The sequence below is a fragment of the Globicephala melas genome, chromosome 4 (assembly GCF_963455315.2).
Source record: "Globicephala melas chromosome 4, mGloMel1.2, whole genome shotgun sequence".
In the NCBI taxonomy this organism is placed as follows: Eukaryota; Metazoa; Chordata; class Mammalia; order Artiodactyla; family Delphinidae; genus Globicephala; species Globicephala melas.
In genome coordinates, this window is record NC_083317.1 from 66,272,725 (window position 1) to 66,416,903 (window position 144,179).

Sequence of the window (144,179 nt, forward strand, 5' to 3'; positions counted from 1 at the left end):
TTTTTTTGTAATTGTGAGGAGTGGAACAGACAAAATCCTTAAATAAAACTAATATTCAGAATTGTCCCTTTGTTGGCATCCAGAAGACATTTACACCCCTGGGCAATATGCCGTATTTCTATTGCACTAGTAGTGACATGCTCTTTTTCTGTAGTGGGAAAAGGGCAATTGGGAAAGTAGAGGTGGTAAATAAGAGCCAGCACGAGCTGCTTCACAAGCAGATCAATCTTAACAAAGATACATTCATATGAGAATTCGTGATCTGAAAAATGATTCCCTTAAAACTATCCGTGCCCATGTACCTCTTGGAAGAGATTCTTCCACACATCCCAGTTGGAAGACCACTGATCCACACCAAGAAAATGGAAAATATTACATCTAGGAAACTGGGGATTATTACAGAGTAATGTGAAGGGCAAGTGGCAGGCCTAGAGAGCAATCACTCCAGAGTGCAGTTAGAGGACGGAGGACTTCAGGACCGATGTCTCCAAGAAAAAAATGAAACTGATAGATTACCTGATATATTTGATGGTACTGAACAAGATTTTACATCTTTGTTGAAGTTTAGGGGTTTCATTCTTCACCTTTACTTATTGATGATCTTGGTAAAGCTTAGTGGTTGGCCAGCTGAGAAAACAAATGTGGTATAAGAGAGGGGCTATGTATAAGATGGCAAGGCATTTCATTAGAAATAGATATACCCAGAGGGTAGAAAGTGCTAGTATTAAAAATGGGTAGCAGTACATCGAAGACAAATATTTCCTGTTTTGCCAATAGAGGATGTGACAATCACGCTACGATTGCTGTGGCATGTGTAGCCTTGGGAGGGAGGAGTGGCTTACTTAGTTCATTAAGGGGCGATCATGAACTCTGATGAACTCTTCTATAACGGTGCCATAAGGTAGAGTCTACAATCCATGTGTTCCCTACGTTTTTGATATGGGTTTATTTTTTTCAAAGGGTGGATCCTGAGCTACCTGCATCAAAATCACCTGGTTTGCCTGTTAAAAATACAAAATCCTGGCTCTATCCCATATACATAGAATTGGGCGAGGGGGGGCAGAAGAAATCCTGGAATCTGCATTTTAAACAAGCACTTCAGAGGACTTCCATACACTTTTGAGTTTGAAAGCCATTGCTTTGAGTCCTTAAATGTAGGTGCTTATTAATTGTTACTCAAAGTTGGATCCTTTTCCTACTCTATGGAGCAGCGCTGGCAGGCTCCAACTCCAATTCTGCATTAGGCAAACATACTGGGGAATATGTGAGGCTCAGGGTTCTCCCAGTGCTAGATCTCCCGAAACCCTTCCTCTTCTACCACAGTAATTTAACTCAGTTTTGGGACTATGGAGAAATGAATTTTTTAACTTCCTACTCCTCCTTCCCCCAGAGTATCCTCCTTTGAATTTTAACAGATGTTAAATCAATGCAGACATCCTGTTAGACTTCAAACTTCTTAAAATAGATGCTACCTGTGCTTTAAAAATTTCAATTAAACCAACATTTAGATACCCATATAAGGCCCTACCTAGGTTGGGTGCTAAAGCATACCCTGTTGAAATGAAGACTCAGAAGCTCTGATTATGGCAGTGGTTAGGAGCTCTTCACCTCAGTCCGATGGCCCAGCACATCAGTTCTATGCAGTCCACTTCCAGAATGGAGAAAAACAGCAGTGTCACGGCACCTGGATTATATCATAGATGTCCCAAGTTCAGGGACTTTTGAGAACCTGAGTAAAGCTGATATGGATCAACCCCTTTGGGAGTGGCTCTCTCTCTAGAGCACTAAGGTAGAGAGACCAACCCAAATCCTTAGTTGGATTCCAACTAAGCCGCCTGGGGGACAGATGAGTGGCTACAGATCTTCATATCTGGTTGCCTCCACAGTGAGTAAGAACGTTGGTTAGACATCTGAATCACAACAGGGGAAAAAAAAAAGTTCTCTTATAGGTAGCAATTTGTTCCATCAAGAAAGTAAGAAAATTAAAGCTTTAATTAACACTTTTTAGGAAGTATTTGGTATTTAAACTTATTATTACCTAAAAGCAATTTTTATGAGCAGGTTTCAGGAAGTCTTAGCAAAACTTATGCTTCAAAAGATTCTTTTTGAAGAACTCTGGCTAATAACATTCACTTTGGCCAACAACCTTATTTTGCTGCTACTAATGCTGCAACAAACTTACCTTAGATGATTAAAATCATTTTTTCTTAGAAAACTGTAATTCAGGAGTCAAGCCTGACAGCAAGAACAAATGAAGTTGAGTATTGTTAATTTTTCAAGATTGACCCTGAAGCCATCAGTGATAGGTTATTTTCATCTTATTTTTTAATAAGGGAGAAAATAGAGAAATTGGAATAGATCTCCTTTCTAATTAAGGGTTATTGATTTATTTTTTAAAAGAGGAATACAAAGAGCTTCAGTTGGTTTAGGTCTTCTGCATATGCATTTGGTTTCTACTTCTTAACTGCACAGCCACTGTCACAAAATACTTGTGCCAAATTCCACATACAGATCCTGATTTGCATAGCTCTCCTTTATGTCAAAAAAGAAATCAGGGCTAACTCTTGTGGGGGAGGATGTGAAAAAAGACTGGAGAAAATTCTAGCTGATGAAAAGTGCTTTAAAATCCCTTGCCAAATTCCTAAGACAGACTTTCTAAAAGCACTCTCTAACATCATCATTTTAATATCCTCTTTCAGCACACCTTGATTTCCAAAGTATGGAATAGAAAGAGATTTTAGTGGTTTTTTCCCCTAGTTTTAAAATAAGAAGCTGAAACTGTGTACTTATTATTATTATACTTTAATATGGAGCAAAATCAGGAGTGCAGAGACCTCCTAGAGAGAAGAATACATGTGAAAAGGAGTTGTTGAATAAGGCAGCAAATTACAGTTTTCGTAAAACAGGTTTATATATTAACAAAGACTGGGGCAAAGGCAATTACACGAGCAAAAAAGATGGGTAAAAAAAGTAGTGATGAACAATTATGCATATACACACCCCCCCAATTTTGGATTATGAAATCCAAGAATCCTAGTCCATAATTCATGTAAATGTGTTGCTGTGGAAGTTATTTTTACTTCTCTCCATAAATACATTGTTGACACAAAGAATAATATTCTTAGTTTACGGATTATAGTTAAGGGACATTTTAGGAGTTGATCTTTCCTTCAAAAATAAAAATAAAAACTGAAGAGGCTGTAAATCTCTCTTACTGCGCTTGTGCAGGTCTTAGATTTTACCTTACCTATTTCCAAACAGAAAACAGTAAGAGGGTGCAGACAGCTGTAACCTAAAGAGTGAAGGATTTAGTGAGCTGTCAATTTCTCGCATAATTCTTCTTTTCTGGTACTGCTGTTCTCTATGTATTATTAATCTATTTATATTTAACTCCAGCTATTAGTCCGCCTCTTCCAGCCACTGAGCCATTTGCAAAGGAGAGGAGAGAGAGACAACGGTTGCTATTATTAGGCATCCTTTTGTGTGATGAAGGTGGAGGCAGTTAAATAACACCATTTTGCTTCTTTGAAAATGACAGAGAGTGTTTGGGGTGGACAACTCAGGGCGGGTTAACATAACCTTTCCCCTCAGAAGGTAAAACAATAGAGATACATTTTTGAAGGAGATACATTTTTGAAGTACTTAATTAAGCCTTCAGCAAGGAGTGTGGGAAAATTACAGACCCATAAAAACCCTCCAGTTCTGGGCAAGAGTAAATTTTCTCTGCAGCATTCTGTCGCTGCTCATTTACTGCATCATTTTGACATCTCGTATTTCCACAAGGCTTTTATATAATCTATAAACAGGGACAGAAAGGTGAGGAACAGAGAGAATGGGGACAAAGTTTGGACTTCCCACGCTGTTACTTCCTTTCAGTTTTCCATTAAAGGGTGAGGCTGAAGGGTGGCATTTTAAGATGATTTCGTTAAAAGCCTGAGACATTAATAACTGACACAGCAAGAAGAAAGCTGTGAAAAACTGCCACTGCTTGCTTACTCTTCAAAGGATGAGTGTAATTCAGTCATAATGTAAGCTCTTTAATGTTCCTCCCCCAAACCTTTTTCGATCAGGAAAGCCTGGAATCTGTAGGCAAGAAAGATAATTATATTAGGACTCAAGCAGGCAGAGTTCAAATGCTAATAGCCTTTAAAATGTTCTCCTTATTTTCTGTTTCTGTATGTTGGGCTGTTGTTCTTTAAAGAACTATCTTTCTGCGGTTTTACTCCGAAAACCACAGCAGATTAAATAATAAAAATAAATTCTACCAAAATGAAAAACATTTGCCAAGCAATTGGTGATAGTGCCATCTAAAGCAGACAGGATGGCGGTGAATCTCATAATATTCACCTATTGGACTTTTATATGAATTATTTGCATTGTGATAGACTCTGGATATATGCCTTTGGAGTCTCAAGCAATTCTATTATTTTATAATGTAACCTTATCTCTGGATTCTTTTTGTTTCTTAGACTCTTATTTTCCCTTGATCTGATTTTTTCTTTTGTATTTAACAGGACAGAAGAAAGTCAGTTGCTTGGGCCTACAAAGGACTCCCCCGACCCCAAGTTTTAAAAAAAATTTCAAAAGCAAATTTGGAAATAAATTTCAAATAAGTCAAACCTCTCTCCAATTTCAAGAAATCATTTTATCAAGAAAAGATAGATACAGACCTGATTACCATCTCTTAAAAAGTATCTCTTCTCTATGACCTGTGAAAAACAAATAAAGATTTTAAGGGCTTAGCACATATACCTTGAAAAGGTAGTAACTGCAATGGCCACTAATGGCACTAAAAGGTATATACCCAAATTAAGAGTCTTTTCAACAGCACAGACATCTAATACAATGAGTTAAATCTGGTGCTAATGAGATCAGGATTGTGGAAGTATTTTTATAAAAGCCTGCCTCTTGTTCCAAAAAGCATTAATGATAGGTCAAAAAATACATGAACAACAAAAAAGACTAAATAACCAGAGAGTGACATGACATCCCATGCAATTCCTAGTGTATGGCTGCAAATTTGACTCAAAGTTCCCTAGCAGTCGGCCCCAAAAGGTACCAAACAGAATCCATAAGATAAAAGCAAAGCACTTTTGCTACTACAATAGCATACCTATTCCTTAAAGAGGAGTCTGTCTATATAATGTAGTAAACTACCACATTCCTCTAGTAAACACAGTTGTAAATTCTGTCAGTCCTTAATGGAGACAGATGACAACATCAAAAGCAGTCAATTAACTTCTTTTCCGACTTAATCTGCACCCTTAATTCAGCAGTTTCGGAATTGTCTGTATTTGGTCAGTAGGAGAAATAAGGTAAAGCAGTGGATGTATCTGTACAAATCCATCACCACTACTGAAAAGAAGCCTTCAAAATATGTGCCCTAACATAATGAGTTTAAGAGCACCATATTTTCACAGGATGAGAAACATTTTTTTGAATTTTATTTTATTTATTTTTTATACAGCAGGTTTTTATTAGCTATCTATTTTATACATATTAGTGTATACATGTTAATCAAAATCTCCCAATTCATCCCCCCCAACCCTCCCCCCACCCCCCGCCACTTTCCCCCCTTGGTGTCCATACATTTGTTCTCTACATTCACATGATGAAAAACATTTAAAAAAAAAAAGAACTCTGTTTAACACTTGAGAAACTGCAATGGTGACAGAGGCAGTATTATTTTCTTTACACAGAGCTTTACATGTGATTAAGAAAAGTTCAGCAGATTAGAATACAGATTATCTGGAGATTAACTCTAAGACATTAGAATCTAGAATTATGAGGCTAGGAACTTCCTCAGAATAAAGCAGAGCATCTTCTTCCAGGCCTGCAGCAGCTTGCTCTCATTGGCCTGACAGCCATATCATCTGGATTCATTTTATCTTCGAGACTATGGATGGGTTACTTTTAGTCACAAGAGACTCAGGGTAAGGTTGCACTCACTGGCCTCAAAGGTAGAAAAGCTGGTTCATGATTAGTACCCATCTAAAATACCTGACACCACAAAAACTGTGACAGGACTGATTTTCCTTCCTCTCTCCAGGGTAGGACAGGAAAATTCTATTACTCTGGAGTGGTTAGGAATTACTATTAGCGAAGGGAGTGTGGAAGAGGATTAGATTCCCTCTTGGAAAAGAAATCTTTAATTAATTAATTAATTTAATTTTTGAGTCTTTGTTGCTGCACGCGGGCTTTCTCTAGTTGCAGCGAGTGGGGTCTAGTCTTCGTTGCACTGCATGGACTTCTCATTGCAGTGGCTTCTCTTGTTGCAGAGCATGGGCTCTAGGCACATGAGCTTCAGTAGTTGCAGCACGTGGGCTCAACTACGTGGCAGTTGTGGCTCATGGGCTTAGTTGTTCTGCAGCCTGTGGGATCTTCCCAGACCAGGGCTCAAACTCGTGTCCCCTACATTGGCAGGTGGATTCTTAACCACTGCGCCACCAGCGAAGTCCCTTGGAAAAGAAATCTTTACACTAAATTCTGGAAGATATGATGTAAAGTCATATCTTAGCTGCCAAGTCCCTTGCTTTCAGGCAACCACCTCAGTCTGGAGGTCTGGCCCACCTCTTTTTTTTTTTTTTTTAAATTAATTAATTATTTTTTGGCCGCATTGGGCCTTCGTTGCTGCACGCAGGCTTTCTCTAGTTGCGGCAAGCGGGGGTTACTCTTTGTTGCAGTGCGTGGTCTTCTCATTGCGGTGGCTTCTCTTGTTGTGGAGCACAGGCTCTAGGCGTGCTGGCTACAATAGCTGTGGCGCGTGGGCTCAGGAGTTGTGGCTCGTGGGCAGTAGAGTGCAGGCTCAGTAGTTGTGGTGCACGGGCTTAGTTGCTCCGTGGCATGTGGGATCCTCCAGGAACAGGGAACCCATGTCCCCTGCCTTGGCAGGTGGATTCTTAACCACTGCGCCACCAGGGAAGTCCTGGCCAACCTCTTAATTCACCTGACTTTGTTTGTGATTTAGGAAACCAAGAGAGAAGTTGCTTTTCAATTTTGCTCATAATTCCCTGCCCTCAACTTGCGATGTCCTTCTCTTATCAAACCATTTTTTAAAAAAATTATTTATTTATTTATTTGGCTGCATCGGCTCTTAGTTGCCAGCACGCGGGATCTTCGCTGTGGCATGTGGGATCTAGTTCCCTGACCAGGGATCGAACCTGGGCTCCCTGCATTGGGAGTGCAGAGTCTTAACCACTGGACCACCAGGGAAGTCTCCTCTTATCAAAACTTGCTCTCTTCTTAAAACCAACCAAGTTCCCTCTAATTTTTTTTTTTAAGTAGTCTTGCCTGACAACTTGGGTCACACTGATCTATAACCCATTGTTTCTCTAGGATATAACTTATTACATTTTATTTTATTTATTTATTTATTGCGGTACGCGGGCCTCTCACTGTTGTGGCCTCTCCCGTTGCGGAGTACAGGCTCCGGATGCGCAGGCTCAGCGGCCATGGCTCACGGGCCTAGCCACTTCGCGGCATGTGGGATCTTCCCAGACTGGAGCACAAACCCGTGTCCCCTGCATCGGCAGGCGGACTCTCAACCACTGCACCACCAGGGGAGCCCACATTTTACTTTTTTAATTTTAAAATTAATAAATTATTTAAAATTTAAACAATATATTGTGGGATCTTTCCATGTCAGACACAGATCTATATGATGCTGCTCCTAGGGGACATAGATAGTGGCCACGGATCTAAACAAATGGAAGTTCTTACGTTTTAAGTTTGAAAACAATGTGGAGAGAAAATTTGGTGCCTTGCAGTGCTTCCAACCATTTTTTCATGTCATGACACATTTAGAAAATGCTAATATTTATACATTAGCAAACGTACAAATGGAGTAAATGGAAGAGCCAGGCCAGGGGCTCTGGCTGCTCTGAGAACTGAGGGGATCACTATCTCAGTGCACCTGTACCCTTTTGGCCACACACCAGTTGGGAAGTTCTGCAATAAAGCACAAATTTCCCAGTGGCCTAATATTAAACAGGGACGGAGTGTGGGCCTCATCTTATGCTGACCTATTGGACAAAAAAGCCAAATATTAGATTTCTAAATAGTTAAAAGAAAAATGATTCATAAAGAAGAGCTATGAGGAGGGAAATTTTTTTCTTGGGAGACTACTTGTAAAAGGAAATATAAGACAGAAATTAATCTTTTTTCAATAATAATACAGAAATACATCCTATTTTACTTTACTACACAATGTCAACATTGGGTAAACAATTTAACTTGGTCAATATTGTATGCAATGCAGCTGTATGGCCTTGTGAAGGAAAGACAAACAGTGCTCTAATTTACCAGTATGTTGAAAATGCTGCATTTTCATTCCAGTTCTGGACAATAAGATGATGCTGGTAAGAGTGAATAACTGGAATGCAAAGGTTTCTGATAGGGAAAATTAGGGAATCAAGAAGATGACCTAGCCATAAAAGTAACAGTAACATTTATATGGAGAATATTAGTAGCTGGGAGAGCAAAAATAACTCAGGGCTTTAAGCAGAATGTCCTCAGTTTAGTGCCTTTTGTGGGGACTTGGGGGTGGTGAATAAGCACAAAAATGCTAGAAAATATGGAAACATAAATTGTTTTAAGGAGGGAATTAGGTATCTTAAAAAACCCCATTTGAATCCAGTAGCTTTCATCCTTTGCTTAGAGAACACTGGTGATAGAATAAACACGTCAGCAGGCATTGAGCAATTACACCAACAGATAAGAGATCAAAACAAATAGTATTCAGGCTGTGAAGTTTAGCATGAAGGAATAAAAGGACAAAGCATTCTACAAAGAATTTAAACTCTCATAATATATAAATTAAGTTTAAAAATAACTTAATTGAAGCCATTACCTTATCAAAAAACCTACTGAGCTTGACAGCATTGGAAGAACCTGCAGCTAAGTACCGTGGATTTGTGCAATCCTAGAAGATAAAACATAAGATCCACAATTAAACGTTAGGAAACATAAGCTCTTTGTGAGTCATTACTGTTCCTCTTGCACATTTCTATAGTAAAATATTAGGCATAATACTCTCATAAAATATTCAAATAATTTTCAAATTATGATGCACACAGCAAAGAGGAAAGTGCTAAAGGAAGGTGAGGCCACTTACTCTTTGTTATTTAGGCAATTTTAGAGGACACTGAACCACTGTATTCATCACCAAATAATTCATAAAGGAAGACAGGATTGTTAATGTCTTACTAACAACAAAACCAACATACTAATTAGGTGACCTGCCTACATTTACCTTCAAAAGCAGAAACAGAGCTATTAAAAATAAACTTTTTTTTTAAACATCTTTATTGGAGTATAATTGCTTTACAATGGTGTGTTAGTTTCTGCTATATAACAAAGTGAATCAGCTGTATGTATACACATATCCCCATATCCCCTCCCTCATGCACCTCCCTCCCACCCTCCCTGTCCCACCCCTCTAGGTGGTCACAAAGCACCTAGCTGATCTCCCTGTGCTATGCAGCTGCTTCCCACTAGCCATCTATTTTACATTTGGTAGTGTATACATGTCAATGCTACTACTCTCTCACTTCGTCCCAGCTTACCCTTCCCCCTCCCCATGTCCTCAAGTCCATTCTCTACATCTGCTTCTTTATTCCTGTCCTGCCCCTAGGTTCATCAGAACTATTTTTAATTTTTTTTTTAGATTCCATATATATGTGTTAGCATACGGTATTTATTTTTCTCTTTCTGACTTACTTCACTCTGTATGACAGACTCTAGGTCCATCCACCTCACTACAAATAACTCAATTTCGTTTCTTTTTATGGCTAAGTAATATTCCATTGTATATATGTGCCACGTCTTCTTTATCCATTCGTCTGTCGATGGACACCTAGGTTGCTTCCATGTCCTGGCTATTTTAAATAGTCCTGCAATGAAAATTGTAGTACATGGCTGTTTCTGAATTATGGTTTTCTCAGGGTATATGCCCAGTAGTGGGATTGCTGGGTCACATGGTAGTTCTGTTTTTAGTTTTTTAAGGAACCTCCATGCTGTTCTCCATAGTGGTTGTATCAATTTACATTCCCACCAACAGTGCAAGAGGGTTCCCTTTTCTCCACACCCTCTCCAGCATTTATTGTTTCTAGATTTTCTGATGATGGCCAGTCTCACCGTTGTGAGGTGATACCTCATTGTGGTCTTGATTTGCATTTCTCTAATGATTAGTGATGTTGAGCATCCTTTCACGTATTTGTTGGCAATCTGTATATCTTCTTTGGAGAAATGTCTATTTAGGTCTTCTGCCCATTTTTGGATTGGGTTGTTTGTTTTTCTGATATTGAGCTGCATGAGCTGCTTGTATATTTTGGAGATTAATCCTTTGTCAGTTGCTTCGTTTGCAAATATTTTCTCCCATTCTGAGGACAACACTTCATTTTTTAGTACTAGTTACTCACCAGTGCTCAACTAACTTAAGTACTATGAAGTTCTTAGGAATAGTAGGAAGCATGAAAATAAAGAGCAGGAGGAGCAAAAAACAAACAGAACGGTGGCCAGGGATTTCTCACTCACTGAATGCAAGGCACTACATCTCTTGGTAGGCCATAAAGATAATAATAAACAATAGATATATTTTTTGGTTAAAATAAACAATAGAAAAGTTTATTTTAAAATATCATTAAATATTATTTTTAATAATAAATAATAAACAACAGATATTTACTATTAGGATACAAATAGGAAAAAATGGGGCTCTGAAGAGACAAAAGAATCTGAAACATTATAATGAAGTGACTAGTACATTGCAATGATTAGTAAAGACCTTAAAACGTTTACTATCCCTTTCCTGGAATTCCAATGTTGAATTGCCTTAGCTTGTCATCATTGACTTGCCAACTCAAGAGACCGAGTACTTTGATTTGTACCTCAAATGCCACCTAAGACCCAACCATGGGGATATCATATAGGCTCCTTTGCAAGGATAGTATCTATTTTTTCAGTTATAGATCATCTGTGTCCCTTGGGAAATCACTGAAGTTATTATTGTTGCATTTATTCTGATTGTAATCTCTAAGCCCACACGATTCCATTCCAGTGCATTTTGTAACAATCCCTATTTTACCAATATACAACATTCAAGGCTCACATTTTAAATTCTGACCAGAAGCTATACATTTTCCAAAACCACAAAAGAGAGACTACAACTTTTCAAAGATCATAGAGTAAAAGAAAAATCAGAGGTCTTTGAAGCCAGCAGGCTCTGAATCTGAGTATCTATCCCAACATCTCTAGATTGTGTGACATTGGTTAGGCTACTAAACCTTTAAAGTTGAGCTTATTCATTTGTGAAATGGAGATAGCGATACTTAACCCATAGGATTTTTGTGAAAATTAAATGAGATAATGCATGTCTGACACATAGTTGGTACTGAAATATTAGTTTCCTTCTTTCTTCATCCCAAGAAAATGCCATCAGATTGAATTTTCAGACACAAAAGCACCTAACATAATAAAAGATAATTCTATGTATGGATTAAGCAGACTGAAATGTCATTGTGTAAACTGCTGTATTTGAAATCATGTTTGAACACATTTATACAGCAATTGAGGCATATAAAAGACAAACCTTAACTAGATCTGTATTAGATACGATTTACAAAACAGATATTGATCACATAATCATCAGATTGTCAAAAGACTTCAGAGATGACTCCAAATAGAGCTAAAGTACTAAATATAAAAATTAAATCAAACATCAAACAAACGGACAAAACCTCCCAAAAACTTATTTCTAAGCCTCCAGAATTTCAGGTTGACCAGGCTAGAGAAACCCTATGATTTTAGGAAGAGAGTTTTAGATCTGAAAGAACTATAACTATCTGCTATTGATCATGGTAGAGGGCAAAGCCTGAAAATTGATAGCTCTAAATGCTTGAGAAAGAAACATTAACTAGGGAAGATGCTTCAGAATGATCACTTTGAAGTAAACACATAACAGAGGAAAATTTGTGCTAGACACAAAAAAACCTAATAGGATTTAAAAAAATAAGTAATCTCCTCCCTGTTTATAATTTAAACAACTTGTCTTTTTTTTTCCAGGCACAAGAAAGCTTTGATTCTATCTTTGATGTATACAGTTATGTTAATCCTTACTTTTTAATAATTTTAAGTAAATTCATACAGTAACCAAAGATGCTAGCACTAACAGTGTTAAATTCGTTTTTACTCGAGACTTTATATTTACTTGCTGAGTCTTTTTGACTGTTACCTCTTTTTGAAACTCTTATCCAATTTTCCTCCTCATCTTTTCTTCCCTGCATCCTCAAGACCCTCTTGTTTCTGCTGTGTTCTTGAAGGTGTACACTGATAAAAGGCCATAAGTATGTTGTATGTGAATTCTGTGAAGACCATGTTTGCCACTTGAGTACCTTTACATTTTGTTAACAATTAAAGATCGCCCTGACTTTGCAAGTAAAATAGGAAAAGCACATATCTAGATGATTGTCACAGAAACCCACAGGCACTGGAAACAGATACATTCTAAAATACATTAAAAGTAAAATAGTATGTGTCTAGAATGTGTAAGCACTTAATAAATGCCAGCTACTTTTATTATTAAAAAAAAGTAATTGCTGGAACAAATTAAGCTATTCAGTGGTAAATTTCCCTTTGGAAACAATGTTCAAACAAAGTAACCTCAGTACTTCTTTGACAAGGATATTATATATTCTATGTAACAGGAATTCTCTGGAATATGATGGTCCAGTGTTGACTACCTGGGCATTTATGCTGAATATTCCATGGTGGCAGCTGAGAAAAATAAGGCATCTCCACTGCAAAGCAGAATGTAAAAAACAATGGAATGGCAGGCAGAAGCTGACTCAATTATGGGGGGTACAGGTGGAGTTGAACCAAGCCGCGTTCACCAATGCTGATTCACAGAGAAAGGGCATCAGAATCAGCTGAGTTATTAGTTAAAATTACTGAGTCCGGGGCTTCCCTAGTGGCACAGTGGTTGAGAGTCCGCCTACCAATGCAGGGGACACGGGTTCGTGCCCCAGTCCGGGAAGATCCCACATGCTGCGGAGTGGCTGGGCCCGTGAGCCATGGCCGCTGAGCCTGTGCGTCCGGAGCCTGTGCTCCGCAACGAGAGAGGCCACAACAGCGAGAGGCCCGCGTACCGCAAAAAAAAAAAAAAAAAAATACTGAGTCCTTCTGTCAAACCTTATGAATAAAAAGCACCAGCTGTGGGGCACTTATTCAAAAATTTTCACAAATACTATAATATTGAATACACAGTCAGGTTTGAGTAATTGGTGATCTAGATGATTTCTAACAATTCTTTCAGCTCTGAGATTCTAAATGTTAGGTGAAGGATAATTAAATGGAAAACAGGCTTAGTTGTAGAGCATGGGCTCTGGAGTCAGAGTGCCTGGTTTGACCGTGTAACCTTGGCCTAACTGCCCCTCTTTGCTTCTAGTCTTCGTTTTTAAAATGGAGGTATTTATAGTACCTACCTTATAGGATTGATGTGAAGACGATGCATGTGAGATAATGTACATAAAGTACTAGAACAGTGCTTGGCACTAATAAGTCCTTAATGAATGTTAGCCATTAGTGGTATTAAACTACCACCACCACGTCTGGAATGCCAGTGCGCAGATATGTTGCAGAAATCCTACTTGCGAACAATGACATATAAACCATGACTGAAGCTGCTGGCCAGGATCATTCTCTAGGCAACACTAACTACCTTATACGAGAACTTTTCTAGCCTTCTTAATGTTCAGTTCTAATTGAGCTAAATATCTCAGGAAGGGACTCAATCTATTGTATAAACTAATGCTTATACATTACTAACTATACATTAGTTTATATAAACTAATGCTTATGAAGCACTCCTAGTTTACAGTTTGTAATTTTCTCATTTATATACTTGTTTACCCTTTAAGGTAAATTCTGTAGTTTAAGAAGCTAAGAGGCTTTTCTAAAGCAAGAATAAAACAAAGTTTGAACATTCCAACAGGTCAGCATATAAGGAGGCTTTGCCCATCTCATAATCTATGTTGGTTCCAATCTTCATTACTTTTTGGACTAGAACCCAAATGCCTGATTTCAAATATAAAGCTTCCTCTGTGAGCATATAGAACTTTCAAAGTCTTTGGTTTTGCCTTTACCTGATAATAATACAAACATGCATTAGTAAAAAAATACACACCAAATTAATCTCTTCTGCATTGAAATCCTCAGCCAGGAAAGCAGTCCTAGTTAAAACTTCATGGCGCTTGGTTTCATGAATCTGATCCAGTTTAGTCCCTATTACCAACAGTGGGATTTGGTTATCAGCAAACTGCTCCCGGTCATAATCCCTGTGATAAATAATAATGAAGAGGTGAATAGAATTTACCTTTCTGATGTAGATGTGTAATATTTAAATGCAACTACTCACACTATTTTACAGATACTTCACTGACTCTTGCTCGCCCATTACCTATAAACTTACTTTTCTCCCACCTACTTGTTCATTTTTTCAATCAATCCTCGCCATCTTTCAAGTTCCAACTATTAATTTAACTACTCAAAATTTGTCCCATGGGTCTTTATAGACTACTTGAATAAACTGAGTGCCCACCAGGTATATGAAAGTAGGTTGACTTGACTTCTCCCAAAGCTCTGTCTTCTAAGGCTAACAGCTCAGGAATTTTTCTGGGTAGATGCAGAGAGTGGATTCAAACCTCTGTGGAGAGAAAATCCAGTACCCTAGCATGGCAGTCACGCCTTTTGCCAGAGGGGAAAATGTCAAGCTTCTGGGTACCTCCTGGGGTATGCATAAGCTTTACACCTACCATACTCATTTCTGTCTATGAATAGTAAAGAAAAATAGATCATTTTAGGAAAATCAGAAATAGGAATGCTGAAGGCCAGCATAAATCAACCATAGGTGATGCTACAGCCTGGGGAAAGATGGAGTCAACAAATGGAAAGGGAAAGAAACAATTGAAATGCAAAATGAATAGTAAAAGGAAAGAATTAAGTACCAAATAGTTGTTTGTCCTGACACGAGAGCTGTGGGAGACACAGAACAGGTAGTAAGAATCACTTAGGGTTAGTGGCCTTGGGTCACTGTCTTTCTATTACTGAAAGGAACATAGAGCCCAATGTTGTTCAATTAATATAAATTCTACTTACATATGAGAAATGAAAGAGATTTGGAGTTCTGACATATTATAAGCTCAGTTTATAACAGTCAGCAAAATCTGGTTGCGACACCTTATGACAGTAAATCAATATTGCATAACCCAATCAATACAAACCAGGTGAGCATAATTTTTTTCCTTCCTTTGACATCACTCTTCTTTCTCTTTGAATAATCTAAATTGTGTTTGTGTGTGCGCCTGCACACAAGAACTTACCAAATCTTTTTGCCCTTCACAATAACCTTACAGAGCCTCAGTTACTGTTCAGACTTGGAACAAAATTGTTTTGAATTATGTTACCTCCCATTTCATAAAAATACTATAATCCTAATTACTGCATCAAAGCCAACAATAGTTTGAGTTCAAGGCCTTTGATTCTTCTTACTAACATCAATGTTGACTTAGGAGACATGGTCCAAAACTGAAATTTGCTTTATTAGAGAATAAAGTTTTGAAAGTACCCTCCTTTAGGACTTTTTTCCCCTTATACTCTAACTCTGGCTTACATACAACTTTTTGTATATATTTTATCAAACATCATCTTTGATACACATATTTGTCACTTGCAGTCTTTCATAATCTCTTGCACATTAACATATATATTTATTGTATATATGTAACATAACATATATGTTGCACATAATATATGTATATTTACAATCTGTTCTCTTATTTCTCTTTTTAACTTTCCTTTTTCTCACTTTCTTTCATTAAATCTTATATCCAATTTGAAATTTGATCTCAAAATCCTTTTTTTCTTTTTAAATCATTAGGTAAAAAGCAAATGGGGAATTTTATCATGAATGGATAAGTCTGATAACACCTTAACATCACAAAGAGACAGATAACCAGGTATTGTATTATATGCTCTGTACCACTTAGGCAAAAACAAAAAACCTTGCATCTTTCAGGACACTATATTTAACTACCATTATGAAGAAGATTAGGATTCAGAGAAACAAATAATGTTGGAACAATTGGACATTCATATACAAAAATCGACCTCAACCAAACCCTCACACATTATAACTAACTCAAAACAGATCATAGATCTAAAAGTAAACCAAAACCTGTAAAACTTCTAGAAGAAACACAGGAGAAAATCTGCATGATCTGGGATTAGGCAAAGAGTTGTTATACATGATTCTAAAAACATAATACATAAAAGAGAAATTAGACTTCATCAAAATGAAAAACTATTGCTTTGTGAAAGATACTGTTAAGAGAATGAAAAGACAATCTACAGAGTGGGAGAAAATATTTGCAAATCAAACATTTTACAGAATGTTATTTTGGAGGGTACATTCCTGGGATTGCTATAGCATTTCAAACCAACTGTGAAGTAATCTGGGCTTACCCATTTGTTACCAAGACTCCAGTTGGCACCAAATCCCTGTTGAGAGCTTCCAATGACCAACGATACAAGTTTTGGGATGACTTCTTATTTGTTAAGTCATGGACTAAAATAATACCTAAAATAACCAAAGAAAATAATGTCAATATTGTAACAACTCCTCTTTATTTCACAATTGGCAAAACATTAGGTTGCTTACCGAATGCATTTTGGTACGACTAACAAACTCAGACACAATTATTTTTAAATTTCCTCTGTAAATTCTTGCAAATAATTATTTAAAAATAATTATCTAAAAGCTTTTCTTTGTCAGTTATATAACTTTTAAAAACTTCTACAAGGGCTGACAGATGTCATTAAACTTTTAGAATGTCTTCTTTTTTTCTTCATTCAACACTTAATGAGTGCCTATTCTGCCTGGTCCTAATTACAGAACTACTTCATCAATAAAAAGAATCAAAACTACTTCAAGTATATAGGAAATTATATTCATTCAAAAAGGTTATTTTTTTCCACACTATGCATCTGTCATAGACATCATACATACACATATTACTTACACTCATTAAAATATTTAATAATAAAAATTTATTAAAATGGTATTGATTTAATTTGATACAATTCCTATTCTTTAGCTGACAAGATGTTTTCTTGTAGATCACCTGAACCTAATCAACTCAAAAGTCTAATCATTTAGTTCTTCGGATTAATGGCTAGCTATGTAAGCTTGCTCTACCTGTAAGAGATCTAGTTAACAAAGCAAAAGAAATATGCCACTAGAAGGAGGTAGGAAAAGATAGTCAAGAAGTATGAATAGTAGAAAACAGATGGACTTTTAAGAGATTGAAAAATAGCAAAATGTAATAAGGTTTAGAAATACAATTAAACAGAATCAGTTAAGATCCTGGACAGAAAGGTAAAGCAGGTTATTACAATATGATATTGACAAAAAAGGAAAAGCTTTAATGCCTAGTGAAATTTAGGGTACCATCTTGTGATCAAGAGACAATAGGTTTTTAAACCCCCAACCCTTGCCTATATTACCCAGATTCTACTGTGAAGAGAGAATGTGAAACTGATGATTCTTCCATCTTCAAGATGTAAGATATGTAAATTTGAAAAAGAAGGGCATAAGAGTTAGAATTATTTGGCTCCTCTAGTTTTTACAGACATTGTGTAACTAAGGTGCTTGTGCAAATTATAGTTGACTAGTTCCAGTTAGCTCAGATAAATCTGTATCTCTCCTGGGATCTGGAAAAAATAGAGATCTGACACTTGCCCCCGTGTCCAACTGCATTCACTCTACTTTCCTCAATGAGGGGCTCTATTAGGCATTAAGGAAACATGAACAAGGATAGATTTTAAAAAAGGAATAAAGAGCTACCGTTAAAGAATATAGCTAACATTTATTCAGTATTTATGTGGTAAATATTGTGCTTTACGTCTGGCATCTAATTTGATTTTCAGAACAGTCCTATGAGGTAAGAATTATTATCTTCATTTTACACATGTGGAAACTGAGGCTCAGAGAGGTTGAGTAACTTACCCTAGATCACATGGTAAGTGGGGTAGCGGAATTTGAAATCAAGTATTCTGACAGTAAAAGATTAGAGGAAGACAGAATAAAGTCACTTCAGGGCAAAGGGAGTGGAAGATACTTTCTCCTCTCCTTATTTCCTAGGTATAAATACCACAAAACTATGGGTGGGTTTGGTTGGGAGAGTGAAAAGATTACAAAGGCCTAAATGAGCTATTAGATGCACAGGGAGGAGTTTATTTTTTGAGGATCTCTATTTAAGGCTTTTGAGCTTTTAAGGGCATTGAGCACCTTTTTCCTTATTTTCCTTCTTTCATTTGGGCTGAGAGTTCCTGCTTTGTAGATTACGAGCTAGAAGGGATGGGACACAGTGAGGCCCAAAGGAAAGAAGTCAGGGTGATAGCTGCTCAGAATATGTTCTAAATCTTTAAAAATAGAGAGGTAGAGACACTTTACAGGTTTCCTTTGGGGATTACCAGCCTCATTCATCACAGTGGGAAGAGGTAGGGTATTGAGGGAAGGAAGTTATTGCTAAGAATAGACTGTATTTGAATGGAGTGATCCTTATGCTCTGTTTCTTAGAAAACTAAGGATGGTAGATGGAGTAAAGAACCTTGAACGCTTCTACCAAGAGAAATGTTCCAGAGGTAGGCTCGAAGAACACAGAAACTGATTTTCTTTCTTTTTCATTGAAGTATAGTTGATTTACAATATTGTGTTAGTTTCAGGTGTACAGCAAAGTGCTTCAGATATATATATATATATATATATATATATTCAGATTCTTTTCCATTATAGGTTATTACAATATATTGAATATAGTTCCCTGTGCTATACAGTAGGACCTTATTGTTTATCTATCTTATATATAGTAGTTTGTATCTGCTAATCCCAAACTCCTAATTTATCCCTCCCTCCCTTTCCCCTTTGGTAACCATAATTTTGTTTTCTCTGTCTGTGAGTCCCTATTAAGATTGCTCTTAATAGGGAGTTGTTTTTTTTTTTTTTTTTTTAAGAAACAGGAATATCTCTCAGTCTTACTTGTAAAACTAACATAGGATATATGAAATTACTTCAATAATATTTAAGGAAGACACAAATCACTAATGGAGAGTAGGTATAGAAAAGATAACCAGATAAATATGGATTTAGATGGATTTCTTCAGTACTTACTAAGCTTACAACTCAGAATTCCATAAAGTTTCTAGGATCTGAATGGTCTTTATTATTTATTTATAATTTTTATCCTAACTCTTTGTCAAAAAGATCTAAACAGGAAAAGTGTTATTTATCCAAACTTTTCTTTGCCAAATCGGATTGATATCAACTTTGACAAGTCATTTGACTGATATAATCCAAGTTTATCACTTGATCCTAGATCTAAACCAGGCTTCATTTCTTTCTCTCCTGCTCTTTAGCAAGTCACCTAATACTATACCAGTCTTATCTTACTGTTTTTTCATTTATATACATTCTATTAATATATGCCATTATCATGTACTTTATCATGTATCATTATGATGTCATATATTAATGTCACCATCTTAAACTGTGTTTTGTTTCATTTATGAATATTTTGTTTCTTCAATTAGATTGTGACACTTTCAGATAGAATTCCGAGCTAAATGCGACATAGGTCTGAACTAACATGACTCATCCTGTATTCTACAGTACGCATCCAATGACAAGAGCCTTCTCTACTTTTTTGAAGTATCTACAACACCTTATGATATGGGATAAGATATTGAAAGAGGAATATAAGTAATGAAGATGGTACTGAATAATTACAATGCTTACTTAATATAGAATGAGATCTAAGCATAGTATAAATGAAGGCCAATTAATAGCTAAGCATCTACCAGAAAGGAAGGGGTAAGATACTAAATCTTTTGGTACATCAATCAAAGAGAAGTTGAAATTATATTTCACAGTAAAAAAAAAAAAGGTAAAAAATGAATTAAAGAGAAGATAAAAAAATTCTATAGGTAAATCACAGGTGTCAGTAGTTTAGTTCCTGGACACAGAGTAGGCACTCTATGAACTGCAATTATGTCCTATTACACACCTCTACCTGGAAGTCTGCTCCAGGTGTTTGTATATCTATAACTGGATGAAATTTCTGCACCCCTAAAAACATCCTTAGGCAGCTTTTATAATTACACAGGACTCTAAGGAGCAGATGAAAAAAAATCTCAGTATCTCTGGGACATCTGGCTTAGATCATGGGACTCCTAATGGTATATACTCAGTTGACTGAAGAAACAGCACTCCCAGGGGACAGTGTTTTGGAAGGTTCCATGTTTTATGTCGAGTACCCAAACTATCTCTCAATATTTAGTTTATGACAATAATATAAATAGAAACACTTAGACAAAGCAAATATCTAATGTTCTGAAATACATAGTTAGAATCTAAAAAACATGAACTGGAATGTGATATGCAGATTTAAATTAAGAGTTGGGGGTATCTTAGATCTTTCTTAAATTAAGATGAGTCCAGCATTCCTCATCAGATGATCTGAGACCATTAATATATGGTAAAAATAAAAAATGTTTTACCATTTACAGAGTTGTAGAATACTGCTCTTGTGCTTTTCACACTGCTGGCACTGCCCACAGAGCCTCCAACATCCCAAAATTCTATATAGTAGGTCTTCTCTTCTGGGGTTCCTTCTTTGTAGTCATGAACCTAACAAATCAATCCATCAAAATAATTATTATAGCCACTAAGAAAACTCATAAACACCCTCATTCCAGTTTAAAGCACTGAACATTCCATATCAGCAGCTTACCCTCTGACTCTCTAATCACCACCTCCTATCTTTACAGCTTCCTCTCTCTAACACTCCAACTCTAATAATAATCTTTGACCCCAAAGGTCCCTATAGTTCATGGATCCTAACACCTTCCAAAGTCCCCCCTTCCACTTCCAAACCTTCACTTCCTTCCTAACTAAGCATAAATTCTGCTATTCGTCATTTTAATCTCTCCTTTACTCTTCCCTCACATAGTATTCATTAGACAAAACTCCAGCCCTGATTATATCCACCTTTTCCTGTATTCCATGTCTGCAACCCAGCTAGCGAGTGTAATGTTCAGAAAAATATACATTCAAGCTAACTGGATTCATTTTAAATTCAAGTCTACCTTTGGAGCTCTCTGTCAATCAGTTCCATAGTCTATTTCCTCTTTTCCTCCCCTAGGTAACTATTTCACACTTACCCCTATTTTTCAAACTTCCAATCTCTCTTCCTTGTCCTCAGGCACAGCTAATAATCTTGCTTCCAGAGACAGAAGCAATCAGAAGAGAACTCTACAACCTGCTCTTCACTTATCTATCCACTCCCTGTATCTGTACCCATATAATCTGCTTTCCTTGCAGCTATTATAGATAAACTGTCTGTGTCTCTAAGGTCAAATCCCCTTCTTATGCATAAAATCCCATCCCTTCTTTCTTATCAAAGAGGTAGCTCTATCAATTCTCCCTTTCATCATCAAATTATCCCTCTCTGTTGGATTAATTCCCACCAGCGAACAACCATGCCATAATTTTTCCCATCTTAAAATAACCTTCTCTTAGGCTTCCCTAGTGGCACAGTGGTTGAGAGTCCGCCTGCCGATGCAGGGGACACGGGTTCGTGCCCTGGTCCGGGAAGATCCCACATGCCGCGGAGCGGCTGGGCCCGTGAGCCATGGCCGCTGAGCCTGTGCGTCCGGAGCCTGTGCTCCGCAACGGGAGAGGCCACAACAGTGAGAGGCCACAACAGTGAGAGGCCAGCGTACCGCAAAAAAAAAATAAAAAAATAACCTTCTCTTGACCTCATGTCTTCCTCTAGCTGCCAAACCACTTCTCTATGCCTTTTTACGGCAAAAGCCCTCCAAAGAGTTGTCTCTTCTCAACTGTCTCTGATTCTTTTCCTTATATTCTCTTTTGAACTCATTCCTGTCACACCTTTTGTCCCAGTCACCCCACTGAAATATTCCTTATCAAGGTCATTAATGGCTTCCACACTGCTAAATCCAACAATCAATGAATAGTTTCCATCTTACTCTATCATCTGATAAAACTAATCACTCCTCTTTTAATACTTTCTTCACTTAACTTACAGGAATATCATACTATTCCGCTTTTCTTCCCACCTCACTGGCTAAGCCTTTTCAGTCTCCATTTGGGTTGTCCTCATCTCTCTACCCTCTTAATTGTTAGAGTGTTCCAAGGTTTAGTTCTTGGATATCTCGCAACACTTGCTCTTTTGACAATTTCATCTACTCTTATGATTTAAAATGTCATAAATACGTTGATGAATTCCAAATTTATATACATCCTGGAGCAGTCCCTTGAACCTCAGACTACCATATCACCTAACTACAATTTGGATGTCTAACAGGCACCTCAAATTTAACATATTTAAAAATAATAACCCAATCTTCCTCCCAAACCCATTCTTCTCCCAGTTTTCTCTGATCCAGTAAAAGGCAATTCTAGCCTTCTAGTTAGTTGAAGGGCCAAAAACTTAAGCATTAACTTAACTCTTAACTTAAAACTTAACTCCTCTCATACTGCATATCTGATTTGTCAGCAAATTCTGTTGCTTTTGCCTTAAAAAAAAATCCAAAACCTGTTCATTTCAAACCATCTCAACTATTACCACCCTCAAAGCCTCTATCTATCTCTTTGCCTGAATTAATGTAATCATCCCCTAACTGATTTCCCCACTAGAGCCTCACCGACTCACTTTCCCACCACCCTCCATTTGTTCTCCAAATAGTAGCTAGAGTGATCATTTTAAAATGAAAGTTAGATCATATCCTCCTTCAATTCAAAACTCTCCAATGACTTTCTTACTCAGAGTAAACTCCAAAATCTCTCTCTTTCTCATGGTCTAGACTCTATAAGAATTTACTGCTTATATTTCAGAAACGAAATCTGATATATGGCAACCTTATCTATTAGAATATAGACAAGAGCCAGATTATAATACGGTGGTTCAGGGGTGTACATCAGAATCTTTCAAGGTTTTTTTTTTAGAAATATACATGCCAACAAAAGCAAAAAATAAACAAGTGGGACTACATCAAATAAAACAGCTTCTACACAGCAAAGGAAACGAGCAACAAAGTGAAAAGGCATCCTATGGAATGGGATAAAATATTTGCAAATCATACATCTGATAAAGGGTTAATATCCAAAATATATAAAGAAATAATACAATTCAATAGCAAAAAACCCAATTTAAAAATTGGGCAGAGGAACTGAATAGACATTTTTTCAAAGAAGACAAATGGTCAACAAATACCTGAAATGGTGCTCAATATCACTAATCAGAAGGGAAATGAATATCAAAAGTGTGAGATAGCACCTCACACCTCTTAATATGGCTGTTATCAAAAAGACAAGAGATAACAAGTGTTGGTAAGCATGTGGAGAAAAGGGAACCCTTGTACACTACTGGTGGGAATGTAAATTGGTTCAGCCACCATGGAAACAGAATGAAGGTTCCTCAAAAAGTTAAAAATAGAACTACCATATGATCCAGCAAGCCCACTTCTGGGTATATATCCAAAGGAAATGAAAACAGGATACTGAAGAGATATCTGCACTCCCATGTTCTGTGCACAACAGTCAAGATATGAAGACAATTCAAGTGTCTGTCAATGGATGAAGGAATAGAGAAGATGTGATATACAGCCATGAGATGGAATATTATCCCATTATTCAGCCATGGGGCTGGGGTGGGGGGGCGGTGGGGAAATCCTGCCATTTGAGACAACATGATTGGATCTTGAGGGAATTATGCTAAGTGAAACAAGCCACTCAGAGAAAAAAAAAAACAACTGCATGCTATCACCTATATGTAGAATCTAAATAAAAAGTTAAACTCATAGAAACAGAAAATAGAAAAGTGGTTGACAGGGGTTGCAGGGGTGGGGGAAATAGGGAGAAATTGGTATAAAGGTACAAATTTTCATCTCTAAAATGAATAAGGTCTGAGGACCTAATGTATGATATGGTGACTGTAGTTGATAACACTCTGTAGTATAACCGAAACATGCTAATAGAACTTAAATGTTCTCACCAAATAAATAATAAATAAACATGTGAGGTGATGGATGTGCTAATTAACTGGATGGGAGGAATCCTTTCACAATGTGTAAGAATATAGTAAATCATCACAATATACACTTTAAATATCTTACAACTTTTTTTGTCAATTATATCTCAATAAAGCTGGAAAAAAAGTCCTTAAAAAAAAAGAAATATACATGTCAGACTTACTGAATCCGTAACTTTGGGGTCCAGTCCTTGGCATGCATAATTTGAACAATTCTCCAAATGATTTTGCTGTAACCTCTAGTTAAGAATTACTCATTTTATACAATGGAACTCTTTTGGTATCAGGAAGCCTAGACTATATTCATTGATTGCTACTAATTATCCCTGATATCTTTGAGTCTCAGTTTCTTTGCTTACAAAACGAAGAAGTTATATTCTGTATATCAAATGGCTCTGAAATAACAGAAAGCAAGATAGCTGAATAGTTAAAATAGATGTCATAAAATGCATATATCAATATGTTTAACAGAATGCTTCATACTTTTTACTTATTCACATTTTTTTTGGGTCCAAATCATTTTGTCCAAGGAAAACTTTAAGTAAATAAGATATTCTACAGATAGCCACATTGACGTTAAGATAAGACAATTAGCAGACTGGCAACAAAGAGGATAGGACACAAAAATGACAACAGCAAAATCACAGCAGTTGGGGACCATTGTGGATAATAGAAAGTAATCTTGTATACTGTGATAAAAGGTATCACTATTTTGCTATAAGGCATAAATAACTGATAATATGTGAAAATGTTAAGTCATCAATAAAAAGGTTAAACTACATGAATTCTGTTTATGAAAGCAAGGAAATTTATAATATCAAGATTTCTAAGCAAAACCACTGAAACGAACAATACAAGGTATTATAAGGAGTCAGTTACCTGGTATCAAAAAGCTCAACTACTTTAGTGAAGCTTTGTTGATCCTGCCACCCTCCCTGGCTCCAAAACCAATCAGGGCCAGTTAGGTACTCTTCTTATTTGCTCCCATAACATCCTGCACAGTTCTATCATTTCACTAACCACACTGTCTTATTTATCTGCTGATATCTCTTCTATTAGACTCTGAGCTTAAGAGCATGTACCATATTATTCATCTTGGTAGGCCTACAACATAGCATAATACCTGGCACATATTAGATGCTTTGATATGTTTAGTTAAATCAAGGAATAAATTCAGGATATATCATCCCCTAAGGTTTTATTATACTCAGTTTATTATTTTATTGAATTCCAGTGCTTCTCAGGTACAGTTATAAGAACAAATTAAATCAGAACCAATAGGAAGGCTTATTTTAAAAAATACAGATTCTTGGACAACTCTTGAAGCTTCTGGGGTGAGGCTCAAGGATCTGTATTTTAAAGAAAGCTCTCTAGGAGATTCTCATACATAATTAAGCTGGGCAACAATTTAAGTACATCATTTTTTTTCTCTAAAGTTATTTCAAATGTCTAATGTTTACAGACTGTAAACAGACTGTAACTCCTTCCAGAATAGCCACTATGTAATACAACTTCCAGGTAGCATGCCCTCTTAGCCTTGCAATGTATCAAGTCTATTAGCCAGCTCCCTTTTGGCTACACACGCTCCCAAGCCAGATTCACCCACTCATCTGTACTCTTCACCACAAAATACCTTCCTTAATTAAATCTTTTCATGTTTCCTTCCAGAATTAGAAGAGAAGGTACCCTTCTTTCTTTCCAAACTGGTGAATTAAACTAAGTTTTACTTAATTCAAATGTAATGAGTCCTAAGAATTTTAACCGTGGCTTGTAGCTCGTAGCTATGACATAATATCTTTTATATGGGTGAGTGATCTCCAAGGGAAAGCCTGACATTTTAACAAGTATTGCTCTTGACACAATAAGTGGTCCGTCGGTGCTATACTAAGAGCCCAACATGATGGGGGGTAATGCCAAACTATAAGAAATGTGTTTTATATTTAAATCAGGTCATCAAGGAACGAATATTTAAAGTCATTACAGACTTTACAGCTATATAAAGAAGGATTTTTCTCAACAGGTAGCAAGAGTATGTGCTGATCATCAAATGGGAAAAGGAACTATACTGTAACTTTGGTACTTCTCATTTACTCACCTCTTAACTTTTTATTGGAAATCAAATCAAGACTAAGTATAAAAGGTTTTGTCTCATTTGAAGAGTTTATTCATTGTGTGTAATTTTTAAAAAGGAGAAACAAATTTAGTAAAGAAAATGATACACATCAGGAAAGAGCAGTGGATGTAGATATTCTCTAGTAAGTTTGGTTTAGTATGTGTGCCTGTAGAACTATTATTAAAGAGAGTTAGGAAGGTAGGAGGTCTTAGGAGAGAGTTGGGAGAAAAGACAGAAGGATAGAAAAAAGTCAACAATGAGAGTGTACCAGGGGAGTAGGAATTGAATTTGTCTCATTCATTGCTGTACTTCTAATTCTTTGCAGTGTCTGATACCCAGGAGGTATGCAATATATATAATGAATGAATAAATGAATGAATGAATAATATCATAAAGGTGTCTGCTAACTGCCTCTTCCTTACCAGTAATCTTGTTTTGCCTTCAGCCAAGTTCATTTCCTCTATTTAAAAAAAAAAACCCTTGGACTTCCCTGGTGGTGCAGTGGTTAAGAATCCGCCTGCCAGTGCAGGGACCTCGGGTTCGATCCCTGGTCTGGGAAGATCCCACCTGCCCCACATGCCACAGAGCAACTAAGTCCGTGTGCCACAACTACTGAGTCTGTACTCTACAGCCCACGAGCCACAACTACTGAGCCTGTGCGCCACAACTACTGAAGCCTGCGCACCTAGAGCCTGTGCTCCACAACAACAGAAGCCACCACAACGAGAAGCACACACACTGCAATGAAGAGTAGCCCCCACTCACCACAACTAGATAAAACCCTCGCACGGCAATCCAACACAGACAAAAATAAATTAAATAAAATAATTTATAAAAATAAAAAAATAAATTAAAAAACCCTTCACTTTCCCCTTCTATTCTGTACCCATCTGCTCCTTTATTTAACCTCTAAACGACTGATTTAAACCCCTGTTTCTATTTCCTCTCTGCCTACTCACATCATTTGGTTTCTGCCACTAACATTCCATTGCGTTTTCAAAGGTCAGCACTACCTTCACCGTCACCAAATCCAATTTTTTTTCTCTTAGTCCTTATATCTCTGTATTATTTCATACTAAAAATCAATCCCTCCTTCATGAAATTCTCATCTCTTTTTTGCTCTTGCGGTATTTCATCATCTTGGCTATCCCTCCTATCTCTTTGATCAATATTTCTCTGACCCCCTTTTCAACATCAACTCTCTAAATATACCCCAAGGTTCTCCCTCAGCTCTTCTCCTTCTAAATTTTCCTTTCTGAAAACCTCATCAGCTCTCATGGTTCAGGATTATCCCTATACAGATAATTCCAATTCAGAATTCTCTCTTGAGCTTCAACACGTCTAATGCCTTCCAGACATTGGATAGCTCACAGATCCCTCCCTTCATCATGTCCAGAGCTAAATTTATCATTTCTTTCTCTTCCACCTGTAATATATATCCCTCTTCTTAAGGAATAGTACATTTGTCCGTTGCCCAGGCTGCCCATTCAATCATTAACACTCAGTATAATTTTCTGTTCTTCACAAGCGACTCACTTTCTTGCTTGAACACTTATATTCTATATCAGAGCTATCCCACAGAACTTTCTGTGATGATGGAAATGTCAAATATGGTAACCACCAGCAACATGTGACTACTGGGCACTCGAAATGTGGTTAGTTCAACCAAGCAACTAAATTTTTAATTTTAGTTCATTTAAATTAAATTTAAATCTCCATGAGTCTAGTCGTTACTGTATTTAACAGCATTAGAATACCTTTTTCTTAATACCATTCTGGAACAAAAGGCAGTACAGAGTAGTGATCAAAAGCACAGGTTTCTGAACCAGACTGTCTGGGTTTGAATTCCACCTCCATCACTTATTAGCATTGTGACCGTGAACAAGTCAGTTAATACTTCTGTGCCTCAACTACTTCATGTGTCAGATAGGGAAGCTAATAGTACCTACCTCAAAGGGTTGTGGGCATTAAGGCTTGTGGATTAGTATGCAAAATAGGTGCCTAGCCAAAGTAAGCACTAAAAAATGTTAGCCATCATTTATTATTACCATTATTTTAAAGATCATTTATATAAAGACCTTGTCCCACCTACCAGTTCCCACCTCATATTTTTAGTGGTAGGAAGACTGCCCTTAAAAAATTTTTTTTTCTCCCCAGTGCTTGTATATTGTTATGCTGCCCAAGAGGAATTCAATAGATACTGATTGTGTGCAATGTGTAAATTAGAGTTAAAAATCCCATTAAAGTGAACTAGAAATGACAAATCAATTTCCTTATTTATAATTTGTGAAAAGATTAAATTCTGTAAGTTTTGTTTTCATAATTAAACACAGCCATGCATTTATATTGGTCCCATTAGACTTGGGGCAACAAAATTAGAACACAGCAATGAATGAAGAATACCACAAAATAAAACTTTTCTCTCTCTTCCCTTCAGTTCAGTTACACCTCTGCACTGCATACTAAATCCAAAATGTTAATAATTACCGAGTACATACTTTAAGCTTATTAGCTTCACCCAGTACTTGAAATTAAACCATTACATTATCATCTTTACCATCTCTATTTTTAGTTGGCTATTAACAGATGTGAAATGAGCTAAATGGGGCAACTGTTTTTAAGAGTTCTGAAGAGTGTGTATTTATGGATCTATACTGATTCTGGAGATCCCCTTTCAGGTTTCAGTAACACAGAAGCTGTAATTGCAATATAAAAGCTGCTACAGCAGAAAGTGTTCTTTCAAGTTATTTAGGTAAAGCCTTTATCAGATTTAACCATCCTTGCTAGAGGGAAGAACTGTTCACTTTATTACAACAAGAGTCAATATAATTTACATGTCTATCAGAACTTACCTTAAGATTATCGTTTAAAAATGCCTTTTACTTATGTTGTCACTCAAGAAATGCATTTTTCTCTAAGAAGACAGATCAACCAGCCCAATTCAATGAAGAGTAATAAAAGCAAGATCACTTTCAGCCCCACATGCCCAACTCTTCCACGGTAATGCAATTCAGGCCAGTCTGGCTTTAAAGAAGTCAGTAACACACTCATTCCAGTAAAATTCATCACATTATTACATGACACTTGTCTTCGACTACTGTAGCCTTTATTCCAGTCTCCCTTTGGGCAGTTTTACATCCTCCCCACTGTTCCCTGGAACTATGGAGGGAGTTCAAAAGTCGACAGTCTTTCATAAGATAACTCAAGGGAACTTCAATTTCACTTTCTCCAAAAGCAGGGGTTTCCAAAGGAAATCGCTACTGTTACTTCTAAAACTTGGTCAGGGTTCTTGGGAACTAACTAAACTCATATTGATCTGCAATCTGGGACATACGTAGAAGAACTCCTTACAGATACACCCCGAGTCTCCACCTTCATATACAGGAGGCTGCTAAGACAAAGTTTCTTTTGGAAATTTTGCTACCAGCTACACTCAAGACCTGTTATCCTAAGTTCCCATATACTTTGGGTCCTTAATTGGTTTCTTATATTCTGATTCCCAAACTGCTTTCTGCTTCCTCTACCCATTATTCAATCCCAATTGTTTCCTTCTTCCAAATCTTTCCACTTCTCTCCTAGAAACTTACTCCATGATTATATAAAATTCCATTATATTCTTATCCTCAACCTCATTGTATTAACTGATGCCAGCCTCTACCCTGAAGATAAAACTTCTCCTGCTGCCCTCTCAGATGGATGCTGTTCACTCTTCCACATTCGAATTACCCTGGAGTTAAAAAATAGGAAATACCTTGCATGAGGCTTTGGACCATCTAGCTATACTCCCCTTCCCTTCCTCTTCCCTTACTGTTAATACCTTTTAACTCCCTGTCAGCATCTGATTCATAGTCTTGCCTCTCTAAGTCCTGTCATTAACCACTTCCATATCCACTTTGAAAACTGATTGCACATCCTACCCAGTGTTCCTCAAAACACTGTTCACCTGCACCAGAATTGTCTCAGGTGCTTCTTAAAATGTAGATTCCTGGGCATGTATAACTCTGAATCAGAATATCTGGGGGCCTTTGTTATAAAGCAGAAACTAACACACCATTGTAAAGCAATTATACACCAATAAAGATGTTAAAAAAAAAAGAATATCTGGGGGCAAGGTCCAAGAATCAAATTAAAAAACTAAGACATCAGGGCTTCCCTGGTGGCGCAGTGGTTGAGAGTCCGCCTGCCGATGCAGGGGACACAGGTTCGTGCCCCGGTCTGGGAGGATCCCACATGCCGCGGAGCGGCTGGGCCCGTGAGCCATGGCCGCTGAGCCTGTGTGTCCAGAGCCTGTGCATCCAGAGCCTGTGCTCCGCAATGGGAGAGGCCACAACAGTGAGAGGCCCGCGTACCGCAAAACAAACAAACAAACAAACAAAAAAACAAAAAAAAACTAAGACATCAGACTGCTTATCAAAGCAAAATTTAACTATATCTTATTTACAAGAAATACACTGTAAATACAAGGGTACAGGAAACACAAAAGTTAAGAGATGGAAGTAAGATACACCACAAAACATTAACTAAAAATAAGTTGGTTTATACAATATAATACTATTAACTATAGTCACCATGTTGTACATTATATCCCCAGAACTTATTTACCTTATAACTGGAAGTTTGTACCTTTGAGCATCTTCACCCATATTACCCCTCTCCCCCTTTCACCCCCACTTCTGGCAACCACGAATTTCTTCTCTGTTCCCATGAGTTTGGTTATTTCAGATTCCACATCTAAGTGTGCTAATACAGTAATTGTCTTTCTCTCTCTGACTTATTTCACTTAGCATAATGCCCTCAAGGTCCATCCATGTTGTTTCAAATGGCAGAATTTCCTTCTTTTTTATGGCTGAATAATATTCCACTGTATATATAACACAATTTCTTTATCCATTCATTCATTAGTGAACACAATCTTAAAAATTCTCATGACAAGAAAAGAATTGTAACTATGTGAGGTTATGCATGTTACCTAAACTTATCGTGGTAATCATTTCTCAGTATATACATATATCAAATCATTTTGTTGTACACCTTAAACTAATACAAAGTTATATGTCAATTATATCTCAATAAAACTGGGGAAAAAAGTGGGATTTAGCTGTTTTATTACCAGACAAAATAGACTTAAAAGTACAATGTATTACTGGATATACAGAGGATATATCATGATGATAAAATGTTAAACCCTTCTGGAAGTTTAAACAATCTTAAATTAGAACACACCTAATAAAACAACCTCAAAATATATAAACAAAAATGGGCAGAATTAAAATGAGAAATAGAAAAATCCACACTTATAGTTGGAGATTATAATACTCATTCCTTAGCAACTGATGAAACAAGCAACAAAGAAAATCAGTCGAGATAGAGAAGATTTGAACAAAAAGACTAACAAACTTGACCTAATTGATATATTTAGAACAATGCACTCAACAGTTACAAAATATGCATTCTTTTCAAGTGCACAGAAATATTTACCAAAATTGGCATTAAGCAAATCTCATCAAATTTCAAAGAATGAAATCATACAGCACATGTTCTATGCACAATGAAAGTAAGCTAGAAATCAATAATTAAAAGATAATAAACATTCTCAAAGTTTGGAAATTAAGTGGCACATTTCTAAACCACCCATGAGTCAAAGAAGAAATCATAATGGAAATTAGACAGTATTTTGAACTGAATGATAATAAACAAAATTTCAGAGAGGCAGCTAAAGCTGTGCCTAGATAGAAATTTAGAGCCTTAGAGCTTTCTAAAGGGAAGCCTGAAAAAAACCAGTGAAACAACTACCCAGTGCAAGAAGTTAGAAAAAAAAACAGCTAATTAAACCCAAAGAAAGTATAGACATAATAGAGAAAAAACCAGAAATTAATAAAATAGAAAACAGACATATAATAGATAAAATCAACAAAGCCCCAAACTGGTCCTAGATAGACCTCTAGCAAGACTGACCAAGAAAATAAGAGAAAGGCCACAAATTACCCATATCAGAAATGAAAGAAGGAATACTACTGCAGATCCTACAGATATTGAAAGACAATAGAGGATATAAAAACAAATTTTTTGACAATTTACATGAAGCAAATTATTTCAAAAACGTAAGTTATCAAAATTGATATAGAAGAAATAGTCATTTTCATATTTTCTTTAATGTTATTTAAAAACTCCCACAAAGAAAACTTTAGGTCCAGAGGTTTTTAACTGTGAATTCTTCCAAATACCTAAGGAAGAAATAAAACCAATCTTACATAAACTCTTCCGGAGAATAGATACAGAGGTAAAACTTCCCAACTCATTTTACGAGGCTAGCATAATCCTGATACTAAAATCCCACAAGGAGATTATAAGAAAGGAAAATGATAGGCCAATATTCCTCATGAATTTAGATGCAAATATTTGAAAAAAAAAGTATTAGTAAATTGAATCTAGTGCTATATGAAAAGAATACATCAAGACCAAGTTGGATTTACTCCAAGAATGCAAAGTTGGTTTAACATTTAAAAATCAATCAAAATAATTTACCATAGTTACAAAATAAAGCAGGGAAATTATGATTATCATGCAAAAGCACCTGATAAAATCCAATACCAGTTCGTGGTTCAAACGCTCATCGAAATAGAAAGAGAAGGTAACTTTAATCTGATAAAGTATATCTACAAAAAGTCCTATAGCAAAACCCATATTTAATGGTATTACATTAAAAATTTCCTGAGATTGGGAATGAGACATGGATGCCTGTTAGCACCACTTCTACTTAACACTGTACTGGGGATTTAGCCAATTCAATAAGAAAAGGGGAAAAAACCCCAAATAAGATAAAAGGTGAATTACACGCGCAGACTGGGCTCTGAGTAGGTAAGAGGGGCAGGTGGGCGGGGCAGGAAAATGAATTTAAGTTCAATTTCAACTTCAAATTGTAAAGCACTAGACCTTAACTTCACACCTTTTAAGCTTCTCTCTCATCCTCCCTACAAACCTGTAGGCTAGATAAAGCAGGTATTATTTACCTCTAATTTGCAGATGACATACTAAGGCTCAGAGAAGTAAACTGATTAGTCTAAGTTTCTCTTTAAGAAGCAAAAGCAATATTCGACTGACCCAGGAAGTGGAAGTTCAACTCTAAGTTTCTTTTCAATATGTTAAGCTTTCTCACAGAAAGGGAGCTAGAAAAGTCCAAAGGGAAATTTTGTCCAGAGCTTATTATTGGGTCTCCCAAACTTAAATAAAGTTGCCACTGAATTCATTATCTAGTTTCTTTTTCTTCCATAGCTAAGAATTTGGGAACATAGTAGGCTGAAATGATATAGACAGGTCCCCTCCGACTTCAAACTCATAGAAATGCCATAAAAATATTTTTTAAAAATAAAAAGGACACACTTAAGAAAAAAAAAAAAAAAGGAAATTCCCCAGATGCTAGAAATGAAGGAAAAACTTAAAGATTATGAAATGGGAGCTGACCCAGATTCAGATATAACTTTAGGGGTTGGTCCCCAAAGTTTTACTGCCCAGCCAAGAATAGGGGTCTGTTTTCCAGCTTTTAAGGCAAGAGTATATGTGGGTGAGTGACAAAGAACAGATTCCCTTCTTGAAATGTGGACCCTTGATGAGCAGCCCAGTCAGTGAAAGAGAGTAGGAAAAACTCTGTCCACTGGCTAAGGAAAGCAGGAAAAACTTTCTGTCAGGGACCTTGTAGAAAGTAGATGAAAGATCCACAAAAAATGGAAACCACAATCAGATGCTGGGGGGAATTTACATTATCAAGATTGCATGGAAATTCCAAGCTGAGTAATTACAAGGATCACTGAAATCGCTAGGGCTCTGGCAGCAACAGAAATGAAAGGCACTGTACTCTCACAACACAGCATACAAGACTTCAAAAGGGAAGAGGAGAAAAAAAATCCTGTTGAAGATGTGGTCATCTTCAAGAATTACAAACCATACAAGAGGTACATTTCCATGAGGTAGAGTCTGCATATATAGCAAGTAGGACATCTGTCACCCACCCAGAAAAAAAAATAGAACAAGCCAAAAGAAACCATAAAATATTATGTTGAATATGATTAAAATAAAAAGTAAAATATAATGAAAGATCAGAATATTTTGAAAAATTTTGACATTTGAAAAAGAACCGAAAGGAACATCTGGAAATTAGAAGTTACAGTTACTGAAATAAAAAACTGAGTGGATTTATTAAAAAACAGATTAGACATAGTTGAAGAGATTCTTAGTTAACTGGAAGGCAGATATGAGTACATCATCCAGAATGCACCACGGAGAAACAAACAATAGAAAACATGAAAGTGCAATTAAAAGATGTGGAGGACAAAAATCCAATAGAAGTTCAAAAGAAGAAGATAGAAGGAAAGAGGTAAGGCAAACAGATAATGGCTAAAAATTTTGAAAAATGAAGATATATACGAGGCGTACAACTTCTGAGTAGGATGACTAAAAACTAATCCACCCCTAGATGTAGGTTAGCAAAACTACAGAACATCAAAGATTATAAAAAATTTTTTTTTTTCTAAAGCAACTAGAGAGAAGAAATTACCTTAAAAAGGAATAACACTTAGGCTGACAGAGGATTTCTAATCAGTGGCAATATACATCGCAGACTGTGGAACAACAGGTGCAAGGAACTGAAGGAAAATAACTGTCAATCTAGCTAACTGCTATTCCCTCCTTATTTATTTCTTAACTCAATGGAGAGAGGTATGCTAGTACAAGAGAGGCCTGGACAGGAATAGCTGGAATTAGCAAGACCAAAATATCTGGGAAGATAGCTAATTCAGTGGAAACTGCACTTGGGTTTCCTAAATGTGATGTGGAACAGATGACCTAGATATAAGGCTCCAGAAGCTTTTGCCTTTACACTATATTTCTAGCCAAAAGTTGGCTGTCTTAGTGGGAAAGCCTCGAGCAGAATGATTTATGGAGCATGTTAAGTGAACTCTAGATATACAGTATAGTAATTAAAAGTGAAGTCTCTGGAATCAGACTAATTAGGATCAAACCTTGACTCTGCTTCTTATGAACTGAATGAATTTGATCAAATTACTTTACTTCTCTATGCCTTAATTTTTGTAGCTATATCTTACAGTTTAAAAAAGACTAAGTGGGACTTCCCTGGTGGCGCAGTGGTTGAGAATCTGCCTGCCAATGCAGGGGACACGGGTTCGAGCCCTGGTCTGGGAAGATCCCACATACCGTGGAGCAACTAGCCCTGTGAGCCATAATTACTGAGCCTGCGCGTCTGGAGCCTGTGCTCCGCAACAAGAGAGGCCGCGATAGTGAGAGGCCTGCGCACCGCGATGAGGAGTGGCCCCCACTTGCCGCAACTGGAGAAAGCCTCGCACAGAAATGAAGACCCAACACAGCCATAAATAAATAAATAAATATTAAAAAAAAAAAAAGACTAAGTAAGCAAAGACATGTAAAACATTGGGCATAGTATCTAGCACAAAGTAGGTGTTTAATAAAACCCAGCTATTATTATTACTTAGTCTTGACTACAGGGCTGTAATTGGATCATGAATTTGAAGGAGTTATCTTTAATATGGCACTGAAAAACTAAAATATAAGAAACACATACCCTGACATCTACTGAGCAGCCCACAGTCCATGACGGATTTCCCAGCACTTGATTTTGGCACAGGAGATGAACTAGGGAAGATTTCCCAACACCTGTAAAAGATACAAGAACTCTAGTCATTTAAAAGACATGCTGAAATATATTATGGCAAAAGTAAGACTGAGAATAAGCAGTAATAATGATATATAAAGCATGGTTGTTTAAAGGGTGTTCATACCATACCAATGATTTAATAAGCTTCATTGATAAAGAGAAGATGGTTAAGGACACTGGTTCTCTCAAATTTAGCATCAGAATCCTCTGGAGGGTTTGTTAAAACACAGAATGCTGGGTCCTGTCCCCAGAGTTTCCAATTTGACAGGTCTGTCATGGAACCCAAAGATTTTGCACTTCTAACATATTCCCAGGTGATGTTGATGCTACGGATCCAGGGAACTCACTTTGAGAACTACTGGTCCAGGGCAATTTCAAATAAACTAATCCCTTTCCTTTGGAAGGATTTCATCTATTCAGTCTATTTTAGAATTGTAGAATCTTAACATATCTTAGAGGTAATCTCCTCTATCCTGACCACCAATGCAGAGGCCCCTTCCACAGACCCTGTTAGATCGTCTTTCAGATTATGCTTGAACACTATCAGTGACAGGGATTCACCATTTCACAATTCCATATTTAGATATTCCAGTTCTCCCATACAGTGATTTTTAGAAAGCAGTCAACCACTTGGCCCAGACTTATCTTTTGGAAAAGGAGAACAACTCTTCTTCTTCTTCTACATCATGGCCCTTTAACTTCATAGACAGCACTTGTCTTTTCTTTTTATTGAAGTATAGTTGACATACAATATTATGTTAGTTTCAGGTGTTCAATCCTTAAATACATTACAAAATGATCGTCACAATAAGTCTGGTAACCATCTGTCCCCATGCAAAGCTATTACAGTACCACTGGTGATATTCCCTATGCTGTACAATACATCCCTGTGACTTATGTATAATTGGAAGTTTGTACCTCAATTCCCTGCACCTATTTCACCCCTCTCCCCACCTCTCCTTTCTAGCAACCACCAGTTTGTTCTCTGTATGAGTCTGTTTCATTTTGTTTGTTCATTTTTTTTTAGATTCTACATATAAATGAGATCATACAGTATTTGTCTTTCTGACTTATTTCATTTAGCATAACACCTTCTAAATCCATTCATGTTGTCGCAAATGGCAAGATTTCATTCTTTCTATGGCTAATAGTCGACCTGTATGTGTATATATACACATATTTTCTTTATCCATTCATCTATTGTGGACACTGAGGTTGCTTTCATATCTTGGCTACTATAAATAATGCCGCAATGAACATAGGGGTGCATACATCTTTTCGAATTAGTCTTTTTGTTTTCTTCAGGTAAATACCCAGAAGTGGAACTGCTGGATCATACAGTAATTCTATTTTTAATTTTTTGAATAGCTTCCATATTGTTATCCACAGTGGCTGCACCAATTTACAATTCCACTGACAGTACATGAGGGTTCCCTTTTCTCCACATCTTCGATGACACTTGTTATTTGTTGTCTTTTTGATGAGTTATTCTGACAGGTGTGAGATGATATCTCATTGTGGTTTTGATGTGCATTTCCCTGATGATTAGAGATGCTGACCATCTTTTCATGTGTATGTCTTCTTTGGAAAAATGTCTATTAAGGTACTCTGCCTATTTTTTAATTGGATTGTTTTTTGATTTGAGTTGTATGAGTTCTTTATATATTCTGGAGAGCCCCTTATCAGATATGTTGCTTGCAAATATCTTCTCCCATTCAGTAGGACAGCACTTTCTTTTCTTATAGATCTCCTGGGTTTAGGATAATCTAATTACTAATGCTAGGGCTAGTATTCTGAGATCTGTAGGAAGAGGAAAGGGAATGAGCTATCCCTGTACATTTATGTGTAGAGTTACTCATTCAATTAACATAACTGGGATGCCATTATAACAAGCATTGTTGGTGAATCTTTATGCGTCACTAGTTATTAAAAATTTAGCCAACCTCTTTGTGCGCATTACTGTGCATGGATCTATCACTTTTTATTATAAAGTTTTATTTACAGTCTATCTAGAAAGTACAGAAAAAAAAGAAGAAAATAAATCACCCAAAGAGCACTACTGTCAATAATGTAGATTTAAATTCATAAGCAGAGTTTTTCTATAAGCAGGTTGTTATTGTGAATATATTACACAGTGTACTTAAAAACAATGAAACATAGCCTTTGCTTACACAGCTGGTTTTGTCTGAAATATCCTACACATCCTCTCCTTCCATTTTCCCTCTCATTGGCCTGGTGAATTAATCTTTCAAGACTCAGCATCATTCTATATATAAAGTCTTCTCTTACTCCATACAGGTAGAACTAAGCACATCACCCACCATCCTCTGCATCTCCGCTGTACACTGCACATTTTTCTATAGAGCACTTAAAATACACTATTACACTTGCTTGTTTATAGAGTTTACTCACTCTGCTTGATTTTAAATTCTTTGAGGCCTGGGACTGGGTTTTACTCATTTTTTATTTCCAGTACTCAGAGAGGGCCTTAATTAGTACTTATTTAGTGGCTAAAAATTTCCATGTTATTACAGAATCTTCATAAATATTTTTAATGTCTCCATAGTAGTTCAGAGAGGAGACATAATGATTTATGTAACCATTTTCTCATTATTAGGTATTAGGGTGCTTTGAACTTTTCATTATGCTAAGAAAAGATTTCTGTTTACACTTTCGTTTAAAATTAAAATTATTTTATTAGTATACCTTCCCAGAAGTGAAATTAATATGTAAACCGAAATCAACATTGAAAGTTCTTGATATACATTGACAATGTTTATCTGGTTACTATGCCACCCGCCATACACATAAGCCTGCAGGTCTTGTTGCACCTCAACAGTATGTAGTTGCTTTTTCATCTTTGTTAGCTTATAAGAGAAAAAAAAGTGACATCTTGCTTTAGTCTGCATTTCTTTACCTTCTGGTAAAGATACACATTATGTTCATCTTTGCTAACCAGTTGTTTTTCCTCTCTTATGAATTATCTATTGATGTGCTCCGCCCATTTATCTACTAGGTTTTACTGTTGTCAATTTACATGACCTCTTCATATACTAGCTGCTCATGTAATTGAACCAAACATTTCCCCAGATTTCCCTTTCATTCCTTTTATTTTTTTACATACAGGCACGTAAGATTTTTGACTACTCAAAGTGAGCTTTGTATTTTATTTACTGCATTGCATCTGATATCTATGGCCTTTAGGGCATATTGTTGATTTTTGTGTTTGCATGTAGGTTTGTTTATGTTGGAGGAATATAACTAGGCATTTAGTTATCAGCTTGATACAAGTCTTGAAATTCTAGTTAAGCTTAACTGTGTCAGAGTAAACAGCTCTATGTAATAATATTGTATAGCTCTCCATGAATTAACTGCATTGGGTGATAAGAGTTAGCTAACATGGGATGAACTTTAAACAGTAAGAACAACAGAAGTGCCAGGAATAGTGGTTAACTTTAAGAATTTTGGAAAATTCTGATTCAATGTTTTCATCATTAGAACTAACTTAGATCAAAAGAATGCACTTGATTTGCTGGGGAAAAAAAGTTCAATATAATCAAATAAATGCCAGCTCCAAACAGAGCTGGTAATGTATTAAACTCATCCCTTACATATGAAGGAACAAAGAGAAAAGAGTGTGTGCATGTTAGAGAGACTTTCAGGATTCCTTACTAAATTATCAAATATCTCTATGGGATACAAACAAATTTCTAAATCCCTAGTCATTCCTTTATATATTTGCGAAATCCTCAAAATTTCACAGGGGAAATGAGCCTTTATTCAAGGTAAACTTTGAAGTTTAAATACAAAGGCAGATGAAATGTAAAAAGTATATTCTAACTTGTAAGACAGCAAATCATTGTTAAAAGGGAACTAATAAAAAGACAATAACTGACTTTGCACATATAGCCTAACAACAGTGAATGTGTGACAAGATCAATCACTTTCCTGGTGGGCATAGCTCTGTCTTCTGTTTTACAACTAAACTATAATAATAATTTTAAAAGGCTTACTAACTGCCTGATCACTTTTTCACATTTAATACAGCAGCCAATTCAATGCTGTTGTGTAATGCATTGATTCCACAATTATATCCCCAGCACCTAATTCAGCATTTGCCATGTATTATAATAGGGAAATAATTTTTTTGGGAAAAAAATAAATCGATTAGTTTGAGCAAGATGTAACATGAAGCGATTGTTAGATGCAATAGAAAGGTAATTATAAATGAGAGAAAGCACCCACTTCACATATCATGAAGAACTGTGTTAGCTCTGGATTCTTCTAAATCCTACTTGGTGATACTCCTACGAAGCCCATTTAGACCACTGTTGCTTTCTTTATCTGTAAAACTGAGTGCTTTTATTAAATTAACTTCAGCACCACTTCATGCTAAAGTTGACATAAATTGGATTATGTTCATAGAATTTCATAATGCAACTTTCTGAAGGGAATATTAAATAATGCTCTCTGTAAAATACTTTGCAATGCAAATAATCTTCAGGCAATGTGAAAATGTTCTCAACCTCCTCCCCCCACCAATTTTATTCAGTTTGGTAAGGCTAGTTTTCAAGCTCTTTGGGGTATGTCCTCTCCACCTCCAAGCATCTGACACAACGTCTTTGCTCAAGCAGACATCCAAAGGTCAACTCCAGAAAAGCACATCTATGAAATGCTAGGTTAACATTTATTCCAAGTTCTTAAGACGCTTAGGAGTGGAGGGTATGAGAAACAGGATAGTGAAGGGGAGATAGAAACACAGACTTCAACTCCTGTTCTCAAGCGTCCAAGGTAAGAATTTTAACACTAGGATTAAACTGGGCTCAGCATTAAGTCCTAGCTGCTTCCTAAAATGGCCCTTATCTTATTTTTTCTATTTCTTCCAGCCTAGCACATAACAGTTTTTCAATTAAGATTAAACAGAACAAAGAAAAAAGAAGCGCAGTTGAGACTAAAACAGGTCTACCACCTGATACTTCACGAAATAATATGGGTTAGTGTTCTAAGTACGTGGACTCCCGGCTCAAACTAGTTCTGTCATTTACATCTCTTTAAAAGAGATTTGTCATTTGTGAAATGGGATAATAGGACTGATCTCAGGATTAAATGAGTTAATATATGCAAAGCACTTGGAACAGTGTCATTCTTCTTAGTGCACATTTGATTTCTTTAATTAACAAAATCTATTAAAGGCAAGGTCCTAACTTCTGTCTCAGCACGGCGCCCAGTACAACACTCAACCTCCGCAGATCTTTTAAAACAAAGGATCACTAGGCTTCGGTCGCCCTGGAAACCGACGTAGAAACCAGCGAAAACAGAGAAAGGCCCCGGCTCCGCGCCCCCCACCCCTGCGATGCCGCCGCTCCGTTAAATTGAGCAAAGTCCTCTGGGAAGTGTAGTCTTTAGGCCTTAAGAGGGAATTCAGCCACGGGCCGGAGTCAGTTAGTCGGTGTGTGTGTAAAGGGAGAGTGAAAGGGGAGGATTTTCGGATAACTCAAAAGTGTCGGGAGCCCCAGAGGTGGGTTAAGCGGCTCACCTGAGTCTCCCAACACCAGTACCTTCACCCGATCCAGGGACGCCATCTTGCCACTGCCTTCCTGAGGTTAACGCCTATTCCGGGATTATAGGCCAATCAGAGCTGGGATTGGAAGGCGGAGTCTTCAATGTCATTGGCCAATAGGAGCGTGACTGTCTTGATTGAAGGCCTCACTGTGCTGATTGGCCCGCCTAGTTAAAAGTAGCGGGTGGTTTCTAAAGCTGGTCGCAGGAATAGGGCGTTCTCCTTGTCGCGCAAGTGGCGTGGCTCGTTTAAACCAGTAGTTGAGGCGCTGAGAGAAGCTGTAGTGGGAGTGTTCGAGGATTCGCCTTGGTAAACCTTGTTCCCTGTTCCTTGTTCTCGGTTCCCTGGCCCGGCGCCGCCTTTCAGGGTGTCTTCTCCTTTTCGCTCCTTTCTCCATAGCTAGCCTCCTCCCCCTTAGCTGCTCTCTTGACTCGGTTCTCTTCTTGGTTTCCAAAGAACTATTGACCCGGAGCGGCCCATGTGCGACCTCGGGTAGGACGGGCTTGGCTGCGCCGAGTGTGGCCTCTGGACTCAGCTGGTAGAGTCCGAGCGGATCTAGGGTGTCGGGGTGTCACAGTGGGGAGGAGGTAAACATTACCGGGCTCGTGGAGGCCAGCTTGTCCGGAGGTTTCGCGGTGATATGCCACTGTATGTATGAAGGCGTGGAGAGTACCGTGAAATATGGTAGCCGAGAAAGCCAGTTGGTTGTGTAGAATCCAAGTTCTTCTGGAACTGGAATAGAAGTATACTGAAATAATATGACAGGACTCCCCACATCCACTCCTTCCTTCTTTTACACGCTGCAGTCAGCATAATCCTTTACAATCACGAATTTGATGCTTTCACCTCCTTAAAACCATTTGAAGTTTAAGAAGAGGGTTTCCAATACCCTATCTTTTTCTACTCTGGAAGCTGCAGTGGAGGAAGTGAATTGGGGGGAAGCTGGCAGGGTGGGCATGTTTGAAGAAAAGGTGCTTTACGAGACCTATTGAAAGTTTTATGGAAGTACTAGACCAGCTGTGCTGCACGTTGGAAAGTCAGTGGTGAACAAGATTAATCTCCTGGTCTCCGAGGTAGACGTGGAGAAAGTATAAGTCTATTCACTGCAGCGAAGAAGGGGAAAGAACTATGGGAACATGTGAAGGGGGGGGGATCATTCTGAGCCACTAAGGGAAGTCTGAGAAGGTGTCTCTGAGGAAATGTCATTTGAGATGTGAAGGATGATTAGGAGAAGGGACTTTGGGCTTAGCTGTGGGAGCAGAGAAAACAGCATGTGCAAAGGCCTGGAAGTAGGGAACGCGTGTGTGGCTCACAGAATTGAGAGGATGCCAGTGTGGCCGGAGATAAAGCTGAGGAGGGTAGACCAAGCACAGAGAATGCATTCATTTCAACTTTGTTTCTCCAACTCTGTTGCCCGGTGTTTGTATGATTAGAATACATAGGGTTCAAAAGCAAAACCAACTTGCCTTTGGGGGTCTGGGCTGTAGGGTGGTAGGTGAGGCTGGGAGGTGACTGATAGATTCTGAGGCTAAGAAGAAGAAACAAGGCCTGGCCCCCAGAGGTCACACACTGCAAAGTCTCCAGAGGCCAGCCAAGCTCCTTCCCTGTTTAAAAATGTCAGCTGCTCTTTAGCTAATTGTTTCCATGTGGGAACATGGTCTCATTTTTTTCTGCAGATATTTGCAGTTCTCAAGAGGGCCTGAAAAAATTGAAATTGATGTGAAATCTCATGATTTTTAATGTTAACCACAAATTCAGAAAATTTTCAAAACATTCTTTGAGTCAAACGATGTGGCACAGGCTACCAGTTTGAGACCTCTCATCTCACTATTATGAAATCCAGAGATTGAGGAGATTTGGCATAATTGAGGGAGTAGAGGCAGTGAAGGAGAGAACACAATGTTCAGGAAGGAGGATTTTAGAGTGTAGAGATTTTGAACAAGGTGGCACAGCATGACTTCTTTGCTGAGTTCCAGTTTCATTTGTTCAGCCACCTGCAGGACATCTTCACAGTAATATTCTGTGTTATTTCCTCAAAGACAAGCAACTAAAACTGAATGAATGCCTCGTTTCTTCCAAACCTGTTCCTCTTCAGGTGTTAACCTCTTTCTCATAGTAGTACTTTTCTAGTTACACTGGTTTAAAACAAATAGCTATATGTTATTGTTTAATAGGTATAATGTTTCAGTTTTACAAGGTGAAAAGAGTTGTGGAAGTGGTTGGTGGTGATAGTTGGTTAGCATTATGAATGTATTTAACATTACTGAACTGTCTGCTTAAAAATACTTAATCGGTAAATTTTATGTTATGTATATTTTATCCCAATAAAATTTTGGGAGAAAAACCCCAAATAGCTATTTAAAATTTCCCTACTCTGTAACTCCATTTCCAATGTATTATTGGGTCCTTTTGATTTTGTTCCTCTAATAAGTTTCATTCATCCTGTCCTCTTGTAATTTTTTCTTGTCTTTCGTAGTTTAGGTTTGATTACTATCACTCTTAATGTTTCCACAGTGCCTCCATTTTCACTTACTTCAGCCCATTTCTCAAATTGTTGTAAGAGTCACTTTTCTAAGTAGGGAGTCTTGTTATGTATGCCAGTACTTAAAGGAACTCTTACGATGCCAGCCTTGAAAGTCAAACACTTTACATGAATTATCTCATTTAATCTCATACATCAACTCTATGAGGAAGGCACTGTTAATCTGATGAAACTGAAGCTGAGAACTTTCCAGGTTCACAGGCTAAGAAATGGTGGAACTGGGATTCAAAACCTAAAACTATTGGACTGCAGAGTCCTCATGTCACTCCCTTTCTCAAATCTTTAGGGCCCCCTAGGGTGTTTCAGGCAAAGGTAACAGGCTGAATGATGTGGCACAGGGCCCTCCCCATGCAGGATGTGCTTTGGCCAGGTATGTAATAGTCAGGTACCCAGTTTGTTGGTAACAGTGGTCAGGGACTTATTCTGTATATTAGAGTCACCTAAGGAGCTTTAAAAATTAGTGTGATGCCTAATCTGACCTGCTCAGACCAGCTGAAACAGAATCTCTGGGAATGGGGCCCAGGGTGGGTATTTTTAAATGCTCCCCAGATGATTCTGCTTTATAGCCAGGGTTGAGAACCATTGGCCCGGAAAATGGAGTATATGGGGTGGAAGGTCAGGGAGGGGAGTACAATAGTAGGAAATAATACTGGAAAAGTAGGTTACTTTGACATTGGTCTACCATCCTTTGGTCTGTTTCCGAAGCCACATATTGTGTTCTGCCAACTGTTGACCATGTAAAACAAAACAAAACAAAAACCCAAAAACTAGGTTCAAGTTCAATGTATAGGCCAAATTGGAAAGAATAAAATGCACATGGCAGTGTGTTATACTACTACTTTGGTGTTGAACCCAGGCACTTGCTTGGCATCCTTAAGCCTTGGGATGACAGGAAGGCTCTAGGACCACAGGTTTGGACCTAGGTGCTACTTCGTTATCTCTTATATATAGTCATGCCTGAGTATTCACAATCCAAAATATAACTGACTTTCCTTTCATTTTTCCTTTATTAAAGGTAGGGTATTATAACCACCCTCCCCCCACCATATGTGTATTCATTGGTTATTTAGGAATATCTTTTTAGAATAGTACTGTGGATATAAAACTGTTTCTTATAAAATAGGGTGATAGGGTTGATAACTACTGATTTTAAATAAAAGATTCAGTAGAAACTAGTATTAATAACACTATGATTCCCTATGGAAATAATTCAGAAGGCTGTTAAAAATTTCCTTATAGTGTAGGGAAATTTCATTTGATATAGTCTGTATGATATAGTCTGTGTGCCTGGCCGTTTTTAGTTTGAGATGTATTAAATTGATATAGATGGTGTCTTTATTAACAGGTGCTTCCTAAGCACATTACATTCTCATTTATTCATCACAACCACCTCATTGAAGTAGTTGATATTATCCTTATTTCTCAGAGCGTGAAGTGTGGCTTGAAGTTGTTAAGGGATTTGCTCAGGATCACACAGCCACTTAAACAAGGCTATCTGACTCTAATTCCAAATCCCAGGCTTTTTAACAACCACATGAAAGTCTAGCCCATGCCAGTTTGGGCTTCTAGAAGACAGCTTTCTGGGTACAGTTAGCTTCTACTTGTCCTGCAGGGGATCCAGTATTTAAGGATATCTTGGTGTTTGTTGTTACTGTTTTTTAGAACCGTATAGCATTTGCTTACTTGGTCATTTAACTTTTCAAGGTTGGTAAAGCTGTCTGGATATAATTGTTAATTTCTTTCAGATTTATAACAGTAATTTTGCCAAACATCCCAGCTGGTGATTACTTAGGCATTTATTGGTTTGTTGTGATTTTATTGTGAGAGCATGACTATGTAAAACATCCTAGAATCTATCTTGGTAGAAAATTTTTACTCAAGAAAAGAAATAAAGGCACTTAAAAAACTAGGCTAACTGCTAAGTTTCTCAGGGTTTTTTTTTTTTTTTCCCCAGCATTCCCAAAGATCTGTAGCATTAAGAATAATGAGACTTCGTTTAGATTTTTGAGTTTCTCTTTCTGAAATAAAGTGAGCTTGATATAGTATATCATTGCTATAAGTAATGTTAATTTTTGGAATTAAACACACAGTAGGTCATGAAAGTAACCATTTAAGAAATATGTCAAGCTTCTAAGGTGTAATCTTTTGTGTACTCTAGAGGAAAGTCTTGTTCTCTGTTAAATGCTTAGCATTATAAGTCTTTTAAAAACAATGTTGTAAGTACCTTTGTGGCACTCCAAGAATAGCGATTACCAACTACCTAATGGGTTGATTATTCTAGATTTAAAATGATTACTTTGTCCTTATGCCTAGCTAATTTTCTCTTTTTTTTCCTGAATTCAGTACATTTAAAGTTGAAGTTTGCTGCTAAAGATGGCAGATCCAGATGTCCTCACCGAGGTTCCTGCAGCTTTGAAGCGGTTAGCCAAGTATGTGATCCGGGGGTTTTATGGCATTGAGCATGCTTTGGCCTTGGACATCTTGATCCGAAACCCCTGTGTGAAAGAGGAGGACATGCTGGAGCTGCTCAAGTTTGATCGGAAGCAACTTCGATCAGTCTTGAATAATTTAAAGGGAGACAAATTCATCAAGTGCAGAATGAGGGTAGAGACTGCTGCAGATGGGAAAACCACTCGCCACAACTACTACTTTATCAATTATCGTACTCTTGTTAATGTGGTAAAATATAAATTGGACCACATGAGAAGGAGGATTGAAACTGATGAGAGAGATTCCACCAACCGGGCTTCCTTCAAATGTCCCGTCTGTAGTAGTACTTTTACAGATTTAGAAGCTAATCAGCTCTTTGATCCCATGACAGGTGAGATTGTTCCAGTTTATGAATCTTTCAAGTAACTTTTTACAGTATGTAACCTTTTTCTTAAGTTGATTCATCTAGTTTTTAAACTGATCATATATATCATTATAAAATGGATATATTGGTGTAAGTAAGCATATAGTTATTCTTAGTCTTAATGTCCTGTTTGACTGTCATACTACTTTTAGAAGCTGTTGCAAAGCCTTTCTCCTTTACAAGGGAGTACTCGTCCATGGACTGTTCTTTTACCCATAGCCCTCTACCTCTGTTTCTACCCCCGTCCCTTATTTACAACTGCAGCCTAATCTAAAGGGTTGACTTTCTCTACCACTTTGAGGCTATTCTGACTTCACTAAGTTTACTTTTGAGCTCTTCATTCAACAAATATTTGAGTACCTACTTGTGCCAGTCACTGCCAGACAGTTATAATAAATACGTATTATTAGAACTTAAATGCTTTGTTAGTGGAAGTGCAAAGTGCTATCAGGAGGACATAACTAGGGCATCTAATGTGGATTTGGGGAGGCCTCTCAAAGAAGTTTAAACAGCGGGGACCTAAAAAATAAGTAAAAGTTAGCCAGATGAAATAAGAGGGGCACTTTTTCCAAGTTAACAACAGATATTTAGTTTCTTAGCCATTCATTAATGGAAGCGAATCATCAACAGGAGTTATAAATTGCTTCATTTAATTAAATACTTTAGTTTTAAGGATTTTTCTAATCAACACAGAATCTACAAAGCATGTTTTTTCTAAAAATACATGTCTAACATTAACATGGGACACTTTAAAGTGCTAGGTTGTATAGTTATGTTGTTATTTGTAAACTGGAAAAGAGACTATAGTTTTACTAATTACTCAAGTGGATCAATTTTGTGTTAAAAATTTGTAAAAATCTATAGAAAGAATCACAGCTGTTAGGTTAGATTGTCCCTTTGTTACGGCTGAATTCAGGAGTATAGGTTACTTTTTAGTTCATAGATTTGACTTTAAAATAACTATCTGAAAAATATAATTTAAGCTTTTACACATGAAATGTTTTATTATAAAAAAATTACAGGTTTGTGTACATGTTTAATTTTGTATATGTTATATATTGTACACTTTAAAGAATTTTTAAAAATTTTAATGGGAAATAATGCTGATATCAATTAAGATTATTCACAAAAAGAGCAGTGATGGCCTATGACTTTTTTTTCCCCTTATTTACTGTGAAGCAGTCATCTTGGATGAAAATTCATTTAAAGAATTCACATTTGTCTTAAATGTTTAATTTGTCTGAACCTAACTATTTACCTTGAAAGGGCTTAACTAGGAGAGGTCTTGGTTATGAGAAAATCTTAGCCATCCTAAGAATTGCTTGAGTGTACTATAGAGGAGGGTTGTAGACTATATCTGGAGCTCTTTCAAAACAGACTAGAAAAGTCTCATGATTTTTGCTATTCACTCTAACAGATTTCTTTAAGGAGCTCTGGGTTTTGGTTTTTGATTTTCTGCAGATGTTGGTGTTACAGTGGTCGTCCTCGTCACTCTTGACTGCAGTGAAGGTGTTATCCAGTCCCTCAGAGAGGGTAATCTAAAGGAATATGCTTCTACTACATTTACGTATCACTTGATTCTTATTTAATTTCATGAAAGTTTCTAAAAGGAAGTTATCCCATTACTTATATATCAGTATTTAGGAGTTTGATTCATGATGCTCTTCGAATTTTACCTAGGGTTTGTATCTGAATGAAATTAGTTGTAATTAACAGGTGGCTTGTGGAAGAGATGGCCTGACCAAATATAGTCAAGATTATTTGTGTGAGGGAATTGAGATAGGGTAGGGAGCGTGAAAACATATTATGAAAGAGAGCTAAAACTGAAACAGTTGTTTTGTGGCCAGTCTGAACAGAGACTGTTTTCTTAATATGAAGGTTACGGTCAACATGATGGTGGAAAGAAGGGGTTCAGGAGAGCAAGAGTAAGTCACTTTACATTGGTATCGCTCATGGGAGGATGCCCTGAACAGCCAGCACCAATAGTCAACTTAATTGGCAGTTATGTCTCAGTGAAGCCTGAGATACCATGATTGAAAATTCTTAATTATTGGGAACCCTCTTTATGAGAATATACTTGCCTTTTGATTATAATTTGGTTTTTCATTTGGACTTTCCTTTACAGAGAGAATATGATAATTGGGTGATATTAGACCCCCCAACCTCCTTGTCAGTCTGGTTTTGTTTTGTTTTTCCACTATTAGTACCTTGACAACCCTCCTTTGTTCTTCTATACATTCCCTTTAGAAATCTTGGTCTTTTTCCCTCTGTTCCCTTCCTGTTTTGCTCAGTATTCATTGCTCTCCCCGTCATTTTGAAGAAGACGAGAAATAAACATTTGGTATGTGTATCAGAAGAGGAGGAGGGAAGTTTTTCTGCTGTAATATTTATTCTCTCTTTAAATTAATAGTTACAGTTTTCATTCAAAGCCAGTGCTGTACAAAGCTGTTCTATTTCTTGGTTGCTATTGGAGATCGATGGTGTTTCTGACCAGTGATGGAGGTATCTAATGGGCTTCTATCTCCATTCCAATGTCAACAGTTGTTAGGTTTATAAACTATGGTTTATATTAGCAATTGGGGGTACTTAGGAATTAGATTTGAAGCCTTCTAGGCTTTACTTCTTCCCTGATAAAAAGTTCTTAACTCAAGTATATGGGCAACTCTGCCACTGGACAGAGAGTAGTGACTCCTAGATGAGTATCCAGGAATTCTGGGCTCAGGAAATTGGGTCCAGCAAGAATTGTTTTACCGGCATTAATTCACACATAAACCAGCAATTTTCTTACTTCAGTTTATAGCTTTTCCCTCCCCCGCCTCTCTTTTTCCTGAAAATTGTAGATTCTTTCCATACTTTCCATTTAGATTTTGCCTTTGGTGTTCTGGGGTTGAACTCTCCCAATGTTTGATGCTTGATATGTATAGCTAATTTTATTTTATTTTATTTTTAACATCTTTATTGTAATTGCTTTACAATGGTGTGTTAGTTTCTGCTTTATAACAAAGTGAATCAGCTCTACATATACATATATCCCCAAATCTCCTCCCTCTTGCATCTCCCTCCCACCCTCCCTATCCCACCCCTCTAGGTGGACACAAAGCACCGAGCTGATCCCCTGTGCTATGCTGATCCCCTGTGCTATGCAGCTGCTTTCCACTAGCTGTTTTACATTTGGTAGTGTATATATGTCCATGCCACTCTTTCACTTCGTCCCAGCTTACCCTTCCCCCTCCCCGTGTCCTCAAGTCCATTCTCTACGTCTGTGTCTTTATACCTGTCCTGCCCCTAGGTTCTTCAGAACCTTTTTTTTTTTTTTTGATTCCATATATATGTGTTAGCATACGGTATTTGTTTTTCTCTTTCTAACTTACTTCACTCTTTATGACAGTCTCTAGGTCCATCCACCTGCTAATTTTATTAAAATGGAAGAGCCTAGCTTTTGCCCACTAGTCCCTGGTTTCAGAAACTTAATCAGGCAAAATCAGCTGTTTTATTTTCTGAAATATGGGGGTCTTATGTAATCAGAACAAAGGTAGCATGGCATGAAATCCATCAATCAGCTAAATAGCATCTTGTGGTTCATAAATGCATGTTTTAGATTTAGCAAGGCTCTGACCGTGTGAAGAGACATAGCATTTCTACTATAGCAATCTCAACCACAGTGATTTCATTAATGACACTTCTGAGTTAAATTCAGCAACATGCTTCCCCAAAAGTGAGGGGGAGATTGTATTTTCTTCTTTTTTCTTTTTCTTTTTTTTTTTTGTGGTACGCAGGCCTCTCACTGCTGCAGGCCCAGCCGCTCCGCGGCATGCGGGATCCTCCCAGACTGGGGCATGAACCCGCGTCCCCTGCATCGGCAGGCGGACTCTCAACCACTGCGCCACCAGGGAAGCCCTGTATTTTCTTTTTAGGTGTTAAAGTTAGATGATATGGAAATAGCTTTATATTTTCCATTTTTAATTTAAAAATTATGTAACCATGGTGCCAGAAAAATTTTTGAATAGAAAAAATTACGACAAAACCACTACCCTTTTACGTGTTATTTATAATTACAGTCATAGTCAAGAATAGTTTGTGATCTCTTGGTCCCTTAATGTACCAACTCTCCTGTTTCTATCTAGTGTTCTAAATATGTTTTTAGGTGTGATTTTTCTCTCCTGTTTTCCTTTCCACTCCTTTGGGGCACTTTGTATTTTTTTTTTTGCTGGTATAGATATGACACTGAATATTTTTATATATATAGCATTTTATTCTTGTTTTTAAAGTTTTTCCTTAAGGATTCTCAGCAGTGGGAATATTAGGTGAAAAAATATAGTTTTATAGCTTCTGTAAAGGCACATAAGGCAATGTAGTTTTATTGTGGGTTGGGTAAAATTGTTAGGTGTTTGAATTAGAAATAGTTTGGGAGCCCCTATTACTGAATTCACCTAGAGACCAGGGGATCCCATTTTAAATAAACTTTGAAGTAAGTTAAATTTTAAAAAAAGGAATCTTATAAATGTTTGTTTAATACAATCTTATAAATAGGAGCTAAGAGATTATCTAGTTCAACTCATCAAATGTGTGTGGATACACACACACATGTCTGTTATACTCTAGGTTTTGGAGGATCTTACAAAGTAATAAATAAATGTAGGGCCATATAGATTTCCAGAATGTTTTAAATGAGTACTGGGGAAGATAAGATAGCTTTCATGGAGATTCAGCTTTTGTGTGGCTCCAGGGAAAAGACTTTGAGTCAGGTAGATTTTAGGATTAGTGTAAAAGAAGTCTTTAAAAACTGACTCTAAAATGTGTCCAATAAATAACTCTTAAAAATAGCCAACAGGGCTTCCCTGGTGGCGCAGTGGTTGAGAGTCCGCCTGCCGATGCAGGGGACACGGGTTCGTGCCCCGGTCCGGGAAGATCCCACATGCCGCGGAGCAGCTAGGCCCGTGAGCCATGGCCGCTGAGCCTGCGTGTTCGGAGCCTGTGCTCCGCAACGGGAGAGGCCACAACAGTGAGAGGCCCGCGTACCGCAAAAAAAAAAAAAAAAAAAAAAGCCAACAATGGAAACAGACCTCTTCCAGTGGTTAGTTCTGAGTCCCTCAATATTCAAGTAAAGTCCTTATCTACTTGGGATATTCATTTCTAAGTTTGGTGTTAAATCACGAGTCCCTCTTTTGCTTGTGACTGCAGGAATGCTTTTTGATTTAGACACATCAGTTTCCTGATCCCCACATCATTGAAATTCCTCTTCAGTTCCTTTAACCTAACATTTTAAAACTGTCAGGGTCCTGTATTCATGAGCCTCTGAAGACTTGTTTCCTTCATGCTCACCTTCATAGAGCAGGCTTTTTCCTGTTTTCATCTCTCTCTACTTAAGGCAAGAAGATGTCTTATAAGCAGTGTTTCCAATTCCTGAAATGCTAAAAACACAGACAAACAAACATTAAAAGAAATCTTTCTAGGAGTACTTTGCTCAGTTGCTGGTTTGGAATCTTTGCCCAGGATGGGTTCATTAGAAACTATACTGGAAAGCTCAGTGGTGTGGATTTTGAGGAGGCTGATGATGGGACAGAAGGAAGGTGATTACTAGAATGAGTTAAAAAAAACACAAAAAACTAGTTATGGAAAAATAGTAAGAAACAGATGTCTTCTCTCTGCTACCCTTCACTTTCCACCAAAAGCTTTAGGGCTCATTTTTTAAAACTTTTGTTGCTCTTGGTTTTAAGGGTTTGAAAACTTAAAAAAAAAATCATCTGTGTTTTATCTTTTTTGTATTTTGAAGCTGATTACATAGGAACAAACTTATTTGTGAAAAGTTGCTTTTTAGTTTTGATGCTGGCATATAACATTCTGTTGATTATTGTCTTTCAAATAGTCATATCAAAACCGCATACTTTTTGCCTGCTCACTGCATGTTGAGATGAATTTGATTTGGGCCTAATTCAGAGAATTTATTATTGATATAAGCTTCAGTATTCACCCAAGTACCACACTTCAGTTTATTGTTTTCCCTCCCAGGCATAATACTTTTTTTCCCCTTTATAATGAGTTCCAGAATCTAGGAATAATGCATGATTAGGCCAAACCTAGATGTGTTCAGTTAAGGAAGGACAGAAGCCAGTTTCATTGATTAAATTGAGTTTTGGGGGTAGAGTTGTATTGGGTACATTATGAATACATTTGAGATCTTCTGAAATTAAAAATACATTAAACGTACTTCTATTTTTTTCCTTTTGCATGCAAATGAGTATTTTACAGTGTTATATGTTCTGCAGGGAATCGCTAAAGGATGATTTTTCAAATTCCATTTTATTATAGGTAAAATAATTATATAAAATATTTAACTATGCTCCTCTCATGTCATTATTATTATTTTATAATATTATTTTACAATAGCAATTATATTATTATTATTATTTTATAATAGCAATTCCTTTTTTTCACACACTTCCCCTTGCCCAATTAAACTGAAGAAATTTGCTTTATAAAATAAGTTTGGAAATTAGAATAAAGGGTGACTTTTTGAGACTTCAGTATTTGGCTGAACATTTTAATATATATACCCCTGAACATTTTGAGTTATAAAAGGTTTAACAGAGGACTTGATAGTGCTTTCAAAGAATATGCTAAGAATGACTGTGTAACTTTTGTGTATTAAAGGGAGTTGAGTGCTTTTGGAGAATTCAAAATAACATTTGTTTTCTTTCTTCTAAAAATACGTAAGTAATATATGAATGCAAACTTGTTGAAGACTCAAGTGACAGAAAAATAGATAGACTAAAATGGCAAACCTAGTTTTTCTTCTCTATGGTCTCCCGCGCAACCCAGTCCCTATTCTCTCCACCTTTCTCTGTGTTGACAACTGGTAAGTTTTATGATTATATAACGTTTCACTTTATGTCTCCAACCCCACCTCACCCTCCCTCCTCCATAAGCCTTTTTGAAATCTGAGAAAGAAAGGTGATTTCTTTTTTTTTGGACAGGAAAGTAGGATTTATTGGTGGGCATGAGTAAGGAGGGGACAGTGCCAAAGCTGTCATGAGTGAGAGCCGTTTGTCCAGGAGACCACAACTAGGGATGTATTTGACCCCACAGCCATCTGGGATGAGCCGCTTTTCTGCCGCCATGTTTTCATATTCATCTGCATTAAACTTAGTAAATCCCCAGTTCTTGGAGATGTGGATCTCCTGGTGGCCAGGGAACATGAACTTGGCCGTGAGTTGGGCCTCAGTCACGTGCTCCTTGTTCAGCTTGGTGTGGATGGATTTATGACTTGGCCAATGTGGACCCTAGCCACTGTACATACTTGTCTGGAGTCCAGATTGGGGACAGCATCCAGACATGAATGTCCACCGGAAAGGGCTGTCTCCAAGGTCCCTTAGGGCAACCTGTATAAGCAACAGGCTGTACACCGCCCAGGAGGCTGTGTTTGTAGCCATTGCACACCAGGCCTCCACAGGGAAGGTGATTCTTTTTTTTTTTTTTTTGGGATACGCGGGCTGTTGTGGCCTCTCCCTCTGCGGAGCACAGGCTCCAGACGCGCAGGCTCAGTGGCCATGGCTTACGGGCCTAGCCGCTCCGCGGCATGTGGGATCTTCTCGGACCGGGACACGAACCCATGTCCCCTGCATCGGCAGGTGGACTCTCAACCACTGCGCCACCAGGGAAGCCCAGGGAAGGTGATTCTTAATTAAATATTTTGTTGTTATAACAGCTCTGGTTATTAATGCTTGACCAACTTATGTTAGTATTGTAAGGGTTTTTCAGAGCACTTATTACATTGGGTCTTTTTGTGTAATCAGTGTTTTCAGTGGGTATGTCATTTTCAGAGGGTTTTTTTTATCTTGTTTTGTTTTTTAAGCAGTGGCTATAAGACAGCAAAGTGACAGTGTATTAGGATTCCAGAGCCATGGCTGGCTTCCAGTCTTGGGCTATGTTAGTAACTATTCCCTGGGCAAATCCTATAATCATTGTAGGTCTTTTTTAAGGATATGTAAAATGATAAGTTCAGTCTATTCTATACCATATATGTTTTCTTTCAACTCTAATTTCAAAGCACCCTTTGATTTGGAGAATAGTTGACATTTTAAAAGTATAGAGAAGCTTGGGGATGTTTTATCACTGCTTTTAGAAGATAATGTTAGTCACTTTGGTTAATTTGAAATCCTAGGTTAGGAACTGAAACACCTTGTTATAGTAGTGTTCGTATAGAAAATATGCTATGTTGAATTAGGCCGTATTCAGAAACACATTGTGGCATAATGGGGAATAATATTTAGGATTCTTGGCAGTCTTATTTTCCCAAGCTCTCCAGTTTACTCCCTTTCCTCATATATACATAATCTATAAAATATTCAGTGAGAGGGGAACCAACGTCCAAATTTGACTCCTAAGATATATACAGTGGTTGGATTTTTACAGAGTGATAAAATTAATACCATATATTAGTGATGTGTCTTGAAGTTTGTTTCCTCTTTATTTCAGTAAAATCCTAGTGATTCTAGTCCCAGTAACTTGGTTTTAACATGGAACTGTGAATTGTCTTCTGTTTTGTTTTGTTTTTCCTGGAAGCTTCTTGAGTGAGGGGAAGTAAAAAACATTTACTCAAATTTTTTTCATAGAATTGTCTAGAAACATTAAGCCATTATCTGTTTTTTTTTAAACATCTTTATTGGAGTATAATTGCTTTACAATGGTGTGTTAGTTTCTGCTTTATAACAAAGTGAACCAGCTATACTTTTACATATATCCCCATATCTCCTCCCTCTTGCGTCTCCCTCCCACCCTCCCTATCCCACCCCCCAGGTGGTCACAAAGCACTGAGCTGATCTCCCTGTGCTATGTGGCTGCTTCCCACTAGCTATCTATTTTACATTTGGTATTATATATAAGCCCATGCCACTCTCTCACTTCATAACAGCTTACCCTTCCCCTTCCCGTGTCCTCAAATCCATTCTCTATGTCTGCGTCTTTATTTCTGTCCTGCCCCTAGGATCTTCAAAACCGTTTTTTTTTTTTTTTTAAGATTCCATATATATGTGTTAGCATACGGTATTTATTTTTCTCTTTCTGACTTAACTTCACTCTGTATGAAAGACTCTAGGTCCATCCACCTCACTACAAATAACTCAATTTCGTTTCTTTTTATGGCTAGGTAATATTCCATTGTATATATGTGCCACATCTTCTTTATCCATTCATCTGTCGATGGACAGTTAGGTTGCTTCCATGTCCTGGCTATTGTAAATACAGCTGCAATGAACGTTGTGGTACATAACTCTTTTTGAATTATAGTTTTCTCAGGGTATATGTCAAGTAGTGGGATTGCTGGGTCGTATGGTAGTTGTATTTTTAGTTTTTTAAGGAACCTCAATACTGTTCTCCATAGTGGCTGTATCAATTTACATTTCCACCAACAGTGTATGAGGGTTCCCTTTTCTCCACACCCTCTCCAGCATTTATTGTTTCTAGATTTTTAAAGATGGCCATTATGATAGGTGTGAGATGATACCTCATTGTAGTTTTGCTTTGCATTTCTCTAATGATTAATGATGTTGAGCATTCTTTCATTTGTTGGCAATCTGTATATCTTCCTTGGAGAAATGTTTATTTAGGTCTTCTGCCCATTTTTGGATTGGGTTGTTTGTTTTTTTGATATTGAGCTTCATGAGCTGCTTGTATATTTTGGAGATTAATCCTTTGTCAGTTGCTTCATTTGCAAATATTTTCTCCCATTCTGAGGGTTGTCCTTTTGTCTTGTTTATGGTTTCCTTTGCTGTGCAAAAGCTTTGAAGTTTCATTAGGTCCCATTTGTTTATTTTTGTTTTTATTTCCATTTCTCTAGGAGGTGGGTCAGAAAGGATCTTGCCGTGATTTACGTCATAGTGTGTTCTGCCTATGTTTTCCTCTAAGAGTTTGATAGTTTCTGGCCTTACATTTAGGTCTTTAATCCATTTTGAGCTTATTTTTCTGTATGGTGTTAGGGAGTGTTCTAATTTCATTCTTTTACATGTATCCGTCCAGTTTTCCCAGCACCACTTATTGAAGAGGCTGTCTTTTCTCCATTGTATATTCTTCCCTCCTTTATCAAATATAAGGTGACCATATGTTCGTGCGTTAATCTCTGTGCTTTCTATCCTGTTCCATTGATCTATATTTCTGTTTTTGTGCCAGTACCATACTGTCTTGATTAATGTAGCTTTGTACTATAGTGTGAAGTCAGGGAGCCTGATTCCTCCAGATCCCGTTTTTCTTTCTCAAGATTGCTTTGGCTATTTGGGGTCTTTTGGGTTTCCATACAAATTGTGAAATTTTTTGTTCTAGTTCTGTGAAAAATGCCATTGGTAGTTTGATAGGGATTGCATTGAATCTGTAGATTGCTTTGGGTAGTATAGTCGTATTCACAATGTTGATTCTTCCAATCCAAGAACATGGTATATCTCTCCATCTGTTTGTATCATCTTTAATTTCTTTCATCAGTGTCTTATAATTTTCTGTATACAGGTCTTTTGTCTCCTTAGGTAGGTTTATTCCTAGGTATTTTATTCTTTTTGTTACAGTGGTAAATGGGAGTGTTTCCTTAATTTCTCTTTCAGATTTTTCATCATTAGTGTATAGGAATGCAAGAGATTTCTGTGCATTAATTTTGTATCCTGCTACTTTACCAAATTCATTGATTAGCTCTAGTAGTTTTCTGGTAGCATCTTTAGGATTCTCTATGTATAGTATCATGTCATCTGCAAATAGTGACGGCTTTACTTCTTCTTTTCTGACTTGGATTCCTTTTATTTCTTTTTCTTCTCTGATGGCTGTGGTTAAAACTTCCCAAACTATATTGAATAATAGGGGTGAGAGTGGGCAACCTTGACTTGTTCCTGATCTTAGTGGAAATAGTTTCAGTTTTTCACCATTGAGGACGATGTTGGCTGTGGGTATGTCATATATGGCCGTTATTATGTTGACGTAAGTTCCCTCTATGCCTACTTTCTGGAGGGTTTTTGTAATAAATGGGTGTTGAATTTTGTCATAAGCTTTCTCTGCATCTATTGAGATGATCTTATGGTTTTTCTCCTTCAGTTTGTTAACATGGTGTATCACATTGATTGATTTGGGTATATTGAAGAATCCTTGTATTCCTGGGATAAACCCCACTTGATCATGGTGTATGATCCTTTTAATGTGCTGTTGCATTCTGTTTGCTAGTATTTTGTTGAGGATTTTTGCATCTATGTTCATCAGTGATACCGATCTCTAATTTTCTTTTTTTGTGACATCTTTGTCTGGTTTTGGTATCAGGGTGATGGTGGCCTCGATAATTATCTTAAATGTAAATGGATTAAATGATCCAACCAAAAGACATAGACTGGCTGAATGGGTACAAAAACGAGGCCCATATATATGTTGTCTACAAGAAACCCACTTCAGACCTAGGGACACATACAGACTCAAAGTGAGGGGATGGAAAAAGATATTCCATGCAAGTGGAAATCAGAAGAAAGCTGGAGTAGCAATTCTCATATCAGACCAAATAGACTTTAAAGCAAAGACTATTATAAGAGACAAAGAAGGACACTACATAATGATCAAGGGATCAATCCAAGAAGAAAATATAACAATTGTAAATATTTATGCACCCAACATAGGAGCACCTCAATGCATAAGGCAAATGCTAACAGCCGTAAAAGGAGAAATTGACAGTAACACGATCATAGTAGGGGAATTTTACACCCCACTTTTACCAATGGACACATCTTCCCAAATGAAAATAAATAAGGAAGCACAAGCTTTAAATGATACATTAAACAAGATGGACTTGATATTTATACGACGTTTCACCCAAAAACAACAGAATACGCATTCTTCTCAAGTGCTCATGGAACATTCTCCAGGATAGATCACATCTTGTGTCACAAGTCAAGCCTTGGTAAATTTAAGAAAATTGAAATCGTATCACGTATCTTTTCTGACCACAATGCTATGAGACTAGATATCAATTACAGGAAAAAATCTGTAAAATATACAAACACATGGAGGCTAAACAATACACTACTTAATAACCAAGAGATCACTGAAGAAATCAAAGAGGAAATCAAAAAATACCTAGAAACTAATGACAATGAAAACGCGACAACCCAAAACCTATGGGATGCAGCAAAAGGAGTTCTAAGAGGGAAGTTTATAGCAATTCAATCGTACCTTAAGAAACAAGAAACATCTCAAATAAACAACCTAACCTTACACCTAAAGCAATTAGAGAAAAAAGAACAAAAAACCCCCAAAGTTAGCAGAAGGAAAGAAATCATAAAGATCAGATCAGAAATAAATGAAAAAGAAATGAAGGAAACGATAGCAAAGATCAATAAAACTAAAAGCTGGTTCTTTGAGAAGATAAACAAAATTGATAAACCATTAGCCAGACTCATCAAGAAGAAAAGGGAGAAGCCAAATCAATCAAATTAGAAATGAAAAAGGGGAAGTAACAACTGACACTGCAGGAATACAAAGGATCATGAGAGATTACTACAAGCAACTATATGCCAATAAAATGGACAACCTGGAAGAAGTGGACAAAGTCTTCGAAATGCACAACCTTCTGAGAGTGAACCAGGAAGAAATAGAAAATATGAACAGACCAATCACAAACACTGCAATTGAAACTGTGATTACAAATCTTGCAACAAAGAAAAGCCCAGGACCAGATGGCTTCACAGGTGAATTCTATCAAACATTTAGAGAAGAGCTAACAGCTATCCTTCTCAAACTCTTCCAAAATAGAGCAGGGGAAGGAACACTCCCAAACTCATTCTAGGAGGCCACCTGCTTTGTTTTTCTTTATTATACTTATCAACCTCTGATGTTATTTTTTGTCTTGACTACTCCCCAGTAGAATGTGAGCTCCAAAAAAGCAGCTCAGAAGATGATTAGCAAGATTTAGGGAGGCAGAATGTGGGAAATCCTTGGTATGTTAATTTTGCCATGTTGGATTGAGAACTCTGCAGCAGGGAAGGTTTGATCCTGCCTGTTTCTTTGGCCAGCCTTGAGGACTTGGGCTGCAGCATGACTCCTGCTTCAGCACTGCAGCACCTGTAGCATATCAAAACAATTGGGCTTCTTTTATTTTGATTGATTGATTTTATTTTTGGTAGGAAAATGGCTGAGTAATATTCCAGTTGCAATTAATATGTTTGATAAATCTTTGACAGTGAACTCTAGGCATTAGCTGATGCCTATTCATTGTGTATTTTGGAGCGAAGAAGGAAGAACCACAATCCAAGTAATATCTAATTATTTGGAGATTTGACCCATAATGTCCTCTTCCCTTTTCCTCAGTTATGATAAATTTCCAAAGCATTTTCTTCTTGTTAAACTAAGGAGGAGAAACATTTTTTTTCCAGTTTGGTTTTACCTGTATTTATTCATTGTTCCCTTGACTGAATACTCACATAATTAAAATGATGAGTAAACAGTTAAGTAGAAGACTTTGGCCAGCATAATAGACACTACCTGAATTTTCTTTTTCTGTGTTTAGCAAAGGAAAGTGTTAAGTTTGAATTTTGTTGAACATTACTGTTTTGTTTTTTTTTCCTTTTGTTCCCAGTCCCTTCTCTCCCCTCCCCCATGTCTCTTGATTCCTTTCTATTTTTACATTTATTTTTATTTTTACATTTCTTATTTTGGGAGAAACTTAAAATTGTATGGCCCTCTTTCCCCTCACTGTCCCTCTTCTTTCCCTCTCATCCCAACAAGTAGGTCTCTATTTCTTTTCTCATTTTGGAGTAATAACTTAACTTCACTAAAAGAGTCCTGAGTCATAGAATTGGGACATTCATATACTACTGCATGGACAACCCTAAAATATAGTTTTGAAATATCTATTTTTAAAAGATCTTTTTTCTCCCTATTTTCAATGCCTGGTAATTATCTACATCTGGATATATTTTAATCCTTCTTGCAAACCTGATACATTAAGACTCAGCTGAGTCAATGCCAGGCATGTGATGCACATTTAATGTTAAATAAATTTTTTGTTACAAATCCTCTCCTGTTCCATATTTTTAAAAGTTAGAACCTATGTATATACATGGGAAAAGTTTGCTAAATTGTAGCTGGCAGGGATGATAGGAGGTTAGGAAAGGGATGTGTAATTCAGGATGGTACGGTGAATTTACTCTTTTGAATCAGAAAGATTTGTATTCGAATCCAGGCTTAATGATTTTTGCTTTTACGCTATGACCTGGTGAACTTAACTTCTCTGAGTCTTTATTCCCTCATATGTTAGATTTGAATAATACTGTTGCACAGACTTGGCTATGATGAATACGTGGGAATATTTGTAAAGTAGCTTTTTAAGTTTTTTTTTTGTGTGTGTGTGGTTTATGGGTGTATATGATCAGACATATATGTTATCATTGAACTCTTCTTTTTCTCCTTATCTCATCATCTGTCAAGTTTTGCCTGAAGAATCTTTGTAGCCTTCATTTTCTCTCTGCTGCCACATTCTTTGATCTAGCTTGCATGTTCTCCCTTATGTGGCTTTTTGGTCTTATGTGTGGCAAGGGAAAAATGGTAAAGAGCTCTGAGTTTCAATTCCAGTTTCTTCTCTTATTGAATAGTATATTCTGTGCAGTATAGTATAGTCCAGTTTCAAGAAGAGTTGAGATATTTATATTGATTACTTAACAGCAGCTCTCCACAAGGGGTATGCATTAGATTCCTTGTCTCCAGATACCTTTCATCTCTATTAAACTTTAAGCGTCTGGATGACAGATTCTGTGTCTATATGTGTTACACTACTGCCCCCTCAGTAGAATGGTACTTCGTACAGTGTGTGCTGAGCCCCATCTCCCTTTCAGATTTTGGGGAAATTGATTTGCATTTTTACAATGTTTAGTAAAATTTATAAAAAATGCTCCTGGTATGTTAAGCTAATCTTAAGTCATTTTCCATAAAATGTAGAATTTCTTATTTTTCTTGGACTCCAGGTCTGGCTTTTGACAGGCTGCTTTCTTGTCTACAACTTGTGTTTTTATGATAAACATAAGACTCAGATGTCAGGCTAGCTTTTCTTCTTGTAATGTTTGCCAGACATGGTTGTTGTTGGAAGACAGTTCTCCATGGGTCTCTTACATGTCTTGTATGTTTTACAAGCAGAGATGCTACTGACTGCCTTTTTTCTAGACTGTATTTTTCAAGGAGGTTTATATAGTGAGCAGCCTTGGAAGATAGAGTTATTGTTTCTCTCCAGAGCAAAAGGCAGGTTTGCTTGCTATTCAGTATAATAAAAAAGTCTCCCTTCAGAGTGTGTTTACTTAGTGTCCAGCATGGTAAAGGTAGTAGCACCCTACAGAGCAAAAGATAAGCATGTTTATGCCCATTATAAAAGGTTTGGTTTCCTAAGCTCAGGGTTTCTTTCATGGAACATGATCCACTGCATGTACAGTTGTCACCTGGCCATCTTTGTGTTACCCTATGGGAAATGGGACTCAGGGAACTGGCACAAAACCTGATACTGGTACTGCTATTGCCATGAGTAATAAAGTTCTTTTCTCTAATCTGTAAGTCTTTTGTCTGTCTTCAGCATCTATAAAACCGTGGTAGGATAATTTGTTAGTTTACGAGTGGGGTAAAATTTCAGACCCGTCACAGTTTTTGACAGTAATATGAAAGCCACTCTTTTCAGAACTGCAAAATGGGCCCTCTACAAGTAATTCTTGTTAAGCCTTAATCTACATTAAGCCTGGGTCTCTGGAAAGGTACCTAGATGAGGCTAGAACTCAGGTTCCTTATGACTATACTGTGTTTTCTCTTTTCTCCCTATTTTTTTTTAATGAAACTAAATTTATTCAAGTTCAAGGACTATCATTCTGAAATCATCTTTCTATGAAATGATGTTAACAGTGATCTATTTTTCTCTCTCTTTTCCCAAAATAAAAGCATTGCTATTTTATACAGTTAAGCTACACTGGCAAGTGTGTTGATTTGTTTACTTAACACTGAAGTTTGGAATGTATGTTATCTTCAAGAGAAAAATGGGGTAGTTGGGAGGACATTTCTTTTTAATTGGGTAACATGACAATCTCAATGATAAATAACCTAATAAACTAGGTAATAGAACATAGTATGTTGATGGTGACAAATGTTAAGGAGAAAGAAAGGGAGGACAGGACAGTGTTGAAATTTTAGGTAATGTTGGCCACGGAAGCTCTCACGGAGGTGACTTGAGTAAAGGTCTGAAGTTAAGAGACGAGCCATTTAACTCTCTGGAGGAAAAGCATTCTGGGCAGAGGGAACAGCAAGTACAAAGGCTCTGCAGCAAAGTGTTCCTGGTACAAGACATTGAGGAGGCTGATTTGTAATGCTTTGAAGACATATAATGAGAGGATTATAGCGTTGCCCTTTGCTTAGCTATCTTTTTATTCTTCAACCAGAGCACTTACTTTTATGTTTAGGTACTTTTTCACTTGAGGAATGGGATTTCTTCCTTTAAAAATAATTTGAAAACTACTTAAGTAGATAATTTTTCTTCTGCAGTATTCTGTAGTTCTCCTTGATGGTCTCTGTAAGCGCTCATTTTTCAGCAGTCAACATAAGTCCCACATCTGTGATTTTCAATTCAGCAGGTATTTGAGAGCTGTGTTAGACCTTACTTTACAGGCATACCTCGTTTTATTGTGCTTTGCTTTATTGCATTTCACAGATCATTGCATTTTTTACAAATTGAAATTTGTGGCAACCCTGCATTGAGCAAGTATGTTGGTGCCATTTTTCCAGTAGCATTTGCTCATTTTATGTTTCTCTGTCACATTTTGGTAATTCTCGCAATCTTTCAAGCTTTTTTGTTATCTTTGTTATGGTGATCTGTGGTTAGTGGTCAGTAACATCTTTGACGTTACTACCACAACTTGCTGAAGGCTCAGATGATGGTTAGCATTTTTTAGCAATAAAGTATTTTCTAATTAAGGTATGTACATTGTTTTCTTAGACCTAATACTATTGCACACTTAATAGACCACAGTATAGTGTAAACATAACATTTTCATGTACTGAAAACCAAAAAATTTTTGACTCGCTCTCACTTTATTGCGATATTTGCTTTATTGTGGTGATCTGGATCTGGACCTGCAATATATTTGAGGTGTGCCTCTGTATGACTTATGTTTTAACTCCCACATGGATTATTTTCTTTATATTTCTGTTGAAGAGAAGAGACTGAGGCAGGCTGGAATAGTTAGAGAATACCCTAAGATAGCATACAAACTAAAACATCTCTAGCCAAGGTCTCTATTTACCCTTTGTTACTAAATATAAAGGCTGGCTTTCAATTCTTGTTGACCTTGAAAATTAGTGCCATACCATTTCCTCCTTGAAACGCCATCCTATCCCTCTGGCTGTACCATTTCTCTCTCACAATGATTCTTCTTTCCTTGGGTTTATATCTTGACTGTCCATGCTTCTTTTTTTTTTGTTTGTTTTTGTTTTTTTGTTTTTTTGTTTTTTTTTTAACATCTTTATTGGGGTATAATTGCTTTACAATGGTGTGTTAGTTTCTGCTTTATAACAAAGTGAATCAGTCATACATAAACATATGTTCCCATATGTCTTCCCTGTTGCGTCTCCCTCCCTCCCACCCTCCCCATCCCACCCCTCCAGGCTGTCACAAAGCACCGAGCCAATATCCCTGTGCCATGCGGCTGCTTCCCACTAGCTATTGTCCATGCTTCTTAACTCCTTAATCTCTGGATACTCTGATCTACTTTATGGCTTCAGTTACTATCTATATGTTGTTGATTCTCATATCAAAATTTCTAGTCTTACATTCCACTCTTGAGCTCTAAGCAGTTGTAATAAGTTGGCTTCTGACATATCCATTTTGATGGCCAGTGGGCAACATAGATTCAGATATCTAAAGCAAGGTATCTTTATTTATCTTTCTTCAAGAAAGGTATCTTTCTCCCACAAAGAAAAACAAACTTGTTCTTCCTCTTTCTTTATTTTGGTAAATAGTATTTTTGATCAGTTAAGCCAGAATATTTATGTTGATGCCCATTAATCAAAGACCATCATGCCCACAGTGTACAAAATTGGGTTTGTTGATGCTTTCTGCAGCAAGGAAACCACACACCATAAGAAACCATGTATCTCAGCAAGACTATGCTGAACAAACTTAGAGAATATGGGCTTTTGTTAGATAATATTGGGGAGGATTCAGGGAATTGGTGGGGATTTGCTGTGGATTAGGTACTATCAAGGAGTGAGGGTAGGGCTTCCCTGGTGGCGCAGTGGTTGAGAGTCCGCCTGCTGATGCAGGGGACACGGGTTCGTGCCCCGGTCTGGGAAGATCCCACATGCCGCGGAGCGGCTGGGCCTGTGAGCCGTGGCCACTGAGCCTGCGCGTCCGGAGCCTGTGCTCCGCAATGGGAGAGGCCACAACAGTGAGAGGCCCGCGTGCCACAATAAAACAAAACAAAACAAAAAAAGAAGTGAGGGTAATTCTATGATTGGATATCTTAATAAATCTTATGCCAGAGGTGAGAAGACCAGGGTGAGGCTAAAACTGTAATTGGTAAAGAAGTAGCAGTCATTCGTGTTAGCTGGGTTTTTGTGTGTGTGTGTGTATGTGTGTGTGTGGTTGTGCAGAGATCTTGCTTTTGTCTACATTCAGACAGATTCAGATTGGCTTGGTTTTGCCTCACTTGCATCATGGTCTCAGAGGACCTTTTATCTGATGTTGGTGATCTGTGAGATTCCGTTTGGCAGAAAAGCATCACAGCCTAGCTATGAGTGCTAGGTTCCTTCTTAGCTATGAGGGGCTGCTTTTCTCTCTCTCACTTATTTGAAATAGATGTAAAAGATGAGGTAGTATATGGATAGCAGGAAGATGGATTAAGAGTGTTTAGACAGGGTGTATGAACAAAGAATTTACTTGTGATTGGTTGTTTATGTGTGAGAGGCAGTAAAGAAACTTACTCTGTTTGAAATACATCAGTAGAATCTAGTGTTAATGTTGAAGCAGAGATGTCTAGTTTGTTTATTCCTTACTAGGGGAAGAGGGGTTGGGGGTGGGGTTATGTGTCAGTCATATATTGGGCTATTTAAAACTAAATGTTTGCATACTTACTATGTGCCAGACATTAAGTGCTTGTGTGATCTCTTTTAATCTCTTGGGTTAATTAGGTTAGAAAAGAAGGATGCATAGCCCTGGCATTGGGAATAAGGACCAAACTGGAGATCCAAGTGGGGCTAGTCGTGTTAAGTAATATATAAGAGTGTGAGTTTCATCATAATAGATTGGGTTTGAATCCTGCCACCACCTCCCAATTAGTAGTGATAAGATCTTGAGCAAGTTACTCAACCCCTTAGAACCTCTGTATTTTACAGATTTAAATGGGCAATAATAATAATACTGTCTTCAGATGACTGGCAATACTTGGTACTTAGTAAGCACTCGGTATACAGTAGCTGCTTTTATTACTTTTCTCTTATTGGCTATGTGCCTTTGGACAAATCACAAAACTCAGATCCTCAGTTCTGACGTCATTTTACAGGATTGGTATAGGGATCAAAAAGTGTAAATTGAAGCGCTTTAGAAAGAAAGCACTTATACAAATAAGATAAATGTTAATGACTAATATATTGTTTCTCAAGTGTTTGAATTTACTTGACAAGAAAGGACTGTGGTAGGGTTATGATATTTTTGGATCAAGTTATACAGGTTCTTGAATGTTAGGATGAGAAATTTAGATTTGATGCTGTGGACTTTAGAAGTTCAGCCATCAGATAGACTTTAGAGCAGGGGGATGAGATGATTCAAATGGTGGTTTAGGAAACTTGGAATTGGAGAGGGAGAGCCTAAAGGTTCAAAGACCAGATTTAGGAAGCTAAATTTCAGGCTAAGTAATGGTGGCCCAGATTAGTGAAATAATAGTAGAAGTGAAAAATCTGTGATGTTTCTAAGGAATTACTACAATATAATTATAAGCTGAATGTGAAGGCTGTAGAAATAACAATAAAGGCTTCTTGAACTTTAATTTTGGAAATGGATTGGTTAAAGTTATTTAGATGTAAATAGTTAATAAATTTGAAGAAATAACCTTGTTACAATGTACAGAATGACCAGAGACTTTCGGTTTTAGGTACTTATTTGGCTTTCCCCATGACATAGACTCAAATGTGTACTGTGCAAAAAGAAAACTGTTGGAAAAGGATACAGGTTTCAGTGGTAAGCTGTAAAGAATTTGATTTTAAGTTAAAGTAAGTATATGTATGTTAGAAATGTTGTGATTAAAATCTGTTTGCTGTGCTGCAGTGAGGGGTGAAATTACTTTGAAATGCTTCAAAAAATGATAGATGGATAGATATGTGATAAATCCAATATAGAAAAATGTTAATTGTAGAATCTCAGTGGTGGGCACATGGATGTTCACTGTAAACTTCTTTAATCTTTTCCATGTTTTTGAAAGTTTTAATAATAAAATGTTGGAGGAAGAGTAGAGATATAAACTGTTTGCTAAAGGCTAGTCTTGAGAATTTCTCTTCACTGACCTGAGACTTTTGTTTTCTCTATAGGAACTTTCCGCTGTACTTTTTGCCATACAGAGGTAGAAGAAGATGAATCAGCAATGCCCAAAAAAGATGCACGCACACTTTTGGCAAGGTTTAATGAACAAATTGAGCCCATTTATGCTTTGCTTCGAGAGACAGAGGATGTGAACTTGGCCTATGAAATACTTGAGCCAGAACCCACAGAAATACCAGCCCTGAAACAGAGGTGAGTGTAGGCCCTGTGCTCTTACCAAGAACACTTTTAAGCTTGCCCTTGTTTTAACTACCTGTACTTTGGAGAGCAGGATTGGGTAAGTAATTTACCAGGAGACTAAAAACTATAAGATTATGTGGATTCTAAGCTCTGCCACACATGTCGTATTAACTTGTGCCTGTGATGAAATTTGTTTGTACTGAATGCAGAACAGTATGAGCCCTAAGCAAAAATCTTTAAATAGTCAGGTTTGACTTTTAAGTACTCAATCTGCTTGGGCCTACTGCAACTCAGCCAATTGTTAGTTAGTCCTAAATTGGTTGTGCCTTTTGGGGATATCTGAATTTTCCTAGTCAAGTTCTGAAGGCTGAAGTTCTTTAAGGAATACAGCTTTCACTTTTTTTGTATGTTTGTTTTTGAAGTTTTTAACCACACATTTCTTGCCTTCCTTAGTTTTCAATGCAACTTTCTTGAAAGCGAAGTATAGTGGGTGTTACCTATGGGTTAATACTTCTTACTGTGGCTCCCTATTTTTGTCAGTGTACCCTAATTTTTGAATTGCAGAGGCAGCCTTAATTTTGCCATGCCATAAAAAGTGGCTTTTCTTCTTTGAAAAGTATAACTGAGAATTGAGGTCAGAGAGTACTCTCCTATTCTTTCCTTTTTCTTTCTTCTTCCCAGTTTCAAGCTGAGGGCTTTTAGAGTTTATACCCATCTACTCCCTTCCATAGAACACAGTAGTCCAAGTTGTAACTCTATAGATTTTGGGAGCACTCTTAGTATTTTGTGCCCTCTGGTACTGATGCTGCAGAAAAGCCAGTTCTGGGCAGTCCTGAGCAAACTGAGTTTCTTTTTGGTGGTTAAAAACAATCCAGTTATACAGAAGGTTTTGTATCTGTACAAGTTATTGTGAATTTTCTTTTCTAGCATCTGTGTCAGTTAGGATACCTTTATCTGTGATAACAGAAAACCAACTAGAAGTAGCTTCAACAGTAGGAAAAACTTTCTAGCATGACCAGAAGCCCTTAGGTAGCACAATTCAGAATTAATTCCACAGCTCAGTTACATCTTCAAGGATCTAGATTTGTTCCATACTTACTCTGCCAAACTTGGCCTGTTGGTTTTCCTCTTGGCACCACCAGGGGAGCTAGCCTAAGGTGGTCACATTTAGATGAAAATGTTCAAGCACAGAAAATTGGACCATCCCTTCCTTGTGTCCTGTTTTAAGATGGAAAAAAGCTGTAACATAAGACTTTAAAATATAGTAAGACAAATAGATAGATTGGGTACAGAGAGATGGCCTCGTAGGCCTAGACTCAGAGTGGGCCAGCAAATAACTGATGAAAAAGCTATAGGAAAGAGTGATTTACAAAGCAGCCCTGGTACAGCTAAAGGCAGTAGTTACAAGGCATGGATTAAGTGACCAGATCAGCATGGTTTGTACAACTAGAGAGGGTGCATTTTTTTGATAGAAAAAGTGGCAGTGGGTCTGTAGATATCCAGAGGCAGAACAGGAGGGAGGGATGGGATGAACCCACGATTACCTCCAGAGGTTGGTCAGAAACACAGTATTCTCAGGGAGAGATGTAATGGGCCAGTCAGAGACATGGATACGTCAGAGAAATCTCAACTAAACATGAGACAAAACTCAAGTAGATGTGAGTGGGCCCAGGAAGAAATGAGGAGCAATGGAGTAAGCAGATATGAAGTAGGACCAAAGAGAAGGAAAAACAGTGAATGGCTTCTGAGGGAGAGAACTGATACAGAACTTAAAGATAAATGAAGAAGTATTGCTTAGGCTCAGAATGAGACAGCCCACTACACAGGAGACAATCCAGGATTCATGGAAAAGATTTAGGAAAAATGGCAGAGAAGTAAAGGAGAAACATAGGGCCAAGAGAATCAGTCAGCAGACACAGAAAGGAACACAGCAAAAGGTATGGAGAAAGATACAGAACAGGTACTAAATAAGCAGGTAGTTCATGAAATATGAAGATAGTTTGTGCAATAAAAGAGCTGTCTAAACAGAAAGGGAGGGACAGTCATGCCTAGAACTTGATGCAGAAAAGCATCAGTAGCAGGCAAAGAAAGACAAGGTGTGAGCTTAGACACACAGAAAATCAGGTATATTCAAAAGAATGTGGAGCACATTGAAAGTGAAATGATCAGATAAAACGGGGAGCAGCAGAAAGGCTGAAAACTCATAGAGATGAGGAAACGTTAAGTGACTAGAGAAAGATAAGGAATGATCCAACCTGGAACAGACTAAGATCATGGATAGTAGAAGTAAGAAACAAAAAAAATAGACCCAGAAACAGATCATGGTTGCTGTGGGGTAGAAATAATGGTTGGGCCTGGATTTGGAGAGTCAGCATTGGTGCAGAGATGGACAGATACAACTTGAAAAGAAACTGATCTCTGCATAAAGATTTGCCTTATTTGGTGAGTCGCAGAATATTAATTCTGAGTTGAAGTCTGGCTTTGTAGAATACTATTCTAGCTTCTCAGCACACAAAAGAAAGGGAAAAGCCCACAGAACTACTTTGAATTCTTCTGGGTTGAGCTGAGAGCATGCTTTTTAAAATATAACATGTGTTTTATTTTGTTTGGGGTTTTTGTTTTGTTTTTAAACAAAATACTCATCAAAGATGTTACTGGGAGAGATTTTCACCAGACTAGTGTCTTTAAGTGGATTATGTCACTATTTCATTCTCCCCTCTCTCTAAGTAGACTTATTTAAACATCTTAATCTGTACAACCTCAATCATTTATATACACCTAATGCATTTATATACACCAGAGGATTCAGTGTTTGAGAAACTTAAATATAAATATGATGAGTTGTTCTAACCAATGTAACTTTCACCCTGTGGTATAAGAGCGGATTTTCCAGAATTATGAAAGCATGTGTGCATGATTGCTAGATAGAATTTATATGTAATTCTTCAGTAACTACTTCCCCAGCTGCCTTTCTTTTCTAGCACCAAGACTTCAAGTTTTCTTCTTCCCTTCCTCCTCTAATCTTGTTATATAGCAAGGACCGTGCAGCAACTGCTGCTGCAGCTGCTGGCCTGGCAGGTGGGCACCACCGGGAAGCATGGGCCACCAAGGGTCCCTCTTATGAGGACTTATACACTCAGAATGTTGTCATTAACATGGATGACCAAGAAGATCTTCATCGAGCCTCACTGGAGGGGAAATCTGCCAAAGAGAGACCTATTTGGTTAAGAGAGAGCACTGTCCAAGGAGCATATAGTTCTGAAGAGATGAAGGAAGGTAAGAGTAGAAGAAGTAAGATGAATATGTCTTGGGTATGGTAGAAAATGAACTTGACCTAGGAAATCACCTGGGCAATTCTTAGTTTTATTGGAAACCCACTGTGTCTGTTTTGTAAAACAATTGCATTATAGCAGGAAGTAAATTGAGCAATAAGCATTAAAACCAACCAGTATACTTGTATTAAACTTCAACTTAGTTGAAAAAACAGACAGCTTTTTAAATTTCCATTTTAGATTTAAGAAATTGTCATTTTTTTATGTTAATTTCTTGAAAAAGTACTCTTGTGTTCAAAGTGGCCAAATTCATTTCTTCTTTAATCTTCTCTTGCCCTAACTTGCATGCATTTTTGTTTCTTTGAATTAGCAGCCATAACTATATACTAGTTATGTTGTCTCCTCATAAATACCAAGGAGATGCGCTACTTGAAATATATTAAAAGATACCAAATGAGTAAAGACAAGGATTCTCACCATCCAAGAAGATTGGCAAAACTTTATACTAGAAGATTTTGGAAATCTCTGTGAGCCCTGAAGGGTTAAGAATTATATAATAATCAGAAGCTTGAGAACTGCACGATTTTACTTTTTAAATGTTAGTCTCAAATTACTGGATTCAGAGACTTTGGGTGATGATGGTTTAGGACTAGGTAGAAAATGGGAGACTAAAACTGGATAAGTATTGCTCAGAAACTGGGAAACAGAGGTGAAAGAGGGAGTCTGTCCCTCTGGTTAGATTTCATCAGCATTAGAACCTACCCGTCCCTATTCCTAGGTTATGTATCATTACTAACGTATCACTTGAGTCTGTTTCTTTAATACTAAAGAATCATCAGTAATTAAAAACCACTTGTTTTTTGACTTTTTTTTCTAAACTCTTTTCCCTTCATAATTAGCGTTTCATTACTGTGTATGCTAAGAATTGTAAAAGTAGTGTGGAGTTGGGTAGTCATGGTAAAAGCAGATGTGTGATTCTCTAGTGTGATTCTCTTTGGTGTTTTAATTCCAACCAGAAAAAAGTTTTCCTTGGCAATCATACTTTACTCTCCCTCCTTCCCACTGATTACCTTGGCTATGAGGTTTAGTTATTTTGGTGCATATTGGTTTAGATTACATAGTAGTTAGGCTGTCAACTATTTAATAGGTTCGTTTTCCCCAACTTGGCTTCTTGCCTGTTCTTGAAGCAACCAAGCCTTTTTTTCTGTGAACTTAGGAACAAAATTGAATGAAATAAAACTATTGTTAGCAAGTATTGTATACAGTTAGGCTCATATATTTAACAGTCAATGTTTATAATTCCTAGAATGGTACAACTTGAATCATAAGGGCTTTAAATAAGTCATCTAGTCTACCCTGTTCCCTTTTGTGAATATTTCCTTCTATGTATAAAATAGGATATGCTTTTATGTCTAAATTTGTCTTCGTTAGGTTTTATTATAGTTGAATAGGCTCTATCCAGTGAATGTGTGAAGTGAGTCTTATTTGTCCTACACTTAATTTTCCTCAGAGTTCAAGTTATTTTAACATCTTTCAGAATTTTATAGACTTCAATCATGTCCTTATTGCTCTACTGAAAGTTCTAATTCCTTTTGATTCTACTTTCCTTACAAAGGATTCTCTTCCCCCAAGCCATCTCCACCTACAGTTTTTGTCTTATTTTAATTATCTTTTTCTGGACCATCTCCAATTGTAATATACTTTACTTGAGACCTAGTGACCAGAGCAATATATGTTATTTATGCATGAATTTATCATTAATTATTTGAGTTTTATCTCAAATATCCTTCTAGTTTTTACATGACAGTTTATTGCTTTGCTTCTGGAAGCATATTAAGACCAATAACTTTAGAATTATGTGCAGAGATTTTTTTCAGACCCTCTCCTGCCCTTTATTTGATAACTTGGATAAGGTTTTTTAGTATATTTTAGATTACTTTTCTATAGGCAGATTTTCTTACACTTGCCAATATTGAAATAGATCTGCCACTTTTCTGCCCACTTATACAACCTTCAGCTCTTCCTATATTTTTTTGCTATCAGTTTGGCCTTTAAGAACCCAGAATTGCTTAGCATCATCAGTGAACTTGACAGTTTCCCAGGATACATCTTCGTAATTTGTAACTCTATTAAATAAGACTGCTCCTAGAACTAGTGTTTCTACCTTACCATCTAGAGATTTGTTCATTTATCCTTATTTTTTGTTTTCTGTCTTCATCTGTAACAGAATAATTCCTTTTTTGGCTAAATCTCTCAAGAACCTTGTCAGAAATCTTTCAGATATGACTTCATTTAATTTACAAAACTAAATTGCTTTTCCTCTAATTTTGTATTTACTTTAAGCATTATTCAAAATACTATGTTGGTAATATTAAGGTATTTGGAAAATTCTTTTAGAAGTGTATAAGTCTTAGAGACTTGCATACATTCCTTGTCTTTTTTTCCTTTTGAAATACTGCATTGGTAATAAGGGCTCTAAGGAGGAGGTTCAGCCTTTGGCACTATTTTAAAATGGTTAAGTTTGATTTTAACCCTCACTTTTACATCCATGTTATCAAAAGCCTGTTTTCTCTGATCTAAACTTTTAACTTCTCAATTCCTGTTTCCCTTTCTCTCTCTTATGTGCCCAATATCTTATCTCAGGAGTTCTATACTTTCTAAAATGTCCAGGGTTACAACTAATTCATCCTAATATGTTAATGAGAAGATGCTTTCACTTCATCCATGGCCCGAATTGGCCATTTCTGGGTCTTCTCTTGATAATAAGTAACACTAATCTAAGTGCCAGGCCTTCACAAATATTCACTTAATACCCACAATAATCCAGTCAGGTAGATACTGTTTTTCCCCCTTTTTGTACTTGAGAAAATTGAAGCAGAAAAAGATGAAGTAACTTGGCCAAAATCATACAGCTAAAAGTGTTAAGAGTCAGGATTTGAATCAAGGAGTCAGGTTTCAATCAACATTTTAAATTCTTTTATATATTTAAATGGCATTATATTTTGTATTATTTTCAGAATATAAATGTTTTTCTTAAATTCTTCATCTGTAATATGTACACAAAATGATAGGAGGTGTGTGGTGGGAGAAGTTTCATTTCTGATACTAGATTCCTAGATAAACAGTTCAAAGTATACTTAATTTGCTTCAGGAAAATAAAACTGCCATTTATTTACTCATTCATCAAATATTTATTCAGTGCCTAACAAGCAATAGGCACTATTCTGGATGCATGGGATATATCACTGAATAAAAAAGGTAAATATCTGTTGTGGAGAACCTACAGCTGTGGAAAGTAGGTGACAAAGACAGTAGACATAAATTATTATGTTAGAAAATAAATGCTATGGGGAAGAAAATAGAGCATTGGGAATATAGAGGTAGGGATGAATTGAAAGAAGGTGAAATCTGAGTGAAGACGTGAAAGATGCAAGGGGGTATGGATACCTAGAGGAAAAATATCCCAGGCAAAGGAAACTGTCAGTGCAAAGGCCCTGAGGTAGGAGTGTGTGTGTGGTGTGTACAGGGAATACCATGGAGGCCACTGTGACAGGAGCAGAATGATGAAGGGATAAGTAGGTGGGCAGGAGGAGTTCAGATGATGTAGGACTTTATATGCCATTGTAAGGCCTTTGGCTTTTACTCTGAGTAAGATAAGGAGCCGTATTTTGATGTCCTATTATGCCAGCTACAAAATTGGTCCTTCATAGACATTATTTCATTTTCTTATCCAGAGCCCTAGAAGACAAATGCTTTTCTTATCCCATCTTACAGAAAAAGGTACCAAAGTTTAGAGACTAAATAACTTGCCTAAAGTGTTACAACTTGCATGTGGAAGAACCAGAATTCAGATCCAAGCCATATATTTCTTAAAACCCATGTACAGTTGACCCTTGAACTGTGCAGGGATTAATCATGGTTTCTCTACCTCCATGGATTCAACCAACCATGGATCATGTAGTACTGTAGTATTTACTATTGGAAAAAAAAAAATCCATGTATACGTGGACCTGCACAGTTCAAACCCACGTTGTTCAAGGGTCAACTGTACTTAACCATTATGCTACTTAAGTTCCAGTTTGTGAGAAACATTTTGAATATCTTGTGGACAGTAGCTCAAAAAATGGAACCAGTGAAGTCTGTGTTATTTTATAATATTATCCTATATTTAAATATAATATATTAAAATATTATGTATTTTGTTACTTATAAAGGAATGCCTTTTATGTTTAAGGGTATTGACTTTCTGGTTTTTTCCCTTCCAGGTGGCTTAGATATAGACTCGTTTCAGGAGCGTGAGGAAGGCCGTGCGGGGCCAGATGATAATGAGGAGGTCATGCGAGCACTGCTCATTCATGAGAAGAAGACCCCCTCTGCCACAGCAGGCTCAGTGGGGGCAGCTGCTCCTGTGACCACTGCCAATGGCAGTGACTCTGAGAGTGAGACCAGTGAGTCAGACGATGACTCTCCACCCTGTGCTACAGCTGTGGCTGCACATCATGGGGAAGAGGATGAGGAAGATGATGAATTTGAGGAAGTAGCAGATGACCCCATTGTCATGGTGGCTGGCCGTCCGTTCTCCTACAGCGAAGTGAGCCAGAAGCCAGAGCTGGTGGCCCAAATGACACCAGATGAAAAGGAAGCATACATAGCAATGGGACAACGCATGTTTGAGGACCTCTTTGAGTGAGCTTTCCCTACCTTTTCCTCCTTTCTCTAATGTGCATTTAAAAAGAAATTCCCTACCTTTGAAGAAAAGTGTTCAGTGGCCTTCTGCCTCTCTTGATGTAAATCAACTGTTAATCTTGTGCAAAGAGTAATGGGAGAGAGAGAAAGTTTGATTTTTATGCCAGAAACTTCTCCACGAGGTAGGTTGGCTATAAGCATACCCTTTCCTATTACTACAGTATTAATATTTTGCTGTATTTCCCTATCTCACCTTTTTTCTTTCCCTTTTAAGACACATTTTTCTCCCTTCTGAAATGAGTGAGAGAAGTCTAAAGGTAAATTCTTCATGTCTGCCTGTAGAAGCCCACTTTGATAGGTTACAGTAATTCATTGATCACATCCTTTTTATTTATTCTGACCAAGCATTCCAAAAAGCTCCTGATATTGCTGCCAACCAAGCAGCTTGGCAACAGGCAAATCATTGATGAAGGAAATAAAAAAATCTTAAAGCTTCATATTGCTTCACAGTTTAGGATGGAGTCGATATGTAAGGGGAGGTGGGAGTGCGTGTGGAAGAAGGATGGTTATGCGTAAATCTCACGATTAATATCTAAACCAAAATTGGTGTCTTTAGAACTGACTTGACTGACAGATATTATTGTTGTGCATAATGCCTTTTGGTTTGTATGTTAGGTAATAGAAAACAGAAAGTGTGTTTGGTAAGCCCTTAGGAAGAAATTAGAGAAAAAACACAGACTTAGGATAAGGAGTCCATGTAAGGGGTTGAAGAGTGGAGAGCATTGGGAACAGTACCCTTTAACATTGTCTGAGTGTGTGCTGATTTGGGAATCCTTTATATAAAGCTGAGACTGGTCCCCTTCTTTTTCAGTTCTTCCACAGTGCTATAAATTGTTTAAAGAGGCCATTCCAGCAGAAATCAGCATATAACAATTGATTACTCCTCTCTCTTTTTTTTTTCTCTCAACATTATTGATGACCTTGTCTCTTTTGATTCTTGTCAGGAATGGTATTTTAGAGTGCATCCAGTATATCATTGAGCATTGTAACCTCAAGAAAAATACTTTATTTTTGGTTCTGATATGTAGTATGGTATTATTCCTTAAGGCAGAACTTTAAAGAACTTTCATACAAAGGTCTACAACAATTGTATTTTTTATAATATTTTCCCTTGCATTGTCATTTTAAGTATTTATCATTTTATAGTACATGTGTAAAGTTGAGGTAGATTTTAAACATCTGAGCCTTGTATAAAGTAATGGTTCATTTACCTGGGTTGTATTATGACTGAATATTGACAATAAATCTATTTTATACTGACTGAAATTTGTTAATCTAGCTCTGTAACATCTTTACATAATTAAAATGAATACTCTTCCCATTTAAAAAAAAGTGTTTCAGAATATTTTCTCTTATTGGTCATGTTTCAAATAATAGATGCAATTTTATGTAGTCTAAACTTTTTCTGGCAATAAGTTGCCTCAAGAATGACTTTATGGGAGGAGCTTCAAGATGGCCGAAGAGTAAGACGTGGAGATCACCTTCCTCCCCACAAATACATCAGAAATACATCTACATGTGGAACAACTCCTACAGAACACCTACTAAATGCTGGCGGAAGACCTCAGACCTCCTGGAAGGCAAGAAACTCCCCATGTACCTGGGAAGGGTAAAAGAAAAAAGAGAAAACAGAGACAAAGAATAGGGACAGGACCTGCACCAGTGGGAGGGAGCTGTGAAGGAGGAAAGGTTTCCACACACTAGGAAGCCCCTTCATGGGCGGAGACTACAGGTGGTGGAGGGGGGAGCTTCAGAGCCATGGAGGAGAGCACAGCCACAGGGGTGCAGAGGGCAAAGTGGAGAGATTCCTGCAGAGGATCAGTGCCGACTAGCAGTCACCAGCCCAAGAGGCTTGTCTGCGCCCCCGCCGGGGCAGGCGGGGGCTGGGAGCTGAGGCTCGGGCTTCAATCGGATCCCAGGGAGAGGACTGGGGTTGGTGGCGTGAACACAGCCTGAAGGGGGCTAGTGCACCACAGCTAGCTGGGAGGGAGTCCAGGAAAAAGTCTGGACCTGCCGAAGAGACGAGACTTTTTCTTGCCTTTTTGTTTCTTGGTGCACGAGGAGTGGGGATTAAGAGTGCCACTTAAAGGAACTCCAGAGATGGGCGTGAGCCACGGCTATCAGTGCAAACTCCAGAGACGGGCATGGGACGCTAAGGCTGCTGCTGTAGCTACCAAGAAGCCTGTGTGCCAGCACACGTCACTATCCACACCTCCCCTCCCGGGAGCCTGCGCAGCCCGCCACTGCCAGGGTCCCGTGATCCAGGGACAACTTCCCCGGAAGGACACATGGCGCACCTCAGGCTGGTGCAATGTCATGCTGGCCTCTGCCACCGCAGGCTCGCCCCACATCCAAAACCTTCCCTCCCACCCCCACCCCCCCGGCCTGACTGAGCCAGAGCCCCCGAATCAGCTGCTGCTTTAACCCCATCCTGTCTGAGTAAAGAACAGATGCCCTCAGGTGACCTATATGCAGAGGCGGGTCCAAATCCAAAGCTGAACCCCAGGAGCTGAGCGAACAAAGAAGAGAAAGGGAAATTTCTCCCAGCAGCTCAGGAGCAGTGGATTAAATCTCCACAATCAATGATGTACCCTGCATCTGTGGAAAACATGAATAGACAACGAATCATCCCAAATTGAGGAGGCTTTGGGAGCAACGATATATATATATTTGTTCCCTTTTTCTCTTTTTGTGAGTGTGTATGTGTATGCTTCTGTGTGTGATTTTGTCTGTATAGCTTTGCTTTTACCATTTGTCCTAGGGTTCTGTCCGTCCATTTTTTTTTAATTAAAAAAATTTTTTAAATAACTTTATTTTATTTTATTTTATCTTCTTTTTTCTTTCTTTTTTTTCTCCCTTTTATTTTGAGCTGTGTGGAGGACAGGCTCTTGGTGCTCCAGCCAGGCATCAGGGCTGTGCCACTGAGGTGGGAGAGCCAAGTTCAGGACACTGGTCCACAAGAGACCTCCCAGCTCCACTAATATCAAATGGCGATAATCTCCCAGAGACCTCTTCTCAATGCCAAGACCCACCTCCACTCAACGACCAGCAAGCTACAGTGCTGGACACCCTATGTGAAACAACTAGCAAGGAAGGAACACAACCCCATCCATTAGCAGAGAGGCCACCTAAAATCATACTAAGGCCACAGACACCCCAAAATACACCACCAGACGTGGACCTACCCACCAGAAAGACAAAATCCAGCCTCATCCACCAGAACACGGGCACTAGTCCCCTCCACCAGGAAGCCTACACAACCCACTGAACCAAACTTAGCCACTGGGGACAGACACCAGAAACAATGGAAACTACAAACCTGCAAGACTGCGAAAAGGAGACCCCAAACACAGTAAGTTAAGCAAAACAAGAAAACAGAGAAACACACAGCAGATGAAGGAGCAAGGCAAACACCCACCAGACCTAACAAATGAAGAGGTAATAGGCAGTCTACCTGAAAAAGAATTCAGAATAATGGTAGTAAAGATGATCCAAAATCTTGGAAGTAGAATGGAAAAAATACAAGAAATGTTTAACAATGACCTAGGAGAACTAAAGAGCAAACAAACAGTGATGAACAACACAATAAATGAAATTTAAAATTATCTAGAAGGAATCAATAGCAGAATAACTGAGGCAGAAGAACAGATAAGTGACTTGGAAGATAAAATAGTGAAAATAACTACTGCAGAGCAGAATAAAGAAAAAAGAATGAAAAGAACTGAGGACAGTCTCAGAAACCTCTGGGACAACATTAAACGCATCAACATTCGAATTATAGGGGTCCCAGAAGAAGAAGAGAAAAAGAAAGGGACTGAGAAAATATTTGAAGAGATTATAGTAGAAAACTTCCCTAATATGGGAAAGGAAATAGTTAATCAAGTCCAGGAAGCACAGACAGTCCCACAGAGGATAAGTCCAAGGAAAAACATGCCAAGACACATAGTAATCAAACTATTAAAAATTAAATAAAAAGAACAAATATTAAAAGCAGCAAGGGAAAGACAACAAATAACACCTAAGGGAATCCCCATGAGGTTAACAGCTGATCTTTCAGCAGAAACTCTGCAGGCCAGAGGGAGCAGCAGGACATATTTAAAGTGATGAAGGAGAAAAACCTACAACCAAGATTACTCTACCCAGCAAGGATCCCATTCAGATTTGATGGAGAAATTAAAAGCTTTACAGACAAGCAAAAGCTAAGAGAATTCAGCACCACCAAACCAGCTTTACAACAAATGCTAAAGGAACTTCTCTAGACAGGAAACACAAGCGAAGGAAAAGACCTACAAAAATAAACACCAAACAACTAAGAAAATGGTAATAGGAACATACATATCGATAATTACCTTAAATGTAAATGGATTAAATGCTCCCACCAAAAGACATAGATTGGCTGAATGGACACAAAAACAAGACCTGTGTATATGCTATCTACAAGAGACCCACTTCAGACCTAGGGACACATACAGACTGAAAGTGAGGGGATGGAAAAAGATATTCCATGCAAACGGAAATCAAAAGAAAGCTGGAATAGCAATTCTCATATTAGACAAAATAGACTTTAAAACAAAGACTATTACAAGAGATAAAGAAGGACACTACGTAATGATCAAGGGATCAATCCAAGAAGAAGATATAACAATTGTAAATATTTACGCACCCAACATAGGAGCACCTCAACACTAAGGCAAATACTAACAGCCATAAAAGGGGAAATTGACAGTGACACAATTATAGTAGGGGACTTTAACACCCCACTTTCACCAATGGACAGATCATCCACAATGAAAATAAGTAAACACAAGCTTTAAATGATACATTTAACAAGATGGACTTAATTGATATTTATAGAACATTCCATCCAAAAACAACAGAATACACATTCTCAAGTGCTCATGGAACATTCTCCAGGATAGATCATAATCTTGTGTCACAAATCAAGCTTTGGTAAATTTAAGAAAATTGAAATCGTATCAAATATCTTTTCCGACCACAGCGCTATGAATCTAGATATCAATTACAGGAAAAAATCTGTATGAAATACAAACACATGGAGGCTAAACAACACACTACTTAATAACCAAGAGATCACTGAAGAAATCAAAGAGGAAATCAAACAATACCTAGAAACGAATGACAATGAAAACACTATGACCCAAAACCTATGGGATGCAGCAAAAGCAGTTCTAAGAGGGAAGTTTATAGCAATATAATCCTACCTTAAGAAACAAGAAACATCTCAAATAAACAACCTAACCTTACACCTAAAGCAATTAGAGAAAGAAGAATAAAAATACCCCAAAGTTGGCGGAAAAAAGAAATCATAAAGATCAGATCAGAAATAAATGAAAAAGAAATGAAGGAATGGTTCCTTGAGAAGATAAAAAAAATTGAGAAACCATTAGCCAGACTTACCAAGAAAAAAGGGAGAAGACTCAAATCAATAGAATTAGAAATGAAAAAGGAGAAGTAACAACTGACACTGAAGAAATATAAAGGATCATGAGAGATTACTGCAAGCAACTATATGCCAATAAAATGGACAACCTGGAAGAAATGGACAAATTCTTAGAAAGGCACAACCTTCCGAGACTGAACCAGGAAGAAATAGAAAATATGAACAGACCACTCACAAGCACTGAAATTGAAACTGTGATTTAAAATCTTCCAACAAGGAAAAGCCCAGGACCAGATGGCTTCACAGGCGAATTCTATCAAACATTTAGAGAAGAGCTAACAGCTGTCTTTCTCAAACTCTTCCAAAATAGAGCAGAGTGAGGAACACTCCCAGACTCATTCTATGAGGCCACCATTACTCTGATACCAAAATCAGACAAAGATGTCACAAAAAAAGAAAACTACAGGCCAATGTCACTGATGAACATAGATGCAAAAATCCTCAACAAAATACTAGCAAACAGAATCCAACATCACATTAAAAGGACCATACACCGTGAACAAGTGGGGTTTATCCCAGGAATGCAAGGATTCTTCAATATATGCAAATCAATCAACGTGATACACCAAATTAACAAATTAAAGGCGAAGAACCATATGATCACCTCAATAGATGCAGGGAAAGCTTTTGACTAAATTCAACACCATTTATGATAAAATCCATCCAGAAAGTAGGCTTAGAGGGAACTTTCCTCAACATAATAAAGGCCATATACGACAAACCCAAAGCCAACATCATCCTCAATGGTGGAAAATGAAACCACTTCCACTAAGATTAGGAACAAGACAAAGTTGTCCACTCTCACCACTATTATTCAACATACTTTTGGAAGTTTTAGTCACAGCAATCAGAGAAGAAAAAGAAATAAAAGGAATCCAAATTGGAAAAGAAGATGTAAAGCTGTCACTGTTTGCAAATGACATGATTCTATACGTAGAGAATCCTAAAGATGCCACCAGAAAACTACTAGAGCTCATCAATGAATTTGGTAAAGTAGCAGGATACAAAATTAATGCACAGAAATCTCTTGCATTCCCATACACTAATGATGAGAAATCTGAAATTGAAATCAAGAAAACACTCCCATTTACCACTGTAACAAAAAGAATAAAATATCTAGGAATAAACCTACCTGAGGAGACAAAAGACCTGTATGCAGAAAATTATAAGACACTGATGAAAGAAATTAAAGATGATACAAACAGATGGAGAGATATACCATGTTCTTGGATTGGAAGAATCAACATTGTGAAAATGACTCTACTACCCAAAGCAATCTACAGATTCAATGCAATCCCTGTCAAACTACCAATGGCATTTTCCACAGAACTAGAACAAAAAATTTCACAATTTGTATGGAAACACAAAAGAACCCGAATAGCCAAAGTGATCTTGAGAACGAAAAACGGAGCTGGAGGAATCAGGCGCCTGGACTTCAGACTATACTGCAAAGCTATGGTAATCAAGACAGTATGGTACTGGCACAGAAACAGAAATATAGATCAATGGAACAGGATAGAAAGCCCAGAGATAAACCCATGCACATATGGTCACCTTATTTTTGATCAAGGAAGCAAGAGTATACAATGGAGAAAAGAGTCTCTTCAATAATTGGTGCTGGGGAAACTGGACAACTACACATAAAAGAATGAAATTAGAACACTCCCTAACACCATACACAAAAATAAACTCAAAATGGATTAAAGACCTAAATGTAAGGCCAGACACCATCAAACTCTTAGAGGAAAACATAGGCAGAACACTCTATGACATAAATCACAGCAAGATCCTTTCTGACCCACCTCCTAGAGAATTGGAAATAAAAGATAACCAGCAGAATGGGAGAAAATATTTGCAAATGAAGCAACAGACAGGATTAATCTCCTAAATTTACAAGCAACTCATGTAGCTCAATATCAAAAAAAAAACCCAGTCCAAAAATGAGCAGAAGGCATAAATAGACATTTTTCAAGGAAGATATACAGATTGCCAACAAACACATGAAAGAATGCTCAACATAATCATTAGAGAAATGTGAATCAAAACTACAATGAGGTATCATCTCACACCAGTCAGAATGGCCATCCTCAAAAAATCTACAAACAATAAATGCTGGAGAGGGTGTGGAGAAAAGGGAACCCTCTTGCACTGTTGGTGGGAATGTAAACTGATACAGCCACTATGGAGAACAGTATGGAGGTTCCTTACGAAATTAAAAATAGAACTACCATACGACCCAGCAATCCCACTACTGGGCATATACCCTGAGAAAACCATAATTCACCCCACCTAGAGGGGTGGGATAGGGAGGCTGGGATGGAGGGGGATGCAAGAGGGAAGAGATACGGGGACATATCTATATGTGTAACTGATTCACTTCGTTATAAAGCAGAAACTAACACACCATTGTAAAGCAATTAAACTCCAATAAAGATGTGAAAAATATATATATTTATATATATATATATTTTATGTTTGGTAGAATTCAACAGTGAATCCATATGGTACATGGCTGTCTTTGTTGGAGTTTCTAGATTCGTGATTCAATTTTCTTAATTTTTAAAATCTAATCATATTTTCTATTTTTTCATGGTTCAGTTTTGGTGGGAGAATTTCCAGGAATTCATCCATTTCACCTGGATTATCTAAAATCTTGAGGTGCAATTGTGCTAATATACCCTTAGCATCCTTTTTATGTTTGTAAATTCAGTAGAAATGTCCACACACTTATTTCTTATTTTAATAATTTAAATCTTCTCTCTTTTTTCTTAGTCAACTTATTTGAAAATTTGTCAATTTTCTGGATCTTTGCTAAGAACCTACTTTTGCTGATTTTGTTTGTTGTTTTTTCTCTCCTCTGTCTCCATTTTAATCTATAGTGTCTCATTCTATTTGATATATTCAAATTTAATTTTCCCTAGTTCTTTAAGGTGTATAGTTAGGTTGTTGATAAATATATTGGAAATAAATTTTTATTTGATGTAAAAGAAAAAAAAAAGAATGACTTTATGTACCTCGTGCATATGGGGCTATTCAACTTTTAAACATTGTTTTCTAAACATTCATAATTTAGAAAGAAGTTCATTTAAATAAAATAGTAATCAGATGTTAAGTTTTAAAATGTAGTTGTAGGTGAACTCTCAGCTCTTCATTTCAGTGAATATATGTTTCTTGTTATTGTTTTTTCTTGAATCCAACTTACACGTTCTGCTTCCTAAAGCTACTGTTCTGTTTTTCTTATCCATTATCTACCAACTTCTTAAAGACTCATCTAGACTTTTTGCGTATTTCTTTCATCTCCCTCTTGCAGTCTGTGTTATGCCCTATTACTACGCTGAAACAGCTTTCTCCAGTCCTAATTGTCCAACCTAACAGCCCTTTATTTCTCAATCTCTTTGGCTGCTCTTTAGGATTTGGTGCTATAAACCCACTTTTTCCTTGAAACATTTTCGTTTGGTATCCTAGCCATTACACTGGCCAGGTTTCTCCTTACTTCAGGAAGCCTCCCTGCTTCCCTGGCTTCTTCACCTCTCCTCTGCACTACGTATACCGACTCTCACAGTACTATGGACACAAGTCTGTGTAGCAGAGCTTCACTGAAGTTTTTGTAGTAATGGGCAGGGGGCGGGCAGTGAGAGGGGTTTTTGTCTCAGCACTGAAGAGTCAAGGTATGAGTGGATTGTATACATCCTTGTTCTTCAAGAGTGTCTTTGCCATTCTCACATATTTCATCCCAAGTAGAGTGCTGCCTTCCTTGCTAAAATTTCAGCTTCCTTTTTCCTTCTCATTATCACCCTTTTCTTTCCAAAGACCTTGGAAAGTTATAAATGTATTAGAGAAAATAATTTAGTTCTTTGTTTTATTCCTACTCCAAGCAGGGCCTTGAAAGGTCCTATCACATCCAAAGTGGCCTATCAAGATGTTTCCCTAACCAAGGAACCATTTTCCCACCTACTTTTTTCCCACACCCCCTACTTTCCAACTTTTTCTCCTCTCATTACACCAAAAAAATATTACTCATATATTTGGCCAAAAGTAAGATGATGAGTAAATAACTGGCCCTAGATGATCCATAGCTTTGTATGTGCTGGAAAACTGCTTTCATTCTATCTGCCCTTGAAGTTGAAGCCTTTTTCTTATTTAGATACCACTTTTTCCAAAACACCTTAAGGAGTGTTAACTTTAAATGATTAAAAGAAAATATCCAATTTAGCATAGCCTGGAAGTCAGGAGACTAGGTTCTAGTCCCAGCTCCAGTTAACTAGACACTTGCAGTGTGACACCGTTATCTGATGTAATCTTTCTGGGCTAGTTTCTCATCTGTCAGTAATGAGAGGATTATGCTAGCATCACCGATGATTCCTTTCTGCTCTGATAGTTTATGGAGGTAAGTGGTAGCTAATACATTTTATAATGAGGCTGAATAATAATAACAAAACAACAACAACAAAAACCTTCTGATGTTCTACAGCAATTCAAACCAGTTGAAGGATATTTTAATTGAGGGACTAGTGTAGGTGGCAGGTTTAGGATTTAGAATGTAGCAAACCAGAGCATAAACAGTTGCTAATTAGGTTTCTCTCTTCCTATCTTGCCAAGGTACTTCATTTCTAATTTCACAGACTAGGGCGGAAATAATCGAATATTTCATAACTCTTTTTGGTATCATTTTGAGAGAATTAGACGCTGAATGGGAATAAGATTGGGAAGAACAGTTCATTTTCTTTCTACCGGTTGACTCTATGACTAGATTCCCAGCCAGGACCACAATAGAAAGACTTACATATGTACTTTCTTGTTCTCTTTATTCCTGAGTTTAAAAAACGTTAACTAGGAAATGACAATCCAAAAACAAATATGAAAATCTTTAGAATTTAGAAATTGGTATAATTCTACCTTCTGTTTGTTCAGCATTTTGTTTCTACCAAAGCTATTTCACATGTGTTATCTCTATCAGAGCTGGGCTACTATCACTTTTTTTTTTTTTTAATATCTAAACATCTCTTGGGAAATGAAGAAGATTTTTCAGAAAGGAATTGGAATTATGGCACTAAATTTGCTGTCTTTTCTGTTGGATTTTCATATTATAAAAGTAAAATAAACTGTGAACAAGATAAGTACAGGTATTCTTAAAACATGTAAAGCCAAATGGGTTGAGAAGGGGCAAGAGTCTTGAAATTTTACTTCTTCCTTTGAAGAGCTAAAGGAATGAACTAATTCTGGTGTGCCCTCAAGGGAAGGAACAAGTACCTTAGCTTCTCTTCAGAAAGAGCTTCCTGTCCTCCTGAATACTAGGCGCTGCCTTTCCTATTCCAGTTGCAAAGCAGATAGGTGTAGTACACGACCCAGCTTCAAGAATCAACCCACATTTCCTATCACACGAAAGTACATTATCGCCTACCTAATGTAAATAAGTCTGAGAAATTAGTCTGGAAATGAAGGCTGGTGCCAGGTGCTAAAGTGCCTTGAATCATGTCAAAGCATACAGCATAGTTGTACAGTTTGCTGTTGTTATATAAATGTATTAATTATTTAAAAATTCATCCAATAAGAAATATATATATATATATATATATATATATGGTAAAAAATGAGAACTCCCCACCCAGCCCATCCCTATTTCATTTACCCCGAGGTAACCATTGTTGATAGTTTAATGTGATATTTTCTAGGTCTTTAGGAACAACATACTCATACATCCCCACAGATATACTGCAATGCTTTTTAAATAAATACAATCATATACACATTGCCATTTGTTTTTGAAATATCTTGGAGATCTTTCTAAATCAATATATTTAAACCTGCTTCATTTTTAAAGATAAGGACTAGATTGAATTTTATAATATAATTATATGATGGTTTATGTAACAATTCCCTTCTTGAATGGCGTTTAGGTAGTGTCCAGTTTTTCACTATTAAAGTGCTATAATGAATTACCCTCATATCCGCATTCTCTGAGTACTTCTATAGGATAGAACCATAAGAGAGAAATAGCCAATCACAGGACATGTCCATTTTAAACTGATAGCTATTGCCAAGTTGCTCTTCAAAAAGATTGTTGGAGAATGTTAAGCAGGGGAACAATTTGTAGCATTGACTTTGGGTTGGAATTTAAATGTGGAGATTATTAAGGTGATTTCAATAGTCTTAGTGAGTAATAGGTCTAAAGACCTGTCCAAGTCAGTAGGGATGGAAAGGAGGGGACAGCTTTAAGTTTGGGGAGGTGGCATTAACGGATTTGGTGACTCTTTGGCTATGGCACTGCCTTGGATGAAGCTCTGGCTTCTGACTGAATGGTTGTTCCATTTATCAAGATTGGAAATAGAGGAGCGGGAGCAGTGTTTGTTCCTGTTTTATCTCCCCATCTCAGTAAATGACACCACCATTCCACCTGCATGCTCACACCAAAAGTCTAGTAGTTGGCCATCCTTCCTTTTTTTCATCCCATGTCCCATTCATCAGCAAGTCCTGTCAGATTTGAAATAGAGCTGATAGGACTTGCTAATAAATTGAAAACATATTCTAAATCTGACGCCACCACTACCAGCCTACTCCAAGCCATATTAACAAACCACCCCCCCTTCACCCCTGGCGCTTAAAACCCTTCATTGACTTTTTCTTAGAATAACATCTAGACTCTAAACTCCTGACCCTTTTCTATGGGTCCAAAGAGGTCTGGCTCCTGGCTACTTTTATGACTACATCTACTATTCTTCTCCCTGTTAACTACTCTCTAACCACATTGACATTCTTCGTTTTGCAAATATGCCAAGGTTTTTCCTGCCTGAGGTCTTTGCCCTAGTTGTATTCTCTGCACAGAACATTCTTCTCCATTTTTGTCCCTATTATTTCATTCTCGGCTTAAATGGCACATTCTCAGAAAAGCCTTCTTTGCCGTATCTACAGTAATCTCTTCTCCCATTAATGATGATATTTTCCTGTTTTATTTTCTTCATAGCAAAATTGCTATGGACAGTGAACTTATTTATTTTTTTATTTAATTATTTATGTCTATCAACTTCTCCCCCCAAAGATGGTAAGTTCCCTGAGGGCAGGATACTAGCATATGCAGTCAATTCTGGTGCATGATAGGCTCTCAACAAATGTTGAATGGATGAATGAACAGATGAATTGGCACTAGGAAAACATAGTCTTTTCTCTACCACGTCATATCATTTTGTTCCTGCCTGAATATGTATATGTATGTATATGTATACACATACATACATTTATATATATATACTTTTTTCTTAACCAGTGAATTATGTTTACTTGTGGTTTGTGGTACCTAGGGCTGTGTCCCCAGGACTAACAGTAGAGGGTAGCAGAATATAGCTTCTTTGGTGCAGCCAATGAGACGTCTAGAAGCTTTAGTTCTCGGGAGCCATTAGCTTTAATGTTCATGGAAAAGGGAACTTAGTGAGTACTTTGTCTAGGGCTGCCCTGTCCAATATGGTAGCCACTAGCCACTTGTGTCTATTGAGTACTTGAACTATATCTAGTCCAAACTGAGATGTGCTGTAAATATGAAATACATACCAAATTTTGAAGACTCAGAACGGGATTAAAGAATGCAAAATATCTTATTAATAATTTTTTATATTGATTATTTGTTGAAAAGATAGTACTGTAGCTATCTTGGGTTAGAGGAAATATGCTATTAAAGATAATTTCACCTGTTTCTTTTATATGGCTATTAGAAAATTTTAAATTGCATATTTTGCTCACATTTGTAGCTTGCATTATATTTCTCTTGAACAGCACTGGTCTAGGGCATTCTCTTCAGGTGCTAGAGTTATGTATTGTGCTTAGTGATTATTTGCGTCTTTCCTCATGTACAAGCTTTTGACCTGAATGCTGTGCCCACCCTCCTCTCCTCCCTCATCCTCTACCAGAAAGGCAGGCTTTGTTTTGTTGGTAGGCTCTTTCTCTTGGGAACAGTAATGGATTTTGCTTCTGGTTTAATTTTTCCCCTTTTAGGGGTGGGAATAGTTGGGATGAGGTGTTTTCTTGGTTTGTGTGTTTCCTGAAGTAAGATGAAATGTAGGGATGACATCAGCAGTGGAGATAAGGAACTGAGAAATTGTTGACTACTGAGACCGATGTTGTGATGTTGAAAGTGCTGCTGACTCCTAGGTAACTGAGGAACCTGAGCACCCTGTGAAACCAGACCAGAGCCGGAGGAGCTGACAGCCAGTCCTAAATCAAAGGAGTTGGAAGCCCAGTGTGTTGCTCTGTATGCATGATATTAACAGGCAGTGTATGTGAGACTGCTCATGTGTTTATTATCTGTCTCTCCCCTCACTAGAATGTAAGCTCCATGAGGGCAGAGGCTTATCTTTCTTGCTCACTGCAGTGTTCTGGCTCATATCCCTGGCTCAATGCCTGACACATAGTAAGTAGTCATCAATACATATTGAATGAATAAATATTTATGTTTATTCAGGCCAGGAGTAAACCATGGCCTTTATATAAAAGACTGCTATTTTCCATTTCTGTCATTATTGAATACCTAATGTTTGTGATGCTATTTTGTATTAATTATCTTCCTGTTTGGAATACTTACAGATGGTGAGTGCTGATCTACGCAGCAAAGTGCATTTTCCCAGCAACTGGTGAAACCATCTAACCAAAAGTACATCTAACAAATGCATCTAACTGAAAGCTTACACGTGAATTCTATGTTAATGTCAATCTTTAAAGAAGAAATTGTAAAGAAAGATTGTCCTATTTCTTCAACTAGGGATTTTATTTGTCTCTTAATAAATTAAAATTGATGATACCATGGTTTCCTTCTTGATATCAAAGACGTAGCTTCCTTTTATGTTTATGCTCAGCCATTCTTGGCAAATATTTGTTGCTTCATGGTCACATAATGGCCGATACTTCACCTTTCTACACACACCTTCAGGTAGAAGTGAGGCAGTTAGGGGATAAAGCTATATGCTAGCTGAGTGAGTATCCCCCTCCCTTTTTTGATTGTGGTGAAATTTATATGACATAGAATTAATCATTTTAAATTGAACAATTCAGTGGCATTTGGTGCATTCACAATATTGTGCAAGCACCATCCCCAACCAGTTCCAAAACATTTTCATCACCCCAAAACAAAACCCATAACCATTAAGCAGTTGCTCCCCATTCTCCTTTCCCCCCAGCCCTTGGCAACTACCAGTCTTCTTTCTGTCTATGCATTTACCTATTCTGGATATTTCATATAAATGGAATCACTCAATATGTGACCCTTTGTATCTGGCCTCTTTCACTTATCATAATATTTTGGAGGTTCACCCATGTTGTAGCATGTGTCAGTACTTCATTCCTTTTTATGACTGAGTAGTATTCTGTTTTGCGTATTTCTACAATTTGTTTATCCATTCATTGTTGATGGACATTTGGGTTGTTTCTACATTCTAGCTATTGTGAATAATAATGCTGCTATGAACATTCATGTACAAGTATTTGAGTACCTATTTTCAGTTTGGGGGGGTATATAACTAAGAGTGGAATTGCTGGGTTTGTGATAATTTATATCTATGTGCTGTTTCTTTTTAAAGTAATACCTCTCCCAGCACTGTGTGCAGTAATTACTATCAATCACTGGGGAGAAGACAGGGCCTTGTAACCAAGATGTGAGAGTCAACAGAAAATGTCAGAACTCTAGGGTTTGTGACCAGAGAGCCTTTCCTGGCAACAGCTACAGAGGACAGAGTAATAGGAGATATGCATATGAGGTAAGAATTCAAGCATCCTTGATTTTTTTTTTTAACACCTTTATTGGAGTATAATTGCTTTACAATGGTGTGTTAGTTTCTGCTCTATGACAAAGTGAATCAGCTATACATATACATATATCCCCATATCTCCTTCCTCTAGTGTCTCCTCTTACCCTCCCTATCCCACCACTCTAGGTAGTCACAGAGCAGCTAGCTGATCTCACTATGCTATGTGGCTGCTTTCCACTAGCTGTTTTACATTTGGTAGTGTATATATGTCCATGCCACTCTCTCACTTGATCCCAGCTTACCCTTCCCCCTCCCCGTGTCCTCAAGTCCATTCTCTACGTCTGCATCTTTATTCCTGTCTTGCCCCTAGGTTCTTTAGAACCATTTTTTTTTTTTTTTAGATTCCATACATATGTGTTAGCATATGGTATTTGTTTTTCTCTTTCTGACTTATTTAACTCTGTATGACAGACTCTAGGTCCATCCACCTCACTACAAATAACTCAATTTCGTTTCTTTTTATGGCTGAGTAATATTCCATTGTATATATGTGCCACATCTTCTTTATCTATTCATCTGTCAGTGGACACTTAGGTTACTTCCATGTCCAGGCTATTGTAAATAGAGCTGCAATGAACATTGTGGTACATGACTCTTTTTGAATTATGGTTTTCTCAGGGTATATGCCCAGCAGTGAGATTGCTAGAAAATATGGTCGTATTTTATAAGGAACCTCCATACTGTTCTCCATAGTGGCTGTATCAGTTTACATTCCCACCAACAGTGCAAGAGTTTTCCCTTTTCTCCACACCATCTCCAGCATTTATTGTTTCTAGATTTTTCAATTATGGCCATTATGACTGGTGTGAGGTGATACCTCATCATAGTTTTGATTCACATTTCTCTAATGATTAGTGATGTTGAGCAGCTTTTCATGTGTTTGTTGGCAATCTGCATATCTTCTTTGGAGAAATGTCTGTTTAGGTCTTCTGCCCATTTTTGGATTGGGTTGTTTGTTTCTTTGGTATTGAGCTGCATGAGCTGCTTGTAAATTTTGGAGATTAATCCTTTGTCAGTTGCTTCATTTGCAAATATTTTCTCCCATTATGAGGGTTGTCTTATTCATGGTTTCCTTTGCTATGCAAAAGCTTTTAAGTTTCATTAGGTCCCATTTGTTTATTTTTGTTTTTATTTCCATTTCTCTAGGAGGTGGGTCAGAAAGGATCTTGCTGTGATTTATGTCATAGAGTTTTCTGCCTATGTTATCCTCTAAGAGTTTGATGGTGTCTGGCCTTACATTTATGACTTTAATCCATTTTGAGTTTATTTTTGTGTATGGTGTTAGGGAGTGTTCTAATTTCATTCTTTTACATGTAGCTGTCCAGTTTTCCCAGCACCACTTATTGAAGAGACTCTCTTTTGTCCATTGTATACTCTTGCTTCCTTGATCAAAAATAAGATGACCATATGTGCATGGGTTTATCTCTGGGCTTTCTATCCTGTTCCATTGATCTATATTTCTGTTTCTGTGCCAGTACCATACTGTCTTGATTACCGTAGCTTTGTAGTATAGTCTGAAGTCAGGGAGCCTGATTCCTCCAGCTCTGTTTTTCTTTCTCAAAATCACTTTGGCTATTTGGGGTCTTTTGTGTTTCCATACAAATTGTGAGATTTTTTGTTCTAGTTCTGTGAAAAATGCCATTGGTAGTTTGATAGGGATTGCATTGAATCTGTAGATTGCTTTGGATAGTATAGTCATTTTCACAATGTTGATTCTTCCAATCCAAGAACATGGTATATCTCTCCATCTGTTTGTATCATCTTTAATTTCTTTCATCAGTGTCTTATAATTTTCTGTATACAGGTCTTTTGTCTCCTTAGGTAGGTTTATTCCTAGGTTTTTTATTCTTTTTATTACAGTGGTAAATGGGAGTGTTTCCTTAATTTCTCTTTCAGATTTCTCATCATTAGTGTATAGGAATGCAAGAGATTTCTGTGCATTAATTTTGTATCCTGCTACTTTACCAAATTCATTGATTAGCTCTAGTAGTTTTCTGGTAGCATCTTTAGGATTCTCTATGTATAGTATCATGTCATCTGCAAACAGTGACAGTTTTACATCTTCTTTTCCAATTTGGATTCCTTTTATTTCTTTTTCTTCTCTGATTGCTGTGACTAAAACTTCCAAAACTATGTTGAATAATAGTGGTGAGAGCGGACAACCTTGTCTTGTTCCTGATCTTAGTGGAAATGGTTTCAGTTTTTCACCACTGAGGACGATGTTGGCTGTGGGTTTGTCATACATGGCCTTTATTATGTTGAGGAAAGTTCCCTCTATGCCTACTTTCTGGAGAGTTTTTATCATAAATGGGTGTTGAATTTTGTTGAAAGTTTTTTCTGCATGTATTGAGATTATCATATGGTTTTTCACCTTCAATTTGTTAATATGGTGTATCACATTGATTGATTTTTGTATATTGAAGAATCCTTGCATTTCTGGGATAAACCCCACTTGTTCACGGTGTATGGTCCTTTTAATGTGATGTTGGATTCTGTTTGCTAGTATTTTGTTGAATATTTTTGCATCTATGTTCATCAGTGATATTGGCCTGTAGTTTTCTTTCTTTGTCTGGTTTTGATGTCAGGGTGTTGGTGGCCTCATAGAATGAGTTTTGCTGTGTTCCTCCCTCTGCTCTATTTTGGAAGAGTTTGAGAAGGATAGCTGTTAGCTCTTCTCTAAATGTTTGATAGAATTCGCCTGTGAAGCCATCTGGTCCTGGGCTTTTGTTTGCTGGAAGATTTTTAATTACAGTCTCAATTTCAGTGCTTGTGATTGGTCTTTTTATATTTTCTGGTTCAGTCTCGGAAGGTTGTGCTTTTCTAAGAATTTGTCCCTTTCTTCCAGGTTGTCCATTTTATTGGCATGTAGTTGCTTGCAGTAATCTCTCATGATCCTTTGTATTTCTGCAGTGTCAGTTGTTACTTCTCCTTTTTCATTTCTAATTCTATTGATTTGAGTCTTCTCCCTTTTTTTCTTGATGAGTCTGGCTAATGGTTTGTCAATTTTGTTTATCTTCTCAAAGAACCAGCTTTTAGTTTTATTGATCTTTGCTATCATTTCCTTCATTTCTTTTTCATTTATTTCTGATCTGATCTTTATGATTTCTTTCCTTCTGCTAACTTTGGGGTTTCTTGTTCTTCTTTCTCTAATTGCTTTAGGTGTAAGGTTAGGTTGTTTATTTGAGATTTTTCTTGTTTCTTGAGGTAGGATTGTATTGCTATAAACTTCCCTCTTAGAACTGCTTTTGCTGCATCCCATAGGTTTGGGTCATCATGTTTTCATTGTCATTTATTTCTAGGTATTTTTTGATTTCTCTTTGATTTCTTCAGTGATCTCTTGGTTATTTAGTAGTGTATTGTTTCACTTCCATGTGTTTGTATTTTTTACAGATTTTTTTTCCTGTAATTTATATCTAGTCTCACAGCGTTATGGTCGTAAAAGATACTTGATACAATTTCAATTTTCTTAAATTTACCAAGGCTTGATTTGTGACCCAAGATATGATCTATCCTGGAGAATGTTCCATGAGCACTTGAGAAGAAAGTGTATTCTGTTGTTTTGGGGTGGAATGTCCTATAAATATCAATTAAGTCCATCTTGTTTAATGTATCATTTAAAGCTTGTGTTTCCTTATTTATTTTCATTTTGGATGATCTGTCCATTGGTGAAAGTGGGGTGTTAAATTCCCCTACTATGATTGCGTTACTGTTGATTTCCCCTTTTATGGCTGTTAGCATTTTCCTTATGTATTGAGGTGCTCTTATGTTGGGTGCATAAATATTTACAATTGTTATATCTTCTTCTTGGATTGATCCCTTGAACATTATGTAGTGTCCTTCTTTATCTCTTGTAATAGTCTTTATTTTAAAGTCTATTTTGTGTGATATGAGAATTGCTACACCAGCTTTCTTATGGTTTCCATTTGCATGGATTATCTTTTTCCATCCCCTCACTTTCAGTCTGTATGTGTCCCTAGTTCTGAAGTAGATCTCTTGTAGACAGCATATATACGGGTTTTGTTTTTGTATCCATTTACCCAGTCTGTGTCTTTGGTTGGATCATTTAATCCATTTACTTTTAAGTTAGTTATCGATATGTATGTTTCTATTACCATTTTCTTAATTGTTTTGGGTTTATTTTTGTAGGTCTTTTCCTTCTCTTGTGTTTCCTGCCTAGAGAAGTTCCTTTAGCATTTGTTGTAATGTTTGTTTGGTGGTGCTGAATTCTCTTAGCTTTTGCTTGTCTGTAAAGCTTTTAATTTCTCCATCGAATCTGAATGAGATCCTTGCTGGGTAGAGTAATCTTGGTTGTAGGTTTTTCCCTTTCGTCACTTTAAATATGTCCTGCCCTTTCCTTCTGGCTTGCAAAGTTTCTGCTGAAAGATCAGCTGTTAACCTTATGGGCATTCCCTTGTATGTTATTTGTTGTTTTGCCTTGCCGCTTTTAATATTTTTTCTTTGTATTTAATTTTTGATAGTTTGATTAATATATGTCTTGGCATGTTTCTCCTTGGATTTATCCTGTATGGGCCTCTTTGTGCTTCCTGAACTTGATTGACTATTTCCTTTCCCATATTAGGGAAGTTTTCAACTATAATCTTTTCAAATATTTTCTCAGTCCCTTTCTTTTTCCCTTCTTCTTCTGGGACCCCTAAAATTCGAATGTTGGTGCATTTAATGTTGTCCCAGTGTTCTCTGAGACTGTCCTCAGTTCTTTTCCTTCTTTTTTCTTTGTTCTGCTCTGTGGTAGTTATTTTCACTATTTTATCTTCCAAGTCACTTATCTGTTCTTCTGCCTCAGGTATTCTGCTATTGATTCGTTCTAGAGAATTTAAATTTCATTTATTGTGTTGTTCATCACTGTTTGTTTGCTCTTTATTTCTCCTAGATCCTTGTTAAAAGTTTCTTGTTTTTTCTCCATTCTATTTCCAAGATTTGGATCATCTTTACTATCATTACTCTGAATTCTTTTTCTGGTAGACTGCCTATTTCCTCTTCATTTGTTAGGTCAGGTGGGTTTTTGCCTTGCTCCTTCATCTGCTGTGTGTTTCTCTGTCTTCTCATTTTGCTTAACTTACTGTGTTTGGGGTCTCTTTTTCACAGGCTGCATGTTCATAGTTCCCGTTGTTTTTGGTGTCTGCCCACAGTGGCTAAGGTTGGTTCAGTGGGTTGTGTAGGATTCCTGGTGGAGGGGACTGGTGCCTGTTTTCTGGTGGATGAGGCTGGATCTTGTCTTTCTGGTGGGCAGGACTGCATCCGGTGGTGTGTTTTGGGGTGTCTGTGCTCTTATGATTTTAGGCAGCCTCTCTGCTAATGGGTGGGATTGTGTTCCTGTCTTGCTATTTGTTTTGCATAGGGTATCCAGCACTGTAGCTTGCTGGTCGTTGAGTGGAGCTGGGTCTTAGTGTTGAGATGGAGATCTCTGGGGGGTCTTTCGCCATTTGATATGTGGAGCTGGGAGGTCTCTGGTAGACCAATGTGCTGAACTCGGCTCTCCCACCTCAGAAGCACAGGCCTGCCAGCCGGCTGGAGCACCAAGACCCTGTCAGCCACATGGCTCAGAAGAAAAGGGAGAAAAAAAGAAAGAAAGAATAAAATAAAGTTATTAAAAATTTTTAAAAAATTATTAAAAATAAAAAAATTAAAAAGTAATAAGGAAAGGAAGAAAGAAGAGGGCAGCCAAACCAAAAAAGAAATCCACCAATGATAATAAGCACTAAAAACTATACTAAAAAAACAAAAACAGACAGACAGAACCCTAGGACAAATGGTAAAAGCAAAGCTACACAGACAAAATCACACAAAGAAGCTTACACATCCACACTCAAAAAAGAGAGAAAGGAAAAAAATATATCTCTATATATATTTTAAAAAAAAAGGATGAGAGCAACGAAATCAATCAACAAATCTACCAATGATAATAAACTCTAAATTCTAAACTAAGATAAACATAAAACAGAAACAGAAACAATTTAGATGCAGAACACAAACCCCAAGTCTACATTTGCTCCCAAAGTCCACTGCCTCAATTTTGTGATGATTTGTTGTCTATTCAGGTATTCCAGAGATTCAGGGTACATCAAGTTGTCTGTGGAGATTTAATCCACTGCTCCTGAGGCTGCTGGGAGAGATTTCCCTTTCTCTTCTTCGTTCGCACAGCTCCTGGGGTTCAGCTTTGGATTTGGCCCCGCCTCTGCATATAGGTCGCCTGAGGGCATCTGTTCTTTGCTCAGATAGGACGGGGTTAAAGTAGCAGCTGTTTAGGTGGCTCTGGCTCACTCAGGCGGGGGGAGGGGAGGGGTACAGAGTGTGGGGCGAGCCTGCGGCAGCAGAGGCCAGCATGACGTTGCACCAGCCTGAGGTGCCCCGTGTGTTCTCCCGGGAAGTTGTCCCTGGATCATGGGTCCCTGGCAGTGATGGGCTGCACAGGCTTCCAGGAGGGGAGGTATGGATGGTGACCTGTGCTCGCACACAGGCTTCTTGGTGGCGGCAGCAACAGCCTTAGCGTCTCATGCCGGTCTCTGGGTTCGCACTGATAACCACGGCTCCTGCCCGTCTCTGGAGCTCGTTTAGGTGGTGCTCTGTGTCCCCTCTCCTTGTGAACCCTGAAACAATGGTCTCTTGCCACTTCGGCAGGTCAGACTTCCCTCCCGGCTAGCTGTGGTGCACTAGCCCCCTTCAGGCTGTGTTCACGCAGCCAACCCCAGTCCTCTCCCTGGGATCTGACTGAAGCCCGAGCCTCAGCTCCCAGCCCCCGCCCGCCCTGGCGGGTGACCAGACAAGCCTCTCAGGCTGGTGAGTGCTGGTCGGCACTGATCCTCTGTGCGGGAATCTCTCCGCTTTGCCCTCTGCACCCCTGTGGCTGTGCTCTCCTCCTTGGTTCTGAAGTTTCCCCCCCCACCCACCCCCTACCCGTCTCCACCAGTGAAGAACTTCCTAGTGTGTGGAAACTTTTCCTCCTTTCCCCTACCCAGGTATGTGGGGAGTTTCTTGCCTTTTGGGAAGTCTGAGGTCTTCTGCCAGCATTCAGTAGGTGTTCTGTAGGAGTTGTTCTACATGTAAATGTATTTCTGATATATTTGTGGGGAGGAAGGTGATCTCCACATCTTACTCCTCCGCCATCTTGAAGGTCTCTCTGGATTTTCTTTTCTGAAGGAATTAGCTTCTCTGCATTGCCCTTTATATCCATTCCTGGGATTTAGACTCTAAGTCCTAACATAGATTCATTCTGGCCATCTGAGTACTAACCTGTGACTGTGATATCTGTGCTCCAGTTCTCTGTCACAGAGTCAAGCCTTTAAGTCCAGGGTCATAGTGGGCTAATGTCTTCTTTTGGTTAAGTATGAGGTGAAGCCCTTCTGTTTGAACATGCTTGGGAGGGTACCAATATCAGGGGTGGAGGTGATGGTAATTGTTAAGATCCAGAGGATGGATCCAGAACTAAGCATTTTCTCAGTATGAAGTCAACTTTGATCAGCCCTTTTCTACCAGATTCAAAAACGGGAGGCTGGCAGCTTTTCCTTTCAGGGTAGTGACCTACCTGGGAGGTCTAATGAATGATTCTGAGAATGTTCCAAGAGAATCCTTCCCTGCTTTTATGTGCCTGTGTGCAGGTATAATGTGTATGTAGGAGGGTGGAAAAAAGGCAAGACGGGTGGGCCTTTATGTTTAGTTGGTGGGTGGAGAGGACCTAGCATGCTGTTTATGTCACATTTCACATCTCTTTGACAGGCTCTAACTGTAGTAAATTTATGGATAATTTCTTTGCTGCTTTTTCCACTGAGACTCATTAAGCTATAAAATTATGGCAGTGATATGGAGACCTCTCTCCATGTCTCCTGCATTAGTCTAGTTCCTTCAAGACTGACACAGTCTTTTTCCTCCTTCCCCCACCCCAGCAGTTAAGAACAAAAACACCTAACAAGCAAAAAACTAATTGAAAGTCTGTGACAGTGGCTGCTTTTGCCTCCTAAACTACTATTTCTCAAAGAGTGCATTGAGCTACTTTGGGGATTCTTAAACATATCCTCACAGTGTTTTGAGCAACAGATATCTTCATTTCAGCATCTGTCACATTATACCACCTCCCTATCTCCCAAAGTGCACTTGGTAAATCCCTTTTTTAAACTTGCTTTTCTCCAATAAGTGGTACTTTCCCTCTGCTGCAAATCCTCCCTTGATGTTCTTCCCTCCTGTGTCCTGTGTCCTCTTCTCCACAATCATCACTTCAGGAACAAGCCTCTTAAGCCTACTTCCTATGGTGGACGTGGGTGGTTTTCATTTGTTCTCCCACAGTTTGCATTTCTCCCCCATTCTCCATCCTTATGATTCAGCTGGGATTGATGCCAGTCATAGTGATTGATTCAGAGAGGAGCATATGATCCAGGCCAGATCATGAGAGTTACTTCAGGACTTTTGTTGAAATGAGAAAAAGGTACTGCCTTTTTCTACTAGGGTTACTAAACTGGTAGAGCATAACTGGTAGCTGCTGGGGCAATCTTTGTCACCATTTGAGGACAACCTGCCTGAAAATGAAACCAACACAGAGGAAGGCAGACACTGGAGATGGAGAGAGCGATTTCCAACCACAGCACTTGAGCACCTGAATCCTGCCATACTTGAAGCCATTTTTACCCTTGTAATTATTTCTATTATGTGGGTCAATACATTTAATTTTATTCTTATACCAGTTTGAGTTGGGTTTCTGTCTCTTGCAATTGAAAAAGTCTTGACTTATTAGATAATGCCTATCAGCCCACTGATATCTCCACTTCATCTTCACTCTGTCTTTCACTCTGGGCTCTGTTCAGTTGGAGATAGTCTCACCTATATCCTAACCACCCTCAACTCTTCCCACTGATCCACATCTCTGTTATAATCCCACACATACATTTATCTAAGGCTTTGTAGTCTACCAAGGGGCTTTCCTATCTCATTTGATTCACGTAAATCACTGAGGAAGGTAGAGGAGGCATGATTATCCCCTTTCTTCAGCTGAGGAAACAAGTTGAAAGAAGTTTATGATGATTTGCCTGTATCATATTTATAGTCATTGCTGGGACTCAAATACAAGTTCCCTGACTGCTGATCTAGAAGAGTTCTTTTTTCTATATTGTGTTTCCTCCCCTGAGTAGAAACATGGCTCTAATGTAAACTCACACTCTCCTCTCCCATGGAGACCTCCTTTTTCTAACATGTATAGACTCGGTGGACAGAAGGCCTTATCTTTGTATCAGTATCTCATATTGGCTGTCCTCTGTTTTCCATCATTTGGATTCCATTTTATCTGTCTGCACCAGCTGTCACAAGTCTTTGTTGTAGGTTATTTCTCAAGGACTTAACCTAGTTTAAGAATATGACTGGTTCTGGGTTATATTATGACTTTGGCCCCACTGCCCATTTGAGGACCCCTTGACTTCTTCAACTCTTCAACTTCTTTAACAACCCAAGACCTCACACAAATCCCCTCAAATCATCCACCATCCCTGCATACCTTCCTGATATACTTTTTATGTTCCCATGCCTGGGCTGGGAAGTGCAGCAGCAAAGATGCTAACTCATGCCCTGGCCCTGCTGCCTATTTTCATCTGGGCTCTTCCTGCTGTGCAGATCTCTAGATGGCTACAGTCCTACAGTGGTTCTCTCTCCCTCAACCTTTGCCAATCTGTTCATGATCTTCCTTTCTCCATTTCTGTGATGTCTGAGATCATTTTGCCTTCATATAACTTCTATAATAAACATTATTGATTGCCTATTTAGCATCCATTGCTCCCTTCCTAGTAGTACCTAATTTTTGCTAAGGGATCCCTTTCCCAAGGAAGTACATGTGCTTCAGGAGAAGTCATCTATACAGCTGGTCCTGACTGGGCCAAGAGCAATTGCAGTAGTGATTGTAGCTATTCTCAGATATTCTCATTCTCCTAGATACATAATAGAATTGCATTTCATAACTTGTTGAATGTAGGTGTGGCCATGTGACTTGCTTTGGCTAATAAAATGTGAATAGAAGTGATATATGTCATTTCCAGGTAGAAGCCTTTAAGGGCTAGTGTATGATTCACCGGGTCCCCTTCCCCTTGATACAGTGATTGCTAAAGCATGTGTCAAGATGAAGCCTCCATCAGCCTGGGTCCCAGAGTGACTATAATGGTAGAGCTCCCCCTGCCGACCTATACCAGCATATAGTAAGAGCAAGACAAATTTTTGCAGTATTAAGCCACTGAGATTTGGGAGTTGGTTGTTACTGCAGTATAAGCAGGCCATTCTAACTGATATAGTAATCTCATCCTCTTAACAGTGCCTGGGTCAGAAACCTAGTCCAAGCCAAGTAGTCATGGCATTTCTTGGTCAAGGAATTGGTTGAGAAAAAGGTTGTGACTCACTTGGTACACTGAAATGAGAACGGAGATTTGCTGGGGCCTTGAGGAAAGATCTTTCCTCACTTTTAAGAGAGCCGCCAGAAGAGGTGAATTCTCTCTTTCTCTGGATGCTGTGTATAAATGTGAAGCCTACAGTTACTACAATCATCTTGCTACCAGCCTGAGGATAAAGCCAAAACAGGGGAGTGGCACCAAAAGAATCACAAAGAAATGGAGACAAAACCCTGACTGGATCATAACCACTCATTACCTTTCCTCTGGAATTTCTCAGATAAGCCAGTAAGTCCCCTTTATTGCTTAAGTCATTTGAGTTGGGTTTCCTGTTACATACCTCCAAAAGTAACCTAATAGTTATGACTTCCCTTCTTAGTTCTTATCTCTACTTCTCACTCTTTTATCCACTATCACAGAAATAATAGCTAATGATAGTTCACTTATAGAAGACTTACTATGTGTCTGGAACTGTGCTAAGTGTTTTCCAGACGGATTCTGATTCCATTTTAGAATAGAAAGTGTATGTGTGAGCTCCTTGAGAGTTCTTTTCTTATTTATATGTTTCCCTCACAGTGGTGATTTGGTGCAAAGTAGATGCTTACCAGATACTGAATAACTGAACAAATATAAATTGAGTTTTACTCTTAAAGAGCTTATAGTATTATTGACTATCCAAGTCTCACAAACCTCAAAGATTGAGACTAATACAAAACATTATGAATGCCTTTAGGTACTAAACTGAAGTTCCAAAAGGCAGGTTAAAGGCTATGAAGAAAAGATATCATTATTGGGTGAAGGCTGGGAGTGAAAAGCTTTTGGAGAAAGTCAGATCTGTTCTTTTAAAAAAAAAAAAAGGATCAGATATGGATAAGCATAGCAGAGTGGGAGAGTGATATTACTTAAAGTTAGGGCAATAACAAGCAACAGCATGGTATCAAGAAGGAACATGGTGTACTGAAGACCATTCAATACATTCAATTTAGGTGCTCAGTAAATGTTAGATCTTTTTTTTTTTCATTTTTCTCACCATGAGACAATAGAGAGCCACTTTCCCTTGCAATGTTTGACGTAGACTTGATACAAAAGGGATGTTATGGACACTACTCTGACTACTTAGCTCCTTACCTGCTCAAACCCCTTGCACATAGTAGGCAGTCATAGATGTTTGTAAAATTACAAAGACATCCATCAATGCACTATTTCTCCCTAGAGAAAGAAGTTTTTGAGGGCTTGTCTGCCAAGCATTCTACTTTTATGGCTCTTAACTCAATGCTGGGCACACACCGTTGCACAGTAGGCCCTTAGTGAAGTACTTGATTGAATGGATTCAAATTATCTGGCTTGGGAAGAAGTTCTTTACCTAGTGAGCCTGGTTTTTCAGTACATCAACGCTTCACCAAACCTCTGTCAGATCAGATTCTCAATAGGGTATCTTAAATACATGCTATTAAAATACCTAAATAGAAGTCCCATCTGTTTGAATAGACTGAGCCTGATGAATCAGCCAGAGAGGTGGGAGGTTTATCCAGCCAGACATGAACTGATCGGGCTGGGAACAGGCAGCTCTCTCTCCCTTTGCCACCCCAGAGTGCTCACATCAGAATGTACAGATTTATAAAGAGAAACCAGTTTGCAAAATATGAGGACTGAAGCATGCCACTGGGCAGGGTCTGTGGGCTAATCAACAGAGAGGTCTGGCTGGAGCCCTTTGTCCCAGCTGCAGATCATGCTGAAGAGCATGTCAGAGCAGGAGAAAGAGGAGCACAGGGACTTGCCCCTTTCATAATTCCTGCTCCTCTGGAATCTAGATTTTGTTTTCATGCAATTGCAAAAAACAGGTTTATTTTGGGAACTGTCACTGGTGAAGTCAGCAAAGACTTAAAGACCTAAGGTAAAATACAATGATGGAAAAATGTTGAGGAAGCTGCAGTCTTTTTTATTCCCTAAGAAGCATTTTGCACAAACATCCATCCCTGATGAGATGTCATCAAGACCTCATTTCCAAATGGTCTTGGCTGCCAGAGTCCTAATCAAAGTCAGCTTCTCAACTACCACAGTCTCCCTTTCCACCTCCCCGAAATACACTGGGTGTGGATTATACTCTTTGGTGCTGCATTAAAGAAGGAAGAAGATTTGGGGGTGGGGTGTCACTCTTTGCCACACCAAAATACATGCTTAAAAATATTCTTTCTGAAGCTCTCCTCCTCTTGATAACACTTAGCACATGAGGGCTTGTGCACAATAGGTACTCAATTCAACTGAACCATTCCTCAGTTGTCTGGGCTAAGAAGAAAGAAAATGTGATGTGCTTTCTTATTATCCCCACTGATCTGATTTCTCTTCTGCTCTGCTGTCTACCCCTCCATACCCATGTCCTTAACCTAATCTCCCATACACATGTGCAAACACAGTCCCACTCTATCTCATTCAGGTGATTCTATTGCTTCTTTAGGGTTTTGTTTAGAGTATTTTTTAAATTAAATTAGAGGAGAAGTGAAAGGAATAATGTATAAGAGCCAAAAGATCTGGATTCTGGTCCTAACTGGGCCATTTACTTTGGATCTAAGGTAAGTGACTATGTGCTCAGATTCCTCATCTCAGGAATAATAATAATAATAATAATATATGCCTGACTCACCTCACAGGTTGGTTCAAATGTCAAATGAGCTAATACATTTGAAAGCCCTTTGAGAAGAGAAAAAGCAATTTAAATGACTCTTCTTATTAGGTTAGGTTCTTACAACATAACCCCTTCTGAGCTAATGTACCCAATAACACACATGTAGTATCTAGAAAATCTAGGGAATTCCCTGGTGGCCCAGTTGTTGGGACTCCATGCTTCCACTGCAGGGGGCCCGGGTTCGATTCCTCGTTGGGGAACTAAGAACCCACAGGCCACGTGGCGTGGCCAAAAAAAAAAAAAAGGATAAAAGAAAATCTTCCATAGTGTGTCTCCCTGGGAAATGGGCTCCTTCTCATTTTCCTTCTCCAAGAGAGGTTAACTGGCTGGTTTCCTGGGGCCTGCATGGAATGCTTTTACTCTGATGAATTCACTGGGACCTAGGGTCAGGCCCTCAGCTTTGCAGCACCAGAATTCAATTTCTGCAGAACCTCTGAGTTGATCAGACTCAAGGATGCTGACTCATACTAACTCACAAGAGACAGATATATAACCAGAATGCCAGTTTATTAATTTACAATAGGAAATATTTGGCCTGATCTGCACCTTTTCTCCCTATAGACTAGTTGCAAGGGAAGAGAAATCATTAGAAAGTTGCTCAGTGAGCAAGGAACTTTGATAAGGGGAGTCAGTCAATTCAAATGTTTAATAACATCAGGCTCTGCTCATTTGGCTTTGCTATCTTCTCAAAAGGAATCCACCCTCCAAATAGTCTGGATGTTTCTGGAACCCTGGCAGGGCACCCAATTCTAGAATTTTGCTTACTTGAGCCAGAATGTGCCAGTTGTGCCCTTTTCTCCACATTCCCTTTGCTGACCAGCCCTCTTCAGACCTACACATTGTTCTTTATATATGTTAATCCTTTTCAGACCTCTTGCAGTGGTTCCCAAAGCCAGTCTGCTGGCTAGGCTGGGGTTTATTGCCACAAGATCACCTGGAGGGTTTACAAAGAAAGATATTTTTTGGCTCAACTAGAAATTCTAATTTATTGGGTCTGTGGAAAGGCTTAGGAATCTGAATGTTTACAGGGATCCCAAGTGACTCTGATCATTAGCCAGGTTGGGGAACCACTTATTTGGCTAAGAATCTGTACTGTCCCTTTAAGATGACTTTGCATATTCTGATTTGATCCATTATGAATTGGTTGTATAGATTAACTCTCAGAACAAAATTTTATTTCCTAGTTCTCAAGGACCAATCACAGTTGCATCCTTGAACCAATCTTCCTGCCTCCTGCCTTCCTTCCTACCTTCCTTCCTGCCTTCTTGCCTTCTTTCTTCCCATAAATATTTATAAATATCCAATGCATAAGGAAGCTTACTAAGAGAAGATTGTGGCAATCAACCCTTCAAGTGCCAAAAGCAAAAGCTGCTTTTAGGTGATAACAGACTTTGAGGATTGGGATATATAATCCCAGTGCATAGACAGCTCTAAGGCCAGCCAATAAAAACCAAGGCCTGACATTAAACAATCTAGAGACAATTTCCCTGTGATAAGTAATCCTGGGTCTTGGTATACTTCCTGAGCTGATGTCCTCTAGGAAACAACCTTGTACCCACAAGTAGCCTTGATGGAAACTCCAAGTACCATGTCCCCATCCCACCCATGACAAAGAAAACAGGTCAGTGTCTTTTCTCTCAAACGTGGTTCTCATCTCACTAGCACCTGGCAGTGGCTTGCTCCTAGCAAAGCACCAAAATCAGGGGAATCAAGTGAGCATCATCTAAGGAGGGGTGCCAACATGTGATGGGTATCTCAATATTCCAGGCATTGTGTCTCCATACTTGGATGAGCCTTGTGCATCCCAAAAGCCACTGATAGGGGGTAATATTCCTGTCTTGGTTAAATGACTTGCTAAAGGTCATATAAGCAGTAAGTGTTGGAATTGGGATTTGGATCCAGGCCCACTCAGTTTTCAAGTTCTATGCCCTTTCCCCATGACCCCATGCTGCTTAGTAAAGAGGTGGTTTTAAAGTAGGAGTTTTGAGCATAAGATTCATTGTGCTATAGGTAATATTTAAAATTTCTCTCTACATAATAATATATATGTATACCAATTACATATAGATATATTATATATATTAGCATCTAAATCTGCATTTGGTTATATAGCTGATTCTGATTCCTTTCTGCTATAACTGGGGACAGGATTGAGAATCAGGATACTTGGTTTGTAGTCCTGGCTCAGCCATGCACTCACTGTGTGCCTTAAGAAGCTCCTTTTTCTTACCTGGGCCTCAATTTCTTCATCTGCAAAAGGACGGGTCAGACTAGATCTCTAATATGCTAGGATTCTAAGAATCTGGTGACAACAGTTACCAACTTTCTTAATTGTTTTAGATCAAAGCATAGCAATTGAATACCAGAAAAAATGAAAGCTGAATATATATATTAGAAAACTATTTTAAAATAACATATTTATTAAGAACTATATAGATGCCAGGGACCATAATAACTAATTTAAGACTTGATTAATTCTTATCACATCAACTCTACTTTTATGTACCCATCTCTGAGGAGCAGAAAGATAAGTAAGTTGCCCAGGACCACATGGCTGATAGGTAAAGAATCCAATACTGAAATCTAGGACTGATTTTAGAGCCAGGTCCCAAGTACGGTCCTACTCTCTATTCTCTTGTTTTATGGCTCCCACTCTGACGACTGTGTAGGACATTTCTTAAAGTTCCATTTGAGATTACCTGACCTTGAAATATGAGGAAAAAGCAGCCCATATAATCCTATGTAAGGGAATCTCCTGGAGATTTTTGTTACGATTATCTCCCTGTGGGAGGGGAGATACAAAAGTCAGATTGAATATGTTTGGGTTCAGAGAAAACATTATACTGGTGAGCAGACCCTGGCCATAAAATTGTTTCTATTTGTTAGTTTTATTAGTAAACTTTGTTTTCCTAATATTAAGCTCATAAAAGTTAGCCCCATTTCCTCTGACTGGCTCTAAATAGTAGGAACTGAATCAATGAGGGAAAAACTCCTTTTCTGTCTGGTACTGATCCTGTGGAGGTGAAGGGAAGAGGGAGGAAGAGCTGGTTGCTGGTGGGAAGATAGAGAATTATCAACAGGCTGGGTCTTGTACAGACTGGGGCTGCTGCATCTGACTTCCATCCTCTTCAAATGTTGCCTCGATACCAACCTGTTGCCTCTGATCTTCCTGGACAGGGAAGTTGGGTGGCTAGGCTGAGCACTGGTCTAGAAAGAGCTATAAACACATTGTCAGCCTCATTTACCCCAAGGGATGATGCCTGAATCAGAGCACAAGAGTGTACAATCCTGGGACTAGGGATAGGAGAATAGGGAAGATGGAGGTAGTGTCACTACTTCTTTCCTTTTTCTTTCTTGCTCACTACCCACGGGAAAGAGGCCTCTTTTTCTTCTTTGTGTGCCTTGCATTGCATGTCATGCGGTTGGGTTGGAGAGAATTGAAAAATGCTGTCTATAAATTGCTCAAGCTAATTTAGAAGTCATTCTGCAACATGTACCCAAGCCTACACTTCCAATAATGTCAGAAAAGTTTGCTTTACTTTTGCAATGCATTAATAGGTTATGGCATTTTTACTAAACCTACGAGTGACACAAAGCTAGAAAGTATAGCCACAGAACTAAATCAGAATGCAAAATTGTCTAGACAGTCTAGAGTGTCTTGTCTAACTCAATAAGATAAAATGTATCAGAAATAATTGCAGAATTCTACATTTAGGGTAAAAAAGAAACACAGCTATTAAGAATGGAGGAGATTACCTAGACAGTGTTTATTCATATGAAAGAACTGGGAATTTTAATTAACCACAAGTTGAATATTTGCCAAGACTATGATGTGTCTGCTGAAAAAAACCAACCCAACCTTTGACTGCATGAAGGGAAGTGAGGTGGAGATCACAGGCAACCCTGGTCCTATTGCAGTGGGCTGTGGTCAGACCACACTGAAGTACTGGGTTCCGTGGTAGGTACCACAATTCTTGGGGGATATTGACCAACTAGAGCAAGGCAAATTGAATGGTGAGAGTCAGGAAGTCAGAGATAGTTGATAGAAATGGTCACATTTAGCCTGGAGAAGAAAAAAATGTCAACCAAAGGAACAGCAGATTATTGTCTGCAAATGTTTCAAAGGCTCTTATGTGACAGGCAGAATAAATTTGTTTTTCCCTATCAAGATGTAGAACTAGATCAAGGAGTAGAAATTAAAAGGCAGATTCCAGTTCAGCATGAAAGCTGTTCAACAGCTGAGCCATTGCCCTAGAGAGAGGGAGCTCCCAGATTCCAGAAGTACTATGGCTAAGGCTATCTTGGAGGAGAATTTTACACTGGGCAATGGTGAGGTGAGACGTGAGGAAGCATTATTTGTTTGACTTATGTTCCCTACACCAAAGAGACCACCATTTTCTCTGTTTTCCTCCAGTTGGATTCACTTCTCTGATTTCACCTGATACATATTTCATAGTTTTTCTTCGGCCTTAATTTGAGAGCCACTGACATCTGCTGGAGGTCCAGGATTCAAGGCCTGTGACTTCCTGAGGAGGGACCACCATTCTGGAAAACCTGAGTGGCTTAGGAATTCTGCCCACAGTGAAACTTAAGTTCTTGTACTCATCCATTAGCTTAATAAGAGAAAGACTCACTTTACTTTTTGAGTATATATTAGGCAATTATTTTTTCTGCTGGAGAAATATTTTTATTATTTCATATATTGTACTTTTATTTATTTGAGTTTCATTAGGTAATTCTTAGACACTTTTTCCCCTGCTTTTAAAAATGATGAACAGACCTTTGATAATATAATCATTTAAATTGATTACACGAAGGAAAAAAAAGATGAACAGGAAATTTCTGCTCTGAGTGTTGACTGTGTAGTTAAAATGATACCAGGAGACTTCTCTCTGCAAAGTGCATCCATTCAGCCCCCAAAAGGATTGACCACCATGCCCCCTTCATCCCTTACCTCACAGCTATCCCGCTAGGAAAGGTCAGGCAGTCTCATTCTTAAAATCCTTGATCCAGGAGCTTAGGAGAATTATAGCCCAGATTTCTTTTCAGGAGGATACAAGCCTGGCTTCAAAATATCTTGGAATAAAATAATAATAATAATAACAATAAGGACAGCAATACTTTCATAGTACTTACTATGTGCCAGGCACTACTTAAGCATTTTATGTAATATAACAGATTTAATCTTCACAATAACCCCATAGTAGGTGCTATTATCTCCATTATGTGGATGGAGAAAATATGGCATGGAGAAGTTATGTAACTTGCCCAGGGTCATGGAGGTAGCAAGACTGTACACTGAGAGTTGAACTCGTGAGTTCTGGCTCCAAAATCCAGGCTCTTAACCACCGTGCTATATATACTACCATGCCATGTACCCTCTCGTTTTTAGAACAGTACAATTCCTTGAGATAAATCCATGACTAAATTTCTAGTTTCAACATCTTATAGTCTTTTTTTAATGTGTACTTTTTCCGTTATAAAAATAATATTGTGGTAGCTAAGAGTCCTGACTTTAATGTCAGCTAGACCGGGACTTAGATGCAGGCTACTCACTGATAAGTTACTTAATTTCTTTAGTTTCCTTATATGTAAATCCATAGATTTTTAAAGAGGATTAAGTGAGATAAAATATGTAATGTGCTTAGCAGAGTGCCTGGCCCAGAGTCAGTACTCAGGAAATGTTAATGTTTATTAATATGTATTATAATCAAAGAAAGTATGGGAAGACTGAAAGTAGAAAGAAGAAAAAAATAAACCACCCAGAATTCTACCACCTGAACTGAGCTATTTTCATTTTGTCTTTTATCTATGTGTAAAAGAAATTAATGTTTTGTGGTTTATAATTCTGAGAGGAGGTCCTGGTAGCTAGAATACTCTCTGTTTGCCAAGTCATCATGGGTGGTGGGGAGAAAATTTGGAGGTAGAAGTTGGGCTGTATGTGTGTGTAGAATTGCTCTGCATAACACAGACGGTAAATGAGATTTCCTAGGGAAGAAATAATTTAATCTCTGGATTAGATCTTATAAGCAGCCTCTATTAAGATAGAGAAGGAAGCTATTGAGGGCCCCAAGTTTTAGAACTGCCCCTGTCAGAATGGACTTCCTTTGTAATGTCTTTATAGCAGTTCTTTTTTTTAAAATTTTTATTTCTTTTTTATACAGCAGATTCTTATTAGTTATCCATTTTATACATATTAGTGTATATATATATAGCAGTTCTTAATTCATTGAGAGTAATATGACTCTCTGAAAACCAAGCCTCAGATACTCATGCCCAGAGATGTTTATCTAGCCTTCCATCTCTGCCAAGTCATTCTTCTCTGACCCATTCCTCCCAGGGCCAGCCAAGCAGGTCTCTTCTGTGTTTTCCTATCTCAAACCAGGCTCTTATGCAAGTGGGAGCACACATGAGCCAAGTTAAATCACATTAGTCAATAGTCCTGTGAATGCTTTATTAGTAGGGAATCTGGACCAGGAAGATTGCTTCCCTGAGAGTTTGGGTTAAGGATAGCCATGAGAATCCAAGGAGAAAATACTTGACCAGACTAATTTATAGTCACAAGCTAATGTTGCTGAGTGATAGTTTAGGATAGAATTGTACTTACCACTAAAATCCAGGCACCGAGTTACTATTTAATAATTTACTTTGCTTATTTTTATCCACAAGTTGGATATTTTAGATTGGCTTAAAAGTTATCACTTATCCATTAAGTAAATCTACATCTTAAAAATTTCAGATCCTGTGTGTTGCTAGAATAATAACTCAAGGAGAAAGATAAGGGGTAAAAATAATATCATGGAACAAGGGCCTCTCTAGTTCTATGGCTAAACTTTGGGGGAAAATTTTCCCCCAAAAGCTTCTTCATTAGCCACCTATGGATAGATTTTTTTTCAGCTGGGTCTAATCAGCAATGATCACCCCTTGCTGGAACTATGGGGACTAGTCACTCGATTTGATAGAGACTGTTAGGAAGGGAAAATATATATCTGGAAATAGATAAAATTTAAGCACATCTTAGGCGATGTTCTACAAAGAAATATTACATGTAAATCTTCTGTTAAGCATTTAGTATAAAATTGTCTAGGCTGACCCCCAGCAGGTGCAGACACTAAATTGAGGAGGGGGTGGAATGAGGAGGGGCGGGTTTAGAAGGAGCAGCAGCTTCCCAGGCAAAGCCAGGCCTTTTCAGCAAATGCAACGGGAAACGGGCAAAGGTAAGAGGAAAAGAACCTAGCCCTGGGTGTCAAGAGAGTCAAGTCTAAAGAGTCCAAAGGGTGAGGTTGTGGCCTTGCCAAGGCACCAATGTGGGAGGCGGAGGTGTGTAGAGAGGACTGAGAAACCCCAAGTAACCAAAGGATCCAGACTTAGAGGAACCATTAGGGCATTCAAAGAGAGCATTCAAGGGAAGCTATCTGAAAGCATTTCAGAGTTGTTTGGCTCTTGTGTCAGTAATTTTTGGCTTCAAGTAAAAAAAAAATTCTGATAAAAACATAGCTTAAACAAGATGGACATATACTTTTCTGTCAAAGAACATAAAGTTGGAAAGTTGGTAGTCCAGAGCTGGTATAGCAGCACCACAATGCCAAGGTTGGCCTTATTCCTTAGCCTGTAGTTTTCATCTTCAGGATTGCCTTATGGTCACAGTTGGTTTCTGCAGCTCCAGCCATCACATCTACCATACAGGTAGGAAGAGGGAGGAATCGGGGAGAACAAAACAAATGTTTATCAACTGAGTCAGCCAGTCCCCTTTAAAGAGCATTCCCTGCACTATTCCCCCCTGTGACTGCTGATTACATCTTTTCACCAGGTCTGTTTCATTTGACCAATCCTAACTAAAAGAGAGGCTGCAGAAATATAGTTTTTTAAGCTTGGTATTAAGTTGCTTTAAATAAAATTGGGGTTCTCTTAGTAAGATAAAAGGTGATTATGGATATTCAACAGAAAATTAGCAGGCTATACCACAAACCCCAACCATATAATGACAGAAAATTGGTAACTCCCAGTTATGTGCTGGGTGAAGCTCTAAGATTTATTCGTGTTCTGTGGATGTCCTTTCACTGATTCTGAGGAAGAACAAGACAGTTTGTAGACAGCTTATTCCAGCACCAATTTAGAGCTAAGTCAGATTAAGGACATATAACAATGATATGAAAAAGAGATGCCTATGAGAACAGCCCGGAGGAAGTACATCATAGTGATTACAATGGTGGGTAAAGTGATAGGATCACGACTTTCCCAGTTTTCTGTTATGCATTTGTTGTATTTTCCATTTTCTTTAAAAAGAAAAAGAGAGGATTTTCTGTTGAGTTCTTTTTTCCTGTTTTAAGACTCCTTTTAGAAAGAAGGAATTTGGGCCAGCCTACTTAAAGTGAAACATATGTCCAATGTGCAAAGTAAGCCAAAAGGCCACAAAATGTGTTTAGGAAACAAACCAGGGCATTTGAGATCGCCCTTGCATAAACATATTGTGTGTGTGTCATACTGAGCTCCCTGTCATCTATAAAGATGCTATAAAGAGCTGTCAAAGGCCCCCAGGAGGGAAAATTAGAAGATAGAGAGCTGCCCAAGGAAAGCTACTGAAGACCAGGCATGACAGTAGGAGGCCTGTGGGAGGGGGACCTGGGTTCTATGTCTTTCCCCACCCCTGCCTTTAACTGGCTATATGATCCTGGGAAAATTAACCTATCTTGTCCTGGTTTCCTTATCTAAAAAATGAGAGAAGGGGCTTCCCTGGTGGTGCAGTGGTTAAGAATCCGCCTGCCATTGCAGGGGACATGGGTTCGAGCCCTGGTCCGGGAAGATCCCACATGCCACGGAGCAACCAAGCCTGTGTGCCACAACTACTGAGCCTGTGCTCTAGAGCCCACATGCCACAACTACTGAGCCTGCGTGCCACAACTACTGAACCCTGAATGCCTAGAGCCTGTGCTCTACAACAAGAGAAGCCACCGCAATGAGAAGCCCGCACACTGCAATGAAGAGTAGCCCCTGCTTGATGCAACTACAGAAGGCCTGCATGCAGCAACGAAGACCCAACGCAGCCAAATTAATTAATTAATTTAAAAAAGAAAAGAAAATGAGAGAATAGGACAAGATGATCATTAAGGATCCTTGCAGTCCTAAATAGTTTTATCTTCTGTAATTGTGCAACCAAGAGAGAAAACAGAAATATTTTGTAAGGTAAGTGTAAGGGGGAATGAAAGTAAGCAAGTTGCCTAACATGTGAGCATGTTTAGCCAAAAGTAAGGACTTGGAAGTGGAACATGAAAGCAAGGAAACCATTTGGGGGTGGTTTTAGGTACGTGGTAGCTATATGGAACCCCTTTGAATTCGGGGATTTACCATCCCCCATTGATGAATTGAACATGCTGACTGCAATTCTAGCACTAGGAGGGGTTCCCCATGTGTATACGGTTGTAGCCACCCAATTAAAATTCCTGAAAAAAGGGATTACTTTTGTAATCACCTAAGTCCGTGAAATGGACTAATTCCCTGAGAAAGATTTTTAACACAATTATTTTTAAACAGCATTAATTCCACAGTTCTCTTAAACTTGTCATATAGCTTTCCTTAATGTCTGTTCATCCAAACTCCCAGTCCTTTTCTCTCTAAACTTCCACGGGTCTTTCCGCCTTAAATTTAGGAAGATCTAGTGATCAGTTTATATTACTTTCTGGTTGCTTTTTAACTTGAAAAGTATGTATGTACTTTTAATTGGAAAATTAAGGGTATATGTCTGTGTCTGTTTGTGTGTGTACATGCAAGGCATCGCTATGGTTCTTCTGAAATGTTTTCCTGGAAAATATCTTATAATCTAATACACTGTTCTAATGAGATTGTTTTTCAAATGCAAATAAGGCCCTGAATTCAGCAGAAGAAATGGAGCTTCTCTCCCTGCACTACCACGCTAATTATAGTTATTTTGTTATAATAGCTCTTCCTTGAGCAAAGCTTTGCTCGTTCTTCTTGCCACCAGCAACTTGGGGATCAGGACATAAAGTCTGTTCTTGGGTGGGTGGGTAAGTCAATGAGCTGAATGTTAAGGAAGAGGAAGCAGAACAGTGCCGATTTAGCTACAATTTGCTGGAAATTAAGGCTTTTCACCTTCACTGTGGCCTCAGTGTAGACTCCACTCCTTGGCTCTCCTGAGCCTTCGGGACTACTTTGATCAACATGGGAATTCTAAAGCTTCTGCACAAAGTCCCTGCTTTCATTTCCTTGGCACCGACATTCCATGAAACTACTCTTTCAAAATTGCCCTTCACTGTGACAGAGAAAACCCTTCCCAACTGTGTTCCCTCATCCTACCCTCCAGATCTAGAGAAAGAGGTGCCTCTCCATTTAAAGTTAATGTCTGTAATGTACACTTCTCCAGAGTTCCCAGAGACCATACCTTTAGGGAAATCTGAAGGAGCTGGGCTATCTAGCTTTCATCAAGGCCAGACTTGGCACATTATTGAAGACTAAAAAAACCTGAGGTAGAAAATTCTAAAGGGCAATGTAGATCTTCATTAAAAATTCTTGAGGACGTTGAGAAGGGATATGCAAAACTTCCTTAAAGTATCTTGTAAACTTTTCACCTTTCCAAATCACACTTCCTTCTTCCTTGCCTCTCCTCCCTCTACTTCCCATTACCCAATCTTTCCCTCTGGGGGTCAGCTTCATCTTCTAAGCCATTTGGCTTCTATCAGCTTTTCCAGTGACCCTCTCCCCTCTGACCACATGACATAACTAAGGCTCAAAAATTAGCTGCCCAGGAAAATGTTCTTTCTCTTTAGAGCTCAGGGGACTGGGTGATGCTCATCATTCAACATTACAAAATAGGGATAAGAATCATACTTCATACAGTTGTTGTGAAAATTAAATGAGATAATATATATTAAGTTCTTTGGACAGTAACTGATACAATGTAAGTGCTAAATACATTTTAGTTCCTATTACTACTAGCTGTCTTTTCCTAGCACATCGCATTTATTTTTTTCCTTTTCTAGCAGTTTTCCCATTTGCTCCTGTTCTCCATCGTAAACAATCTATATTGACCATTTCTGACTATTTTTTTAAACAATAAGTTTTTGGGAAATATAAGCTATTCCTCTACATTTTCATTTTCTAAGTGCCTGTTACTCCTCAAGCCCTTGATTTCTACAAGTCAAAAGAGGGGAAAATACCATGAAAAGAACACATTGCAATACATACCTCTGCCTTACAAAGTTTTTAGTGCCAGAAGGAGGATGGGATGGAGGGCATATTAGGCTAAGTGGAGTGGTCTGGGACAACTTTAGCAGGGTTTGAGAAGAGGGGAAGATAATTTTTGCAGAGGGTGGGGAAGGGCATCCAGATGGGCATGAACTGTGGTTTGGAGCAGAAATGTATAAAGTGTTCAGGGAATAGTAAGGTTGTTATGATGAAGTAAAATGTCTGAAACAGAGCAATGGGATGTGAGCTTATTGAACAGTATAATTTGTGATGAATGAAGACTAGCCTGGAGGTAATTGGTAGAGAGCTTAAAGCAAATGCAAAAGTGTATAGATTTAATACAAAGAGCAAGAGTAAGAGTACATAATTCAGGCTTGTAAGTATTAATAATAACGATGATTGGTCTTATATTTGGAGGGCTTTCTATGTCCAAGTCATTGTGCAAGAACCTCCTAAATGGTCTCCGTGCACTTTTTCTTGTTCTTCTGTTAATTCTTGCCTCAACAGAGCAGCCACAGTAATTTAAAAAAAACTGTAAATCTGATCGTGTTGTTGACTTCTCCCTCACCCTTCTTAAAATTCTTCACCAGCTTCTCTTTGCTCTTCTGAAAAAGACCAAAATCCTTTTTCATGGCCTACTAGGTCCTGCCAGATCTGGCTCCAGCTTCTTCAGCTTCAAATCTTGTTCTCTTTTGGTTCCTTAACCCAAATCCTCCCTCTCCTGGCAGAGTGCTTTCACAGATGCTCTTTCTTACCCTGGACAGCTCCTGCTGGTACCTCTTGGTCTGGTTAACACTACTTTATCTTCTACATCTCCATGTAAACGACACATTGTCAGGAAAGCCTAGGTTAGGTTCTGCATTAACCTCTCTTAGAGTTTTCCTTCATAGCATGGACAGCCATGGAGGTACACCAAGTGGATCTTCCTTCAAGAATTTGCTATGCAGCTGCAAAGAGTACATATGACTGAATGCCTTCTTTTAGTGACTTCAGGACCTGCCCCAGCTTTCTAGCCACGGCCACACTCTTCCAGGAAGCCCCAGTCTAATGAGTGGACATAGCAGATAGTCCTACTGCCTGGTCATTTCTATCCAATGTGGGATTCCTCTAATGGACAATCTTTTTTCCTAAGTCCCTCTTGACCTGGCCGAGCCTTTGGCAGATCTGCATTTCAGTCTGAGACTCTTCTGCCCTATTCTGCTTTCTCTGCCCTTAATGTTTCTCAGGCATTAACCTCCCCCCAAAATCTCTCTTGCTTATAATTCTGTCTTTGCATCTGTTCCCTGGAGGGTCCAAATGACACATAGCACTTATCACTTTTTAAACTATATATTTACTTGTATGACATCTAATTAATGTTTGCACCACTGAAAAATTCATGAGGGGCAGGGCCACTTCTGCACTCAAAACTGTATCCTCAGTTATCTTCCAAAATATATAAAAACCCTCAAAAACTATTTATGACAAGAAAGTAAAGAACTTTTACATGCATTATTATCTCACTAATCCTTTGAGAGAGGTTCTATTTTTGTGATATTTTGAAGATGAGGAAACTAAATGGGAGAGATTAATTTGCCCAAATTTGAATCCAGGTGTGTCTGATGTCAAAGATCTTCTGAACCACTACTTAATTCCCTTCCTGAGCAGGTGAAAAAGAGGATCAGAATGATTCTTCAAGTAGGATCCTTGGGTTTTTGCCTTGCTGGGTCCTTGCGCTCCTACCAAATATTGTAAGCTTGATTTGAAAGGAATCTTGCCAAATTAATTTTTATATTTCTAATAGTGCCTGACATAGAAAAGTACTCGCTCCATGTGTAGTAAGCTGGATGGGCAGTGGAGGGCAGGGATAATGCTTAAAGAAGATGATTCTTGCTGCCTCTGTAGATGCCAGTAGAGGAATGTGTGTCAACTCTATGAATTCTCAAGAGGAATCGATGCCCAGGACTCTGGAGCACAATTTTCTTTGCTCACAACTCTCCTCCCCCCATGTCTAAGGCAATATGGCAGTGTTCTCAGTAAATTTTCCATTCATGCTGCAAAGAGAAATCAGTGCATCTGAGAGCCAGTCATTTCTCTCTTGCCTTCAGAGTTGTGATGCACTTGATGCAGTTAAGAATGAATTATTGCAGCAGAGCCTGGAAGGAATCTTAGAGAAAGACTTAGCCTACTTATTTTGTATGGAGAAGAAATTGAGGGCCAGAGAGATGAAGAAACTTGCTCAAGTAGCTGAGGTAGAACTGAAACCAAATCACATGTTTCTCCATTCCTGACTTCCAGCTTGCAGAAGAATCTACGGATCTTCATTTTGCTTCCTAGCAAGAAGGCTAAACTTTGCTTCAGGGAGAGTCACACAACTCCCTTTTGCTAGGATGTGGCCCAGGGGGAGAGGAATGGGGGTAAATAAAGGATTCTAGAACAGCAATACTGTGCAAGAATCAGTATTTCCAAGTCTGACTTCTGAAAATAAGATATATTTGCTGGAAAGAGAAGTGTAATTGCTTGACTACAGAGCTAATCTAGTTTGGATCTTATTGTTGGAAAGTCTGAGCAAATTTGAGTTCTCCTGTACTGCTTTCTCAAATCTTTAATAGTTCTAGCCTAAAGCAATCACTGCTTTCTTTCAAGGAGCTCTTGCCACTGCTCTGACATTGAGTGTCTCTGTGTGAAGATTTGTGACTTCTGGTGTTGTTTTCATCTTATAAATAAAAAAGGAGGCAAGAATAGATCCTGCCAAAGGTCACACCACCTCAATATTAGGACCAGTCTCTCTTCATTTACAAAGGGATTCTCAGACTAGGAGGGATGGACCAGGTAGCCTTGGTTCTTTTCCAGCTGCTGGTCCTCTCTGGTGCCTGTCAGCCCGCCAAGAACCAGTGCTGCAAGGCTCTTACTGCTCATGATTATCCTGGTTGGTGAGGAGGCCCTGCTAGGTTTGGAGAGGGTCAGGGCACAGGGCCAGCCAAGATGAGAGGCCAGAGAGAAGAAATGAGGGGGAAAATCCTGGAGAAATGCATTAAAACAATGCTGAGAGCACAACTCTGGCTATGGACTGAGGACTGGCAAGAAACTGAAATAGCCTTGTTCAAGGTCAGAGCAGTGAGGACATTCTGTAGCTGGAAACTGAAATCAATTCTTCTTTCCTTTCAGCCTGGCAGCTGAATCTGGTGGGTGCCTAGGAAGCTGGAACACTAAGAGGCAGCACTGGCAGCAGCACAAGTAAAAGGTAAAAGGCTCACAAATACAAGGCTGGGCCAGAAAGGAGCCCTTCTTTGACCCTTTTCATGGGTCCCTTGCTAATAAAGGCAGAGCTACTCCATGGCCTGTGAAGGGCATCAGGGGAGTATCTATTCTTGTGGGCTCCCATTTTCATCACAATTAGTTTTTCATAAGTTTGTTTTTAAAATACAGGAATCATATGTCCTTGTAGCTAAGGCCATGTTTTGATAAGAGTGGGGGTGGAAAGAGGCTCTTCCTTTCTCATGAGTTTTAAAATTCAGGGCAGGCTAGAACAAAAAATTTTACAATTTGTATGGAAACACAAAAGACCCCAAATAGCCAAAACAATCTTGAGAAAGAAAAACAGAGCTGGAGGAATCAGGCCCCCTGACTTCAGACTATACTGCAAAGCTACAGTAATCAAGATAGTATGGTATTGGCACAAAATCAGAAATATGGATAAATGGAACAGGATAGAAAGCCCAGAGATTAACCCACACACATATGGTCACCTTATCTTTGATAAAGGAGGCAAGAATATACAGTGGAGAAAAGACAGCCTCTTCAATAAGTGGTGCTGGGAAAACTGGACAGCTACATGTAAAAGAATGAAATTAGAACACTCTCTAACACCATACACAAAAATAAACTCAAAATGGGTTAAAGACCTAAATGTAAGGCCATACACTATCAAACTCTTAGAGGAAAACATAGGCAGAACACACTATGACATAAATCACAGCAAGATCCTTTCTGACCCACCTCCTAGAGAAATGGAAATAAAAACAAAAATAAACAAATGGGACCTAATGAAACTTAAAAGCTTTTGCACAGCAAAGGAAACCATAAATAAGACAAAAAGACAACCCACAGAATGGGAGAGAATATTTGCAAATGAAGCAACTGACAAAGGATTAATCTCCAAAATTTACAAGCAGCTCATGCAGCTCAATATCAAAAAAACAAACAACCCAATCCAAAAATGGGCAGAAGACCTAAATAGACATTTCTCCAAGGAAGATATACAGGTTGCCAACAAACACATGAAAGAATGCTCAACATCATTAATCATTAGAGAAATGCAAATCAAAACTACAATGAGGTATCATCTCACATCGGTCAGAATGGCCATCATCAAAATATCTACAAACAATAAATGCTGGAAAGGGTGTGGAGAAAAGGAAGCCCTCTTGCACTGTTGGTGAGAATGTAAATTGATACAGCCACTATGGAGAACAGTATGGAGGTTCCTTAAAAAACTAAAAAAAGGAATTACCGTATGACCCAGCAATCCCACTCCTGGGCATATACCCAGAGAAAACCATAATTCAGAAAGGCACATGCATCCCAATGTTCATTGCAGCACTATTTACAATAGCCAGGTTATGGAAGCAACCTAAATGCCCATCGACAGACGAATGGATAAAGAAGATGTGGCACATATATACAATGGAATATTACTCAGCCATAAAAAGAAACGAAATTGAGTTATTTGTAGTGAGGTGGATGGTCCTAGAGTCTGTCATACAGAGTGAAGTAAGTCAGAAAGAGAAAAACAAATACCATATGCTAATACATATATATGGAATCTAAAAAAAAAAAATGAAGAACATAGGGGCAAGATGGGAATAAAGATGCAGACCTAGTAGAGAATGGACTTGAGGACACGGGGAGGGGGAAGGGTAAGCTGGGACAAAGTGAGAGAGTGGCATGGACATATATACACTACCAAACGTAAAATAAATAGCTAGTGAGAAGCAGCCTCATAGCACGGGGAGATCAGCTCGGTGCTTTGTGTCCACCTAGAGGGGTGGGATAGGGAGGGTGGGAGGGAGGGAGAAGCAAGAGGGAAGAGATATGGGGACATATGTATACGTATAACTGATTCACTTTGTTATAAAACAGAAACTAACACACCATTATAAAGCAATTATACTCCAATAAAGATGTTAAAAAAATAAAATAAAATTCAGGGCAGGAAAGCTGCTGCACTTCTTACCAGAGTAAATTCTTGCCAAGACAGGTTCAAGTGTTTTGGGTTAGTGGAGCAAGAGTAAGGGAGGTGGCGGAATATAGAAAAAGCAAGCCCCTTTTCTCTCTCTTCTGCTTCACTGCTTAGTGGGTGCATAAAGGAGGATATAATTTAGGAGTGGAGAAGGGGTTGAGGGAAAATAATGTACAGAGGAAAAAAGTATCACAGAACGAGAATTTTTAGAGAAAGAAGAAAATCCATATTTGGAGAATTTCAGCATGAAAGACACATTTTCCACACACAAACAGTTTATGTAGATCTGTAATTGAGCAAATAAACTAAGAAGGGAAAGGGAAAGACAATACAGTGGCCAGAACAAGGTGGGCTGGTGGCAGGTCTGCCAGCCTCTGTAATGGAGAAGAAAGAGAAAAGATGTGGTGGTGAGAGCACATTTTCACGTTTCAATTCAACATTTACTGAGCACATATTAGGTGCCAGGCAATGTGCTGGACGCTGGGTGTTCACAAACTAACAAGATAAAAGTTATACCCCTAAGGATTTCACATTCTAGAAGAGGAGAGAGATCTGTTCACAGACAATCTCAAAACAAGGCATAATGTGACAGATTCAATAGAGCTACACACTGCTTGCTACAGAAGACAGATGAGGCTGACAATAATTCCATCTAGCAGAGCACGGATACCATCACAGAGGAAGTAACATTTGCTCTGGAATGTGAGAGATGATTTTATTTTTCCTTTTCACTGTGCTTTGATGCTTTCCTTATATGTAAAGGTAAAGTTATTACCTTAAGAAAATTATATCTCTCCATTTTGCATTATAACAACAGCAGGGACAATATGTGAGATGACTCCTTGGGGATGTTATCATTATCTATCAGAGGGAAGGTCCACATTCAGTTGCTCCCGTAGCCAGGCAAAGGGTCTTATGGAAACAAAAGAATGCAGAATCCAGAGAGAACTCAACTAGCTACAATAAGAAATAGGAATTTCTCTAGGGCAAAGACAACTCATTATTTAAGACAAGCAATATTGCCCCTCCCTCAATAATATCCAGCTATTACATTCTTGTAATTACGTCTCAGATCATATTTACAATCCACTATTATTTTTACATGTGAAATTGCTTTAAGAACATAGCCACGTATTAAAGTCAGGGACTGGACTGCCTTACGCAGGTGTTTTAACCAGAGGTCAGCAAACGTTTTCTGTAAAGGCCCAGATAGCAAATATTTTCAGCTTTGCAGGTCACATGGTCTCTGTTGCAACTACAGGGCTCTACCCTTATAAGCATGAAGACAGCCATAGGCAGTATGTAAATGAATGAACATGATTGGTTTCTAATAAAACTTTATTTACAAAAAGAGTGAGCTGCATTTAGTCCTAAGGCCATAGTTTGTCAACTTCAGCTTTTAACCCTCAGTTTAACACGACTCTCCACAAACCCTCCCACGTCTGTAGCATGAAGGGCAGAGGAGGTATCCATTAAAAGCATAGCCACCTTTCCAGCCCCTCATCAGTATTTTCTAATCAATAATTTCTTTTTATATTTTAAAATCAAAGCATTCTATACCTACTTTTTCACCTAAATTTCCACCTCCATTTTTTCTACATCTAGCCAGGCATATCTTAATAGCTACATGGATTAATCTTCTCATCCCTAGCAACAACTGTGGCTAAGCTGCTCTAGAATCAGAATTTCCAGAGCTCTATCCTGAAATGTGGCATAGATTGCCAGTTGTTAGCCTCAATATTTATTCTTCTCTTTCCTTAGTAATATAAACCCCAATATTTACCTAGGCATATAGCCTCCCAGAATATAGACATTTTCCAGTTTCCTTGTAGCTGACCCTCAGGACAAGGTAATTATGATCTTGCTAATGTGAGGTAAACAGAAATATTGTTCAGCACCTTTCAGGAAACCATTTTAAAAAGCAGCTGATGGGTGTCTTCTGCCCTTCTCCTTCATCCCTTTCTGTATTATTCTGCCTGGAAATATGATGTGATGACTGAATTCTAGCTACCCTCTTGGACCATGAGGACAAAGACTTTGTCATAGAATGTCAAAGCAGTGATCTGGAAAAAGCATTAATACTTGAAGACTGTGGATTCTCATACAAGCCCTGGGCCACCTTACTTTTACCTGATAGAGAAATAAACTTCTACCTTGTTTAAGTCACTGTTACTTGCAGCCATACCTAATTATAATGAATACGTTCAGTTGCTTTAAATTTTTAAATAAGGAAAAATTTTTTTGAAACGACTGAGATGAGCTTCACTGTAGTTCTTAAAATGACTATTTTTTTTAAAAAAATGATAATTTTAAGTCTTAAATCACCGAATATTTATGATTGTTAATTGTGGCAGAAGAGAGCACAGATGACTATTTGAATTTATTGCAAGTTTGTACTATAGCCTGTAAACTTTTTGCTTCTTACGAATTCAGATAACAAATAGAAGCAATGGAGAAACATTTACTAATACATTAAGTAATCCTGGGATCTGGAGCCTGCCTGGATCTCTCAGCAACAGGGCAAAGGTTATGCTATGTAACCAGGTTAAATTGACACCATCAGAGTGCTGAATAGAGCTGAGGGTGTACATCTACAGTTCCCTGTTGCCTACTTGCACTCCACACTTGCAATCTGCAGCAAAGCCTGTCCCCTCCCACCCCAAACTTGTATTCTAAGGGCAGTTTGTTGGAAGAGGTAATCAAAAGGACATGCCCTAGCACAAGGAGATCAGCTGGATGCTTTGTGACCACCTAGAGGGGTGGGATAGGGAGAGTGAGAGGGAGACACAAGAAGGAGGGGATATGGGGATATATGTATACGTATAGCTGATTCACTTTGCTATATAGCAGAAACTAACACAACATTGTAAAGCAATTATACTCCAATAAAGATGTTTAAAAGAAAAGAAAAGAATGTGCTTGGCCAGCGAGAGGATCAACATGGAAATTAGCTGTGGCTGGAGTGAGGGGAGCAGGGGAAGAATTCACAGAAAAAAGGGTTGAAACTACAAAGCTACCGTAATCAAGACAGTATGGTACTGGCACAAAAACAGAAATATATATCAATGGAACAGGATAGAAAGCCCAGAGATAAACCCATGCCCATATGGTCCCCTTATCTTTGATAAAGGAGACAAGAATATACAGTGGAGAAAAGACAGCCTCTTCAATAAGTGGTGCTGGGAAAACTGGACAGGTACATATTAAAGTATGAGATTAGAACACTCCCTAACACCATATACAAAAATAAGCTCAAAATGGATTAAAGATCTAAATGTAAGGCCATACACTATCAAACTCTTAGAGGAAAACATAGGCAGAACACTCTATGACATAAATCACAGGAAGATCCTTTTTGACCCACCTCCCAGAGAAATGGAAATAAAAACAAAAATAAACAAATGAGACCTAAAGAAACTTAAAAGCTTTTACACAGCAAAGGAAACCCTAAACAAGACCAAAAGACAACCCTCAGAATGGGAGAAAATATTTGCCAATGAATCAACTGACAAAGGATTAATCTCCAAAATTTACAAGCAGCTCATGTAGCTCAATATCAAAAAAACAACCCAGTCCAAAAATGAGCAGAAGACCTAAATAGACATTTCTCCAAGGAAGATATACAGATTGCCAACAAACACATGAAAGAATGCTCAGCATCATTAATCATTAGAGAAATGCAAATCAAAACTACAATGAGGTATCATCTCACACCAGTCAGAATGGCCATCCTCAAAAAATCTACAAACAATAAATGCTGGAGAGGGTGTGGAGAAAAGGGAAACCTCTTGCATTGTTGGTGGGAATGTAAACTGATACAGCCACTATGGAGAACAACATGGAGGTTCCTAAAAAACTAAAAATAAAACTACCATACGACCCAGCAATCCCACTCTTGGGCATATACCTTGAGAAAACCATAATTCAAAAATTGTCATGTACCAAAAATGTCATGTACCATGTCATTGCAGTTCTATTTACAATAGCCAGGACATGGAAGCAACCTAAGTGTCCATTGACAGATGAATGGATAAAGAAGATGTGGCACATATATACAGTGGAATATTACTCAGCCATAAAAAGGAACGAAACTGAGTTATTTGTAATGAGGTGGATGCACCTAGAGACTGTCATTCAGAGTGAAGTAAGTCAGAAAGAATGAAACAAATACTGTATGCTAACACATATATATGGAATCTAAGGGGAAAAAAAAAGGCCATGAAGAACCTAGGGGTAAGGCAGGAATAAAGACACAGACCTACTAGAGAATGGACTTGAGGATATGGGGAGGGGGAAGGGTAAGCTGTGATAAAGTGAGAGAGTGGCATGGACATATATACACTACCAAACGTAAAATAGATAGCTAGTGGGCAGTAGCTGCATAGCACAGGGAGATCAGCTGGATGCTTTGTGACCACCTAGAGGGGTGGGACAGGGAAGGTGGGAGGGACGGAGACGCAAGAGGGAAGAGATATGGGAACATATGTATATGTATAACTGATTCACTTTGTTATAAAGCAGAAACTAACACACCATTGTAAAGCAATTATACTGCAAAAAAGATGTTAAAAAAATAAAAGGGGGTGTCCTGGGGCCAGATTATGTAGGGCCCTGTAGGGCATGGAATAAACAGTCGTGATCTGATTTACAGTTTTAAAGTGTTGTTCTGGCTGTTGTGTGGAGACTAGACTGTAGAGGAGCAGGAGTGAAATGCCAGTCAGGTGGTGAGTACGTATAGTAATCCAAAGAGGGGTGATGACAGCTCAGACTAACATGCTACTGCTGGGAAGGTAGGAAGTGGATGGATTGTGATAAATTTTGAAGAATTTGCTTTTGCACTGGATATTGAATATGAGGGGGAAAAGAAAGCAAAGTTGACTTAAATCTTTTTTTGGCCTGAGAAACTGCGTGTTGTCATTTTCTGAGAAGGAAAACATTGGAGGATGAATAGGTTTAAGTAGGGGATATCAAGATTTTGATTATGGTAAACTTTTTTTCTTAGATTGATGAGTTTATTTTAATCTCTGAAAGCATCTGTTAATTCTCAACATCATTTCTATAACATATAAAGATAGTAAATTGAGTATGTCAGTTTAGATACTTGTTGCACAGCAGCAAATGTAATTTGGAGTTAGATAAGACATAATTTTCATGATCTTTAATAAATTTAGTAATAAAAAGTAGTAAAATAATAACAACAGAAAGTACTTGACTAGCACTTACTATGTATCAGACACTATTCTAAGTGCTTTACATTCTACTAACTTAATCCTCAAAATAACCGAGGGGGAAACAAGCATAGAAAATTTCTGACTTGCCCTAGATCACACAACTAGCTAGTGGTGGAGCTACTATAGAAACCTATGTAGCTGGTTCCAGGGACTGTGCTCTTAGCCATTATGCTCTACTACCTCATGTTGTTTTGTTTCCTGGTCTATTAATATGGTGTATTACATTGATTTTCGTATGTCAAGCTACCTATACATTCCTCGGGTGGATCCCACTTAGTTGTGACATATGATTCTGCTTTCTGGTATTTTGTTGAAGAGTTTTGCTTCTGTATTCGTAAGGGATATTAGTCCCTAGTTTTCTTTCTTGGGATTTCTTTGTCTCCTTTTGATATTACTGACCTCATAGAATTAGTCAGGAAGTATTTCTCCCTGTTTTATTTTTTGGGAGAATTTGTGAAGTGTTGACAACCTGGGCTTTTCTTTTGGGAATTCTGTCAATTACTAATTCAATTTCTCTATTTATTATAGGTCTATTCAGATTTTCTACTTCTCCTTGAGTCAGTTTTGTGTCTTTCTAGGGATTTGTCCATTTTCATCTATATTATGTATTTTACTGGCATACAATTGTTCATAGTATTTCTTTATAATCCTTTTTATTTCTGTAAGTTTGGTAGTAATGCTCCCTCTTTTACTCCTGATTTTAGAAATTTAGATATTTTTTTCTTGATAAATAAAGACTTGTCAATTTGTTGAATTTTTCAAAGACTCAACTTTTAATTTTGTTAATTTTCTGTATTGTTTTTCTATTATCTATTCCATTTATTTCTACTATGATATTTATTATTTCCTTCCTTTTACTTGCCTTAGGTTGAGTTTCTTTAGTTTCTTAAGGTGGAAGTTTAGATTACTGATTTGTGATCTTTTATCCTTTTTTCCCCAGCTTTATTAAGGTATAATTGACAAATAAAATTGTATTATACCTAAAGTATACAATGTGATGATTTGATTCATGTATATGTATGAAAGAACTCACACTATCAAGTTAACTAACACATTCATCATCTCATGTGTTTAATTTTTTTGATGAGAACACTTAAGATCTACTCTCTTAGCAAATTTCAATTATACAATAAAGTATTATCAACTATAGTCACCATGTTATATATTAGATTCTCAGACCTTATTCATCTTATAGATTAAAGTTTGCACCCTTTTACCATCTTTCCCCATTTCATCCACGCCAAGCCCATGGCAACATTCACTCTACCATCTCTTTCTACGAGTTAAAAAAAATTTTTTTAAAGATTCTACATATTGTGATACCATGCAGTATTTGTCTTTATCTGTCTGATTTAGTTCATTTATCATAATGCCCTCCAGGTTAATTCATGTTATTGAAGATGGCAGGATTTCCTTCTTTTTGGGTCTGAATAATATTCCATTGTATATATATACCACATTTTCCTTATCCATTCACCCATTGATGGACACTTAGGTTGTTTCCACACCTTGACTATTGAGAATAATACTGCAATGAACAGGGAGTGCTGATATCTCTTCAATATCCTATTTTCATTTCCTTTGGATATATCCCCAGAAGTGGGATTGGTGAATCATATGGTAGTTCTAATTTTTCATTTTGTGAGGAACCACCATACTGGCTTTCCAGGTTTTCTAACACCGTTTACTGAAGAGATTATTCTTTCTCCATTGTACGTTCTTGGCACCTTTTTTGAAAATTGACCATATCTGTGTGGGTTTATTTATGGGCTTTGCATTCTGTTCTATTAGTCTATGTGTCTGTTTATATGCCAATACTGTACCATTTTGATTACTATGGCTTTATAATATAGTTTGAAATCAGGAAATGTGATACCTCCTGCTTTGTTCTTCTTTCTCAAGATTGCTTTGGCTATTTGGAGTCTTTTGTGGTTCCATATGAATTTTAGTGTTATTTTTCCTTTTTCTGTGAAACGGGCACTGGAATTTTGAAGGAGCTTGCATTGAATTTGTGGATTGCTTTGTGTAGAATGTATATTTTAACAATAGTAATTCTTCAAATCCATGAACATGAAATATCATTCCTTTATTTGTATCTTCCTAAATTTCTTTCATCAATGTTTTATAGTTTTCAATGTACAGATTTTTCATCTCCTTGATTAAATTTATGCCTGAGTACTTTATTCTTTTTGATGTTATTTTAAATGGGATTGTTTTCTTAAAATTTCTCTTTCCAGTAGTTTGTTTGTGTATACAAACACAACTGAGTTTTGCATAATGGTTTTACATCTGCAACTTTACTGAATTCATTTATTAGTTCTAACAATGTTTTTTTTTGGTGGAGTCTTTTGAATGTTCCATATATAATAGCATGTCTTTCTGGGACATCTATAATACATATGTTGGCCTTCATGATGTTGTCCCATAAGTTATTTAAGTTATCTTCACTCTTTTTTATTCTTTTTTCTTTTTGGTCTTCTGATTGGATGATTTCTACTGCCCTGTCTTTGAGTTTGCTATTTTTTTCTTCCACTTGATCTAGTATGTTGTTGAACCCCTCTATTGAATTCTTTACTTCAATTATTGTATTCTTCAGCTCTATGATTTGTGTTTGATAGTTTTCAATATTTTCTATCTCTTTGTGGAAATTATCACTTTGTTCGTGCATTCTTCTCCCGACCTCAGTGAGCTTCTTTATCATCAATAGTTTCAACTCTCTATCATATAAATCACTTATCTCTGTTTTATTAAGGTCAGTTTCTGGAGATCTATTCTTGTTCTTTTGTTTGGAATGTGTTCCTATTTCTTCATTTTCCTTGACTCTCCGTGTTGTTTTCTGCACATTAGATAAAACCACCTCTTCTAGTCTTGACAGACTGGTCTTGTGTAGGAGAAGAAGCTCATCAATCAACCTGGCTAGAATTCCTGCTTACCTATCAAACTTTTGTCCAAATTGCTATCTTTGTTCTTAGTGGCTGTCTGTAGTTGAGGTTTTGCCAGGACCTGTCAGTGTCCGAACAGCATGGAGAATGCCCATACTTATGCCTGTTCAGACTCCCAGAGGACTACAAATGGCCTACACCTTCAGCTCCATGATGCAAGAAGCCTGACCTTCAGGCAGTGTCTAGGAAAGTCAGCACATTAGATATGTACTTTAGGCCCTATCAAGGAGAAACTGGGAGCAGCATTTTCTTTGCTACTCATTCTGTGCTGAACCAGAAGGAATAGTTTCTGGGAGTGCTTACAAACCAAATAGAATCACCTCTTTGTTTTGTGTGGCTCTGGGAGACTGTGAATGCTGAGCCTTTATAGCTCTCAGAGCTAAGTGATTTGGGAGTCAGTACCTTGGGTGGCAGCCATAAAAGTTGGGGTCCTAGATATGCAGACAAGCTTCTCTCAGGGAGAAAATAGTGGCTTGATTTTATTACTGGAGTGAGCCAGGGGGTGACAGCAGGAACATGCCTACTCAGACTCCTTGAAGGAGCCTAGTCAGCTTCCATAGGCAGGCTGATTAGAAACCAGGACTTCAAGAAGCATCTGGTGAAGTGTGCAGTCAAACTCCTTCCAGGGAAAAACTGGGAGATGGGCTTTTTTGCTTGTTTCCTCTGTGTTGAGCCTGGTGAGGGAATAGCTGTGTCAAGTGTTTCTGTGCCTCTTTGAAAACTCCTTTTTAAAAATTAATATGGTTCTGTGGGACTTGTGAAGGCCAAGCCCTTTTGGCAATCAGAACTAGGTGATTTGAAGGCCCATATCTCAGATGGCACACAAAATTTGGGGTGCTAGATATGTGGACAAGCTTTTACCAGGTAGAAGCTGGAGACTTGGTTCTTTTGTTGGAATGAGCAAGAGGGAGAATATGGGGTAAGTGACTACTAGCCCACCAGTTCTTTTTGGTTCCTGGGAGGATTCCAGTCCTTGCCTAGGTGCAGACTGATTAGAAGCTAGCCCCTCTGGCAGCAGCTAGTAAAGTGTAAGTAAACTTCTGGGGAGAAACTGGGAGATGAACAATTTTGCCTGCTCCTTCTACAGTGAGCCTACGTATATAGCTGCAGACAGGGCTCACATGCCTGTTTAAATACTGCTTCTTTGGGAATTTCCTGGTGGTGCAGTAGTTGGGACTCTGTGCTTTCACTGACAAGGGCCCGGGCTCAGCCCCTGGCCAAGGAACTAAGATCCTGCAGACCATGTTGTACAGCCCAAACAAACAAACAAAACAAAACAAAAAAACCCACCTGCTTCTTTGTTGGCTAAAGTCCTGTGGAACTCATGAATGAATGCAAGCCAGACTGGTTATCACAGCTAGGTGATTTGAGGGTCTGACCCTTAGGTGGCAACCGTAAAAGTTGGGGTGCTAAATGTATGGACACGTTTCTTCCAGATAGATCCTGGTGAATTGGTTTTACCATTGGAGTTAGCCACAGAGAGAAGGTGGGAGAAGGTATCCACTGGCTGTTTTGGGGTCTGGGCACGATCTCAGTCAGCATACAGATGTGAGCTTATTAGAAGCTGAACCCTCAGATAGCAGCTGGTAATCAGATAGGAGAAGAGAAGTGTTATAATTCTTTTTTAAATTTAATTTTATTTATTTTTTAATACAGCAGGTTCTTATTAGTCATCAGTTTTATACACATCAGTGTATACATGTCAATCCCAATCGCCCAATTGATCACACCACCATCCCCTCCCACACGCAGCTTTCCCCCCTTGGTGTCCATATGTTTGTTCTCTACATCTGTGTCTGAACTTTTGCCCTGCAAACCGGTTCATCTGTACCATTTTTCTAGGTTCCACATACATGCGTTAATATACGGTATTTGTTTTTCTCTTTCTGACTTACTTTACTCTGTATGACAGTCTCTAGATCCATCCACATCTCAACAAATGACCCAATTTCGTTCCTTTTTATGGCTGAGTAATATTCCATTGTATATATGTATCACATCTTCTTTATCCATTCGTCCGTTGATGGGCATTTAGGTTACTTCCATGACCTGGCTATTGTAAGTAGTGCTGCAATGGACATTGGGGTGCATATGTCTTCTTGAATAATGGTTTTCTTTGGGTATATGCCCAGTAGTGGGATCACTGGATCATATGGTAATTCTGTTTTTAGTTTTTTAACGAACGTCCATACTGTTCTCCATAGTGGCTGTATCAATTTACATTCCCACCAACAGTGCAAGAGATTTCCCTTTTCTCCACACCCTCTCCAGCATTTGTTGTTTGTAGATTTTCTGATGATGCCCATTCTAACTGGTGTGAGGTAACACCTCACTGTAGTTTTGATTTGCATTTCTCTAATAATTAGTGATGTTGAGCAGCTTTTCATGTGCTTCTTGGCCATCTGTATGTCTTCTTTGGAGAAATGTCTATTTAGATCTTCTGCCGATTTTTGGATTGGGTTGTTTGTTTCTTTAATATTGAGCTGCATGAGCTGTTTATATATTTTGGAGAATAATCCTTTGTCCGTTGATTCACTTGCAAATATTTTATTCCATGCTGAGGGTTGTCTTTTTGTCTTGTTTATGGTTTCCTTTGCTGTGCAAAAGGTTTGAAGTTTCATTAGGTCCCATTTGTTTATTTTTGTTTTTATTTCCATTACTGTAGGAAGTGTATCAAAAAAGATCTTGCTGTGATTTATGTCAAAGAGTGTTCTTCCTATGATTTCCTCCAAGAGTTTTATAGTGTTCGGTCTTACATTTAGGTCTCTAATCCTTTTTTTTTTTTTTTTTTTTTGTGGTACGCGGGGCTCTCACTGTTGTGGCCTCTCGCGTTGCGGCCTCTCCCGTTGCAGAGCACAGGTTCCGGACGCGCAGGCTCAATGGCCATGGCTCATGGCCTTAGCCGCTCCGCGGCATGCAGGATCTTCCCAGACTGGGGCATGAACCCGTGTCCCCTGCATTGTCAGGCAGACACTCAACCACTGCGCCACCAGGGAAGCCCCTCTAATCCATTTTGAGTTTATTTTTGTGTATGGTGTTAGGGAGTGTTTTAATTTCATTCTTTTACGTGTAGCTGTCCAGTTTCCTCAGCACCACTTATTGAAGAGACTGTCTTTTCTCCATTGTATATCCTTACCTCCTTTGTCATAGATTAGTTGACCACAGGTACGTGGGTTTATCTCTGGGCTTTCTATCTTGTTCCATTGATCTATGTTTCTGTTTTTGTGCCAGTACCATATTGTCTTGATTACTGTAGCTTTGTAGTATAGTCTGAAGTCAGGGAGTCTGATTCCTCCAGCTCCATTTTTTTCCCTCAAGACTGCTTTGGCTATTTGGGGTCTTTTGCGTCTCCATACAAATTTTAAGATTTTTTTTTTCTAGTTCCATAAAAAATGCCATTGACAATTTGATAGGGATTGCGTTGAACCTGTAGATTGCTTTGGATAGTATAGTCATTTTCACAATGTTGATTCTTCCAATCCAAGAACATGGTATATATCTCCATCTGTTGGTATCGTGTTTAATTTCTTTCATCAGTGTCTTATAGTTTTCTGCATACAGGTCCTTTGTCTCTCTAAGTAAGTTTATTCCTAGGTATTTTATAAGTTTATTCCAGGTATTTTATTCTTTTTGTTGCAGTGGTAAATGGGAGTGTTTCCTTAATTTCTCTTTCAGATTTTTCATCTTTAGTGTATAGGAATGCCAGAGATTTCTGTGTATTGATTTTGTATCCTGCAACTTTACCAAATTCGTTGATGAGCTGTAATAGTTTTCTGGTAGCATTTTTAGGATTCTCTATGTATAGTATCATGTCATCTGCAAACAGAAGACAGTTTTACTTCTTCTTGTCCAGTTTGTATTCCTTTTATTTCTTTTTCTTCTCTGATTGCCATGGCTAGGACTTCTAAAACTGTGTTGAATAATAGTGGTGAGAGAGGACATCCTTGTCTTGTTACTGATCTTAGAGGAAATGTTTTCAGTTTTTCACCATTGAGAATGATGTTTGCTGTGGGTTTGTCATCTATGGCCTTTATTACGTTGATGTAGGTTCCCTCTATGTCCACTTTCTGGAGAGTTTTTTATCATAAATGGGTGTTGAATTTTGTCAAAACCTTTTTCTGCATCTATTGAGATGATCATATGGTTTTTATTCTTCAATTTGTTAATATGGTGTATCACATTGATTGATTTGCATATACTGAAGGATCCTTGTATCCCTGGGATAAATCCCACTTGATTATGGTGTATGATCCTTTTAATGTGTTGTTGGATTCTGTTTGCTAGTATTTTGTTGAGGATTTTTGCATCTATATTCATCAGTTATATTGGTCTGTAATTTTCTTTTTTTGAAGTATCTTTGTCTGGTTTTGGTATCAGGGTAATGGTGGCCTCATAGAATGAGTTTGGGAATGTTCCTCCCTCTGCAATATTTTTGGAAGAGTTTGAGAAGGATGGGTGTTAGCTCTTGTCTAAATGTTTGATAGAATTCACCTGTGAAGCCATCTGGTTCTGGACTTTTGTTTGTTGGAAAATTTTTAATCACAGTTTCAACTTCATTACTTGTGATTTGTCTGTTCATAGTTTCTATTTCTTCCTGGTTCAGTCTTGGAAGGTAATACCTTTCTAAGAATTTGTCCATTTCTTCCAGGTTGTCCATTTTATTGGCATAGAGTTGCTTGTAGTAGTCTCTTAGGATGCTTTGTATTTCTGTGGTGTCTGTTGTAACTTCTCCTTTTTCATTTCTAATTTTATTGATTTGAGTCCTCTCCCTCTTTTTCTTGATGAGTCTGGCTAATGGTTTTTCAATTTTGTTTATCTTCTCAAAGAACCAACTTTTAGTTTTATTGATCTTTGCTACTGTTTTCTTTGTTTCTATTTCATTTATTTCTGGTCTGATCTTTATGATTTCTTTCCTTCTGCTAATTTTGGGTTTTGTTTGTTCTTCTTTCTCTAGTTCCTTTAGGTGTAAGTTTAGATTGTTTATTTGAGGTTTTTCTTGTTTCTTGAGGTAGGCTTGTATAGCTATAAACTTCCCTCTTAGAACTGCTTTTGCTGCATCCCATAGGTTTTGGATTGTCATTTTTTAATTGTCATTTGTCTCTAGGTATGTTTTGATTTCCTCTTTGATTTCTTCAGTGATCTCTTGGTTATTTAGTAACGTATTGTTTAGTCTCCATGTGTTTGTGTTTTTCACATTTTTTCCCTTGTAATCCATTTCTAATCTCATAGCATTGTGGTCAGAAAAGATGCTTGATATGATTTCAATTTTCTTAAATTTACTGAGGCTTGATTTGTGACCCAAGATGTGATCTATCCTGGAGAATGTTTCGTGTGCACTTGAGAAGAAAGTGTAATCTGCTGTTTTGGGATGGAATGTCCTATAAATATCAATTAAATCTATATGGTCTATTGTGTCATTTAAAACTTCTGTTTCCTTATTTATTTTCATTTTTGATGATCTGTCATAGGTGTAAGTGAGGTGTTAATGTCCCCCACTACTATTTTGTTACTGTCAGTTTCCTCTTTTATAGCTGTTAGCAGTTGCCATATGTATTGAGGTCCTCCTATGTTGGGTGCATTTATATTTATAATTGTTATATCTTCTTCTTGGATTGATCCCTTGATCATTAAGAGTGTCCTTCCTTGTCTCTTGTAACATTCTTTATTTTAAAGTCTATTTTATCTGATATGAGTATTGCTAGTACACCTTTCTTTTGATTTCCATTTGCATGGAATATCTTTTTCAATCCCCTCACTTTCAGTCTGTATGTGTCCCTAAGTCTGAAGTGGGTCTTTTGTACACAGCCTATATATGGGTCTTGTTTTTGTATCCATTCTGCAAGCCTGTGTCTTTTGGGTGGAGCATTTAATCCATTCACGTTTAAGGTAATTATTGATATGTATGTTCCTATGACCATTTTCTTAATTGTTTTGGGTTTGTTTTTGTAGGTCCTTTTCTTCTTTTGTGTTTCCCACTAAGAGAAGTTCCTTTAACATTTGTTGTAGAGCTGGTTTGGTGGTGCTGAATTCTCTTAGCTTTTGCTTGTCTGTAAAGCTTTTGATTTCTCCATCGAATCTGAATGAGATCTTTGCCACATAGAGTAATCTTGGTGGTAGGTTCTTCCCTTTCATCACTTTAAGTATATCATGCCACTCCCTTCTGGCTTGTAGAGTTTCTGCTGAGAAATCAGCTGTTAACCTTATGGGAGTTCCCTTGTATGTTACTTGTTGTTTTTCCCTTGCTGCTTTCAATAATTTTTCTTTGTCTCTAATTTTTGCCAATTTGATTACTGTGTGTCTCGGCATGTTTCTCCTTGGGTTTATCCTGTAAGGGACTCACTGTACTTCCTGGATTTGGGTGGTTATTTCCTTTCCCATGTTAGGGAAGTTTTCGACTATAATCTCTTCAAATATTTCTCGGGTCCTTTCTCTCTCTCTTGTCCTTCTTGGACCCCTATAATGTGAATGTTGTTGCATTTAATGTTGTCCCAGAGGTCTCTAAGGCTGTCTTCATTTCTTTTCATTCTTTTTTCTTTAGTCTGTTCTGCAGCAGTGAATTCCACCATTCTGTCTTCCAGGTCACTTATCCTTCTTCTGCCTCAGTTATTCTGCTATTGATTCCTTCTAGTGTAGTTTTCATTTCAGTTATTGTATTGTTCATCTCTGTTTGTTTGTTCTTTAATTCTTCTAGGTCTTCGTTAAACATTTCTTGCATCTTCTCGATCTTTGCCTCCATTCTTTTCCCAAGGTCCTGGATCATCTTCACTATCATTCTGAATTCTTTTTCTGGAAGGTTGCCTATCTCCACTTCATTTAGTTGTTTTTCTGTGGTTTTATCTTGTTCCTTCATCTGGTACATAGCCCTCTGCCTTTTCATCTTGTCTATCTTTCTGTGAAGGTGGTTTTTGTTCCACAGGCTGCAGGATTGTAGTTCTTCTTGCTTCTGCTCTCTGCCCTCTGGTGGATGAGGCTACCTAAGAGGCTTAAGCAAGCTCAGGGACTGGTGGTGGGTAGAGCTGTGTGTTGCTCTGGTGGGCAGAGCTCAGTAAAACTTTAATCCGCTTGACTGCTTATTGGTGGGGCTGGTTTCCCTCCCTGTTGGTTGTTTGGCTTGAGGCAACCCAACACTGGCGCCTACCTGGGTTCTTTGGTGGGGCTAATTTCAGTCTCTGGGAGGGCTCACACCAAGGAGTACTTCCCAGAACTTCTGCTGCTATTGTCCTTGTCCTCACTGTGAGCCACAGCCACCCCTCACTTCTGCAGGAGACCCTCCAACACTAGCCGGTGGGTCTGGTTCAGTCTCCCCTGGGGTCACTGCTCCTTCCCCTGGGTCCCGATGTACACAGTACTTTGTGTGCGCCCTCCAAGAGTGGAGTCTCTGTTTTCCCCAGTCCTGTCAAAGTCCTTCAGTCCAATCGTACTAGCCTTCAAAGTCTGATTCTCTAGGAATTCCTCCTTCCGTTGCCGGACCCCCAGGTTGGGAAGCCTGACGTGGGGCTCAGAACCTTCACTCCAGTGGGTGGACTCCTGTGATATAAGTGTTCTCCAGTCTGTGAGTCACCCACCAAGCAGTTATGGGATTTGATTTTAATGTGATTGTGCCCCTCCTACCATCTCATTTTGGCTTCTCCTTTGTCTTTGGATGTGGGGTGTCTTTTTTGGCGAGTTCCAGTGTCTTCTTGTGGATAATTGTCCAGCAGCTAGTTGTGATTCTGGTGTTCTCACAAGAGGGAGTGAGAGCATGTCCTTCTACTCTGCCATCTTGGTTCCTCTCCAAGTGTTATAATTTTTAAATATATTTATAATTATAATTTTTATAATTACCTAAATAATTAATGTTACTGGTTCTCTTTATTTTTTATGTGGATTTGAGTTATTTTCTTGTATCCTTCACTTTAGCCTAAAGGTCTCCCTTTAGTATTTCTTGTAAGGTAGGTCTGTTAGTGATGCATTTTCTCAGTTTTTTGTTTATCTGGACTTTCTTTATTTCACTGTTTCTGGAAGAAAATTTTGCTGGGTGTAGAATTCTTGGGTGACTGTGGTTTTCTTTTAGTCCTTTGAGTATATCAACTCACTGTCTTCTGGTCTCCACAGTTTCTGATAAGAAATCAGTTGTTAATTTTATTATAGCTTCCTTGTACATGATAAATTTCTTGCCTTACTGATTTCAAGATTCATTGTCTTTGGCTTCCAACAGTTTGATTACAATGTGTTTCAGTATGGATCTCTTTGAGTTTATCCTACTTGGACTTTTTTGAGTTTGATTATGGATATGTTGATTAATGTTTTTCATCAAATTTTGGAAATTTCCAGCAAATATTTCTTCAAATATTCTTTCTGCCCTTTCTCTCTCTGTCTCTGTCTCTCTCGTGCGCGTGCTATCCCTCCCTCCCTCCCTCCCTCCCTCCTACCCTTTCTCCTTCCTGGGACTCCTGTTGTGCCTATGTTGATATTTTTGATGTGTCCTACAGGTTTCTGACACTCTGTTCATTTACTTCTACTTCTAGAAGCATGTATACATTCTATTTTCTCTGCAAACTGGATAATGTTGATCTATCTTCAAGTTCATTGATAATTTTTCTTCTGCTGTCTCAAATCAGCTGTTGAGTCAGTAACAGCTGAGGTAGTAAATTTTTTATTTCAGTACTGTACTTTTCAACTCTAGAATTTATATTTGCTTTTTAGAAAATCATAATTTCTATCTCTTGATAGTTCTTATTTGGTAAGACATTCTTCTTTTATTTTCCTTTAGTTATTTGAACATATTTCTACTAGGTTATATAAAGTCTTTGTTTAGAAAGTCCAATGCAGTATTCATAGATTGCTTTTCTTGTTTCTTTGTATGTATCTTAATTTTTTTGTTCATAACTAGGCATTTAAAATAATGTGTCAACTTTGCACATCAGATTGCCCCTCTTTCCTGGGGTTTGTTGTTTTCCCCCTTATTGTTGTTATTGCTTCTTATTTGTTTAGTAACTTTTATAAACTAATTCTGTAAATTTTGCACATGTTCCATTACTAAACTCTCTGCTTGATTATCTTAGTGGTCAGCTAATAATTGCACAGTGATTTTCTTAAATGCTTTGAACTAATATGTCTCCTATCCTTTGCTAATGAGCTCTGTGTGTGTGTTGGGGCACACCTTCAGCTCTCTGATAGTTCACAACTCCGCTTTATCCCTCACTACCTGTTTATGTAGAACCTCAGTGTTACCCAGAGTCAAGAATTTAGGAGCTCCTCAATTCTTTCCTGGGCATGTTCACAGGCTTGCACATGTGTGTAGCCTTCTAGATTTCTAAGAATATGATGGAGCTTTTCAAAGCCCCCTAATGATATCTTATTCCCCAGCTTTTCTTCTTAGGTTTTTTTGATAACCTCTTATTTGTCCCAACAATTATCTTCCTTGCAGGCATTTGTGACATTAAACAACTACCACAAATTGTTTTTGACAGATGCCTCAGGGAAAAGACTATATAAACTGAATGAGTTCTGGGCCAGATCAAATAAAGCCCTGTGAGTTGGGGCTTCCAGGGAGCTGTCAAACAAGTAAGATAATGGTAATTCTCTGATAAGGTGGTGTTCCAAACCAATTTTGTCTCCTACCAGTGGCTGCTAGGCTGATATTCACAGCTATGTATTCAGAAGTTTGTTAATATTCAAGGCTACTGAGGAGCTGGGAAGAGTGGGATGGGAATAGGGCAACTTAAACACTAAAAAACCTCACCTGTTTTTTGACCACTTTTCTTAAATAAATGCCTCTCAGATTATAGCAAGTCTTTGGTTAATTTCCAGAGTTCTGAAACAGTTGATTTTGACTTTTTTTTTTTGCTAGTGCTCTCTTTGCTTTTATGGAGGAAAGGAATTTTACTCTACCATTTCTTATACCACCATTCCATAAGGGCTCTCTTGAATATGTTAAATTTGAATTATTTATTAGCATAAGGCAAGATTACAAAATTAACAGCATGTAATCTAGAACCAGATTTGCTTGGTCTGCTGATTTCTAGCTGTGATAATTTTGCCTTAGTTTCCTCTTCTATGAAGGGAACATATTAATAGTAACTATCTCATAGGGTTGTTGAGAGTATTACAAGAGTTAATTGCAAGTACAGTATGTAGACTAGTAGTTGGCAAACCATCGTTTGTAGGCCAGTCTTGCTATTTTGCTTTTTAAGGTCCATAAACTAAGAATATTTTTTTCATTTTTAAATGGTTTTAAAATCAAAAGAATATTTCCTGACACATGAACATATGAAATTCAAATTTCAGTGTCCATAAATAAAGTTTTGTTGATACACAGCCACACTCATTCATTTACATATTGTCTATGGCATCTTTTGCACGAAAAAAGCAGGGTTGAGTAGTTGTGACCAAGGCTGTATGGCCTACAAAGTCTCAAATACTTACTATATGGCTATTTGTAGGAAAAGTTTGCTGGCCTCTGATATAGTACACTAAAAGGCATCAAAGAACTCAATAATTGTTAGCTATGATTTTTACTAGACAGCTCATAGTTACTGCTCAGTCTCTGCTCTTTTTTAAAGGTATCTTTCACTTAGTCCACAGAGGTCTCAACTTTGTTTCATTAGGTCACATTGTACTCACCATGGCCTCCCAATCTCAGCATGGTCTGGCTCCTGTCTCCCTCTCTGAGCTCATCTTTCTGTCTTTCTCACTCTGATCTAGTTGCCCTGGCCGTCTGTCAGTTCTGGGAATGTGCCAAGCAATTTCCTTCCTCAGGGTCTTTGCATTTGCTTTTATCTATGTTTGGAACATTCTCTCCCTGACTCTTCACAAATCTGGATCTATGTCATTTTTCAGGTCTCAGTTTAAAAATCACACATCAACAAGTCCTTCCCAGACCCTAGAGTAGGGTCTCTCTCCCTTGCTATTCCTTATTCAAATATTCTATTCACTTCCTTTGTGGCAATAATAATATTCTGTCATTATCTTATTTATTTATTTATTTTTAACTGCTTTTTGTCTGCTTCTCCACTAGAACATTAGCTCCTTGAGAACAGGGACTTCATATTTCTTATTCCTTATTATAGCATGGTAGTGCCCTCGCAAAAAATATTTGTTCAATGAATGAATGATATTTTAGCTCCAACTCCCATGGTTAAGTATATTCATTCTCTCCTTTTTCTTATATTCACATGCCAAGGAAACTGATAGCCCTTACATATCTTTTTGCTCAAGGGCATGTCATAGTCTCTGGCTGAGCTATTGTTTGGCTGACTGTTGCTGAAGGTTGTCTTGTTCCTCACAGAAAACCCTCCACGGCACTGTTCTAACCAGTTCCAGGTCAACAGCCTCTTTCCTGTGTTGTCCACAACTGACTCACAGCAAACAAGCACCTTGGCTATGCTGTCAGTGGGGATGTAGTTACCTACCAGTTACAGTGCTCTATTCTCTGCCTCAGGGTACTTCCGTCAGTCTCTAACCCTTTAGATACCTCACCGTTGACCTGGAGATGCATTCTGAACTCTGGTGTTCTCCCTGATACTCCTCTCACTGGGCTTGAGGTGGAATAGAGGGTTCCATGTTGGTGCGAGGTGGGCATGATGGGGAAGGAGAATGTCATCCCACTTCCACAGCTCACTCTAGAAGAAATCTTTTTCTCAGTCTCCAAAAACTCTCTCAGCATCTCCAGCCTTATTTTCCTAGGTAGGGAATGGGTGATCAACTAATGGTTACAAAACAGCAAGCCCTGCTTAGGGGATTTAGCACCTCACGTTGGAATGTGGGAGTGGTTGGTGTTCGTTATCCTTGGAGCTTTGGCCAAAGGCCGAGTCTTATTTTAACATCTCATTACACATGTCTGGTACCCTCTGAAACATTACGTCTCATGCATGAAACATTCAACTTGTGTGCGTGTATGTTTTGTGTGTGTATGTGTGTGTGTGTGTGGCAGTTTTTATTAATTCTAAAGTTTGCACCATATGCTTTTCAATCTGTTCTGGAGGGTTTGCAAAGGTCTGTGGCCAAAATGTTTTAGCCTCATTTATGATCTAACTTAGACTATTGAGTTAATATTTTAAAAATCATGAGCAAAAATTAAATTTTTTTTTTTTTTTGCAGTGCATGAGCCTCTCACTGTCGTGGCCTCTCCTTGTTGCGGAGCACAGGCTCCGGACGTGCAGGCTCAGTGGCCATGGCTCATGGGCCCAGCCGCTCCGCGGCATGTGGGATCTTCCCGGACCAGGGCACGAACCCGTGTCCCCTGCATTGGCAGGCGGACTCTCAGCCACTGCGCCACCAGGGAAGCCCCCCCAAATTAAATATTTTAAAAATAGTTTCAGGTGTGTTAGGTGGGGTGGTAGAGTTTTACTGCATGGCAGATTCTACTTGTATCCCTTGAGGCATCTTTTCTGTAACACAGTTTATAAAGGCAGCAGAAGGTAGTTCTGCGTTTATTACTTATGTGTTGGTGGAGTGAGAAAGAACAATTTCTAATTTCTGCCAGTGAAATTCTTTTCTGTTCCTGTCTGTTGAGCTTGTTCTGGCAGTAATCATATTCTCCCTCCCATTTTCTCCCCCTAGCCTTAACAGAGATACATTTGTGCTCATGCTGGATTGATGTAGGAAAAGTGGAAAAACTCTTCTTTTTTGGAACCATTAATTTCTTCTTGAATTCAGAAATTAGGATTGAGCAGCCTACACATCTAATTGTCTTCTCTGCTATAAAGTAGAAAGAGCTTGTGAAGACAGATAAAGAGTTAAATGCTTTGCGTCATCTTATTAGCAGCCTGTATCTCTTTAGTTCTTACTAATTATTTTCTCTCCACTTCCTTGTCTATTCAGTGACTTACCCCTTCTTAGAACCTTCTTTTTTTGAATGTGGGTGACATTGGGCCTGGATCAGAGTTGGTACTCAATATACGTTAACAAATGGATAAATGATTTTCTAGGAGTAACTCGCTATATGAGTACCATGGGTACTATGGCATTTAAGACGTCTCATGTTAGGGCTGCTTGACTAGAGAGCTGTCCAGGTACAGAGTGCTGAGGTCAAGTGGCCATAAAGTTGGAGGAGCACTACAAAGTGAAAGTCCCTGTTCCATTTGATGCTAACTGCCCTTGGACTTAACTCAAGCAAGAATACTTTGTGCGGGCTTCCCTGGTGGTGCAGTGGTTGAGAGTCTGCCTGCCGATGCAGGGGACACAGGTTCGTGCCTTGGTCCGGGAAGATCCCACATGCCGCGGAGTGGCTAGGCCCATGAGCCATGGCCGCTGAGCCTGCGCGTCTGGAGCCTGTGCTCCGCAACGGGAGAGGCCACAGCAGTGAGAGGCCCGCATACCGCAAAAAAAAAAAAAAAAAAAAAAAAAAAAAGTTTGTGGCCCCACGGTTGATCTTAACTGGCTAGGAGAATAATAATGGTAGACTCAAACTCTGGCTTAAAAAAAATATCTGTGGGTCATATTTTACATCACTTCCAGTTAATGCCTGAATGAACAATTACTACTTCTCTCAGGAATTCAACCCACCAACAATATTAGCTGTTAATATTCAGCTCTTTCCTATAGTTCGTAAGGAGTTTTGAGAAAGATGATTCTCAGGAGCCCTGGGGCATCCTTGCACTGAAGGCTGACTCCCTTACCATGGAGACTGCACTCTCTAATCAGATAGGGGAGCTGCTGTGGTTTACCATGCATGCCTCTCTCCTTTGAAAGCTCCTTGTCTGCCTTATCTTTTAAATCTGTGTTCTTAACTATAGTAAAAGCTGCCATTTATTGATCTCTTACTATATGCCTGCCACTTTACATACATAATCATATTTAATTCGCCAGTGCTCCATCTTAAATCCTGAGTTATGCTCTGTCTTTCTCTATTCACCAGGAGAGCTTATCTGTTCCAATGGCTTCAACTATCATCGTCATACTTAATCTGGATATAGCCACATCACTGGGTCCACACATGAAAACCTCAATCAATGTTTCCCCATGGATGACTCGCCATCACCACTCTAATTCAACATTTTGGAAACCCTTTCATTTTCCTCCCCCATCTTCTTTCTCTGTGTGTGGAATCATCATCTTTGCTATCACCCAGACTTAAAACTTGTAGTCATCCTTGACTCATCCTTCTCCTCCTTTCATTCGTATATATATATATATATATATATATATATATATATGTATGTATATATATATATATATATATATATGTATGTATATATATATATATAAGAGACTCACCAAGTCCTACTGATTTTCTTCCCTCCATTCCCTCTACCAGAATGTTACTTCAGATCTCCTCACCTCGCAGAGGAATTACTGCAGATCACTTTTGGGGGCCTTCCCAATTCCAGGTACTTTGCTCTTTGATGCATACTGCTACCACACTTGACCAATCTTTACACACTGTTTTCTCACATTACTCTGGTTGCCAGTGGCCCACTGAGTGAAGTTCACACCCTTATTCTGACCCTATTTATCTAACTTTATCCATGCCACCTTCTTCTTTTTTTTACAATATGTAGTCTCTGCCTTAGTCAAGCCCAAGATCTTCTATAACTTTCACCTCCAGGTCTCTGATCATAAGGTTCCCTTCATCTAGAATTTTCTCCCTTCCCTCTCTTGGGATAAAAAATCCAAGGCTCAAAGAAGTTGAATGATTTTTCTGAGCTTGTATTGCAAGTGACTGAGCTGGATTTAAATCTATTCTTCTGACTCTCAAGACAGTGCTTTCTTTCCTTAGTCACACTGCTTGTTTCAGAATCAGATTAATATAGGATGGAACCATAAATGGAAACTCAAATTGCATTTGTATAGCACCTGCCTGACAATAAAATACAGGAAAACATTAGCCTCTGAAGACTCTCTCCCTTATACTGGACCCTAGTCCTGGCAAATGAAGATATTTTAACATATCCAGCCAAATTAATCTGTAAAATATGGCTTAATTTTTATGGCTTTTCAATCTGTAATCCTTAAAGGAAACTTAAAATTCAAAAAAATGATAGTGGGATGCCCACTATTTGTTTTAAAATTACTAAAAATTCTCTATTCAAATTCAATTACAGAGGCATTGCTCCGAGTTGTCCTGGGTTTGTACTTTAAGATGCACCCAAAGTTCCAGCACTGTTTTTTTTTTATGATTCTAAAAAAGGATCAGATAACACATGTTCAAGCTGAGCAAGCTACTAGGATGCCAATAGTATGTTTCTGTAAACTTTTGATTGTGGATTTCCTATGCAAATGGGATTTCTCAGGGTCCTGGCTAGTATTGCTTTTAAATGAGGACATGACCTTCAGTTCAAACGGATATCAAAGATCACTGGACGCTTATTCAAAGTCTTTCTTAGGTGTCCTTAGAATGCAGAGATTTGGATTTGTGATCTGGCTGCTAACTTGCTGAATAACCAACAGATATCTTTCTTCATCTCTGTTTCCTTCTCTAGGGAAGAAAGGTAACAACTGTCTCTTTCTATTCTCCCAGGGGTATCAAGGATTAAGGATGTTGTGAACATTCTTAAAAGAGAGGTTGTATTTTATTGCATAAAAATATCATAAATGTAATCACATCATGACAATAGCTAAGTTTTATTACAGGTACATACAAAGGGCAGTTCTTGTTGCTCATTTATTCAGCTTAATTATTT

At 38.2% G+C, this 144,179-nt stretch overlaps 2 protein-coding genes and 2 non-coding genes across 7 annotated transcripts; 1 reads left to right on the forward strand and 3 right to left on the reverse strand.

The window, feature by feature from the left end:
* Nucleotides 1-2,789: 2,789 nt before the first annotated feature.
* On the reverse strand, nt 2,790-41,561 carry RABL3 (RAB, member of RAS oncogene family like 3). The gene is made up of 8 exons (XM_030857742.2): nt 41,496-41,561; nt 35,867-35,958; nt 20,608-20,737; nt 16,516-16,630; nt 14,180-14,330; nt 8,849-8,920; nt 4,671-4,709; nt 2,790-4,083 (listed from the first exon to the last, which is right to left on the reverse strand). The coding sequence occupies exons 1-8, from the start codon at nt 41,539-41,541 to the stop codon at nt 4,018-4,020; spliced, it is 711 nt and encodes a 236-aa protein (XP_030713602.1). The 5' UTR covers nt 41,542-41,561; the 3' UTR covers nt 2,790-4,017.
* TRNAG-CCC (transfer RNA glycine (anticodon CCC)) lies at nt 7,140-7,212 on the reverse strand. Its single transcript has one exon. It is a non-coding gene; the product is annotated as a tRNA-Gly (tRNA).
* A 154-nt stretch (nt 41,562-41,715) lies between the features above and the next one.
* Nucleotides 41,716-89,861, forward strand: GTF2E1 (general transcription factor IIE subunit 1). 4 transcript variants are annotated; one of them, XR_011377385.1, is made up of 6 exons: nt 41,716-41,828; nt 46,405-46,882; nt 67,472-67,673; nt 70,696-70,937; nt 75,199-75,801; nt 89,712-89,861. XR_011377385.1 is itself a non-coding variant. In XM_030857727.2 (5 exons), the coding sequence occupies exons 2-5, from the start codon at nt 46,435-46,437 to the stop codon at nt 75,621-75,623; spliced, it is 1,317 nt and encodes a 438-aa protein (XP_030713587.1). In that variant the 5' UTR covers nt 41,716-41,828; nt 46,405-46,434; the 3' UTR covers nt 75,624-76,993. The 4 variants fall into 4 exon arrangements, 3 of the variants coding, with proteins under 3 accessions (XP_030713587.1, XP_030713597.1, XP_030713578.1); XM_030857727.2 differs by lacking the exon at nt 89,712-89,861 and having other exon boundaries at nt 75,199-76,993; XM_030857737.2 differs by lacking the exons at nt 41,716-41,828; nt 89,712-89,861 and adding an exon at nt 41,841-42,011 and having other exon boundaries at nt 75,199-76,993.
* Nucleotides 54,267-54,397, reverse strand: LOC115857659 (small nucleolar RNA SNORA70). Its single transcript, XR_009563842.1, has one exon. It is a non-coding gene; the product is annotated as a small nucleolar RNA SNORA70 (small nucleolar RNA).
* Nucleotides 89,862-144,179: the final 54,318 nt, after the last annotated feature.

Coding starts and splice junctions, on each gene's coding strand:
- RABL3 (XM_030857742.2), bottom strand. CDS start 41,541: ATGGCGTCCCTGGATCGGGTGAAGGTACTGGTGTTGGGAGACTCAG. Junction 35,959..41,495: donor ACTGGTGTTGGGAGACTCAG/GTGAGCCGCTTA, acceptor TATCTTTTACAG/GTGTTGGGAAATCTTCCCTA. Junction 20,738..35,866: donor GCTGCTCAGTAGATGTCAGG/GTATGTGTTTCT, acceptor TTGATTTGTTAG/GTTCATGACTACAAAGAAGG.
- GTF2E1 (XM_030857727.2), top strand. CDS start 46,435: ATGGCAGATCCAGATGTCCTCACCGAGGTTCCTGCAGCTTTGAAGCGG. Junction 67,674..70,695: donor ATACCAGCCCTGAAACAGAG/GTGAGTGTAGGC, acceptor CTTGTTATATAG/CAAGGACCGTGCAGCAACTG. Junction 70,938..75,198: donor TTCTGAAGAGATGAAGGAAG/GTAAGAGTAGAA, acceptor TTTCCCTTCCAG/GTGGCTTAGATATAGACTCG.